The following is a 121,896-nucleotide window of genomic DNA, read 5'->3' on the forward strand; positions in this document are numbered from 1 at the left end:
CACCATCTGCAGTGATTTTGGAGCCCCCAAAAATAAAGTCTGACACTGGTTGCAGGCATAGATGTGTTCTTTTGGTCTCCAAATCTGCTCCAGAACCAGTCTACAGGGGGCGCCTGTCTGTACTTTGTGATTGAAGTTTAGGAATCAGAACCTCCAGGAGGCTGACTGTCAGCCACAATTTGGGGCTCTACTTTGGTGAATTGAGGCTATCTCTGGCTCTCCAGAGCTCCCATCGGTCAACTCTCAGTTTCAAAGAGGGCCTGTGTAGGCAGTGATCACATACTCACAGTTGGCCAGGAGGCTGGCCCTGGAGACCAAGGTATGACCCTCAGCTACATGTGATACTGACCAAGAGGCTGAAGGTCCCTCCAAACACAAGTTTCTCAAAGTGAATCAGGTGTCTGGGAGTGGAGTTCAAAAATTCCATGTTTTAAACAGTATCTCCAGGTCATTATCCTTGTTCAAATTTAGGAACCATTGTCTTATACCATTCCATTTGTTAGACAAGCCACTTACCTTAATACTATCTATGAGGTAAATGTTTTGTAATGAGGCATGATAGGAAGAAACATAAATGTTAATGAAAGTTCATGCACCCAACACAGTGAAGTCAAACTGAAGCATCAGTATCTGCCTGAAATGCTGGAGACTGCCTGTAAGGCAGGAGACCCGGGTTTGATCCCTGGAATAGGAAAATCCCCTGTACAAGGAAATGGCCACCCACTTCAGACAGAGGGTGAGATGGTTGGATGGCACCACTGACTCAACGGACATGAGTTTGAGCAAGCTCCAGGAGATGGTGAAGGACAGGGAAACCTGGCGTGCTGCAGTCCATGGGGTCGCAAAGAGTCAGACGTGACTGAGCAACTAAACCACCATCATCATGTAAGGAGATGCCCTGAAAAGACTTGAGCTCCTCAAAGGGCTTCAGCAAAGCATTTTTGAGGGCAGGTGAGGGGCCAGTCACAGGGTCTGTGACCCATGTGGGCACAGTTCTCTGATTGGCTGACGGTGGGGCAGCAGGGTGGTGTCACAAGGGTTAACATTATCAGTCCTTAGGTGCCAGGAGGCCTGGGGCTATGAGCTCATGGTTATCAAGTAGTTCTTCCATTTGTTGGTTAGGGGTGGGGGGTGGGCGAGGGGGGGTTCACAGCTGCAAAGTAACTCAGAAAATTTGCATCAAATACTATCAGCTATCTTCAGAAAAGATAGAAGAGGAGCTAAAGCAGAGACTATGGGGAAGGCCTGTCCCTGAAAGGCCCCATAGGATCCTGTTCAGTTACAGAAATGCAAGAGAGACTGCAGAGTTTTCACTTTCTTATTTGCTTTGATTTCTCAAACAAACAAAATGATTTGTTTTTTTCCCCCCACCCCTCAAGTAGAATAATATATTTACTTCAGGGTCTGAAGTACTTTCAGTGACCATGGCAGAGGAAATGATTCTAAAGATTGAGGCAGTTTCCCTGTAGCTCACTGTTTCTGAATAATAAGAATATGTTTGTGGATCTTGTTTGCCTGAGTTGATCAAACATCACTGCTGGCAATTATGAAATTACATAACACTGTATTGCATTTGGCTTTATTTTGGCAAGACACATATTTGCGTTTGTTTCAGAGGCTAACCAAGAAGGATTTGCTTTTGAAAACAACACTGGTTTCAGGAAAATAATAAAAGATTATGAAATATGGAATATACACTTTTAAAATTCTTGAGTTCACAGAGTTGAATACAAGGGTTTTAACTCCCAACACTACCTACAAATCATATTTTTTCTTTGTTCTTCACTCATATTTGAAAAGTTCAAGAAAATAAGGCCTTGGCAGCAGGGGACATATAGGATTATTTCAGCACCCACAGGAAAACATTTGCACAACTCCTACCACTTCCCATTGGTCAAGAGATTCTAGAAGGCTTGCCACCACCTTAGGAGAAGGAACATGGCTGTAGATGTAAAAAATATTCACAGCCTAAAAGTTAAGTTATTGTTGTGTAGTTGCTAAGTTGTGTCTGATTGTTTTGAAATACAGTGGACTATAGTCCTCTGAGAGTTATGTTTTATTTGGAGCAAATTTTTAGGACTTCAAGCCTGGGAGAGAGCATCTCAGATAACCCGAGGGAACTACTCCAAAGAGGTGAGGGGAGGAGCCAGGTTATATAGAAGTTTTGCAACAGAGGACAGGTAGTCTGAACATCAAGAGATTATTGTTAATGAAAGAAAACCAGATATTCCAGAGGCTACTGGTGGCTCAGCATAAAAGAACAGATATCCCAAGATAAGGGGATATTGTCAACATCTGTTAACATCGAAAAAGCAAGAGAGTTCCAGAAAAACATCTATTTCTGCTTTATTGACTACACCAAAGCCTTTTACTGTGTGGATCACAACAAACTGTGGAAAATTCTTAAAGAGATGGGAATATCAGACCACCTGACCTGCCTTCGGAGAAATCTGTATGCAGGTCAAGAAGCAACAGTTAAAACCGGACATGGAACAACAGATTGATTCCAAATAGGAAAAGGAGTACATCAAGGTTGTATATTGTCACCCTGCTTGTTAACTTATATGCAGAGTACATAATGAAAAATGCTGGACTATGAAACACAAGCTGGAATCAAGATTGCTGGGAGAAGTATCAATAACCTCAGATATGCAGATGACACCACCCTTATGGCAGAAAGCAAAGAGGAACTAAAGAGCCTCTTGATGAAAGTGAAAGAGGAGAGTGAAAAATCTGGCTTAAAATTCAACATTCAGAAAACTAATATCATGGCATCTGGTCCAGTCATTTCATGGTAAATAGATGGGGAAACAGTGGAAACAGTGACAGACTTTATTTTTGGGGGGGCTCCAAAATCACTGCAGATGGTGACTGCAGCCATGAAGTTAAAAGACACTTACTCCTTGGAAGAAAAGCTATGACCAACTTAGACAGCATATTAAAACACAGAGACATTACTTTGCCAACAAATGTCGGTCTAGTCAAAGCTATGATTTTTCCGGTAGTCATGTATGGATGTGAGAGCTGGACCATAAAGAAAGCTGAGGGCTGAAGATTTAATGCTTTTGAACTGTGGTGTTGGAGAAGACTCTTGAGAGTCCCTTGAACTGCAAGGAGATCCAACCAGTCCATCCTAAAGGCGATCAGTCCTGAATATTCATTGGAAGGACTGAGGCTAAAGCTGAAACTCCAATACTTTGGCCACCTCATGCGAAGAGTTGACTCATTGGAAAAGACCCCAATGCTGGGAGGGACTGGGGGCAGAAGGAGAAGGGGACGACAGAGGATGAAATGGTTGGATGGCATCACTGACTTGATGGAAATGAGTTTGAGTAATCTCCGGGAGTTGTGAAGGACAGGGAAGCCTGGCGTGCTGCAGTCCATTGGGTTGCAAAGAGTCAGACACAACTGAGCGACTTCACTTTCTTTCACTTTTCTTTCACTTGGGTATGGGAAGATGCAAGAACCTGGACTCACTGAAATCACCCCTTTGATATGCACCTCAGCTATCTGGGGCCAGCATCCTGTGTTTTCATATCCTGAGCTTTCTCAGGGCTCACCATAGTGGTTGCCATCTGATGGCTGCTAGATGGCAGGTATTGTTTCCTTCCTGAGTTCCCTCAGGGCTCATCAGTTCACCATTCATGGTGGCTGCAATCACTGATGACTGTGACATCCTTTGTTTACTGATATGGTAGGAGATATCATGAAAATACCACATGGCATGGGGTGGGGGTGGGGGGAACACAAACTCTGGAAGCAGGACGATAAGAAGCAAGGTCCCTCTGATCCCTGTTAGCTGAGTGATCTGGGGCATATTACATAGCTGCCCTGAGCCTCCATTCCTTCTGCCCTATGTGGAGTGGGTGCACATGGGACCATACTCTCAGTTTCAACTTCAACTGCCCCTTCCTCTCTGCCAGCGGGGTTGAGAACAATGATATACTGGCTTCCTTTCAGGCCCAACGTTACAGACAGTGAAAAGCAAAGCACACATTCCATTCATGGCTTGTGTCTTAGCTAATTCTCAAGTGCTCAAAACAAAAATGGGCCCAGAAAAAGATTTTGCCCATTGTCTTAAGTGACTTAAGGCTGAGCGGCACAGGAGTGGCCAAGAGGAGATACCCCATATCCAAGGTCAGGAGCAGTGGCTGTGAGGAGATACCCATGTTAAAGGTAAGGAGCGGTGGCTGTGCTTTGCTGGAGTAGCCATGAAGAGATACCCCACGTCCAAGATAAGAGAAACCCAAGTAAAATGGTAGGCACTAACAGAGGGCATCAGAAGGTAGACAGACTGAAACCACAATCACAGAAAACTAGCCAATCTGATCACATGGACCACAGTATTTTTTAAATCAATGAAACTAAGCCATGCTATGTCGGGCCACCCAAGATGGACAGGCCATGGTTGAGAGGTCTGACAGAATGTGGTCCACTGGAGAAGGGAATGGCAACCACTTCAGTATTCGTGCCTTGAGAACCCCATGAACAGTATGGAAAGGCAAAAAGATAGGACACTGAAAGATGAACTCCCCAGGTCTGTAGTTGCCCAATATGCTAATGGAGATAAGTGGAGAAATAACTCCAGAAGAATGAAGGGATGGAGCCAAAGCAAAAACAACACCCAGCTGTGGATGTGACTGGTGATAGAAGCAAGGTCCAATGCTGTAAAGAGCAATACTGCATAGGAACCTGGAATGTTATGAATCAAGGAAAATCGGAAGTCATCAAACAGGAGATGGCAAGAATGAAAGATGACATTCTAGGAATTAGTGAACTAAAATGGATTGGAATGGGTGGATTTAACTCAGATGACCATTATATTTACTACTGTGGGCAGTAATCCCTTAGAAGAAATGGCGTAGCCCTCATAGTCAACAAAAGGGGCCAAAATGCAGTACTTGGATGCAATCTCAAAAACGACAAAATGATCTCCATTCGTTTCCAAGGCAAACCATTCAGTATCATGGTAATCCAATTCTGTGTCCCAGCCAGTAATGCTAAAGAAGCTGAAGTTGGACAGTTCTATGAAGACATCCAAGACCTTTTAGAACTAACACCCCCAAAAGATGTCCTTTTCATTATAGGGGACTGGAATGCAAAAGTAGGAAGTCAAGAAACACCTGGAGTAACAGGCAAATTTGACCTTGGAATACAGAATGAAGCAGGGCAAAGGCTAATAGAGTCTTGCTAAGAGAATGCACTGGTCATAGCAAATAACCTCTTCCAACAACACAAGAGAAGACTACACATGGACATCACCAGATGGTCAACACCAAAATCAGATTGATTATATTCTTTGCAGCCAAAGAAGGAGAAGCTCTATAAAGTCAGGAAAAACAAAACTGGAAGATGACTGTGGCTCAGATCATGAACTACTTATTGGCAAATTCAGACTTAAATTGAAGAAAGTGGGGAAAACCACTAGACCATTCAGGTATGACCTAAATCAAATCCTTTATGATTATACAGTGAAAGTGAGAAATAGATTTAAGGGGCTAGATCTGATAGACAGAGTGGCTGATAAACTATGGATGGAGTTTTGTGACATTGTACAGGAAACAGGGAGCAAGACCACCCCAAGAAAAAGAAATGCAAAAAAACAAAATGGCTGTCTGAGGAGACCTTACAAATAGCTGTGAAAAGAAGAGAAGCAAAAAGCAGAGGATAAAAGGAAAGATATAAGCATCTGAATGCAGAGTTCCAAAGAATAGCAAGGAGAGATAAGAAAGCCATCCTCAGTGATCAGTGCAAAGAAATAGAGGAAAGCAACAGAATGGGAAAGACTAGAGATCTCTTCAAGAAAATTAGAGATACCAAGGGAACATTTCATGAAAAGTTGGGCTCGATAAAGGACAGAAATGGTACGGACCTAACAGAAGCAGAAAATATTAAGAAGAGGTGGCAAGAATACACAGAAGAACTGTACAAAAAAGATCTTCACGACCCAGATAATCACGATGGTGTGATCACTCACCTAGAGCCAGACATCCTGGAATGTGAAGTCAAGTGGGCCTTAGAGAGCATCGCTATGAACAAAGCTAGTGGAGGTAATGGAATTCCAGTTGAGCTATTTCAAATCCTGAAAGATGATGCTGTGAAAGTGCTACACTCAATATGCCAGCAAATTTGGAAAACTCAGCAGTGGCCACAGGACTGGAAAAGGTCAGTTTTCATTCCAATCCCAAAGAAAGGCAATGCCAAAGAATACTCGAACTACCACACAATTGCACTCATCTCACACGCTAGTAAAGTAATGCAAAAATTCTCCAAGCCAGGCTTCAGCAATACATGAACCGTGAAATTCCAGATGTTCAAGCTGGTTTTAGAAAAGGCAGAGGAACCAGAGATCAAATTGCCAGCATCTGCTGGATCATGGAAAAAGCAAGAGAGTTCCAGAAAAACATCTATTTCTGCTTTATTGACTATGCCAAAGCCTTTGACTGTGTGGATCACAAGAAACTGGGAAATTCTAAAAGAGATGGGAATACCAGACCACCTAACCTGCCTCTTGAGAAACCTGTATGCAGGTCAGGAAGCAACGTTAGAACTGGACATGGAACAACAGATTGGTTCCAAATAGGAAAAGGAGTACATCAAGGCTGTATATTGTCACCCTGCTTATTTAACTTCTATGCAGAGTACATTATGAGAAATGCTGGGCTGGAAAAAGCACCAGCTGGAATCAAGATTGCTGGGAGAAATATCAATAACCTCAGATATGCAGATGACACCACCCTTATGGCAGAAAGTGAAGAGGAACTAAAAAGCCTCTTGATGAAAGTGAAAGAGGAGAGTGAAAAAGTTGGCTTAAAGCTCAACATTCAGAAAACTAAGATCACGACATCTGGTCCTGTCACTTCATGGGAAATAGATGGAGAAACAGTGGAAATAGTGTCAGACTTTATTTTTCAGGGCTCCAAAATCACTGCAGATAGTGATCACAGCCATGAAATTAAATGATGATTACTCCTTGGAGAGAAGGTTATGACCAATCTAGACAGCATATTAAAAAGCAGAGACATTACTTTGTCAACAAAGGTCTGTCTAGTCCAGGCTATGGTTTTTCTAGTGGTCATGTGTGGATGTGAGAGTTGGACTATAAAGAAAGTTCAGTTCAGTTCAGTCGCTCAGTCGTGTCCGACTCTTTGCGACCCCATGAATTGCAGCACCCCAGGCCTCCCTGTCCATCACCAACTCCCGGAGTTCACTCAGATCCACGTCCATCGAGTCAGTGATGCCATCCAGCCATCTCATCCTCTGTCGTCCCCTTCTCCTCCTGCCCCCAATCCCTCCCAGCATCAAAGTCTTTTCCAATGGGTCAACTCTTTGCATGAGGTGGCCAAAGTACTGGAGTTTCAGCTTCAGCATCATTTCTTCCAAAGAAATCCCAGGGCTGATCTTCAGAATGTTCTGGTTGGATCTCCTTGCAGTCCAAGGGACTCTCAAGAGCCTTCTCCAACACCGCAGTTCAAAAGCATCAATTCTTCGGCGCTCAGCTTTCTTAACAGTCCAACTCTCACATCCATACATGACTACTGGAAAAACCATAGCCTTGACTAGACAGGCCTTAGTTGGCAAAGTAATGTCTCTGCTTTTTAATATGCTATCTAGGTTGGTCATAACTTTTCTTCCAAGGAGTAAGCGTCTTTTAATTTCATGGCTGTGATCACTATCTGCAGTGATTTTGGAGCCCCAAAAAATAAAGTCTGACACTGTTTCCACTGTTTCCCCATCTATTTCCTATGAAATGATGGGACCGGATGCCATGATCTTCATTTTCTGAATGTTGAGCTTTAAGCCATCTTTTTCACTCTCCTCTTTCACTTTCATCAAGAGGCTTTTTAGTTCCTCTTCACTTTCTGCCATAAGGATGGTGTCATCTGCATATCTGAGGTTATTGATATTTCTCCCGGTAAACTTGATTCCAGCTGGTGCTTCTTCCAGCCCAGCATTTCTCATGATGTACTCTGCATAGAAGTTAAATAAGCAGGGTGACAATATACAGCTTTGACACACTCCTTTTCCTATTTGGAACCAGTCTGTTGTTCCATGTCCAGTTCTAACTGTTGCTTCCTGACCTGCATACAGATTTCTCAAGAGGCAGGTCAGGTGGTCTGGTATTCCCATCTCTTTCAGAATTTTCCATAGTTTCTTGTGATCCACATAGTCAAAGGCTATGTCATAGTCCATAAAGCAGAAATAGATGTTTTTCTGGAACTCTCTTGCTTTTTCCATGATCCAGCAGATGCTGGCAATTTGATCTCTGGTTCCCTTGCCTTTTCTAAAACCAGCTTGAGCATCAGGAAGTTCACGGTTCATGTATTGCTGAAGCCTGGCTTGGAGAATTTTTGCATTACTTTACTAGCATGTGAGATGAGTGCAATTGTGTGGTAGTTTGAGTATTCTTTGGCATTGCCTTTCTTTGGGATTGGAATGAAAACTGACCTTTTCCAGTCCTGTGGCCACTGCTGAGTTTTCCAAATGTGCTGGCATATTGAGTGCAGCACTTTCACAGCATCATCTTTCAGGATTTGAAATAGCTCAACTGGAATTCCATCACCTCCACTAGCTTTGTTTGTAGTGATGCTTTCTAAGGCCCACTTGACTTCACATTCCAGGATGTCTGGCTCTAGGTGAGTGATCACACCATCGTGATTATCTGGGTCATGAAGCTCTTTTTTGTACAGTTCTTCTGTGTATTCTTGCCACCTCTTCTTAATATCTTCTGCCTCTGTTAGGTCCATACCATTTCTGTCCTTTATCGAGCCCATCTTTGCATGAAATGTTCCCTTGGTATCTCTAATTTTCTTGAAGAGACCTCTAGTCTTTCCCATTCTGTTGCTTTCCTCTATTTCTTTGCACTGATCGCTGAAGAAGGCTTTCTTATCTCTTCTTGCTATTCTTTGGAACTCTGCATTCAGATGCTTACATCTTTCCTTTTCTCCTTTGTTTTTTGCTTCTCTTCACAGCTATTTGTAAGGCCTCCTCAAACAGCCATTTTGCTTTTTTTCATTTCTTCGGACTATAAAGAAAGCTGAGCACCAAAGAATTGATGCTTTTGGACTGTGGTGTTGGAGAAGGCTCTTGAGAGTCCCTTGGACTGCAAGAGATCCAACCCGTCCATCCTTAAGGAGATCAATCCTGAGTGTTCATTGGAAGGACTGATGTTGAAGCTGAAACTCCAATACTTTGGCCACCTGATGTGGAGAGCTGACTCATTTGAAAAGACCCTGATGCTGGGAGGGATTGAGGGCAGGAGAAGAAGGGGACAACAGAGGATGAGATGGCTGTTGGCATGACCGACTCAAAGGACATGAGTTTGGTAAACTCTGGGAGTTGGTGATGGACAGGGAGGCCTGACATGCTGCAGTTTTGGCGTCACAACGAGTCAGACATGACTGAGTGACTGAACTGAATTGAAGGAAGTTATAGACTGAAATATAAACTGTCAACTACAAATTGGCACTTACCAAGAGCACTGGCAAAGACTGAACAGCAAAGGCTCTGCCATCCACCTCTATGGAGATCTGTGGCTTCCCTGGTGGTTCAGATGGTAAAGTGTCTGCCAGCAGTGCAGGAGACCTGGGTTCAATCCCTGGGTAGGGAAGATCCCCTGGAGAAGGAAAGGGAAACCCACTCCAGAATTCTTGCCTGGAAAATCCCATGGTCAGAGGAGCATGATAGGTTACAGTCCATGAGGTCACAAAGAGTCAGATACTACTAAGCAACTTCACTTTCTGTGGAGAGTGAACCCCATGCTGCTATAGCTTTTGACCTTCAACAACCTCTGAGGGATTTCAGGGTGGAGTGAGCCACCCTGTGCTCCAGGGAATCTGGTGGGACAGGTCTTTAGATAGTTGGATGTTTTCATGATTTCAGTCCTTGCATCTCCTCATATTTAAAGAAGCACTAAATCACTTCATGGTGACATCAGATCCTCATGACTAACAAAAAATCTTTTGTAAAATGAATGTTTCATGGTATTGAACTCCCCCTTCACCAACACCTTATATATTGACCTTCTGCCACTGCCTGTCTGGAGCAGTCTCTCAGAGCTATCTGAGATGCTGCCTCCCAGGCTGCAGTCCTCCTTTTGCCCCAAATAAAACTTAACTTGCCACTCTCAAGTTGTGCATCTCTATTTAGTCGACAAAATTAACTGTAGAATTTACCCATAGCTTTCCAGGATGACTTCTCCTCTAGTCCTGCTCGTCAAAAGTTTAGTTAAGATTTTACACTCTTAATTTGTGTCAGTTTGTGAGTGGCAGTGGGGTGGCTTAAGGAGAAGGAGTGGAGGAAGGAAGTGGGGAGGAGAGAGATGCAGAAGATTGTCATAGAGAGAAACTGCTGCCTAACACTTAGATGAACACATGCACAGTTACCCAATGTAGTCAGAAGAACTCAATATAACAAAGTGCTTTCCATCTAGTAAGCTTAATATTAGGTTGGCCAAACAGTTCACTTGGGTTTTTCTATACAATGTTATGGAAAACTTGAACAAGTTTTTGGCCAACCCAAAACATCTTACAAGTAGGTTCCAACCCCTGCTCCATGAGAACTACAGAGTGATAAAGGTTTGTCATGCACATTGAGTGAATCACCCGTTCACATGAGGGTCACCTAAGCCTTATACTATACCTTCCTTCTACCATAGCTCCTTTCTCTTCATAAATTTAGAAACTTCAATGTGATAAACTTACTTTCCTTCCATTCACAAGGAAAACACATTCATCTGACTCCTTAGAATGAATCATTATACCAGAATAATTGGCTGGATGTTGTGCAGTTACACAGAAAGCACCTGCTGCAGTGTCCACCTGAGAGAGGGGCTGAGGTCCGTGGAGGGTGACCAGCTGGATGGGGGGCAGCCCCGAGGGGTGATGCTGGTCTGCTCTCTGAGTGTCTTCCTCCCATCAAGTCCTGACTGCCTGTGCTCTCAACCATCTTATCACCCGCTTCCTCTGCTACCCTCAGTTCCCCCCTCCCACCTTAAGCCCATCTGGAACGTCCATCTCATTCCAGTTCTTACACAATGCATACTTCTCCCTGCCATAAGTGATAGCTTACGGTGAGATGTTGGATTCATGATCTCCAAAGAAGACGAATTAGCTTCAGGGCTGGAGACCATGTCGACCACTCAGAGCTCTTGTGTGACAGAAGTTTTATTACAGTGAAAGGGAGAGAGACAGCTTCTGACATGGACATCGGAAGCAGGCAGAGAGTGCCCCCTTGCTAGTCTTAGCAAGGGAACTGTATGCTTTTTAAATTCATTATGACAATAAATCAAAAGAATGTCTCAAGGTTGTGAAGGTCTTACTAGACCCACTCCCACAATTTACATTTTAAGATGACAGGATTCGAACTAACCATAGAAAGATCTTACCAGACCTACTTCCATAATATACATGTTAAGATAACAGGATTAGTCAGAAGGTTCTCAAGAAGGAGAAACACTGTCCTCAAGCAGGACACATTGCAATAACAATGTGTTATGACAATAACAAGGATTATTATATAATCCTTAGTACAGAGTTTAAGTTGAGTTGTTCTGTTGTGTAATCATCAGCCCTGGGCTTAAAGAGAAACAAAAATGTTTTATGTGACCAAGACTAAGGACATCTTTTTGGGGTGTTTGTTCTAAGTCTTGTAGGCCTTCATAGAACCATTCCATTTCAGCTTCTTCAGCGTTACTGGTTGGGGCATAGACTTGGATTACTGTCATAGTGAATGGTTTGCCTTGGAAATGAATAGAGATTATTCTGTCATTTTTGAGATTGCACCCGAGTACTGCATTTTGGACTCTTTTGTTGACTATGATGGCCACTGTATGTCTTCTAAGGTATTCCTGCCCACAGTAGTAGCTATAATGGCCATCTGAGTTAAATTCACCCATTCTAATCCATTTAGTTCACTGATTCCTAAAATGTTGATGTTCCCTGTTACCATCTCCTGTTTGACCACTTCTAATTTACCTTAATTCATGGACCTAACATTCCAGGTTCCTATGCAATATTGCTCTTTACAGCATTGGACTTTACTTCCATTACCAGTCACATCCACAAATGGGCATTGTTTTTGTTTTGGCTCCATCTCTTCATTCTTCTGGAATTATTTCTCCCCTGATCTTCAGTAGCATATTGGGCACCTACTGACCTGGATGTGATCTTTCAGTGTCATATCTTTTTGCTTTTTCATACTGTTCATGGGGTTCTCAAGGCAGGAATACTGAAGCGGTTTGCTATTCCCTTCTCCAGTGGATGACGTTTTGTCAGAACTCCCCACCATGACCTGTCTCTCTTGGGTGGCCCTACACAGCATGGTTCATAGTTTCATTGAGTTAAACCAGGCTGTGATCAGTGTAATCAGTTTGATTAGGTTTCTGTGATTGTGGTTTTCATTCTGTCTGCCTTTTGATGGATACGGATAAGAGGCTTATGGGAGCTCCTGATAGGAGAGACTGACGGTGGGGGAAGGTGAAAGTGAAAGTGAAGTCCTGTCCGACTCTTCGCGCCCCCATGGACTGTAGACTATCAGGCTCCTCTGTCCCTGGGATTTTCCATTTGCCATTTCCTTCTCCAGAGGATCTTCCCGACCCAGGAATCGAACGTGGGTCTCCTGTGTTGCAGGCAGACGCTTTACCATCTGAGCCACCAGGGAAGCCTTAAGAGGTTTATGGAAGCTCCTGATAGGAGAGTGACTGTGGGGGAAACTGGGTCTTGTTCTGATGGGCAGGGCCATGCTCAGTAAATCTTTAATTCAATTTTCTGTTAATGGGCGGGGCTGTGTTCCCTCCCTGTTGTTTGACCTGAGACCAAACTATGGTGGAGGTAATGAAGATAATGCAGACCTCCTTCAGAAGAAGGTCGCATGCACACAAGGGCTGAATGAAGCACAAGCTGGCAAGGGCTGAATGAAGCACAAGCTGGAATCAAGGTTAAATATCAATAACCTCAGATATTCAGATGACACCACCCTTATGGCAGAAAGCAAAGAAGAACTAAAGAGACTCTTGATGAAAGTGAGAGTGAAAAATCTGGCTTAAAATTCAACATTCAAAAAACTGAGATCATGGCATCCAGTCCCATCACTTCATGGCAAATAGATGGGGAAACAATGGAAACAGTGACAGACTTAATTTGGGGGGCTCCAAAATCACTGCAGATGGTGACTACAGCCGTGAAATTAAAAAACGCTTGCTTCTTGGAAGAAAAGCCATGACCAACCTAGATAGCATATCAAAAAGGAGAGACATTACTTTGCCAACACAAGTCCATCTAGTCAAAGCTAGTCACATATGGATGTTGAGAGCTGGACCATAAAGAAAGCTGAGGGCTGAAGAATTTATGCTTTTGAACTGTGGTGTTGGAGAAGACTCTTAAGAGTCCCTTGGACTGCAACATCCAACCAGTCCATCCTAAAGAAGATCAGTCCTGAATATTCATTGGAAGGACTGATGTTGAAGCTGAAACTCCAGTAGTTTGGCCACCTGATGCAAAGAACTGACTCACTGGAAGAGACCTTGATGCTGGGAGAAATTGGAGTCAGGAAGAGAAGGGGATGACAGAGAATGAAAAGATTGAATGGCATCACTGACTCAATGGACATGAGTTTGAGCAAACTCTGGGAGTTGGTGATGGGCAGGGAAGCCTGGCATGCTGTAGTCCATCGGGTCTCAAAGATTCGGACGCAACTAAGCAACTGAACTGTAGACTTAGGAATGCAGGAAAAAAAAATGTTTGTCCTTTTCGCCTCCTTGAGAACTCCAGACCCCTATCTCCTCCTTGAGAGCCCCAGACCCCTCTCTCCTCCTCAGAGACCCCAGAGTAGTACTGACTCTTTCATAAGGGTGACCTACAGGAAGAAAAATGTCTTCTTACAGCCAGCAACAGGAACCTTCTTTACTCAGTGAAATGCAACTAAATCATGTAGATATAATGTCTTAAGGTGTGTCTTAAGTGTTAATGTGTGTGTGTGTGTGTGTGTGCGCACGTGAGCAAGCCCAGTTGTGTCTGACTCTGCGATGCCATGGACTGTGGTCTGCCAGGCTCCTCTGTCCATGGGATTTTCCAGGCAAGAATAATGGAGTGGGTTGCCATTTCCTACTCCAGAGATGTTAATGTACTTGTTTTAAAATTATAAATCTAATGCTTATTTTTTTTAATCAAGCCCACAAGATTGTATAAAGTAAGTGTGAAAATTCTCCTTTCAATTTTCACTTTTCAGAGTTGACTATTACCAGATTTCTCTGTATACACATAGAATTTTTAAATGCATATATGAAATATATGTACATACATGAATCTAGAAAGTGAAATAAAATTATTCATATTATTTCAACATTTGCTTTTTTTCAAGTTACATAGGTGTTCTCTGCTCAGTTGCCTCACCTATAAAATGGACAAAATAGTAGCAGTATCTACTATCTCTCTGGGGATTTCTACAAGGATTTGAGCAGCTAATACAGGTAAAGTACTTAGAACAGCACCTGGCACCTAGTAAGTTCTAATAAATGTTAACTTGTAAAGCTTTTTGCCATGATTTATTAAAATGTCCTATTAGTTTGCATTATTTTCCACTTTTGACTGTTACACATAATGCTGCAATAAAAAACCTTGGGCTTTGTCTTCGCACATTTGAGCAAGTATTTTTGTTGCATAGTCTAAGAACTGGAATTCCTGGGTTAAAGGAAATGCATGCTTCTAGGTCCAACTTACTTGGTTTCCAAAAAGTGCACTAATAAAATGAATCATGCATGAGAGGGTGTCAATTTACCCATATGCTTCCTCAGCAGTGAGTATTATACACACTCACCATTTTTCAAATATCTGGGGGAGATTTCAGTCCATAAGAGGCATTTCTTCTGTTATGAGATTTTTCCGTCTTGCTATACATTTAGTATTTGTATTTATTCTTCTGTCCTTTGACTATTTTCTCCTATTAGGTTTTTGACTCTATCAATTTGAAGAGTATTATTATATTTGAAGGCTTCCTGGGTGGCTTTAGAGGTAAAGAACCCATCTGCCAATGCAGGAAACGCTGGAGATGAGGGTTCGATCCCTAGGTTGGGAAGATCCCTTGGAGGAGGAAATGGCTACCCACTCCAGTATTCTCACTTGGAAAATTCCATGGACAGAGAAGCCTGGCAGGCTACAGTCCATGGGGTCACAAAAAGTTGGACGTGACTGTGCACGCACGCATGCAAGATTATAAACGATGGATACATAATATGCTATAAATGTCCAGATATTTTATGTCAGTTTGTTAATTGTTCACTGGGGACATCCTATATAGCCCTTTAATTTCGAGCATGCTGCATCCAGGAGGACGCAGCTCTAACCTCACAAGCCTCCCAGTTGGCGTTTCACTTGGACCTTCTCTAGGCAGTTCTTTTTTTTTTAAATCAGCTTTTTTAATAACTGATAATCAGTTAAAAATATAAACAAACAGACCTGATTTGTGAACTGAACAAAGGCTTTTGACACTTGGAATAAACACCTGATGGGTAGGCTGGATTCGCTGCCCTTAAGGAAAAGAGCCCCAGCTGGTTTGAGTATAAGGTTTAATGTAAGAGATGTTGGATTGGCAGAGTTGGGACAAAACTAGGAGACTCAGTTTTAGACAGTGACTGAATAGCTGAGGCACTTGACAAATACCGACCATGCTGTCCCGAGTCCTCCAGAGCCCTCTGTATGCCCCGGCTAGAGGCTCACACTGTGACCGACGCTGGCTGCCTGAAGGCTTTGATGAATCTCTTTCCAGAGCCAGCCAGAGACTGGCTGGCCTGAGTCAACACAGCAGGTGTCATCTTTGGGACAGGCTGGAGGAAGTGGGTACGGAAGGGGACATGGGGTTGGGTTGGTACACTTGCTGCATGAAGTGGTCTAGGAGGTGTTCAGCGTGCATGGTTAGCCTTTCCTCTTTCCCTGACTGCTAATGTTTGGGAAGAAGGAGACCATCCAAAGAAAAAAGGTCTTTCCAAAAGCTATATTTGGCATAAGCTAATGCCACTGCTAGTGCTTTCTGTTGTCCTATTAGACCAGCGGCTCCTGAGTGGTTCGGATGCGATACGAACAGTGGATCCCATGTCACCTGGTTTGATGAGAGGAACACACTCAGAGAGCAGACTAGAATCACCTCTCAGGGTTGCCCTCTGTCTGCTGGTCATCCTCCACGGGATCAGGTTGGCTGCTCTTTCACACAGACACAGTAAAGATATGCTTTGTGTACAACTCCACAACATTCGGCCAGTTATTCCTGGTGTAACGTCTCATCCTAAGGAATCAGATGAACTTGTTTTGTTTGTGAATGAAAGGAAGAAAGGTTACATTCTCTGCACTGTTATTTTTAGATTTCTTTAGAAGACCATGTTTTGAACATGTGATAAGAAAATCTCCACACGCTGCAGCCATTCCCTTCTACCCCTTCATAAGCATCTCATCCCTAGTCCTCTAATCTTTCCCCTTCCATGTTCTACCCAGCTGGCCAAACAACTCCCTACTACCCACGAGTCCGCGTAGCCACTCTGCTCTCCCCACCAAGTGGATGCTCAAGCGCACCACCGAGCTCTGCCCCTACCATGTCTGATGCAGGCTGTAGTGAAGACAGCACCACATCTACCTCGGGGGCACAGCCCGAGCCCGCCCACTCATGAACCAAGCTCAGACTCTTCCTTTTCCGTCAGTTTGTCATAAGGGGTCTCTCACTTCACCACGGAGCCACAGGGATTTCTGGGAGACGTGCTGATGCAACAGTAGTGGGCTAGGTGGTCTGGGTTCCCCGCAGCTGTGTTGTTCCTGCCACTCCTGCTTGTGATTGATTCTGGATGTACTACTCTCAGCTTACCTGCGGAGAAGGCGATGGAACCCCACTCCAGTACTCTTGCCTGGAAAATCCCATGGACAGAGGAGCCTGGTAGGCTGTGGTCCATGGGGTCGTGAAGAGTCGGACACAACTGAGCGACTTCCCTTTCACTTTTCACTTTCATGCACTGGAGAAGGAAATGGCAACCCACTCCAGTGTTCTTGCCTGGAGAATCCTGGGGACGGTGGAGCCTGGTGGGCTGCCGGCTATGGGGTCACACAGAGTCGGACACAACTGAAGTGACATAGCAGCAGCTTACCTGATTGCTTCTGGGCTTGCTGGATTACATTTGAACAAGATCCTTAAGTTATTGGTGTGCATTTTAAAATTAGAGAAGCACTACTTAGTAGCAGACAGACAAAAGGATAGGAGATAGCATCTTCCAGGCAGAGGTCACGGACAGTCTCCTAAGTGTGAAAGAGAACAGGAAATGCTCGTAGTAAAAGAGAGGAGTCATGAGATACTGCTGGAGAGATAGGCAGGGAACAACAGGTCATCAAGGGCAGGCTTGCCACCCTAGGGATCTGGAGCAGTGGTGGGATCTGGTGGGATGAAAAGGCAGCCATGGCAGAGTTCCAGGCAAGGATCATATTGTGTGTATGTGTCTGTGTATCCAAACTCTTACATATAACTTTTGACTTTGGTGTTAATCTGCAGAATGGTTTGGAAGGGAAGCAAAATAAATGCAGGGCAAAGCTGAGGAGACTACTGCAATAGTCAGCTTGAAAATAACGGTGACTTGGAACAACATAGTTGCCATGGGAATAAAGAGAGTGAGGGGAAGATGTAAGTTATTTCTCCCAGGTGGGCTTGACGGGACTCTTGCACGGAGGGAACAGAGCGTCTTGCATCATCCCCACCCTCTACCCCGCCCCCATCCCTGCCTCTGGCTTAGCGTCTTGTGGATGGCTGCGATGAAGAGGTATGTTTGGGAACCATTAAGTTGGAGGTGATTGTGTACTTGCAAATGGCAGGGACAGGCAAGTTGGGTTTTCAGAGCTGGACCCTGAGTGAGAGAAACCACAGGAGTAAAGGCGCCAGCAAGGGAGAGGGTGTGAGAGATGAGGCTCCCTGGGGAATCCCAGTGTCTATAGATGGGCTGGAGGAGGGGTTGGTGAAGGTACAACAGGAGAAGAGGAGAAAGCAGAAGAAAGAGAAAACTCGAGGAAGACTGGGAAGCTGTGAGTCATAAGAATGCGCCCTCATACGATCTGTGTCATATTATCCAGGATGAGCCTTTAAATGTGTCAGTTTAGGTTACTTCTCTTCATTCAGATGAAAAGCCCACGTCCTCACAATGGTCTGAAGGCTCTGCATGTCTGCCCCTGCCCAGGCCTGTTCCAGGCTTGCAGGCACCATGGAGGTCCACAGGTAGGCAGGCACCCTCCCCCTGCCACTCCCCATGCGGGTGGCACTTTGCCTACAAATGCTGACAATGCTTCCTCCAGGTACCTGCTTGGCTCAGCCCCTCGCCATCCTCACCTCCAGATGCACCCAGCTCAGCCTGCTCCAGGCCACCCTCACCGTTCATCAGCCTTAACCTGCTCTACTTTCAATATGCCCTCCGCACTCGTCTCCATCGCTCACACTCTGTTAATTTAATTATGTGCACTGTTTTCTGTTTGTCTCCCTTGACTAGATTATAATCTTCACAAGGGCAAAGATCTTTGTTGATGACATTTACTGCTATGTTCTAAGTGACTAGAACAGTGCCTGGCACATAGTTGGTGCTCCATAATCATTTGTGGTACAAATGAGAAAATCTGCTCCTTAAAGGGATGTAATGTAACTAAGTGTCACCATAGCAAGAATGACCTTAGTCTTTGGTCTGAGGCCACTGAAGAAGCTTTGCCACCTTACCTGGCCCTGGGACAAGAGACAAGAGTCAAGAGTCAAGTGTGACAGGGAGAAGGTATTACACTCCAGTCTCTAATCCATACATCACTGCAGATGCTTCTGTCTGCCATTAATGGAAATGGGGTTTTTCAATGATAATGTCTTGCTGCTGCTCAACCCCCTTTGAGGTTTCCTGTCACTAAAGGCCATTGGGATAAATTTCTTGTGATTCTCACAACTTCACCATCCTTTCCACATTTTTCTCTTTCTATGTGCTTTTTTTTTTGAGATGTAATTCACATACCATAAAATTCACTCTTCACTACCCCATCCCCCTTAGGGCCTGGCAACTATTTCTTGTCTCTATGAATTTGCCTATTCTGGACATTTCATATAGGTGGAATCATACAATATGTGGCCTTTAGTGTCTGGCTACTTTTGCTTAGATAATGTTTTCAAGGTTCATCCATGTTGTAGCATGTATCAGAATTTCATTCTTTTGTATGGCTCAGTAATATTCCCTTGTGTGGCTATTTTGTTTATCACATTTTGTTATCAGTTAATAGAGTTAGATTGTTTCCACTTTGATTATTATGAATAATGCTATGAATATTTGTGCACAAGTTTTTTGTGAACATATGTTTTCAATTCTCCTGGGTATATATGTAAGAGTGGTCATACGATGACTACATGTTTAACTTTTTGAGGAAATGCCAAACTATTTTCCAGAGGACCTGTACCATTTTCATTCTTCCTGGCAATGGATAAGAGTTCCAGTTGCTCCACATCCTTGCCAACACGTACTATTATCCATCATGTCAGTTATAGCCATCCTAGTGGGTGTAAAATGATACCTCATTGAGATTTTGACTTCCTTTTTCTTCGTGACTGATGAGTTTGAGCCTCTTTTCATGTGCTTATTGGCCATTCAGATATCTTTAGAGAAATGTCTATTTAATTCCTTTGCTCACTTAAAATTTGAGTTATTTATCTTTTTATTGTTGTGTTGCAAGCGTTTTAAAATATATTCTGATATTCTGCACACTAGATCTTTATCCAGAGAAGGCAATGGCACCCCACTCCAGTATTCTTGCCTGGAAAATCCCATGGGTAGAGGAGCCTGGTAGGCTGATATCCATGGGGTCACGAAGAGTCAGACACGACTGAGTGATGTCACTTTGACTTTTCACTTTCATGCATTGGAGAAGGAAATGGCAACCCACTCCAGTGTTCTTGTCTGGAGAATCCCAGGGACGGGGGAGTCTGGTGGGCTGCTGTCTATGGGGTCACACAGAGTTGGACACGACTGAATCGATTTATCAGTAGCAGCTGCAGATCTTTATCAGACATATTATTTGCAAATATTTCCCCATATTCTGTGGTTCGTCTTTTCAGTTTCTCAAAGTGTCTTCTGAAGCACCAAAGCTTTTAGTTTTGATGAAGTTCAATTTATCTGTTTTTATTTTTCGTTCCATATAGTACCTGCTATCCATTCTGACAGCAGATGGGGAAAAGCAAATGGGGACAAGAAAATGACAACTTTACATTTCACACTAATAAAATTATTTAGAAAATTGCCTTTTACTAGACAGTATAATTTCTGTTGGTGGATGCAAGGCAACTATGAATCACATACAAATCATCATCTTCCATTCTATTCAGCTGGATGAGTCTAAGTAAGGGACAGAATAATAAAGAATATCATTGTAGAGGAAATCAGTTAGCATTTGTGCCATTTAAAATATGGTTTCTAAATTGCTTAAGCATATCTATCAGACTCTAACTATAACATTTAAAATCAGCATCCTATAAAAGCAATACTCTGTGAAATGATTTCTGAACTGTGAAAATTTGTCTTTCAGACCTATCACACTAGAGCACTGAGACTGGATAGATTGCTTTGTTGGAAGAATCACCCCCTCTTCAGAAGTTTGTATTTGATTCATATGGGTATACTCCAAGGAACATAGGATCCAGGTTCATCTCTTGGAATCTGGAATAAAAAGACAAATTTGCATGTTTGCAACTTGGAAGATGTTTATGTCATGTGAAAAAGAGCAGATTATAAAACAGGATAAAAACCACCCAGAGGGTGACCAGGACAATGATAGAGCCTTCCATGGCAGCATGAGAAACACGGGAGTCCAGGAGAGGACCAAGGGCGGGGCTGGCAGGGCAGCTGGGAGGGTTATCTCAGGCTTGAAGAGGGCAAGGGGACAGGTGGAGGCAGCGTCTGCTTCTGCAGACTGAAGAGGTGATTCCCGGGGCTCTGGAAGAGCTTTAAGGGGTACTGTGAAGAGCCGTCATGAGAGGTTGCATAGAACGGGGCTCTCCCCTCAATTTAAGGAATAACGTGTTTATAGTTAAAGGGGTCACTCTGAATGGCATGACCTTCTCCCACAGTTAAAAATCCCATCACTGAAAATGCCCACGGAGAGTGGAGATGTTTGCTTGACCAGGGTGTTGCAGGAGGAATTCTTGCTACTGGAAGGATCCCTCCCTCTCTGGGGTTCTGATCAGGAACTGCACAAACTCCCATGGTTTGGGTAGAGGAAGTTAAGAATGTTGGGGTGGCCCATATTCTTGGCCTGGGTTTCTTGGGCTCAGAGCATAGTTCCTGAACTTCTGACTAATGTGTCCTGGGAAGGGAACAAAACTAAGGAGGAGCATACAATTGCGGAATGAAGACTGAACTTTTCTTTTTAAATGGTGTAGAAATGACCCCACTGCAGGCAGGCTGCTGTCTCTCTCAACTGTTTTCAGATTCCTGTCAACTTTTCTTCCATGGAAAACCACCATGGTGGGCTAAGGAAACTTAGCTACAAGCACAGGGGAAGAAATTCAGACTCGTTGGAGCAGAACGTACCATTTTTGTGAACTTGTCTTCACAGGCCATTCTAATCTTCTCTGGAGTCAGTGGACTGTTGAGCCTCAGTGGGCCAGGCAGGCCTCTCTCCTGTCGTGCTGCACTTATTGCATCGTGGATGGCAAAAAACACTGAGCAGCCCAGGAATATCCCAGACTCTCCCAGACCCTGGGAGGGAAACAAGTCAACTGCATTATGACTCTCTCTTTCTCGGTATGTGTGTGTGTATATACATAGGAATGTATGTATCTCACGTACATGCACATCTGTGAATACATATGTGCATGTATGCATACATTAAATATTACATATGTAACTTTTTCCTTTAAAAAACTAATCCATTCTTTTAGCTCACTATTTCTATTCTGAGGATTCCAGCGGAAGGAAATGACCCCAAATGGAGAGAGCAGATAGAGGCATGAGGCTGATTCCTGGCATGAAGATGAAAAATCAGATGCAAACTGATGATAATAGTAGTTTGTGTCCACAATTTGGAGTATTTTTAAAGAAATTTATAATGTTTAATTACTTTAAAGTTAAAATGTTTCATTGGGCTTTTCCCCCTTCATTCCCAGAAAAAAAAAAAAAACCCAATCAACCAAGAGATTAATGTAGCCCCTCCCTCCCAGCACAGATATCACATAAACACTCATTTATTCATGGAGCACAGCTTACCTTAGACGAATACAGGGTATTCGAGTTTTCAGAGGGAGGCAACAAAGAAATGTGCAGCTCCATGGGGATGTCACAGATGGCAGGGATTTTATACTGGTTCGGGCCCCGGGTGTACAGGACACCCTGAGGAGAATAATTCAGTTCCTCTATTGTATAAAGTCCCATGCCTTGAATAAATGCACCTTCAATCTGAGGCAAAAAAGAAAAATTCCATATATGAGAAAATACAGCCAATAGCAGCATTTCAACTTCATGCTGTTTGCCTGAATTTTAAAAATGTAGTTTAAGAGGGTTCTCTGCATATATCAGAGCCTGTCTCTGAAAGTTTACTTACAAGTTCACTTTAGAGCATGTCTGAACATCTCCCTGAGCGCTAAATTCAGTCAAAGAATGTGAGTTTGAATCTCAGCCTGGCATTAAAGCTGCAGCTCCAGAAGAGCCCTCAGAGAACCTGTAGCCAAACATCTTGATTTTTTTCTGCCTACGAGGCAGGTGAAACCCTCTCTGACAGTTTGCCCATAGACTTCAGCACCCCAGGAGAGACTCTCAAGGCTCTGGAACCCTGGCAGCTCACCCCCAACCCCTCGCCCATCAGCTGGCTGGCCTCACATCTCTGGACTGACTCCTCGATCGTAACATGAAGGGTTTGAACTGTGTGCTCCCTGAGCTTCCTTTACAGCTTTAAAAGGCTCCAGTTCTCAGACGTCAGCACATGGATGAAATCACCATTCCACGCAGGCTTCTGATTTCTGGGTCTTCTCTTCCCTTCCTTCCTTCCTGCAGCCACATTTTCTCCATCCTCACTTCTGTCTACTAGCAGAGATGTTCTTCTCCACCACAATGTTAGAACAGTCTTTCTAACACTCCAGACCGCTCCCCGGGCCAAGTCCCTTCCAGCTGTCTCAGGAGGTTTCTACCAACGTGACCCTCTTTCACTCCCTACCTCCAGCCTCACATCCCGCCCCTGTGACACAGGTGACTGCCGCCATCAGCTTATCCTCACTGCCAGCCCTGAACACAAGGTGTGCAGAATCTCAGCTCTTTCTTTAGGTTAATTCCCTCCATTTTCCTCCTACCCAGAACACCTCTTCCTGCTCATTCTTTGCCCGCTTTGACTCCTCCAATCCATAAGTTCTTCCCACTCTCCTGTCAAGGTCCTAATCAGAGGGTCCCTCAGACTACGTTCTCCATTGGAAATAGGAAGCTGAACGGCCCACTGGTGCCAAGGCAGATTGAGAAAGTGAGGGAAGCTTCCAGAGAGCATGTAACTCTTTAAAGACGCAGCCAATAGACTTTTTCTTGGGGAAAGGTAGCTCCAGTGTTGGCAAATGTTCTGTGTATCCAAGAGATGCTAGACACGTGAAAATTCATGGAAAACAGCTTGTGATTTTTCAATCTTGTTAATTATTTCAAATTTAAATTATAAAATATCTGTGGGCAAAATAGGCTACCCATCAGCAGCTGTGCTGTAACTATCTGATGTTTGTTAGCTCAACCTTGAAGCCAGAGGCCATCACCTTCCCTGGACTCAGCACTAAGTCCTGGATTCTACTTCCAGCCCATAGGTGGGGGGTTCATGCTGCTACCTCTAGGCTCAGTCCTGCTCTTTCAAGCTCACCAGTCATAGACTGCACATTTCTTCAAAAACTACGTACAACACCTTTGTTCGCTTCCGTTTTTTAAACAATAAGAGGTTTGAGTTCTATGGCTGTCCTGAACAGAAAGATTCTGACTAAAGGGAGAGAATAAGAAAATGATGGGTGGGCTTCCCTAGTGGCTCAGCTGGTAAAGAATCCAGCTGCAATGCAGGAGACCACCTGCAGTCCAGAAGACCCGGGTTTGATCCCTGGGTGAGGAAGATCCCTTGGAGAAGGAAATGCAACCCATTCCAGTATTCTTGCCTGGGAAATCCCATGGACAGAAGAGCCTGGTGGGCTACAGTCCATGGAGTTGCAAAGAGTCAGACATTACTGAGTGATTAACACACACACACAAACACAAGAAGGCGATGAATTGGGGACTTTTATGTTGGTCCAGTAGCTGAGACTCCACTCTCCCAATGCAGGGGACCCAGGTTTGGTCCCTGGTCAGGGAACAAGACCTTGCATGCTGCAACTAAAGGTCCTACATGCTACAACTAAGACCGGGAACAGCCAAATAATAAATATTAAAAAATAAACACACAAAAAATATTGGAAACAAACAAATAAATATCTATTTAAAAAAAAGAAGATGAATAAGCCAATGGAATGTTTTCCTGGCAGACCCCCCAGCAGTGTTGACTTTTACAAACAAGGAGAGAGGCACATTAGTTCCACATACCTGGCCTATGTCAAGGGCTGGATTTATACTGTAGCCAACATCCATGACAATGTCCGTTCTGATGTTCTAGTAATTAAAAACAAGTGAAAATGTTTAGTTTGATGAATACAATTTGAGAAGACAAAGTTGAGACACATTATATTTCAGGAAAAAGAAGCAACAAAGTTTATTATGTATAACTTCAAAGTTATGTAAAGACTCATGCAGCTTAAATAGTCTTTTTTTTTTTTCCTTGCAAACAACAAGAGAGAAAAATATTTACTTGGCTTTGATTCCAGCTGAGGGATGTAATGTATTCGGTTAAATCCACTACAACAAATAGAACACACGCCACAGAAAACAGGAAATGTTTATGGCCCTCCTGATCCTTGTTGCAAAACTTCCTGGCCACCACCACACTCTGCCCTCAGAGTCCAGCTGGCTGGGTGATAGTTTCTGAATCAAGAACTCAGCGTTCATCAGCAAAAACTGCCATTTTAGATTATGAATTTTTAGAGCAGAGGAGAGACTAAATCTAACATTACAGCTTGGTAACCAAAAGTTCTCTGATAACCTACAGAGGAGGAAGAGGATAGCAGTCCCAGCCAGGCTGACGGGGACACCTCTGCCCATTTAAGAGGGCAAGGACATAAAGAAGAGAGGCTGACAGTTGCTTTCTAACCATTGCACCAAGGTGATTGCTGAGCTCCTATTTCCTTTGGTAATACAGAGAAACTATCCTTAGCCAATTACGTGGTGCTTTTCTAGTGCTCAGACAGATGGAATATGTGGAAAATAAATGGATCTAGAGTTCAGCTCGAAGACCTTCCCAAATTGGTACTGACCTTATGAGCACCTGTCAGGCAGTCTATCTCAACCTCGGAACAGGCTGCTCCATAAACAAAGTATTCAAAAGGGTGGCCTTCGCCCGTCTCCCAGTTTATGTTCGACTCATAACCCCTGGAGGAAACAGAATTTTTGAGGAGTGTTGTTAAACGATCAAGTCCCTTCATTGCAGACCACAATAATTAAACAGACCCATGAAGAGCTGTGCCCAGTTTGCACGCCCAGCAAAAACGAGAGGAGTACACTTGTGATTCAAAGATGTGCAGCACATAATATAAGGAGTAAAGCTGTGGAATGAATTAATATTTACTTCTTTCTTATTAAACCTACTTTGTCTGATAAAAACAGGAAACCAGTCCCTACCACTAACTCCCTAGGCTTGGAAGTTAACTATTGATCGTCTGGATATTCATCCTATTGTTTTTGGTCAATATAGGGTCATGTAATTTTGTTGTAATCAGGCTTGGGGAGTTCCAACTGGATTTTACACCAAATACTACATCAAAGGTGCACCCCTGTCGGTTTCTCTTTCTGGCCCCAGGGTTCAGCCTTCTGTAGGTGGGGCCAGGCCCCCTGGCTCCCATTCTTTGCCAGCACTCTGGTCTCTCCATCAGGCGCCAAGGACTGCTCTGTTCCCAATTCTTCTTTAAGGACACCAAATGAATGTCATGGTAGAAGAGAAGCATAGGCCAGCAGATGACCAGTACTTTCTACCCTTCTCTCCTCCTAGCCTGGAGGGGCTTATCCCTGCCAGTGCCCTCAGATTCCCACAAGAATTGGCAAAGAGAGACAATCAGGTGTGACTCTCTATATCTCTCTGCCCTCTGATGTCTTTCACTCTCCACTAAAATAATTTGATAGATTGCTTTCCAAAGTTTCTGAGTTCTAATTGTTCCACATCTTGACAACAAACACATAGATACTGTTAAATTTCTTCTTTTTTTTTTTGGCCAATCTAGACAATGGTATTTATCTTAATATAGATTGAATTTGTATCCTTTTTCCTTCGTTTCTTAAGTTAAGGGACACAGTGAGTTTTCAACACAACGTCAACCACTCCTTCCTTGGTAACTCCCAGGGGACTTTTCATACTTCCCACTATGAAGAAAAAGAAATGCAAAAAAGCAAAATGGCTGTCTGAGGTGGTGTAAGGCCTATTTGTAAGAGACAGCTGTGAAAAGAAGAGAGGTGAAAGGCAAAGGAGAAAAGGAAAGATATACTCATTTGAATGCAGAGTTCTAAAGAATAGCAAGGAGAGATAAGAAAGCCTTCCTCAGCGATCAGTGCAAAGAAATAGAGGAAAGCAACAGAATGGGAAAGACTAGAGATCTCTTCAAGAAAATGAGAGATACCAAGGGAACATTTCATGCAAAGATGGGCTCAATAAAGGACAGAAATGGTATGGACCTAACAGAAGCAGAAAATATTAAGAAGAGGTGGCAAGAATACACAGAAGAACTGTACAAAAAAGATCTTCATGACCCAGATAATCATGATGGTGTGATCACTCACCTAGAGCTGGACATCCTGGAATGTGAAGTCAAGTGGGCCTTAGGAAGCATCACTACAAACAAAGCTAGTGGAGGTGATGGAATTCCAGTTGAGCTATTTCAAATCCTAAAAGATGATGCTGTGAAAGTGCTGCACTCAATATGCCAGCAAATTTGGAAAACTCAGCAGTGGCCACAGGACTGGAAAAGGTCAGTTTTCATTCCAATCTCAAAGAAAGGCAATGCCAAAGAATGCTCAAACTACCACACAATTGCACTCATCTCACATGCTAGTAAAATAATGCAAAAATTCTCCAAGCCAGGCTTCAGCAAAATATGAACCATGAACTTCCAGATGTTCAAGCTAGTTTTAGAAAAGGCAGAGGAACCAGAGATCAAATTGCCAACATCCGCTGGATCATCAAAAAAGCAAGAGAGTTCCAAAAAAAATAGCTATTTCTGCTTTATTGACTATGCCAAAGCCTTTGACTGTGTGGATCACAAGAAACTGTGGAAAATTCTAGAAGAGATGGGAATACCAGACCACCTGACCTGTCTCTTGAGAAATCTGTATGCAGGTCAGGAAGCAACAGTAAGAACTGGACATGGAACAACAGACTGGTTCCAAATAGGAAAAGGAGTATGTCAAGGCTGTATACTGTCTCCCTGCTTATTTAACTGATATGCAAAGTACATCATGAGAAATGCTGGGCTGGAAGAAGCACAAGCTGGAATCAAGACTGCTGGGAGAAATATCAATAACCTTAGATATGCAGATGACACCACCCTTATGGCAGAAAGTGAAGAGGAACTAAAAAGCCTCTTGATGAAACTGAAAAAGGAGAGTGAAAAAGTTGGCTTTCCCAACATTCAGAAAACTAAGATCATGGCATCTGATCCCATCACTTCATGGCAAATAGATGGAGAAACAGTGGCTGACTTTATTTTTCTGGGCTCCAAAGTCACTGCGGATGGTGACTGCAGCCATGAAATTAAAAGACACTTACTCCTTGGAAGGAAAGTCATGACCAACCTAGACAGCATATTAAAAAGCAGAGACATCACTTTGCCAACAAAGGTCCATCTAGTCAAGGCTATGGTTTTTCCAGTAATCATGTATGGATGTGAGAGTTGGACTATAAAGAAAGCTGAGCGCCAAAGAATTGATGCGTTTGAACTGTGGTGTTGGAGAAGACTCTTGAGAGTCCCTTGGACTGCAAGGAGATCCAACCAGTCCATCCTAAAGGAGATCAGTCCTGAGTGTTCATTGGAGGGACTGATGTTGAAGCTGAAACTCCAACACTTTGGTCACCTGATGAGGAGAGCTGACTCATTTGAAAAGACCCTGATGTTGGGAGAGATTGGGGGCAGGAGGAGAAGGGGACAACAGAGGATGAGATGGTTGGATGGCATCACTGACACAATGGACATGGGTTTGGGTGGACTCCAGGAGTTGGTGATGGACAGGGAGGCCTGGAATGCCGCAGTTCTCGGCGTCGCAAAGAGTCGGACACGACTGAGCGACTGAACTGAACTGAATGATTTGAATCATCGATTCAACTGTATTTTATTTGTATGTCTATTTTCCCCAGGCTTTTTAACATCTGGTTTAGGTAGCAGCTAAAAGTTCTTTATGATAGTAGGTTAACAGAAGGTACAAAATCATTTTTTGCCAAAAGTACAAACGGAAATGAAACTCTCCTTTCAAATACTACTGCTGTTTTCCATAGCATATGATCAAAAGGACTATTTACCTGAAGTATCCAGTAGCTGAGAGACTAATGCTTTCATTAAAGGCAGCCTGTGCCTGGGAAAAAAAAAAAAGAGTACAATGTGATGCAATAAAGATGTTTAAAGTAAGAGTCACTCAAGACTCACATTTTAATTTTACTTTGTGTTAAATAAAGCGATCAGGAGTAAAAACACGGAAGAACCAACATTAATGTATTCCTTTCAGCATTTTCCACCTTCTATAGGTAATCTGTGGTTCAGTGCTTATAGGAACGGCATTTGTTCAGTGCATATCACCATAATAAATGACTCTTACAGTAATTTACACTTATAGACTGGACTACTGTTGGCAACACATGTTCTGTTTCTGAAGAATTTCATCCAGTCACCTGGAAAGACAGCCTATTAACATGGAAACTTTCAGGAAACCAAAGGTGGTCAGATGTTTAATATCAAGTACCCATTTGGGCTTCTCTGGTGGCTCAGCTGGTAAAGAATCTGCCTGCAATGCAGGAGACCTGGGTTCAATCCCTGGGCTGGGAAGGTCCCCTGGAGAAGGAACAGTTACCCACTCCAGTATTCTGGCCTGCAGAATTCCATGGATGGTATAATCCATGGGGTCTCAAAGAGTCAGAAACAACTGAGCGACTGTCACTTTCACCGTCCATAGTAGACTTAGAGATGGGTACAATCTTGCTGAATCATACCATTTACACTAAAAGTTCTCCTGACTCTGCAGCGTACACAGCTGACTAAGATACAAAATGATGCAATTTAGGACTGAGAAAGAAAAAGGTGAGAAGTGTAACCATCACAGGAGAAAATGGGATGGAGGGCAGCATTCCATTATGGTGGAAGATCAACTTGCTTGCACTCCATCTTTCTCCAGTCAGACTCTCTCAGGCAGCACTGGGCAGAGGGCAGAAATAAAGATGCCCAGAAAGGATTGAGAGCGCTTATAAATAGGAATTACAGAATGAGTCCTAACTCTATGGAATAGCAGGACCATTCCTAAGTAAGATTTCCCAATGTTATTTCCTCCAGATCAGTGCTTTAATGTGACTTAACATCCTAGAACTGTCAGTATGACAAATACATTCAGTCTTCAGTGGGTATCCATTCCACACCATCTGGTATTTTAAAACCCATTATTCTGAATGGTCTCCTAGTTGATTTTAGAATGTGTCTTCCTGTCCAACTAGATTGTAAGTAGATCAAAGGGAGCAGTTGAATATATACCCAAGTGGCTTGGCTTTCTATTTCTAAATGAGTGCTTATACGACTTTTACCTTTACAGAGTGACTCTGGTATTATCTTCCAATTTTAGGAACAACAGAATCCCCCAAAAAGAGAAGAGATTGACAGCTATTATCAAGAAAATACCTAGATTCCTTAGGAAGAAATATTAATTCTCGCTTAAAACAAGAGGAAGCTTCTGTTCTCTAACAGAGAATTGTCCCAGATGCAGGAGCTCTGCCATTGTCCTATGATAAGATTTCCACATGCTGAGAGCCAAAAGCCAAAGGCCTCGATCATAATGTAAGTGTAATACCTTTTAATGGGCCCTTTCCACGGATAGTTGACTTACAGATTTCTCTCTCACTCTCCTCTCTACTTTTTTTTCTAACATTACACACAGAAAGAGTAATTCTTACCCAATCCTTCCAAGTGCCTCTGGGATTCTTGCTGATGATGGGTTCAAGGCGTTTTAGAAGAGTCTGACAAGCATCCTAGGGAAATTTTTCAGTTAAAATTATGATCATAAACACCAACTTCAAAACCACATGATAAGTGACATTACATAGGCTTATTTAAGAGGCCCATGGAACATGGAGAAGGAAGAGACCAACCCTGTAAGAGGTCATGAGAAAAGTCTCATGGGGGTAAGGGTGAAGCACGAGCTAGTCTTAAAGACAGACCACCTAGGATGGGGGCCTTGTACAGCCCTGTTGAGAGCTCAGAACTTCATAGAAAAACTGTTGGCAAACTACTGGCCACCATTTGTAAGCACAACGTGGTCAGATTTATTTTGTGGGGAAGCTTTCTCTGGCTGCGGGAAGCGAGAGTGAAAGGCAGTGAAACTGGGGTGGACAGACAGAGCCTTACGATGGCCCTGGCAAGAGGCATGAGCTTGAACCAAAGCAGCCATGATACTGCTACCTGGAACCAGAAAGAGAGATTTCTAGGCAGAATGGATTAGGATGTGGGGATCAATGAGTTGTCAGGAGTGAGGGAGAAAGGGGTGGCATTTTCCACTTGGGAGCGTGGCCAGTGCTGAACTCTGATTGAGCCCCCAACCTGGGGGAAGGCTGTTTTCCCCCAAGAAGGGTGGGAAGGAGACAAGAACTGGATGGATTCTCAACATCTCCTGAGCTCCAGCCTTGATGGGGTTCATGATCTAGGCCCCATTGCAATGATTTTTACCTTTACTGCCAACCCGTTGAGATCAGCCACTACAGAACCTCCAGAGGGATTTGTATTAGGGACGGTTTCTGTGCTTGTTCCCCGGAGGTGGATACTGGACAGCGGCATCTTTAACTCACGACTCACCACCTGGATTTTGGAAGAGATCTTTCACTTTTCTTTGGTTAGGCATAGACCTGTGCATATACCCATTGTAGCATGTATGTGGAGCCCTCCACACCCAGCAGAGACCAGTGACAGGACCATGAGTCCCTCCAGCCACAAGAAGTCCCTCTTGTCTAAAACCCTGCAGCTGGTCTGGCCCCTACAGCCCTGAACACACTTTCTTCTTTGACTTTCTTTTGTACAAAAGCACCCTATAGAGGAGGTGAGCCCTCCAAAGTCAAGGCAGGAAGAAATGCTTTATAACTTCAACCTCATGAAATCAACACCTTTGAGGCCGCTCTTATACCTCTGCACTCTGCACAGTTGTAGCAAAGCTGACTTCATCAGAGAGGAGATGCTTTATCCAGATTTCTGGAGATGCTCCAGAAAGAGAAAGGACAATGGCCTTGTTAAAGCAACGGTGCCAACTCGAGATCCCAGAAGTAAATGGTGCCAGTGCATTGGCCAGCATAAGGACTTAGCTGGCTGTTACATTCTTCCTTTGTGTTTAGTGATGGAGCAAAAATCATACTACTAGTCTCAGCTGGTCCCAGATTCTCTTTCCTGCTAGCCGTATGGCTTAGTAGAGTTTGCCAACAACTAGGGCAATGGCGTAAGTGTACAGAACCCTCCCTGTCACTGGCTCTCAGAAGATTGTCTGCACAAAGTGTATAGACAGGTTTCTGGTGACTCAATAAGGAAAACACTTAACTCTCACCTCAGAGAGGGAAAAAGCAATGACCAGACAATTCTCAAGAAAGTGATAACATGAAAGAAAATATATAATCAGCACCCCTATAATCAGAAAAGTGCAAATTAAAGCAATAATGAGGTAATTTCATCTATCACATTATCCAGGATTTTTTTTTTTTTTTTAACAGTCCGTAACATAGAATGTTGGCTAGTGGTATAATATGATGGATACTTTCTGGAAAACAATTTGGTAATAAGTGCCAATCTATGACCCAGTAATTCCATTCCTGAGAACTTATTTTAAAAGACAGTCATTGATTTGATCACAGGGTTATGGACAAATGTGTCCACGAGAGTGTTTAACAACTGGGGATGGTTAAGTGAATTATACATACATCCACATGCAACATTAAAAATTATGATTGCAAAAAATTCTTAATGACAGAAGGAAATGCTCCTTCTATATCAAGATAGGTGGAAAAAACCAAGATACAACATTATGCAAACAGAGTGCTTGTGGGTTTTTGAAAAAGGAAAGTCAAAGTCATTGAAAAAGAAAAAAAGTCAAACTAGAAAAACCACAAAACACTTTTACCACTTACTGCTAAGTGGTAAAAGTGTGCAGGGTTAAAAAAAAAAGGTTTGCTTTTCAAATGTCTTATAATCTGTAATATTATAATGATTACCAAAACAGAAACAGCTAAAACTTATTCTAAAATTATTGAGCCAAAAGAAAAGTGATAGTTTGGTTAGAATTATCAAATGTGCTTTATATCACCAGTTGTTCACAGTCCTACTATAAAAATGGCAAAAAATAATGCAATGCATCAGAATTTACACATCTTTTTATTTCTCAGCAAAGTATCAAAAAAAAAAAAAAAAAAGAAAGAAACCCCAACACATTCAAAGGAAAGCACCAAATGATCTATAACCTTCTTTAGCAACAAGACAACCACAGCCTATTCTGCCACATTCTTTTAGGAGGGTCAGTTACAGAACTGGCTTGTTTACCCAGTTTCTGCGAAGAGCTTAGTAGTTGAAGCAGTCAAAGTTAAAGTCTCCTATCCTTTTTATTTTGGAATAGAAAATGTACACCCCTTGTTTCTCCCTTATACACATATCCACAAGCACACATCCAGCTTCATCCAATGACTTGCATTCTTACCTGAATCATTTTAGTGTGGACCCCCTGCCCCATTTCAATTCCACCGTGAGTCACCAGCACAGATCCATCCAGATAAATGTGAACCAGGGCAGCAGCCTAAGCAAAAAAAGAGAAAACAATTGCTATGATCTTTTTTATTGATATTATCATATATCTTATCAAATAGAAGATATTTCCCTTGGGAAGTAACCCCTCCTTTCCATCTCTGCCACAATACATATAGGCACCTCCCCCATCGTGCTGAGCAGAGTGGTACAGGGCAGGGCCAGCCTGTCGTGTTGCTAGATGGCTGTGACTCTGGGGCAGGTTTATGCTGCTTACGCTACTATTTCCTCTGGAGGGCAATTGAGGCCCTGGTACCTTCAAAGATCCCTCTGACCCAGGGTGGAACAATAATCTAAGTTTGGGGGTTTTGAGGGAGAGGCCATCTGTTTTAAATGCAAAATCACATATAGATTGTTTGGGGGAGAAGGGAAAGACTTGTTTACGTGAACATATATCCTTACAGTTGTAGGTGTGTAATAGATAAACAAAAATAAAAAAACAAATAAGATGGGGCAGATAGATATTACTTTTTTGCTACAAAATGTGCTGAGCCTACCTGCAATCATCTTGGCTCAGAATTACAGGGCTTTAAAGTTGGAAAAGAACTTGGAAGCAATATTATCTAACTGCAGAGCTGCCCACAGGGATACAGAAGTAAACAACAGCTAACACAGAATAAAAGGCTGCTATGATCAGAACACCAGGGTCTAAGCTAAGCATATTTTACAATCAATAGCAACGTGCCTTCTTGCCAAGTCTGCCTGTGCTACACTAGGGGCTATGGAGGTGGCTTGGGAGACTGAGAAATCCCAAGACTGCAAAAAATGTGAAAGGCTTCTTTTCTCTGAGTCTCCAGTGTAACAGCAATCCTAACAGCCACCGGTCCTAGAGAAAATGCTTCTTGTGGTTCCACTGTGGTTCAGGAGGCTTACAAGGCACACCTTTGCAGCTGCTTCCTGGGTCAGCTGGTGGGCGGGGAGGGGAGGTGTCACTGAAAGCTACCAGCTAGATTTCTTAATATCTAACCTTCTAAGCAGAGTGGTATAATGATCTGGGATTTGTAAAGGCAAGTCTTCAGAAAATTCTGGTAACAAGCTAATTTCCATTTATCGAAGCTAAAATTTTAGTAAACCTTGCATTACTCATAGGTGTGTGCTAATTCGCTTCAGTCATGTCCAACTCTTTGCGACCCCACGGACTGTACCCCACCAGGCTCCTCTGTTCATGGGGATTCTCCAAGCAAGAATACTGGAGTGGGTTGCCATGCCCTCTTCCAGGGAATCTTCCTGACCCAGGGATTGAACCCGCATCTCTTATGTCTCCTGCATTGGCAGGTGGGTCCTCTACCACTCTAAACAACCCTGGTCAAAAGCGAAAGTTGATGAATTGCGTGTCAATCACCAGATATGCCCAAGGAAAGAACTGTATTCCTAGATGGATTCTTTGCCCACCAGAAGGACTGTTATAGCTACCCGTGGGCCATGGGCCACCTGGAGAACTGCCTCTTCGTTGGCATCTGAAGGTTCACACTACTCCAGTGAACAATGCTCAGAAGCCACCATCATTCCAAGTCAGGCACTTTGACAGTGAACGTGTGCTCTGTCCACCGGGTCAGCAGCCGAGGGATGTACACAGGAAATGGGGACACAGGAGCACTTTCTCTGAGGACAAAGGCACGTGCACTCACTGCCCAAGGGAGAAACTTAGAACCGTAGGAAAGGCATCGTTGTCATAATAATCATGGGCAGACACAACAGAGCAGGTTTTACTGTCTGTTGATGGGTCAGTCCTGGAAACACTGTCTTGTGCTCCTGGTCATTTATGCTCAAAACAATAAAGATAAGGAATGATATCCTCTACAGAGTGCCCAGCGCAGGCTTCCCTGGGGGATTGAGCACCAGACAGCAAGGGTTGCCAGCTGCAGTGGCTGCTCCTGGACTCCACTCTGCGGCACTTCGCTGTACTCTGATGGAATGTAGACCCCCCCTGGAAGGAAAGCCCAGTGTTCTAAGGCACCCGTGCAGAGTAACATAGTACCTCCATTAAAGTTTGATGAATGAATTGGCAATGGTATAGCCATTTAAGCTGTTCCTCAAGCTTGTAAATTCCCTATTTGGCCTCCTTGGCTCTGCAAGCAATTCAGAAGTTGCTTGTGGGTGACATTCGCAGCTGGTACACATGACTGGGTAACAGTTACAGAGGACCCTGCATTTCTTCCCTGTGTGACCCTGCGGGCAGGGCAGCCTTTCTATCTGAGATGGCTGAGTAATCTGTCCCATGTGCTGCTGCAGTCTTCTTGGGCCACTTAAAATATCAAATTTGGTTCAGCCAAGCAGTACCAACAGCTGGTTCATTGTGAGTGCCACAAAGATAATTCCGCCAAGCTACATCTATGAAATCAGCACAACTGGCGTGCAGGAACAGATGGCTCTCCAGTATCAGCTGGGAACCTAGTCTGTGAAATTTAAGCCATCCACCAAGGACTGCTCGTGCTGGTGAGATGTGTACTCTGGTAACCCCCAGGTTCCCAAAGTGTCTCAGCCTTTCAAAAAACGTTTGAAAGGGAAAGAGTTCTGCCTCTGTGCCAGGTGGGCTTCCCTGGAGGCTCAGTGGGAAAGAATCCGCCTGCCATGCAGGAGACCTGGGCTTGATCTCTGGGTCGGGAAGATCCCCTGGAGGAGGGCATGGCAACCCACTCCAGTATTCTTGCCTGGAGAATGCCATGGGCAGAGGAGCCTGGCAGGCTACAGTCCATGGGGTCGCAAAGAGTCAGACACGACTGAGTGAACTAACAGTTCCCGTTTCTGTGCCAGGTGCCATATATAGGCACTGGGAATACAGGGGTTCTTTAGACATTGTGTGCGCTTCAGTGCCCCCATCTAGGAAATAAATAAATGTAGGTGAGGGGTGTTGGATACCCTCAGCTGTCGGGAGCACAGTCCTGAAGTCAAGTCCTGGTTCTACCACTCGCTAGTTGGATGTCCTTGGGCAAGATGGTGAACCTCGTGGGCTTCAGCTCTGCCTCTATGAAACAGAACCACACCAGCCAACAGAAAGGAGACAGCGGTTAAATCAAGTGGGAAACTGCAAATCACTCCACCAAGGGCTGCATATACAGAAGGGGCTCTAGTTCCCTCCTCTGTTTGGTTTTCTTCAGAACAGAGGCTTTCAGTGTACAGCTTCCAGGAAGCAGCTTGTCTGATCCCTGTCTGATTCCAAACTCCTCAATTCACCTCCATGATTCAGCCCTGATTTAATGTTTTAAGCACATAAGCCGGTTTTCAGGGAAGGATGGGAGGGGATGGGGGAGGCCGGCGGAGCTTTTCAGAAGCCTTTGAGGATGCAACTGTACTGCTGGCAATTGTCTGATTTTTTCCCAGCTGAGCTGAACCCCACTTCAGTTCCCATCAGAAGGTGCTATGGGAATGTGGATGCGGAGAGCTTGATTTGGCTGACAAAGCACAGCTTATGGGGCCTCTGAGACCTGAGTTCTAGCCCAGATTCCACCTTTCTCACCAGCTGTGGGACTCCGGGTAAGTTATTGAAGCTCTTGGAGCCTCAGCTTCTCATCATTAAATTAAAACTATAAGTCTTATAGGTTGCCCTTAAGGCTGAATGAAATAAAAATCTAAAAACTGACAACATAGTAGGTGTTCAGTAATCATTGTTATTTTTTTATCTATTTTTTAAAATAAATTTCTGATAAGGGAAATGAGACAGACCTAACCTCCTATGGAGGGCAGATATTAAGTAATGGCAGCCACAATCACTGCTGATTGTGACTGCAGTCACTAAATTAAAAGACACTTGCTCCTTGGAAGGAAAGCTATGACAAATGTAGACAGTGTATTAAAAAGTAGAGACATCACTTTGCCAACAAGGGTCCATCTATCAAAGTTATGGTTTTTCCAGTAGTCATGTACAGATGTGAGAGTTGGAACATTGGAAGGCTGAGTGCCAAAGAATTGGTGCTTTCAAACTGTGGTAATGGAGAAGACTCTCGAGAGTCCCTTGGAAAACAAGGAGATCAAACCAGTCAATCCTAAAGGAAATCAATCCTGAATATTCATTGGAAGGACTGATGCTGAAGCTGAAACTCCAATATTTTGTCCACCTGATGGGAAGAGTTGACTCACTGGAAAAGACCCTGATGCTGGGAAAGATTAAGGGCAAGAGGAGAAGGTGGCGACAGAGGATGAGATGGTTGGATGGCATCATCATTATCAATGGACATGAATTTGAACAAACTCCAGGAGATGGGGAGTTTGCTCAAACAGGGAAGCCTGGTGTGCTGCAGTCCATGGGGTCGCAAAGAGTCAGACATGACTTAGCAACTGAGCACCACCAAAAAGGAGAGGGGCACTGAGTGCCCTGCAGTTTCCTGTTTTTACTTCACTTCCTGATTCTACCTCACAGAATCAGAGTAGCTGAAGAGGAGTCTTAGGGGTCACTGGTGTCCGACTCTTTGTGACCCTATGGACTCTAGCCCACCAGGCTCCTCTGTCCATGGAATTCTTGAGGCAAGAATACTGGAGTGTGTTGCTGTGCCCTTCTCCAGGGGGTCTTCCTGACCCAGGGATCAGACTGGAGTCTCCTGCAGCTCCTCCACTCGCAGGTGGATTCTTTACCACTAGTGCCACCTAGGAAGTGGGTGGTCCCCAGGCTTACTTTATATTAAGTGATCTGGAGTGAGCTGACTCAGCTGTTTAAAGCCAGGGTCTAGAGTAGATGCCAGGTCTCCCAATTTCCTACCAAGAATGCTTGTCACCAACCTGGTGCAGTGGGCAAAGCAGCTCTTGTCTCCTCTGGAGAAAGCCTATGGGACAGAGCACCACCCTGGAGAAGTTTAACAACTGGAGAGCACAACCATATCCACCTTCACGGAAAGTTTCCTCAACGCCTTTGGATTTGTCTGTGTGAAGAACTCACCTGACCAGCAGCAACTGATCCAACGCCAACAGGAAACTTCAGGGGGACCATTGCCAGCCCCTTCTTCTTCCAGTAATTCTCCGAGTTGAATTTCTCCACAGCTGCTTTCCTTAGGGTGTAGGAAGACGTGGCCATGCATTCTTTCCAACACTGGATCAGGTTCTTGGCATTAATCTCCTGTTTATAGGGTGTTTGATCTATTTCCTTGAACATGTTTATCGTTCGGACCTACAAAAGAGAAGGGAATTAGAAGGGTTGAGGAGGCACTCGGCCGACATAGCCTCTTCCACCCATTGTCCTTCTGGTCAAATTCTGCTTGTTCTAGAAAACCCAAACTGGGTTCAAAATTCCCTTCTTCCTCTACTCAGACCTTCTATCTAATGTGTTAGCACTTAAATGCTTTTGAAGCTGCTCTTGTGTAAGTTCAAAGGCATGACTCCTTTCTTTATGCTTCTTATATAACTCAATACAGTCTAGATATGCTGTAGACTCTTTAATTCTAGGTGTACTTGTGAGTGTCTGTTGAAAGGCAATGCTGAGTTTAATTCACAGCCTACATGATCCAGATGACTGATAATCTTCCAGATGCTTTGGCAAGAGAAGACCACACACTTTCAAACATGAAAATATTAAAGTTTGTTTAACTAAAATTTATAATTAGGATGAAAATCCAATAAAAAAAAGTCTATCTCAGGATGTCTGAAGCACTGAGTAGAATTCTTTCTGAATTCCCAGATATGAACTGGCAACGAAGGCTGTTAGTCACCAGTTTTTGAACAAAAGGTCAAGTGCCTCACATTCCCCGCTGATAACATTCTCAGCAGTTAGGGCCGGCCACTCTCCAAGCTGACAGGAGCAATTACAGACCTAGCTTCTTCCCATCTTTCCTTCCCCAAACTCCCAGATCATTGTAAAAGGAGAACTGGATGTTAGTGAGCTGTTGAGAGAAGGTGATGTTTTCAAGGATGGCTCCTCTCCCCTCTATATTCCCTGGGGATGAAGGGAGGTCATTTGCTGATCCTCCTCCAACGGCTACCAATGTGCCAGAATATCTGGGAAAGAGGCTGTGGTGAGATGGCCAGGAAGGGAGGGTTAAGGGCTCCCTGCAAGTTCAAAACAGAAAGACGATGGCTCCTGCCGATGGACCCAGACTCTAGTGCTGGGCCGGGGGAGGGTAGAAGGAGATGGATGCACTGGGGACCTGGGCTTTCCATGCAGCCGCGGGCAAGGAGGCAGGGGCTTCAGGATCAGTTGGAAATTTAATTCTCACAGGGAACTGTCCATTTCTAAGAGAGCTGGCAGAAAGGGAGCCGAGAGATGACATACTCAAAGAGTGGCTTCAACTAACCAAGAAGAGGACAGAGAGCTTACTGGGGAGAAGCCAGTGGCAGAAATGCTGTCTGTTTGCCTTGGTTCTCCTCCTCCTCCCTGCCCGACAGCTGAGCAGAAGGCACACGGGAGGTGAAAGGGGCAGAGAGTGCACCATCTTCCCACCTAATGCCATTCCAGGATCCTGGGAAGAGAACTGAGCTTGCGCATGAATGAATATTGGCCCAAGACTTTCAGAACCAAAAGAAGACCATTTAAGTAATTGAAATGACTCAAATGGCAGCTGCCTGGGATGTTAAGGAAGCGGAGGAAAAAAGGCTTTGACAGAACTTGTTGGTAGCAATTATACCCCCAACCAATAGAGACTTCTCACTACCAATGAATCCAGGGCTCATGCCTCAGTACCTTCTCCCATGACTTCTGAGAAGGAACTTGAGTAAGACAAGGACCCCTGAACTCTAGAGTCCTGCTCTGTATTAACCAGTCAGCTGGGTTAACTCCAGCAAATCATGTAGCCCCCGTGGACCTCAAATTCCTCAACATGAAGACCTCCAATGGCCCTCCCACCTCTAAAATTCATTATCCTTTGTGAGACAAATTCAGCATTACCTTCTCAGGGGGCAACCCACATTTGGCCGCCACTTCTGTGATACAGGCTTCGGTGATCAGCCCTGCCTGGGGAAAGCCGAACCCTCGCAAAGCCGTGTTGGACGGAAGGTTGGTTCTGCACGCCCACCCCCGGCAGCGCAGGTTGGGAAACTTGTAGGCATTTTCCAATTTCAGAAGTCCCATCTCTATTACCTGGGGAAATCCAGAGTTGACATGAGACCCTCAAACTTCTGGGCCTGTTTTACCATCCTGAGACCTCAGATCAAAACCAAGCCAGAAATGAACGACCTTCTCTGTATCATATCAAACACACTAACCTTGACCCATGTCTCAAATTAAACGCATTTTTGTTGTAAAATGATTTTTAAGGATTTGAATAATTTTTATTTTAAAGTTATTTTTTAATTTTCATATTAGAGCTAATGCATCTCCCCCGCCCCCACCAGGTTTTCAAACTTTCCAAAGCCTTTGAAGCATTCATCGATTCAGTCTACAGAATGTAGTGAATAAGATATCTTGAAAAACAGGAAAAAAAAATGATATTTGATCTAATGCATTGGTTCTCGACCAGGGGCAATTTCTCCATCTTCCTCCCTGGGACATTCGCCAATGTTTGGAAATATTTCTGGTTGTTAAGTCTGGAGGGTAGCTGAGCCACTGACACGTACTGGGTGGAGGTCAATGATACTGTTAGATATCTTATAATGCACAGGGCAGCCCCTACTACAAAGAATTATCCAGTTTAAAATATCAATAGGGTCAAGGTTAAGGTCTAACACTTACATTTGGGAAAAGAGCTCTAAAATTTGGGAAACACGGAGATAACACACAGATATAGACTTAGCCAATATCTTTGGGCTCACAGTGGGGGCACCAGTAAGTAACATGTGGCTACTTGCTCCCGGCAATGAGAATATTTAGGCTTTTATAATTAAATATCATTTAACCATTGAACATTTTTCTTAATTAAATCATTTTACGTAACACTTTCCAGAATGTGCATTTGCTCATTAAAACACTTACAAATAATGACTCATCCAGGAAGGCACCTGCATTGTTATAATGCTCCATATCCAGGGCCAAGATTCTGCCATCATTCATGAATCCAGCCTGGGGAAAAAGAATGGACCTTTGATCCTGGTGCTGGGTGCCACGTTTCTCTAAAGTGTACTTTGTCACTGGTGAACCCTCTACATATCGATGAACATTTTTTATGACACTGGATTTGACATTTTCCTGGATAAGACACCAAAAGTGTATAGGCAACAAAACAAAAAGCATTGGACTACATCAAAATTTAAAAGTTCCATGTATCAGAGGACACCATCAACAGAGTGAAAAGGCAATCCAGAGAATGGAAGAAAATATTTGCAAGCCATGTATATGATAAGGGGTTAATATCTGGGATGTATAAAGAACTCTTACAAGTCAACAACAAGAAACCCCAAAGAACCTGTTTAAAAAGTAGACAAAGGAGTTGAATAGACATTTCTCCAAAGAATATATATAAAATGTGTAATAAGCACATGGAAACATGTTCAGCATCACAAATAACTAGGGAAATGCAAATCAAAACCACATAAAAATGGTTAAGATAGTAAAAAGTAAAAGTAATAATAATAAAAAGAAAGGGTGGAGAAATATATAAAAGCAAAATAAAAACCCCTCATTTAACCTGTCACTACCCCATTCAGTCTTCTCCAAATCAACTGCATATTTCTTGACCTCTCATTTTCACCATTAGTTCTTGGAATTCTAGCTTCCATCCTCATATTTCCACCGAAACCTTCTCCCCTAAAGTCAGTGATCTTGTAATCTCCAAATCTGGTGTCCTGCACATAATGTATTAATATTCCACACATTTTACCCATATAGGGCCCAATTTCATCACAACTCTCAGCAGCATTTGGTGCTGCTAGAGGTCTTTTAAATAAATATCTTCCTTGCTTTTAAAATGTATTCAATGTTTCTGAACTTAGTAAAGTTCATTTTAATGATTTTTGTTGAACCAAATTCAAACCAAAATCAAGGGCATGAACTATGAATTCAGCAGTTTAAGCTTGAGTTCTCCTTCTGCCACGAAACTCATTCTATGATCTCAAGCAAGTTATATAACCTCTCTGGCTATCTGTGACATGGCAGTAAATAAGGTAATGCAGAAAATCACAGGTAAGTGACTGAAACCTAGCAAGTTTCCTAAATATCAATGACTACTAATATTATTATAAATACTATTAATATAATCTCCTATCCTCACACCACCCTCCATCAGAAAATATTATTTTCTCATGGTCTTAATCACCACTATGCTGACAGTTTATGTAATTATAATCCAGTCTTTTCAATAGAGTCCCCTATCGATGAAGGACATTCCCACAACAGTATCCCGTGGTCACTTCTTTCTGAAATACACAAATAAACTTATCACTGTCCCTTTAAACTGTTTCCTCATCCAACTTGGCTCTTTCTTCTAGAAACCTCTGAGTCATGCTTGTGGTTGTTTTTCTCCATTATATTTTGCTAAGTCTGTCACCAAATTCTATTTTATTTTATACCATAATAGCTCTGGGACCCATCTCTTTCCGCATCTTACTGTCACAGCTCAGACCCCAACTGCTTCATGTCCGAACACATCAGTTGCCTCATGGTGGTCTGCCTGCCTTCATTCTCTTGTCTCTCTAAGCCATCCTGCCCAGTGCCATCATATTCCCCCCCGTCCCCAAACGCTCATGTTTGGCTATGACACTTGACTGGTCAAGGATCTACTCAGTCTCACTCTTTATGAGATCAAGTTTAAACCTGCATCCTGGGATTCTCAGGTCACTCTGAAACTGTCATTACCTAACCCAACTCACCCTACTTTCTATTACTTCCCAGTAAGCACTCTGGGGTTCTGATTCCCCTTCTCCCCTTACTCCTCTTCCTAAAAATCATGCCACATGTAACTCACCTCTGCATTTATGCTGCTACTGTCCCACCACCTGGTATGACTTCTTTCTGCCCATCCATTCTTAAAGGTCATTTACATTTCACCTTCTCTAAGAAGTATCCTGTATACACTCCAGCCCATACGCATCTCTCCCCATAGTTTTAACATGAGATTATTATGCTTTCATAATGATTTCATATGTATAAGTCTTATTTCTCCCTCAACTACTAAAATGTTATCTCCTTTAGGACAAAGTTTTCCTCAATTAATTTCAACTGAACTAAACCAAATTCAAAATATAGCTTAGGGTGAATATAAATTGAAAAAGATCCATTCATTACCTTCTAACAGGTACACTAGTTGTGGTAGAAATGATGCAATGTGTTTAACAAATCCTGCTGTCTTTCATCCTGGGCACATTAGAAGACTACATTTCCCATCCTCCCTTGCAGGTAGGTGGCAAAGTTCTGGCCATTAATGTGTTGATTAAGGAAAGGACCAACTCTTCCAGGCCTGGTGCTTAAAACATCTCCCGTATGACACTTCTGTTCCCCCTCTCTTCCCTTCCCTTGTCTTCCATCCTTTGCAGAAGAGCCCGGGGAAGACAAAGAGTATTTAGAGCAGTGCTATCTGATGGAACTTCCTGTGATGATGGCAGTGTTCTCTATCTATGTGTTCAATATGGCGGCCACTAGCCATAGGTGGTTTCTGAGCACTTGAAATACAGTTAATGCAACTGTGGAACTGAATTTTAAATTTTATTTAATTTAGTAGATTTAAATCTGAGGGGATGATGGTGGTGTTGTTAGATAAAAAATAATTGAGTCTGTGAATGAGTAGCAGAGTTCTCTCATCTCCCCCCACTCCCACCCTCCAATGATGGCACTGGGCTGTTACTTGAGCAATAATTAACACAAAAAAGGTCTAAGTCCCTAAGAGTTTTCAGTTAGCCCACTCTGAGAAGTAAACTTATTTTCATAAAGCAAAAGCATACTTATTTTCTGCTATGGAAATTTTTCTAAGACTTAGGAATTTCTGGGACAGAGTTTAACCAAAATAAAAAGTGTGTTAGTCGCTCAGTTGTGTTCGACTCATTAAGAACCCATGGACTGTAGCCTGCCAGGCTCCTCTGTCCATGGAATTCTCCAGACAAGAATACTGGAGTGGGTAGCCATTCCCTTCTCCAAGGGATCTTCCCGACCCAGGGATTGAACCTGGGTCTCCTGCATTGCAGGCAGATTCTTTACCATCTATGCCACCAGGGAAATACCCTTGACATACTGAAAAATGAAAAACCTGTTGGCAAACAATTGCAATTTCCATAACATTACTGTTATGGAAATTACTCTATTTTTACCACCCACATATAAAATTTGGGAGTAGTGTGATTATCAGATCTACTTTCATGCAAGTATGTACATACTCCTATGTTTCCAGTTTTGCACTCTGTAGCAGTCAATTACCAGCTAGTAATTTTTTTACAAACTGACATCTTTGGGCAAAGCAGAAAAGCTTCACTGAACCAGCCAGTAATAGTGAGCACGAGGAAGAGAAAGTTGAAGCACAGTTTCTTGATTTGCTCCTTGTTAAAATCCCCATTAGAGAGTAGCCAGATGCTGCCCTCTGCCTTTCTGCAATGTTATATTTCAACACAAAGCCCCCCACCCCCACCTCAACTCACTTTATACTTTCCAAGGTAAGGGTGGCGGCCTCCAGTTATTAATATGTCTTCTCCTCGTTCTAGAATGCAGCGGACTGGACGACCATGCCTAACACAGAAGAAAAAGAATCAGGAGAAGTAAACTCTTTTACCAAATTGGAATTATCCAGTGTTTATGGAACTCCTAACGGGAGCCTGAGTGCAAGCCACACACGTCACAGAACAACAGAGTGACCCCCTGAGCCCCGCTGTGCGATTCTCAGGCAGACACCGTGGCCTCCCCTCTTCTGGGTCAGGGAACAGTGCCTGGCAATCACTACTCATGGGAGGGGCTCTAGGGTATTGCTTTGGGGTGGTTTCCCACTGGGATGACAACCTCCATGATGGGCAAACAGTCCCAGGGCCACATTAGAGATGATTACAAATGGAGGCATGGCATCTGGTCCCATCACTTCTTGGCAAATAGATGGGGAAACAATGGAAACAGTGACAGACTTTATTTTTGGGGGCTCCAAAATCACAGCAGATGGTGACTGCAGCCATGAAATTAAAAGACGCTTGCTCCTTGGAAGAAAAACTATGACCAACCTAGACAGCATGTTAAAAAGCAGAAACATTACTTTGCCAACAAAGTACGTCTAGTCAAAGCTATGGTTTTTCCAGTGGTCATGTATGGATGTGAGTTTGGACTATAAAGAAAGCTGAGCATCAAAGAATTGAAGTTTCTGAACTGTGGTGTTGGAAAAGACTCTTGAGAGTCCCTTGGACTGCAAGGAGAGCCAACCAGTCCATCCTAAAGGAAATCAGTCCTGAATATTCACTGGAAGGACTGATGCTGAAGCTGAAACTTCAATACTTTGGTCACCTGATGAAAAGAACTGACTCAGTGGAAAAGACCTTGATGCTGGGAAGGATTGAAGGCAGAAGGGGAAGGGGACGACAGAGGATGAGATGGTTAGATGGCATCACTGACGCAATGGACATGAGTTTGAGTAGGCTCCAGGATTTGGTGATGGACAGGGAAGCCTGGAGTGCTGCAGTCCATCGTGTCGCAAAGAGTCGGACACGACTGAGTGACTGAACTGAACTGAACTGAACCAATGGAAGAATTCAGGAGGTGTCTGCCTGCCAGGTACTCCCTGACAGGGCGGGTCTGGAATCAAGGTCTTTGTGTGTCATGGGACAGAAGAGTTGACCTATATTACTTAGCAAAGAAATTCAGCCTTCTACATGTGCCTGCTCCAAAGACAATTTTCTTTGGTTGTGTGTTGACACCCTTAAGGGAAAATGGTACTACAAATAAATGCAAGCATAACAAAGGGGCTTCGTTGGTGGCTCAGCAGTAAAGAATCTTGCCTGCAATGCAGGAGCCAAGGGAGATGAGGCTTCCATCCCTGGGTTGGGAAGATCCCTTGGAGGAGGGCATGGCAACCCACTCCAGTATTCTTGCCTGGAGAATGCCATGGACAGAGGAGCCTGGAGGGCTACAGTCCATGGGGTCACAAAGAGCTGGACACGACTGAAGCAACTGAGCATGCACGCAAGCGTAAAGAAAGCAAAACACCCATTGAAATTAAGGGAATATATACACCCACACATTTTGAGATGTATTTTATATCTAATTATGTGTGTATATGAACCTTTTGAGATATATCTATATATCAATATATATAGATACACGGATCAATACAAATATCTACTGCAAAAGGTTGAACTGACCTGCATAAGTATATATACATTTATATATATATACAGGTGCTAAGGAGAAGTAATCTCATCTTTTCAGGATCTGCTTCTGTCTACTCTCCAGGCACATTTTTTAACTGTGGTTTTTATTCTTTTCGGTAACTGATCTTCATTTTTGTTTTTATACTGTGTAGCTTGAGAATATAAAATAAAGAAGTCATAATAAGCCAGCGATTTGTGCATTTGTATATTATACGTTATTTTAAATAACCTTGACTCAGATTCTTCCTCAGTGTTAAGATTCCACAATGTTGAGAATATTCAATGTGTCCTCATTTGATTTTTAGTCTATCGAACAGATTCTCTCCACTTACTTGTTTGCAGCAAATGCGGTGATGGCTGCCAGGATGCCAGTTTTTGTCACTTTCCCCCCAAAGGCCCCGCCAACACGCTTTACGTGACACATGACTTTGTTAGCTGAGACATTCAAGACTGAAGCAGTTATGTCCTGTGAATGATAACAGTTTTCATTAATCTGACTCCCATCAGCAAGGGAGTGGGTCAGTCTTACACGTGTTGATTGCTTAATGTATGTGATACACAAACTCTGTGGCTGTACTAAACAATGAGATGATTTCCAAAAACCTAAGCAGGCATCCAGGCTGATCCCGTAGTATTTGGCTGTAATGACAGTGCGAAAACTATCATTTATATTACATAGTCCTTTCAACGGAATTCCCAGGTGGCACAGCAGTAAAGAGACCGCCTGCCAAATGTAGGAATTGCAAAAGATGCTGGTTCGACCCCTGGGCCCGGTAGATCCCCTGGAGTAGGAAAGGGCAACCCACTCCAGTATTCTCGCCTGGAAAATCCCTTGGACAGAGGGAGCCTAGGGGACTAGAGTCCAAGGGGTCACAGGTCACAAAGAGTCATACACAACTGAGCATGCACTCAGCAAAGAAAAAAAAAAAAGTCCTTTCAATATCAATGAGATATTTTTGTGATGATAAAAGTAAAAAAAATTTTTTTTTCCTTCATGAACTACACATAAGGTATCCTTTTCAGACTTGACTCCTATAGATATTTTCTTGCAGCAGTGAGAGTCTGTGGTCTTCCAAGCCTTTCTCAGACTGGGTCTTTTCCTTGCACTTGAATAGCAGGTCTTCCCTGGATCTAGGTCTTGTGCTTCCTTGCCATGCTAATGTCTGAGGTCATTAAGTCTTTTTTATTTTACTTTTTTTAAATTGGAGGATAATTGCTTTACAATATTGTGTTGGTTTCTGCCGTATAGTGCAAATTGGTCATACAGATATATATATATATTATATAAATATATATCCCCTCCGTCCTGAGCCTCCTTCCCACCACCTCCCCATCCCAGCCCTCTTGGTAGTCACAGAGTGCCAGGCTGGTGTAGGTGGGGAGCCCAAGAAGAGTGAGGTGATAAGCCCAAGGTCACTCAGAGTGAGGAGCAAAACAGGACTGAAATGGAATTTGCCCAGCCCTCCTCAGAGGCCTCGTTCTCCACATTCCCACTTGCTCTGGTAACGACACTGGCCCCTAGCGACCTACTGAATCAAGAGCCCAGTGCCAATTCCCCTTATTTCCACCCTGATGCTTAAACTCGCCACCCTAGGCACATCCTCCATTCCAGCATAGGCAGTCTGTACTATTCTTCCCTCTTTACACACACACTGCCTGGCCTATAGGACACAGGCAAAAGGGGTTTGCCAAAGGGATGAACAAATGGTTGAATGAATGAATGAGTGGCATTTGATCTTGGTGCAGAACTGCCTGGAAACAGCCTCTTTCCTCACCATCTATAGACAAACTTCATTCTCACTGTAAATCCAGACTTAAGACTTCATCTTCATGGAATTTCCCAGATAATTCTAGGGCTTCACGAACCTCCATTCTCTTAATTCTCCTCTGTAAATTCCGACTTAGCTGATTTAGCACTTGGCTGTATTCTGCTCAATACTCTTTCCTAATTGCTTCATGTGAATTAGGTGACTATAGGTTTTGGAGGGTAGACTTTTGTCAAATTTTTGTTTTGTTTTGTTTTGTTTTATTAAGCAAGATTGAAGGCAGGAGGAAAAAGGGATGACAGAGGATGAAATGGCTGGATGGCATCACTGACTTAATGGACATGAGTTTGGGTAAACTCTGGGAGTTGGTGATGGACAGGGAGGCCTGGCGTGCTGTGGTTCATGGGGTCGCAAAGAGTTGGACACAACTGAGCGACTGAAATGAATTGACATACATCACTGTATAAGTTTAAGGAGTACAGCATGATGGCTTGATTTACATATATTGATCACCATGATAGGTTTAGATAATATCCATCATCTCATACAGATACAACTAAAAGAAAAAATTTCTCACTGTGACAAGAGCTCTTAGGAGCTATCTCTTAACAACTTTCACATATATAATACAGCTGTGTTGACTAGTGTCATCATTTCTTTTGTAGTCTTAACAGTGCCAAGAGTATAGCAAAAGAGACCTGCTGGTTGTAACGTTACAGGTCCACAAAGAGAAGACCACTGCTTTCATAATACCTTAAAAGTTGTAAAGGTGTATGGATCTTAACACCCAAAAGGATATGGCTATTAGTACTCTAAACTCCTTTCGTTTCTAAAATGACATTTTAACATCTAATTGTTCTCATTGTATCTTGTTGGCAGAAACCACTTAGCCACATCCTGTCCATGTGGCCCCACCTTACCTGTATGTATTTAGGAAACTGAGTAGACACATAGACATCGATTTCTTGATCCTCTCCTTTGGGAACAACCAGCATGCTTTGGGTTTCCATATAAAAGTGTTCTTGACCTCCCATGTGTATTTCACCTGTTAGAGGAAAATACACCAGAATCAAAGAAGCTGTCTGATAGCACCTCTCTAAGTGTTATCTCATTATGGAGAAATTCCAGCAACAGTGTTTCTGCTTGGGCAGCAGACTGCATGGTGAAGGGCCACAAACAACAATAGTTAGCTTTTATTGGGAACTAAGAGTTCTGCAGGGGAAATTGTTACATCTGCCAATACAGTCAGTCACAGAGTCCTGGGGATGAATGTGTGACTTTCCAGAGTAAAATACTATGGCAAGGAGAAGTCCTCTCTCTGTTCTTTCTTGTAAGTGCAGCTAACTATCCTGGACATTATACACAGTAAAAGAAACAGAAGAAGACTCTGGAAGGCACAAGTCAGACATGACTGAAGTGACTTAGCATGCATGCATATTATAAATAAGAGAGAGTAAAGGGATAAAGGGAGGTAGGGTTTTTATAATTTATTTAAAATAATAAAGTGTCACTACCAAATATACTATAAATTTAACATTTAGAACTACCACTAAAAAAAAATTCACAAAGAGACACACTCAAACCACTATACATAAATAAAAATAGAATTCTAAAAAGTGTATGAGTAACCCATTGGAAAACAGGGCAAAAAATAAAAAACAGAAGTAAAAAAAAGAACAAAACAGAATACAACTGTGTCGGTCATCATGTTAGGTAGAAAGCAGAACTTTTACAAATTAAAACTGTGTCTAGTAAGAGTGATTTGTAAATTATTTGAGAGGGATTCCCAAGAAAATCTTTTATATGAGAATCTGGACTTCCTATCTTATCCGAAATCTGAATAAAGAGAGTACAGAAGAATAAGTAGATTCTACTTCTTTAATAACATATAAAGATTACAAGGTCAAGAACCCAGATCTCAATTTCAATTGAAGTTTTTATCAAAAGTGTACATCAAAAACCCATTTGTCAGTAGGATCAAATCCATGGTATACAATATTAGTGATTCCACCTATCCAGCCGGAATTAATGTGGTTAAGTTTTAAAAATACAGAGCTAAAAAATATTAGACAGAGTTATTTCTGCTTAAACCCATCAGGTGGGCAATATTTTCAGACCCTGTTACATTGTGCTGCCCACCTCACAGCCCTGGGCCCATGGTGCCCTCTCCTCCCTCCACAGTGTGGCTCACAACTCTCTAGGCTGAAAACCAATTTGTTTAACTAATCCCTGAGATAAAATGTTATCCCAGGATGGGCTTAGGAGTGATTCCTTCGGGCGTATTTACATTTTAATGAGTTCCTTAAAGACGAAAAGCCATTAAGATATGAAGGAGTCTCTCCTACTCCGCCCAGTAGGACAGGGTATGGGGAAGATCATTTTAGCTTCAGAGTTCTGCAAATCCTGCTATGGAGATTGTTATCCACTCTCTCAGTGTAAAGCCCACCCCAGCTAATGGGGTTTCACAGAGATGAGTGAGAAGCAGCATAACGTAGAGGAGAGAATGCTAACTTCAGAGGTGAGAAACTTAGATAGATTTGATTCCTGGTCAACTTCATGTCTCTCCAGCCTTAGTGGGCTCATTTGTAAACCAAATTCTTTAAAGTCCCTCTAGGATGTGGGTTTGATTCCTGGGTTGTGAAGATCCTCTGGAGGAGGAAATGGCAACCCACTTCGGCATTTTTGCCTGGGAAATCCCATGGACAGAGGAGCCTGGCGGGCTACAGTCCAGGGAGTCGCCAAGAGTCGGCCGTGACTGAGCCCCTGAACAACAACGAGGGCTATGGCACAGCCATTATGTAAGGCTGAGATATGGCATCATTCCCTTCAAGAGCACAGTGCAAGACTTGATGTGATGCTCAACATATTTTATCTTTTAAATATTCTTTTTTCTTGGGGCATCTGTTTTCCTAAGGGGCAGATTAAGTACCATCATGATTAGTATCTCCGGTTATCTCTCATTGAAACAAGTAGTCATAAATCCTTCATCAAAATGACAATTGGGAGAGTAAGAATAAAATCCCTTTGAGTCAAGAGGATGAAAACTTACAAGTAGTACAACTGTCCATTTTACAGCTTCCTATTCACTTTTATACTTATCAATAGGGTATGGTGCTGTTGTTCAGTCGCTAAGTCATGTCCGACCCTTTGTGACCCTATAGTCTGTGGCCTGCCAGGCTCCTCGGTCCATGGGATTTCCCAGGCAAGAACACGAGTGGGTTGCCATTTCCTTTTCTAGGGGATCTTCTCGACCCAAGGATCAAACCCACGTCTCCTGCATTAAGGTGGATTCTTTACCGCTGGGCTCTATGAAGTGAAGTCGCTCAGTCGTGTCCGACTCTTTGCGACCCCGTGGACTGTAACCTACCAGGCGCCTCTGTCCATGGGATTCTCCAGGCAAGAAGGGTATGGGCAACTTAAAATTAATGAAAGAGATAGACAGAACAACTTACCTAACTAAATGAAATAATTAAATAATATGTCAAGGACAAACACAATAATCCTAATTCTCACACAGAAACATATTATGGAACAAACAGTGCATGGACATATTATGGAGCAAGTGGAGGGACTGCTGTCAATATCAGTATTTCTAAGATACTCTCACCATGGACTCTGTGCAGAAATGCTCCTACCTTCTCTCGCACAAAATAAACTCACCATTGAGTGTTTGCCAGATTTTACTAATCCTAAGAATCACCTAGAGCACTGTTAAAATTTGTGAAAAACAGATTCCTAGGCTGCCCTGGATCTTCCAACTCCATAATTCCAAGGGGCACAGGAATATACATACATATAGAGACAGACAGACAGGCAGACAGGCAAAGAGACAGAGGCAGAGAGATATACACACACTCAGAGAACAATAAAGCAGGTTTAGTGAAATGTTTATTGGGGAATTTGAGTAAAGGATAATTAGGAGTTTCTCTAATGTTTCTGCAACTTTCCTGAAATGTAAAACTATTTCAAAACAAAAAGTTACAAGAATTTTGTTGGAAAGCTCAAGTCAACTATTTTCCAAGAGGGAATGGCACCCCACTCCAGTACTCTTGCCTGGAAAATCCCATGGACAGAGGAGCCTGGTAGGCTGCAGTCCATGAGGTTGCTAAGAGTTGGACACGACTGAGTGACTTCACTTTCACTTTTCACTTTCATGCATTAGAGAAGGAAATGGCAACCCACTCAAGTGTTCTTGTCTGGAGAATCCCAGGGATGGAGGAGCCTGGTGGGCTTCCATCTATGGGGTCGCACAGAGTCGGACACGACTGAAGCAACTTAGCAGCAGCATATGTAATGAAAGGAAGTCTGCAAGGAAGTAGGGGAAGGGGACAAGGAGGGAGAGAGGAAAGGAAGGAGAAAGCAGAGATGGAGAGGGGTGAAGGAGAACTCAGAAAGGATGACAGAGAAAGAAACGTGGACTTTGGAAATCCTTACAAAAGCTATCAATCCGCAGTGTTTCATGGTGCCTGCTGCCTAACATGACTAGTAGCAGCAGTAGTGGCTGCTGTCTAACATGACTGTGGTCCTGCTCCTTAACCACTCTGAGCCTCAGTTTCCCGACCTTTGGGAAAACAAACACCATCTGTATAACTAACACCTGGAGCCATGGCAAGGGAGATCCAGGACTGCTTCCTCTCTCATCATTTGTTAAAGATAGTATTACCTTCAAGAATTTGATCCACCATTTTAAATGCTTCATCCACATTTCCATACTCCAGTTTCCTCTCTGGCTTAAAGAAGGACTTGTTTTGTATAGCTTCCTAGAAGGAGAACAGAAAAGTGAGCTCCCTATCAGCCCCACAGCAGCAGCACATATGGTGCTGGATCAGTCTGAGTCTGGGCAGTGCTTCTCTTGCTCTGGCATCACATGCAGCTTCGTCAGGACCCCATGAACTGGGTTAAGAACCATGCTGCAGAGAGACTCTCCATGGAGCAAAAGCAAATGTCCTCATTGAGTCAAAAAAAAAAAAAAAAAAAACCTGCTTAGAAAACACCTAGCACCAAGGTGGTGGAACTGTTTCCAGGCCAATTATTCTCCTCATTCCACAGCCCATGTTATGCAGCCAGGGTAACAAGGCACAGGGACTTATATCTTGGGCTCTGGACCCAGTTGGAGTTGTGTCCATCTTCTGATGTACTAGCTATTTGACTGTGGGGCTATCACTTCACCTCTTTGAGCCTCATTGGTAAAATGAAGGTAGAGTTGTACACACTGTTCCAATAGGGTTGTAAAAAGAAAAATGAAATGAGGCATGAATGAGCTTACATGGCATATAACAAATGTTCTGTTAATGCTACCTTAAGGCACTCTAGCGATAAGGACATGATGGCTTTGACTGCCGGTCCCAAGCTTCTCCTTTGGGGGACTGGGTCCAGCATTTGCACTTGGGACTTCCAGCCCTGGAAGTAAGATTCCAAGTCTAGAGTGGGTACCACAAATCCACTTATATACTGGTTCTTAATGGCTTCCCCTGGGTGCCTAGTGAAGGACTATAATAGTAAGTACACATTATCAGGGATGTAGCTAAAAAATCTAGGTTGGTTTTCCTACCTATCCTTGGGAATTAATCTTGCTGTAATCCCTTGGTCTTTGGCAAATGTGACATGTCAGCTCCTGGGAGTATTTCTACATCAGATTATTGTCCATCCATGAAATTCCAGCCTGGTGGCAGCTAGGGATTCTCCAAACTTTGGTTCCCTTTGGCCACCAGTAAGTGTCTAGACCTATCAATATACCTTATGGATATGCTGTTGTGATCCTGCCATTTCCTCCATTCAAAAAGTCGGTTGGTTTTTTTTCTACTAACACGAGGCCCAGGGTCTTTGATAGAGTGTTTGTTGATTGCTTCTAGTGTTGATTAACTGTGTGACTTTGGGTAACTCAGCCTTTCAGTTTCTGCATCAGAATGGGGATAATAACAGTTTTTACCTCATAGGATTGTTGTGAGCATTTAGTGACTTACGCAGGAAACCTGTTTGGAACCAGGTAATCACACAGAGAGCTCTAGGTGTTAGCTATGGTCACGTTGTTGACTGTGACAATTGATAAGAGATTCTGGTTGGGAGCACAGCTTTCTCACCATGGTTATCAGCCTGACTCTTGGGGCCAAGAGTTTTGATAGCATTTCCCCATTCAAGCTATTAAAAATTCAAAAAAGCATAAGCTAGGTTAAACATGAGTGATAGTGATGGAAATCCATTTGTTTTTATCCTGTTTTAATTGATAACATACTTCCTACTGGAATCAATTCATATGATTTTCTTTTTTTCTATTGGAGTATAATTGCTTTACAACATTGTATTAGTGTCTGCTGTATAACAAAGCATATGATCTCTTATTAATCTAAGATGCAGATATTCCAGGTTCAAAACAGAAATTATACATGCAGTTTTTTTTTCCCTTTGAGTTTGGCCTTTTGCTGCTTGCTCTTTGAGTAACTCAAGAGATAATTTCCTGAATATTTCTTGGTCAGGAAAGTGATAAAAGAACTGTAATATGCAAGGAACAAGGCATATTTCCTTGCTATACACTTTGATTACTCTTCTTGATCTAGTTGATTGATCTTGGAGAGCTTAAACTTTGAAACATGAGGTATTTCTTCTCCGTGATGTCAAAGCTTGGTATTTGATATTGGGATTCTTTGGCAGACAATTCGAGCTATGCTGGTGGAGGTTGAGGTGGGGGTGGGAAGAGAGTGGTGTCTATTTGCTTTTGGAATTTTATTTGGCTGGAAAGCAGAGTGCAGGGTGGGGGTAAAGGAAAATACTTAGTCACTGGAATTTGGCAAAGAATTACAAACAAAATTTTTGATAAAATATTACAAAATAAATTCTTACTAAGGATTCAAACTCTAAAACAAAATGTTGGGGAAGGAATGTATAAAGTCAGCAAGTATATGAGGCAATGTATGAATGAAAAGGGTTTAAGATGAAAACAGAATGAATTTGAAACTAGCCAGGAAATTTTGGAAAGCCTAATCACTCTTTGACTCCAACTAAAGTTTTTTATTTTTGTTTCCTTGACACAATTCTTTTTAAATTTCAAAACACTGAGGACATTGTCCAGAAACAAACTCTATGTTCCTTGGCATAAAGCAGCATGATAGGAAATATACCCAAGGCCAAGTTCTCCTGGAGACACTAATCTTGGCCAGCTCATTTCCTTATTTTCTGCCTCAGAGCATGCTAGTCACCTAGAGAACAATTTATTCATTATGACGTGGAGATAATATTGTATTCCCAAATTACATTCAGTCTCTATGTGCTGAATCTAATCTACTCATGCCGTTTTCCCAACTTTCACGCTTTTATTACTTTGTAAATTATAAGAACCAGTGAAATATATGCATAAGAATACACATATCATTTCATGGAGATGAGTCTTAAAACCTTTATAAATTTCAAAATTGTTTTTAAGAAACAGGATAGGAAATGCAGTTCCCCAATTTGTTCAAGTTGCCAAAATAGCTGTAGGCATCATAGGATCTGTTTCTCATACTTACTTAAGATATGCATTAAAGGATCTAAAACTAGGGTCACAGTATATGCTTCATGGAGCTTCTTGTTGGTTTTCACTATATACCTAAAAGAGTCCCGGTGAAGGTGGATATGGAGCCCTGGGTGTGCCCCCTCTCCTGGACATGGCTGGGTGCCCATCTGGCATTCTTCTCACCTGCCCCTTCTAAACAGTGCTCAGATTTCTGTTGAGGTCTCCATCACTCCCCATACAGCCCATGAACCTCAAAGAAACCTGACCCTCCAGCAGTAACCAACAGCTCTTGCCTGTCATGAATCCAGAGAGGGACATGTGACCTAAATGCCTGATGACGCTGGGTCCCAGGACTCGTGGGGTGCTGAGTCGATGGTCTTCTCTCTGCCATCCTATGACCACAGGAGGCAAAGCCTGGACCATGGGGAGCAGGGAGGAGATTCGGAAGACTAGCTTCCTTGCTAATAGTGATAGAGTTTGAGGAAAAACAAAGCCCCTGTGTTTTGGAAGCCACTTTGAGTCAGATTTTCTTTCCTGTTTCTGGCGTTTTTTACTGATATGCTCTTAAATATGCTCTTCTGGCCCCACCCTTGAACTCATTACCTCAATGGTTAGGATCAGCGGCTCCAAATCTCGGTAGACAATCTTCACTCGCTGAGCAGCTCGCTTTGCCTGGACCTCAGAATCGGCTATCACGGCGCAGATAAGCTGACCCACACAAGACACCTGGAACACAGAAGAGACTTCTAGTTCCAAGGAGGGTAGGCAGCAGGTCCTTTCCTTCTGTTCATCTTCCTCCTCCTGCCAGCACAGAGCTAGACACACAGTGGACTTCAGCGCAGTGCCGTGGTTAAGGAAGGCTTCCGTAGAGAAGTCCATTTGTCAGAGTTGGCCTGCTGACCTCTGGGAAGTCTCTGCACTGGGAGAGTGAGGACTTTTTGCTCCATCATTGGCAGCAGCAGCTGAAGAGGGACTGGTGTGATGCTGCCTCAGGCTTTGAGGATGCTTGAGGGCCATCTGGCCTAGGAGAGTCAGTCCCATGGCTTGACCTGGGGCTGCCATACTGCGAATGGGGCCATTCTGAGAGGAGACTTCTGCCTTCATGACAGGAAGGACCAGAAGGTCAAGACCATCTCACCCAGAGAGGAAGGAGGGAGGGGACAGTGGTCTCTGCCCTGAACTGGGGAGCACAGGCTTTTTCAGGGAGAGACATGATTGTAGGGGCCAAGAGTGAGTTGGGAGCAGTCACCATTTCACCTGCAGGTGGGGTAGGCAGATGGCCTAAGGAGTTTACCCAGGGACCAGGGCAGAAAGTGGATGGGGAAACAGGAAACCAAGGCTCTAGAAAAGTGAAATAGTCAGGACTGGAAGAAGTCATGGGACCATTGGATTCTCTTTTACACCTTTTATTGTGATCCAAATCAAAACAATCACTCATTTTTCAGATTGACATTAGATTATTAGGACTTTTCTACAGTAAGCATATAGTAGTTTTATCACCAGATAAAAATGGTAGTAAAAAAAGAGTTAAATCCAGGTGCACACACACACATGTATTTGTTGGGTGTAGGTGGGTGGGGTCAGTGGGTAGATGAATGAAACAAGAATTGCAGATGTTAATCATTGTTGAAGCTGGATGATGGGTTTATGGGGATTCATTGTACTCTCCTTCTCTATTTTTGTGTGTGTTTAAAATTTCTGCAATGAAATGATTTTTAAAAGACATAGCATGATAAGGACAAATGTTAAACTAGGAATGAAACTAACAGAGACAATCAATGGCTCTGCTCTCTGCTCTCCACACACATGGGGTTTGCTGCATGACCTGGTACACAGGCACGCCCCTGAGATGCTCAGAGTCAATGTGTCCACACCTCAGGGAGTTGTGCTATCGTGTGGCCCAAGATGGCTTTGCTTGTCTAGTTAACATTTATGCAAAAGCCATAGTTCTCATCGTCTTTTTCCAGGACCACACAGCCCTGCCTTGAGAGAGTTCAACCTTGACTTCAGACATTCAGTCACCAAACTTTCATTTTTATCAACTAAGCATCCCAGTGAGAGCCAGCGGCAGAGACTCTTTCAAATGATGAAGCTCTTTTGGGTGAACACTGAGTGGAAGTTAAGCAGAAAACCTTCTGGACACTGCCCTGGCTGCATTTCCTCATGGCTTCAGATACAGTAGTCAATGTTTTTTATCATTTGAAACTTTCAGGTGGCAATAGTGCTATCAGTGTTCCTCTGCTTATTTACCCTGCTTTGTAGGAAGCAGCGTGAAATCTACAGATGAATCAGACATGGGCTCTCACTCCAGACATTTTACCAGGTAGCAGAAATAGGTAAGACATTGAAATAAATAAGCTCAGTACAGGGTAGAAAGTGTAAATACAGGTTCACTTTGCCTTCTCCTTAAGTTCTGCAAGAACAAGGACCACACGGGGCTTGCTCACCTGCAGCAGGTGCTCACTTAAAAGATGCCTGTTAAATACCCACGGTATGAATGAATGAGTCAGGGTGAGTTCAGACAGGGAGAGAACTCCTGGGTTAAAGGATAGGAAAGGCTTCATAGTGGGGATACCACTTGAACTTGGACGTTGGACACACCGAGACTGGACCCATAGCCAGGATTCTCAGGGCAAAGATTAGCAAATAAAATTTCTCATTATTCTCCTCTCATTTATCCTTTCCTAAGTATGAAAGCAGCACATGATCTTACCACCGTTAGAAGAAAATATAAAACACTCAAGTGTCTTTTATATAACTAGCCAACTTCTTTACTTATGTGGAATATGAATGTTTTTGAACTAATTCACTATTAAAATATAGTGATTTATAATAAGCATTCAAAGAATATTGGAATCCTTTATGATGTGCCAAATTCAATGCTACCTTTAAGAAAATATGAAGTGCCAATAACTGAGGGAGTTACTTTTTTTTTTTTTTTTCTTTTTTGCCACACCGAGAGGCAAGTGGAATCTTAGGTTCCCAGTAAGGGGGTGAACTCACACGCCCTACAATGGAGACGTGGAGCTTTAACCACCAGACCACTAGGGAAGTCCCCGAGGAAGTTACCTTTAAAACAGAAAGCAAAAATGCAGTACCTCATCTGTTGACAGAAGTTGTTCAGTGTCAGTTAAAAAGCCAAAGGTGGTGGTGATGCCTGGAAGATGTTCCCCAGTCAGGATGTCTACCACCCCAGGCAGGCTGAGAGCTTCAGACAGATCGATAGACCTAGACAAGAACACACAGAACAGAGCTACTCAGAGGAGCCCCACAGCCTGCAGCCATGGAGAATGTGCTTAATCAGAGAATAAGATATAAGAGAGGGAAGCTATGTCCAAAAACCTTACAATAGTTCTATGCCACACAATTGAGAAAGAATTTCTGGGACAATGAAATTTTTCTATGGAGGGACAAATTGTAGTAAATCCTACACTTCGACCCCATTTCACTTCTACATTGGACATTGCCAACAAATAGCCTATCCTCTTCAGACAATTACTTTTCACTAACGTGACTTATCCTCCAAAAGTAATCATTATTGTTTGTTGGATAAAAGCTTCATCACTTACACAATCTTAGCACGAGCTCTTGAACTTGTTACAAAAGTCAAGAACAGTTCCCGGTCCACTACAGGCATGTCATCACAGTAGACGGCTTCGCCCGTGGCATGCTTAATACCAGACAGGTGCATGATGGGATGGCCAATTGGGTCTTGAGAAAGCTGCTTTAGGTCTGCATTCTGTTTAATCGATAACCAACATATCATTTTTATAATCATATTATGCACAACTCTACATAATTTACATTCAAGCCAGAACACTTCTGAAAATAAAAACATCACTGTTAATAACACCAGGACAGTAAACTTATTTCAGTAATTCAGTAGGCAAACTGGGATGTGTAGGCATGGTGTTGTTCTTATTTTTTTTCCCCACTATTTTGAATATAGACCACAAATATCTTTAACACAGATTCTATTTGTGTAAGTAAATGAATATAAATCTTCTTGATTATATAAAATTACGTCTTTTTACAAATGCTCATGTATATCCTTAACTTTCATTATCAAAATTATCTTACTCTTGTAGCTAGGCATGTCATTTGTACTATTTGCAGAAAAGCCTAATTACCATGGTTGTAGAAAATATCAAGTGCACTCAATCACAAGAGCTTTTATTATTTTCTATTTTGAGTGAAGAAGTCTTACCAATGGTAAGACTCATCACTTAGACAACCCTGATAAAGAATGAAGACACAGAAAGCTGCATTTTGAGTAATGATTCATTAATGTTACTATTTCTTAGAGACCCATGGAGTAAAATGTCTTGCCACTGGCTTTATAAATACTTTGTATAAGGTATAAATACCTTTACTTTAAAAATACCTTGTGCTACCATAAATACCTTACATGTGTTTCATTAACCAAAATGAAATTAAGAAATACAACATCTCCTCCAGTATTTCAAATATGAGAGAACTGTTAGCTTTCTTGGTTGCTTATTGGAAGAAGAAGATTGGAAGTATGAAGAAAGAAGAATTAAGAGACATTCCCTAGTGGCTCAGTGGTAAAGAATCCACCTGCATCGCAGGAGACCTAGGTTCGATCCCTGGGTAGGGAAGATGCCCTGGAAAAGAAAATGGCAACTCACTCCAGTATTCTTGCCTGGGAAATCCCATGGACAGAAGAAGCCTGGAGTGCTACAGTTCATGGGGTCAGAAAAGAGTCGGACACGACCGAGCAAAACAACAGCAGCAATAGAACAAGTTCAGAGACTAGGGGCAAGGCTAAAGTTGCCACAGGTGCTGCTGCTGGAACTGTGGGAGGTGGAAATTCCAGAAAAACTGCCAGTCAAGCAGCCACCATCTAAAGGCTACTCTCGGAAAGGAGAAGGCAGCTCTGAGGCCTGGAGTTCTGCCCTGTGAGGCAGTGCTGAGCCATCCCATCCACACGTCACTGGATCAGTCTTTCAACCGGCACCAGGGCTGAGGCCAGATGCCCAGAGCCTTTGCTCTAGAAGACTTGGGCCCGAGGTTGGTCAGCCAAGGTGAGGCCCAGAGAGAGCTAGAGGAGCTAAAGGCCTCTCTTCCCCATCCCGCCTGCTGCCCTACGCTGCTGTTCACGGGGTCACCCCAAGCCTGGTTGGGGCAGGGACTCTCTTCGAGATGAGGCTCACAGTGATCGCAGCACATAACAGGAGGGAGGAGAGAACAGCTGCCAACAGAACACCTACCGGTCAAGACCCCGCCTGGGGGAAGAGAAGCCATGGGAGCTGTTTCTAAATCAGTAGCATTTAAGGCAGGTGGGGCTAGTGGTAGACAACCTGCCTGCCAATGCAAGAGATGGAAGAGAGGAGGGTTCGATCCCTGGGTTGGGAAGATCCCCCGAAGGAGGGCATGGCAACCCATTCCAGCATGCTTGCCTGGGGAATCCCATGGACAGAGGAGTCAGGTGGGGCTATAGTCTGTAGGGTCCAAAGAGGCAGACATGACTGAAGCAACTCGCATGCACACATGGGAAATTTTCTAAAAGTACATACTTTCGTATCTGAGTCCCAGAATGTGCAGTTGAGAAAGCTTACACGTTGCACATTGGCAATAAATGAGATGTTCGCTATCACCTAGAGTGGTGTGTGTGTGTGCTCAGTCATGTCTGACTCTTTGTGACCCCAGGGATGGTAGCCCTCCAAGCTCTTCTGTCCATGGGATTTTCCAGGCAAGAATCCTGGAGTGGGTTGCTATTCCCTTCTCCAGGGGACCTTCCCGACCCAGGGAGTGAACCCACATTTCCTGAGTCTCCTTCATTGGCAGGTGGATTCTTTACCACTAGTGCCACCTGGGAAGCCCTGGATGCTCTGAACTTATTCATATTTCATATAAAATGTACTCTTTTACAGAAAAATATACATTTACTGATTAACATTTATTGTTTTAAAGTCCATATTTGTTTCACTTAAATGTAAACTTCAATTTCATAGTTACTACAATACAAGGCACAAAAAAGTAGTATTAGCTGAGCTTTTGTGTGTGTGTGTGTTCATCTTGACTTTATATAAACTAGAAAGCAGAAGATTATGAATGAAAATAATTTAGAACTTGGCCTAGGTACCATTAACTAAAGGTGGCTAGTAGGTCACAAATGTAGAGGAAGGGGGAAATTGAGAGAACATTTTACATATTCAGGCAATATGAACATATTATATAAATACATATAAATATGAAACTGATTAATTTAGCTGAAGATGAAATGTCATTAAAGCCAGTTGTAATGACTCTACTAATGAAAGAGTATGTATTTGATTGCTTGCTTGTGCTTGTTATACAGCTAAAGACACCATGGAGGAAAGAACACTGTCACCTCTAACAGGTGATCTCTGATTTGGAGAAAAAAAAAATGCTGGTCATGAGTGCTGAAGTTCTTCTAGCCAAGTGGGTATTTGTGTGTGTGAAAACCCAGAAAAAAACAAAAACAAAATCAAAACATCTGTGTGAGAAATACACTACTTCCAAAACTTGGTCTTGTAATCTATAATAACAAATTATGTGAAGATTATCACTTTTCTTTGAATGGTTTGAAAGCCCATTCATTTGTTGTTTTTCCTGTGGTTGTTGAAGTTTATTCCATGGTCAAGGCAATGTTAAGGTATTTATAAGCCAAACATTGCAGTAACTGTATTTTACACTGGGAAAAACGGAAGCTATTTTTGACTTTCAAAATGATCACTTTCCACACTTTCAATGGAGTTTGGTGTATTTGATTTTTGAACATATTGAACCTAAAAACTGAAGAGGTATACATCAACTTCATTGTTCATTACAACATAACGCAAAGTTTTATAACCAAGTCCAACAATAGATCCAATGAACTGAATCTATTTATAAAGAATCTTTTAAAAGCCTTTTCATGTTCTTCACTTAATAAAACCCTCAAGGTAAAGTTTCTTGCTAATAATTTCAAAGAAAACACAGTGATCTTATCCAGTTGACCAATAGGATGACTTCAGGCAATACTCTTACGACATTGTAGCTGAAAAGTCCATTTGAAGGTTATGAGAAATTCTGTTCTAAAAGCTTTCATTAGGAGAGCCTGAAATTAAACTCTTAGAACTTATGCTTGATTCTTGCTCTAAAACTCTAATTCACAGAGAGAACACTTGGAGAAGGGAGACTGGGAGAACAAAGTATCACCACATTCAAACAAACTAAACCAGCAGCTCTTTCGAAAAACATTACTGCCTTTTCATCAGCCTCCAAGGGCTCTGTGAATAAAATCAAAGCAGCCCACGGCCCTGATACAGGGCCAAGGGCAAGGGCAAGGGCACGTGGCAGACTAGGCAGCTTGTTCGTATCAGTGGTACAAAGTCACAGAACAAAAACGCATTTGAACTCTTCCAGTTCAAAACAGACACTTAAAAACATAGCCATTGCTAGCTTCATTATTAATCACAATTCTTCCCTGATTTTGAAGTTTTAATCAACACTAAGTAGGCTGTAGTTTCACCAGAAGGGGAGTTCAGGCTAAAAAGTCATGAGAATCACTGAGAGATATGTGGGATGTCCACATGAAGAAGCTTTAGCCTGGGTCTTTTGAATTTAAAAAAGAAAGAAAGAAAGAAAAAAAGTCACTAACCTGGTACTTTAATGTACTCCAGTAATGTCTGGAACGAAGATCTTCTAAAGCACTCTCATACTTGCTTGCAAGGCTAGGATAGTGAACAGGGTCCTGAAAAGTAGAACCATTGTAGATATTTAAAATATGCCAGAATGGTCTTGGGACAGAAGATAGCATGGTTCTTAGCTCTGCTGTGAAGTTTAACCTTTTTTTAAGTACTTGCCTAATTCAGAATCCTGGAAGTATAAGCAGGGTTCTCCCTGATCTCTAGGACACTTCTCTGGAAGATCCATGCATAGGACGATGTTTAACGAAGAGCTAAGTGAGTACAGGAGATCACTGACTCCCAAAATCTTTATGTTTTTTAGGATTCTTTCACATGCCTTCCTAAATGATTTGAGGACTTACAAACCAATAAAACAGGAAAGTAGAAGCTAAGTAAATAATTAGAAAGGAAGAGAGGACTTAAACCAGGAAAAGGTCAGAGCAAAGGTGCACCATTGCTAATGAGTATCAAACTGTTCTGTATCCCCTGGTCAACCAGGAAGGAGGGAAGATGCTGGGGCTGCCTCTCTGCCACAGCCTCCCAGCAGGAAGCATTCCAGGGTCTAAGAGGGACACTTCTAGAGTTGAGTAAACCTGGGTCATTTGATCCTTACACAAGATTTTAAACAGTGCACCTAATGGTTCTTTCTTATTTTTTAAATTAATTTTTTTGGAGTATACTTCTTTATAATGCTGTGTTAGTTTCTATTGTATAGCAAAGTGAATCATCTATACATGTACAGAAATCTCGTCTTTTTTGGTTTTCCTTCCCTTACAGGTCATCACAGAGCACCGAGTAGAGTTTTCTATGCTATACAGTAGGTGCTCATGAGTTATCCATTTTATACATAGTAGTGTGTATGTCAGTCCCAATCTCCCAATTCACCCCATGTTCCCTTCCCCTCTTTGTACCCATAAGTTTGTGTATCTCCATTTCTGTTTTGCAAGTGAGTTCATCTGTACCACCTAATGGTTATTTTTTACAATATAAAATTTTTAAGAGAAAATTAAAGCCAACAAAGCCTATTATTTTGAATAGTAGAGCAATATTAATAGACGAAATTGAATTGAAGGTAAAAGACTATAAGATGGAAGTTGTAATTTATATCATTTGATTCATTCAATAAATTATATTAGTTTGCTGTTAATTGAAGGAGTTGGCTTTATTTTCTCTCTTTGGGTAACCTGGTGACAATAAGTCTCTTATATATAATTTCAAGCTTCTATTCTGAAACCTTTGATATGACTGTTCTGGTTTTTTGTTCTTCTCATGTATGAGAAGATACCTGCAGAAGCAATGATAAGAGAGAACTCTATGTCTCTAATTTAAAGTGATCATACTTTTTTTATGATCACACATACTTATTTCTTTTATCATATATACTAATTTCTATACCACATGAGGATTGTTCATGGCTTCTGATCTAGTTTGGTCTGGTGGCTGTAGTTTAGGATTAATGTGATCAACATGGCTCAAGTTCCCTTTGGGTATAGCAAATTTATTTTGAAATAAATATTTTTTTGTTGTGTCCTTCCTAGTCAACAGTCTTGTAAACTTTAACTGTTTGTCATAAGGGAGACCAGGTGCAAGAATGCCTGGATGATTTCTACTGTGATTATTAAGCAGTCTTCACCATGGTTCTCTGGAGTATTAGGGACCATATGAAGCCTTTTCCCATGATAACCCATTTCTCAGAAATCTTATGGAGAGGCTTCCATCACCATCTTACAAGTGAGAGAAACAAAGCTGAACCCAGAGAAGAAAGCCAAACATACAAAGGTAAACCTCAGCAAGTGGAAGAAACGCTTTTCTGAGGGAAAATATATTCAAATCAGTAACAAGTTCTCTGAACGCCATCGAGACACACAACAGGTCAGAAAAATAAGTGAGTGGTGCTAAATCAGATCCCATACAACTCTGTGCTTGACTTGCAATTTTTCCCCAAACATACACCCCATCATCAGATGGCCTGCCATATTCCCTGCAAGCCCGTGAGTTTCCGATGTGGGTTGTTTTTTCTACTCTATTCGATAGCTTTTTGGCAGGGGTTGTTGCCTTTTCTGCTTTGGGCATTCTCAGAGGCCCCAAGGCCTGCAAAAGTGAACACGTGGTCAGTTCCACTTACCATCTCCTTCAGAATCTGTGACACTTCCAGGTAGAACTTGAACAGGAAGCTGACGATGAGGGTCCTCTTGAACTCCACCTTCCCACCTGGGGCTGAGCCTGGGAGGGAGACTTCGTCCAGAATCAGCCTGCAAGCTGCATCCAGCATCTCTTCATTCCAGGGCCTGTGAGGTTCAAAAGAGGATTCCTAGCCCAATAGGACTCACTACCCCACAAGCTCAGCTAACAGGTAAGACAAAGAGTGACAGTTTAATGGAAAAAAAAAAAAAAGAGTACAAGCTCCAGAGTCAGGAAATCCAAGTTCAAATCACAGTCCACCACTCTCAGGGTGTCTGACCTGGGCACACCACTTCATCACCTGTAAAAGGGCAATCATGGTAGAATTCACCTCCTGGAATGGTCATGAGAAAGAAATAACAACTTGTGTTAAGTCCTCAACCCAGGAGTAACTGCCCCTTATATCACTAGAATGTTGACTGCATGCTAGGTTCTGTTTTAATTCTGTTTTATGGGGCTTACTGCTGGATCAGTCTGTAAAGAGTCTGCCTGCAATGCAGAAGACTTGGGTTTGATGCCTCGGTTGGGAAGATCCCCTAGAGACAGGAATGGCAACTTACTCCAGTATCCTTGCCTGGAGAATTCAATCAACATAGAAGCCTATACACTCTGTGGAGTCACAAAGAGTCAGACATGACTGAGTGACTAACACTTACTTACTTAGACACCTTACATGTATTGATTCCAGGAGACATGTATTCACATCTATGTATTCATATCTGGAGAGAGTGAAGGACAGGGAAGCCTGGCGTGCTGCAGTCCATGGGGTCCTAGTGTCAGACACAACTGAGCTACTGAACAACAACAATGTATTCACCCACTTAATCCTCTCAACTGCCCTATGAGGCAAGAGATATGATTATTCCCCTTTGACAGATAAAGAAACTGGTACTGTAAGATTAAGTAAGCTGACTGAGATCACATAATTTATAGGAGTTGAAATGAGATTCTAACCCAGGCAGTGTGGCTTGATCAAGATCACGGTTTTAACCATTAGTTTATTACTTCTGAATGGTAATCAATACCTAGTGAAGGCTTAAGAAATAATGGCTATATCTATAGTCAAGTTATTACCTATAGAAATAAACAGCCAGGTATGCAATACACTTAGCAAGTTATTGTAAAACAAACTCCCATAATGAATCTTTCATAATGATAAATTATTCTCTCACAATAAAGAATCCAGATTTACTCATTTTGTTTACTGTGTCTCTATATCAATACTATTGGGAGATAGGTACACACACACACACACACACACACACACACACACACACACTATATGGTGCCCACTTCAGGATTCACTAAGACGCATGGAAATAATCATGAAATCTTGTTGGAATTCCAAGTCATTAAACAGAAAGGTGGTAAGTATTTTTCTTGTAATTACATGTCACCATAGAAAGAGCCAGTTGGTTCCCTGGAATCTCAGGACATGATTCCATACCTTCCAATGAGTTTCTGGCAGGAATTCTTTGCAAGGATGGTGGTTGGACCAACGCCTCCATATGCAATGGATAACTCTCTGACGATGCCATCTCCTTTTCCGAAACACACTCTCATTCCCGAATTAACTATTGCGAGTGCATTCTGTTGTCGCTGGGCTTGTCGGAAGGCTGACACAAACTCCCACTGAAAGCAAAAGTGAAGTGGCACTGGTAGAAACACACTGAGGGACAACTATGCGCCAGGCAGTCTGAATGCACTGCCTCACTGGCTCCTTGCCACACTCTCTAGAGCTGAACTGTGTCCCCTCAAAAGTGACATCTTGAAGTCTTAGTTCCCAGTAGTACCTCAGGATGTGACAGTATTAGGAGTTAGGGTCTTTAAAGAGGCAATTAAGTTAAAAATGAGATAATTGACGTGGGCGATAATCCAACACGGTGGTGTCCTCATAAGAAGAGGAAATTTGGACATAGACACAGAGGGAAAACCATGTGGAGATACAGAGAGAAGATAGTTATCTACTAGCCAAGGAGAGAAGCTTCAGAGAAAATCAACACCGCCAACACCCTGATATCAGACTTCTGGCCTCCAGAAGTGAGAGTGTAGTTAAGCCACTGAGGCTGTGGTTCTTTGCAGCCCTAGCTAGCAAAATCATATACTTTCCAAGGTAGGCTCGATCCTTCCCATTTACAGATGAGAATCCAAGGCTCAGACTGATTCATTAGGTCTGAACTAGGATTCACTCTTGAGTCTGACTCCAAAGCCCTTCTTCCTACCACTAAGTTCTATTGTAAATTTATAGCTTCTTCAAAACCTCAAGGTGTAAGTAGAGGAATAGTTTCAAGTCTTACTTGTGACAAAGCCTCACAGTACAAAGAATTTTTAGAAATTTGTAGGAAGGTAACTTTAGAACTTGGTTTCAATGAGGGGAGGTAGGGGGGCAGGGAGAGAGAGAAGGATGGAGAGAAAAGCAGAGTTAAAGGTCTCCTGATTCTAGGAATGATGGAGAGTACTTAATACAAGTGAAAAATATTCGCAGATCCTCATATTCTCCACTACAAACACACCGCACCTTTTTTTTAAACTCTCTTATATGTTGGAATTAACAAGCTGTATGCTCACAGGTAAAATGAAGAAATTGAAAGGACAGACTCACCTTCCTTGAATACGGGATGTTCACTGAGATCAAGATTTCTTCAGGCTTAAGATCGGCACTTGGGCACTTTCTGAGAAACTGCTCATTTAAAGGAATCTGTCGTTTTCCTTCTGTGGAAAGAAAGAACACTTTCCTTGGCATCTGTTTTTTATTAAACAATCAAATTCCCAAAATTTGGGAAATAATTCTACCAAATACAGGAAATTGATCAGGAAAAGAAGTGCTCTTCCCTTGTTTAAAAAGTCTTTCACCATGTAATGGTGTCTTATAGTGCTTCATCCCATCTAGAGCCCATCTTTTTTATTTTTATTTTGCCTTTTTTCTTGATTATAAATAAAAATATCTAGGTGAGTAGCCCGAGGTCAGGCAGAGAAGGACCTTAGGAATCACTTCCTGAACAGTACGATTCATTTTGAGATTTGTGAGAAGAAAGAAGATATTAATATCTCTTTTGATATTCTAATCAAGTCATTCAACAAACATTTATTGTGTATAATCAAGAACTCTACTCAGTACAATAGTGAATAAATTGCCTTTAATGAATTTTTACACTAGTGAGATGTAGTCTTAATTGTTTCTATCTTTTCTCAGCACCTAAAGAATTTCTGTTCTTTAATCAATATATCAGAGGGAGGAACTATTTAAAGCTATAATGAAATAGGACTTTGGGATAAAAACTAAGAATCTTTTGATGTTTATATTTATATCACAAAACCTAATTCTCCATGAATGATTTTTTAAAGGATGTTACTTAAGTTGATAACTGAATATACATCTTTTTTAGAACTTTATTTTTTAATTGGTGGAAAATTTTGTTTTGGTTTCTGCCATACAACAACATGAATCAGTCATAATTATATACATATCTATCCCTTTCCTCCCTCCCCTCCCTCCCCTCCCCTAATCCTATCCCTCTAGGTCATCGCAGAGCACCAGGCTGGTCTCCCTGTGTTATTTAGCAACTTCCCACTAACTATTTTGCACATGATAGTGTATATATGTCCACTGACAGATGAATGGATAAAGAAGTTGTGGTACATCTATATAATGGAATATTACTCAGCCATAAAAAGGAACAAACTTGAGTCAACTGTAGTGAGGTAAAAAAGTAAGTCAGAAAGAGAAAAACTAGTATCATATATTAATGCATTTATGTGGATTTGAGAAATATGGACTGATGAACCTAGAACAGAATATACATCTTCATTAAGATAATTTTGTGGTTTAGATGCTATGAAGAGTTGGCATTTAACAATGCAGATAAGAGAAAGTTAGTACGTATTTTTAAATAAAAAAATACAGATTTATAGAGGACCAATTGAATCTATCTAATAATTGTTGACTAAATTGAAATGAAAGAAATAAATGAAAAAATCTTAGACTTAGTTTTCAAAAACAAAACTCAAAAAAGTATAGGATGAAGCTCAACCACTGTTCAATAGAAAAAGACTTGCAGGCTTCCATCAATGACAGCTCAAGTATGAGCCTAGAGTTCTCTTCACTCTTCAGATTACAGCAGGACACTAACCAACACTGGTCAGGCAACCAGCATAGGAAAATATCTACCAGAAGCCTTCAAAAGGAAGGAGATGAAGACGTTAGGTGCGTGTACAATTAAGACCCCAACTGACTGACTTTCCAAGCATCTGAAAAGGGAGATGGAATTATTAATATTAGAAAGAATACTAATTGTCAAAACTGGACTTCCTATAACCCCGGAGAAGCAAAAGAAGAGGAGGAACAGGATTTAATAAGCCCCAGGAAGGAGGTGTCACTTACCTTTTGACAGCAGGTTGAGGGTACAGTTGCCCACAGCCAGGAGGGGGTTCAGATCTGAATCTGGATGCCTGCTCACTATGTGGCCCCCTAAAGACTTTTTAAAATAATGGGTTATTTTCACCCCAGTTGTGAAATTATAAAGACACAAGTGGTAAAATAAGAATCAAGCTTATTACAAGAATCAAAGCTTTGGAAAACTATTCTTTTTGTCTGTTCTCAAAGAATGAAAATGTCACGATTTGATAGGAATGGTCATTCAAGGGGCACACACTAGCTATTACTGTCATCAAATACATACAGCCATATTCCTGATCTGGGGCCCAGCCAGAGTTCCCAAATGTTTCAGGAGAGCGTGATACATCTGTGTCTTCTCCTCGGGGAGTTTCCGGGTCACATTAGCCAGGATGTCCTTCATCTCAGCCAGGCTGACAGCGGCACCTACGGTCAGCCCTGAAATGGAATCATTTGCAGAGAACACAATGTGATCACTGCTGACCTGGAAATGTCCATTAGATTTTAGACTGCAGATATGGGATTCTTATGCTAGATACACGTTGCCCTGCTACTGGTGCTCATGGTGGTGATGGCAGGAATCGTGGTTGGTAATGGAGGTGGGCTTCCCAAGTGGTGCAGTGGTAAAGAATCCATCTGCCAATGCGGGAGATGCTAGTTTGATCCCTGGGTTGGGAAGATCCCTTGGAAGAGGAAATGGCAACCTACTCCAGTATTCTTGCCCAGAAAATCCCATGGATAGAGGAGCCTGGCGGGCTACAGTCTGACAGGTCGCAAACAGTTGGATACCACTGATCCCACTGAATACACACAAAGGAGTTAACAGTGGTTGTAATGGTGGTGGTGAAGGAGGTGATGGTGTTGGTGACAGTGGGGGTGATAGTGGTGGAGGTGATGGAGGCTAAATTTTTTGAATACTCACTGTATCAAGCACTATGCTGAATACTTTACAGAATCTTCTTGAATTCTAACAAAGATTTGAAAATAGTAATAACCCCATACAAACTGAGGTTCAGTTAAGTATCTTGACTAACGTCTTTCAGTTAATATATGACATAGTCAGGAACTGTACTCCAGAGCCAGACTTCAAACTCACATTTCATTGCCTCTCATCATTGTCATTACATCAGTTTCCTTTATGGAAATGGAAAAGCCAGTTTGGAAGCTGCATAATACATAAACTTGCTTTGGTTATCTACTGTGCTTCTGGAGAGCAAAGACTCTCAACTTTATTGTTTATCCAGCACTTGGCATGGTACCTTTCACTGAATAATTGTTACAGTTCCCTGAATGGCAGACATAAAAGTTCTTCAGTGAAAATCTAACTATTCAGACAGTATCTCCTCTAATCATAGAGGATTCTTCCCTGAACCTCCTCCAGAATGTGATCACCTTACAAGGGAATCTCTCTATATATTATAATCATGAAGATTTCTTCTGCATGTCTACTGAGCAAAGAAATAAACTGTTTAATGCATTTTAACTAAGAAAGGAGGGACCCTGAGGACTCACCATTATCTGTATAGTTTACAACACTCAGTTCTTCAATTCTATCAGGAGAAATTATAACTGGGTAAAAGATGCCTTTAAATTTCATGTCAGGGCCTGAGGATTAGAAAAAAAAATAAGTAAACTAGGATGAAGGGGGGCCTAACTGCCTTTTAATTTTTGAAATTGTGATTAAAACTGATGTCCTTAGAACATATAAAAATGACATATCTTTCTATAGCTCTGTTCATTGCTAAATCACACACATAGAAAAAGGACAGACAGAATTTCACTAAACTTGTGGAGCCATCTGGATTTGTCAGTGTTAAAACTTGGCTGACACATCCAAGTCGTCTTGGGGCATATTCAGAATTCTCCTTGGGAAGACTTCTGGGAGACTCCTCCAAGAAGCAGGCAGTCAAACTGAGTTTACAATGGACACAACAGAAAGACCCTGTCACTGCAATTTAAGAAAACCTACTATATCCACTGAGACACCACGGAGAGAGGAAACAGAATAACTGCAAATCCCAGCCCCAGATCAGACTCCACATGGAAAGACAGGACAGCTGTGCTGACTTGTCACAGAGCAGGACTTTGGGGTTCAACTCTGTGTACTGCTCCGGTTAGAGAGACAGGAATTCACGTATGTAACAGAAGCTGTGCAAGTCTCTTGAGCAATCCTCAAGGGAAGTCAAGCATAGATGGGTTAAGATGTTATTTCAGACTGCTTTGCCCAAGAACATGCATATTTGAGGTTTTGCTCCCTGAAGCCCTTTTCCTCAGTTTTCTTCTAGGAAGTTCCTGGTTCCTACGTACCCACAGAGGTGTTCCCCATGACAACAGGGGCCTGAGGATACTTGGCTTTGGCTTCTAGAAGCTCCTTCAGGGTCACTGGGGAAATCCACGTCATTTGATCACTACCAAAAATCCTGGTCTTTTGTGTTTTTTTCTCAGCCATTGTCTATTGAAAAAGCAACAAAGATTCAAGATCATCTCATGATAACATTTCCACCTGCTTCTGCTGTCTTTATAGGAACAAGGAAAGGAAAGAGAGATCTCTTTAAAAAATAAAATAACAGTGACCTAAAAGTAGTGTTTACTAGAAATCAGAGTATGGGACAAAAATGTGACGATATTTCACTCCTTCTGGAGACTATATTTCCTGTTGGTTCTTTTATATCTTAAAAGAATCTATTTCAAAGTTTAAAAATACCTTGCATATTTAATTTCATCAAAACACTTGATGGAAGAACAAAACTCAGCAAAACTGGAAGAAGAAAACATGTCTAAACCTCCAGATGCTGTCATTTCAGGGCATTTTGTAATAGATACTATCTGCTGATTATTACAATCAACTGTTCCTCCCTCAGTCTCACACTCTTTAGACTGGACTGAGAATGGCAGATGGATACTACCTACTTGCCAATCAACTTTCAAGAGGATCCATAGCAAACATCCTTCTTCACATTTCACCATGAATTCTTCTGGCATGAGTTCAACTTTGCCTTACTTACCATTAGCTCAGGAGGAAATATCAGCTCTTGAGTTGGATCCAATGGCAGAAACTCCTCTTCTGAGAAGAGTTTCAGACTTGTCTTAAAAAGAGAAAGTACCAGAAGTTATTGTCATCAGGCAGTTCTCCCTACTTTAAATCCTTTGTGGAATGAGGTCAGATGAAGATAGACACAGAACAGACAGACAGAAAAGCCCGCTGACCAGCCATGGTACCTGGGCTCTAAGCCAAGGGCTTTCACACAGACCAGGTTGCTAGCGACAGTGCAGCTGCCGGTGGGCCCCTAGCCCTGCACATGCTCCTTGGGGTCTGGGGGAAGCAGAGGAGGCAGCAGGCCAGACACAGCTGAGAACCAGAACCTTCCCCTGAATGTCCTGTCACCTCTCTTGTCTCTCCCTGCCCTTCCATTTTCCCTAATATCTCCACTAGAGAAAAGACTTGAAGCACATTTTTTTAAAAACTGAGAGACACTAAGAGATCAGTGTGTTTTCCCTCCTGCAGATAGTGGTAAGTGACTGAGAGTAATGTCTGGAGTGAGGGATGAAGTTGTTAAGAAAGATGATGGAGTGAGAATGGGGGAGAGGACGTGCTGACACGCCTCAAAAACTTGCACAGCCATTTTTCTTCCTAAAAGTAAGCTGGTCTCTACTGATGTCCTGGGAAAATCTTTAAAAATTTACGTTTCACTGACCTCATTTCCTTCCTCAAATTCTGGTAATCCATTTATTCCTTGATCCAAACAGCAAACCCCATTTTCTTTACTTTGACAGCAGCCAGAAGTCTAGTGAGTGAGAAAAACAAATAACCAAGAATTTATTGTTGATTCTACTAAATATTTTTTCAGCTTTATTGAGCTATAATTAACAAATAAAATTATACATATTTAAAGTGTACAATGTGACTATTTGACATTACAAGTATACTTTGTTAAATGATGATCACAACCAGGTTAATTAACACATCCATCACCTCACATAGCTAAAATTTGTGTGTGTGTGTGTGTATGTGTCTATTTTCTTCACAACTTTCAGGTATACAACACAATATTATTACTATAGCCACCATGCTGTAAAGATCTTATGACAAAATCTGGCACATAACAACAATGGTTGATTTAATATTTTATTAGCAACAAATAATTTATTATTAACAATTTATCAATAACTTGGTATTAATAATTTATTTCTGGGTAAAATATTTTATTAATAATAACAAGTATTATTATCACTCTGTTCTTGTGATGCACTATTTCATCATTTAAATTCCAAAAGCTAATCTCATGTGCCTCATCTCAATGTTGTTTATTCATCATTGATTGAGTGCCTACTCAACTGACACATTGGCGAAGCACCAAGCAGACCACCTCCTGGTGAAAAGACGAAAGAGTAAATGGGCAATTACACCACCATACGACCAAGGCTGCTGTAGGGGTGTGCTCAGAGGGCTACAGGAGCACCAGGATGGGGTACCTGACCCAGACAAACAGGTCAGGAAAGACCCCTCAGCACAATGAACAATGGCCAATGTCAAAGTGCTCAGGTGCTTATCGTGTGGTTACCAGGCAAGCTCAATGAACCAGGGTAGGCGCCCTGCCCAAGATCAAGTAACAAACAGCAATTACAGACCTTGAGATAAGAAGTTTTCCTGCATTAGTAACAGTGGGCTGTTCTTCTAATCACATCTGCTGCTGCTGCTGCTGCTAAGTCACTTCAGCCCACCAGGCTCCCCCGTCCCTGGGATTCTCCAGGCAAGAACACTGGAGTGGGTTGCCATTTCCTTCTCCAATCACATCTGCTACCCCCTACCATTTTATTTAACTAGGGAAAAAATATATTCAATAATGTGTTCCTTTCTACTCACTTTACAGAAAGTCTTGCACGCATCGATTATGGGCCTGTATCCAGTGCAACGACACAGGTTACCTGAAGGGGAAAAAATCCAGTATTGTTAATCAAGGAATCTAGAGACAGGCACAGCTGGCCAAGAGATTGATGGGAATAAGGACCCCACCCAAGAAAGAAGCGCTGTTTGACATTTCAGTCCACCAAATCCACAAAATCAAATTTTTTCTTTTTGTCAACAACTTGGGATATTTGGCTGATAGTCTTGTGGCAGGGTCTAACAATTCAGCTATTTGTATTTTCTCTCTGCAAACAGTTATTATATACTCTGCTTGTGATAGCTGTTCAAAGAACACAGCGATTTCAAGCCAAAAACTGTTGGTATACAGCAATATTTGAGGGTTAATTTTCACAACCCAAATGGTCATCAACAGATAATTAGATTAAGAAGATGAAGTGCTAAAAAGAAGATGTGGGGTGTGTCTGTGTTGGAATATTACTGAGTCATTAAAAAAAAGAATGAAATACTGCCATTTGTAGCAATGTGGATGGACCTAGAGAATAATATGCTTAGTGAAATAAATCAAAGACAAATATTATACAATATAACTTATATGTAGAATAATAGAAAATAATACAAAGGAATGTATCTACAAAGCAGAGACAGACTCATGGACATGGAAAACAAACTTGTGATTACAATAGGAAGAGGGAAGTGGGAGGGATAAATTACAGGTATGGGATTAACAAAGACAAACAATAATATATAAAATACAGAATCAATAGAGGCTTACAGTATAACATAAGGAATTTTATCCATTTTCTTATAATAACCTATGAGAGAATGTTGTCTGCAAAAATACTCAATCACTGTGCTATACGCCTGAAACTAACACAATATTGTAAATCGACTGTACTTCAATTAAAAATTTTGGTTTTCAAGATCAGTAAAAGACAATGTAAAAAAGCTAAATTTTGATATTTAAAAAAAAAAGAGAGAGAGCTAAGCTTCAGTTGCTAGACAGGTCAAAGGTATTATATAGAAGCAAAGGCAGTTTTTAAGCTTTAGAAGCAATGGGTACACAATTTATTTACAATAAATCATTAGGCCAGCGTTTCTCTACAGTGGTCCATTTCCCATGTTCTCCTCCAACCCCAAAATCTGGCATCCATTCAAAAAACAAAGCCACTGAAGCAACCTCTCTGGGGTTGGATCTCAGGAATCTTCATTCTTAGCAAATTCCCGTGTGAGTCTCAAGCACCCTAAAACTTGAGAGCCTCTTGTCACTTGTTTACATCATAAATGGCCATGAGATCAAATGCATAATAAGACCAAATAAGGCCAAAGACCAAAGGACAAATAAGTCCAGTTTGTGTCTTATGCACCATCTCTCCTTTTTACTTCTGTTTAGTCCTGTCTTCCCTGGAATACTTCAGCAGAGGAATTGAGCACATGAGCTTTAGGCCCATGTAATACAGCAGAGAAATAAAGTCTCTGGGAGACAGGAGACAAAGAGCCAAGGAGGATATCACGTGAAATAGCATTTGGAAGGCTCTTATTCCTTAGAATTGTTCAGTCAGTTCAGTGGCTCAGTTGTGTCTGACTCTTTGCGACCCCATGGACTGCAGTACGCCAGGCTTCCCTGAATTGTTCAGAATCTTGATAATGAAGACTCCTCCAAGACCCAGCACCAGCTCCACACACACACTGAGTTCCTGAATTTGATAAACTAGCTCCAAATAAAGGCAGTTCTTTGAAATAAGTATCACCAGAAGATGTCAGTCTCTGATTTCATGTTGCATTCATTAGGAGCCCTCTGATAATACCGTCCTGAAAGCACCCACCCCAGTAGGACAGAACTGGAGATAACTGAATTCCTTGGAGGGTAAATGAATAAACTGGTGTTGTAGTTATTATTAAAATAAGCAAACAAGGAGGAGACCCTTATAGATTAAGAGAGACTTGAGAAATGTGTCAGCCAAGAGCAGTATGTGCGTCTTGTCTGAAACCTGATTTGAACAAACTAACTCCTCTACTTATTGGTGGTATGCTGTTGCTACTGCTAAGTCACTTCAGTCGTGTCCGTATAATTTTTAGTAAATTACTCTCTCTAAACCTCAGTTTCTCCATCTATGAAATGGGAGGTAATAATAGTGCCTACCTTATAAAGTTATCATAAAGAGTAAATGAAGATCTGTTTATACAGCATTTAATGCAGTGTGTGGCACTTGGTAAGTGTTTAATAGCTATTATCAGCACCATCATTTAGAAACTAGAAATTAAAGCGCACACACATATAACCTACCACCAAGAGCATCATTTAGCTGACTCAGGGTGGGCTCCGGATGGTTCCTCAGCAGCGTGTACATGGACATCACCATCCCAGGGGTGCAGAAGCCGCACTGTGTGCCATGACACTTGGCAATCCTCTCCTGTAAGCACAGAAACATTAAAACGTAGAAGCTTGGGACCGGCCCCGGACCTACTGAATCAGACCTTGCATTCAAACAAGATCCCTGGGTGGTTCACGGCACATTAAAGTTGGAGAAGAGGCCCCAGAAAATCCTTCTCAGCCTTGGTATCTCTCCCTTTCTTGGACTGGGGTAACCATGATGACTGATCCTCACCAGCTTTTTGAGCTTCATTCAAAAGTTCTCAGCCTTCAGAATTGCAGGGGAAAGTTTTAAAATCTCCAAGGTCCAAGCAGCACCCCAAACTATCTGACAGAATCTCTGGGGGTGGGTCAGTGACACACATTTTTAAAAGATTCCTGAGTATTTCAACCTGTAGTCAGAAGGGGAATTTCTGAGATAAAGGAAGTCCTTCAAATAAATGAACTGAATTATCGTCAAGTTGAAAAAACTTCAAGTATTTCCTGAGTGCCTTTATCTGCCCAGTAAAGCCCTAACAGGGGAAGGGAATGGCAACCCACTCCAGTATTCTTGCTGGGATAATCCCATGGACAGAGAAGCCTGGTGGGCTACAGTCTATGGGATTGCGAAGAGTCGGACACGACCGAGCAACTGAGCATATAGCCCTAATGCTTTGCTACTGCTAAGCTGCTTCAGTCGTGTCCGACTCTGTGCGAATCCATAGACGGCAGCCCACCAGGCTCTGCCATCCCTGGGATTCTCCAGGCAAGAGTGCTGAAGTAGGTTGCCAATGCCTTCTCCAATGCATAAAAGTGAAAAAAGAAAGTGAAGTCACTCAGTCGTGTCTGACTCTTAGCGACGCCGTCCATGGGATTTTCCAGGCAAGATTACTGGAGTGGGTTGCCATTGGAATTTGTTTACAAAGTGCTATCGTTAATCCAAACAACAGTCAAGAAGGAAAGATTGCTTTGATTTTTCTTCCAAATCTCCCTGCCTCCCACCCCAGCCTGTTCTCTTTTGAGTCTAACTTCAGTGGTTCAAGCCCATTTTGGAAGCCGTTGTCTGGCTACCTTACTGCCAGGAGGGCAGCAGGTACTAAATGACAGTGTTTTCATGCCTCCGAACAGCCAAGTCTCACAAGTGTATTCAGGCAGAATCTGCTCCCTCTAGGTAACAAGGTTTCATAGAAAATAAACCGAAGCCAAGACTGCCTGAAGAATATGAAGCCTGCCCATTTTCTGTGCTGGGACTATCTTTCCCCTCTCCTCTCCTCTTTTTTTTTTTTTCCTTCCTCTCCTCTCCTCTTAAGTGGTACTCATTATCTTAGACAAAAACAAGTAGCAAGAGCATCTTTCTGGGCAGCATATAAATAATTGAAAGAGTCAGGAATCTGAGGTGTCCTTTCACTTCAGGCAAAGTTCTAACAAGGAGCCTCCTTAGGAGAAAAGCCTTACAATTCATTGACAGCTACCATTACATAGCTTCCAAATAAGCCCTAAATTCAACAAATCTTTTTGGTAGCTGAGATTTTCATTCAATTTTAAAATCATGTTACATTTCCCTTTATAGGAAAAAAAAACAAAAACAAAACATTTATCCCGCAATGCATAGATGGCTCTCTTTTCTATATAAGTTTGGAAGATATAAAATGGACAGGTCTCATTTAATTAGAATATAGAAAACAACCCAGTGATGTCAAGTTCTTTTTTTTTTCTCTTTTTAGGAAAGAGTTCTCTAGTCTTAAACAGTATTTTTCTGACAAGTCAGTCATGTGTCTCAAGTTCCACTCCTGCCTGCCGCTTTGTGTCATCTGTGGACTATGCCCAGGCAGCAGGGCCCACTGCTCTACTGTGTTAATTTCAGGAACTCATCGTGTGATTAATGATTTTCAAGGCACAGAAACCCTATGAAGAAGAGGCCCTCTCTCACCTGAACAGGATGAATCCTGGTCTTGGTGCTTCCTATGCCTTCTACTGTGGTGACGGCAGCCCCATACAGAGAACAGATGGGCGTCAGACAGGCATTAGCTGGATAATGTCTTCATATGAAAAAGAGAAGCACAAACTACATTGTATCTAGTGGTAAAGCAGCGCCTCCAATATGGCAGATTTTATAAGATATTCCAAGCTTTGCATAGACATTTTGCCCTTAGTTAATGGCCATTTTGTAGACGACGACTCTGAGGGTCAGAGTGAGTTGCTCAGGATCACAGCTGGAGTGTCAGATGGGATTCAAATTAGGCCTCCAATTCTAACTCCAGAATAGTTTCCACTGTTTTTTTTTTTTCTTTTCTGTTGACGGAGGGGCTGACATTCGTTTCTCTAGTCACATGTGACAATCATCTGGAGCACATTCCATCTTCCAAGCAGATGCCAGGCCAGGGGTTGCTTGGGCAATAGAGTTAATTTGATATTTTGCCTCAGAAGAAGAAACAGAGCGTGGAACACAGAACTCCTCAGTCCCACAAATCTCCTGCTAGAAAATATCTAACTCAAAAGGACTCCTAAAATGTTCTCACTTTCCCAAACAAAATTACAGATGGCCAACAAATATGTGAAACAAAGGTTCAACCTCAATAACAATCAAGAGGGTTTCAAATTAAGCAATGAGAAACCATTTTTATCAAAGAAAATGACAACAATTTTTAAAAATTGTAATGCACTAAGAATACAAAGGTTTGGGAAAATGGAATTCATAGACTGCTGAAAAGAATGTAAACTGATAGAACTGTTCTGAGAGGAATCTTGCTGGAAGCCATAAAAATTTAAAGATGCACTCATCCTTTTACCCTCCAATTCCACCTCTATGGATCTATCATCAAGAAATCATCGCAAACATAAATATAAATATCCATAGACATATGAGTACTCACTGATCCACTCCTTTATAATAGTGAAAACCAAACAATAACCTGTCAGCACCTTTTGGTGACGGTGATATATATGATAGCACATATACAGCCATTAAAATTATATTTATTGTTTTGAAAAGATATTCATAAGAAGTGTAGCACGGAAGCTTCTAAACTGTACATGCAGTATGCTTCCATAAATATATACACAAAAGAAAGACTGGGGGATATTAACAGTAGCAGTTAGTCACTCAGCCATGTCCGACTCTTTGCGACTCCATGGACTGTAGCCCGCCAGGCTCCTCTGTCCATGGGATTCTCCAGGCAAGAATACTGGAGTGGATTCCCATTCCCTTCTCCAGAGGATCTTTCTGACCCAGGAATCGAAACTAGGTCTCCTGCATTGCCGGCAGATTCTCTACCGTAGTTTGAGCTACAGGGAAGGCCTTAGAAGGATATTATTCACTTATAAATAAATGTAAACACTGAGTGCCTACTATATGCTAGGCAGAGTGACCAGGCCAGTGGGATTGATTAGTGGACAAGACAGATAAAATCCCTGCCTATGTAGAGTATATCTTCTCACCGAGGGACAATGGACAATACATATGTACTTGGACAATACATACACACAGCACACACACAATGAGAAGTACCATGAATACATTAATAAGGGAGCAGGGAGCTGCAGAGGTGCAATGGGGCATGGGAATGGGGGAGGTGATCAGGGAGGGCTGAGAAAGCAACATTTTTGCTGGAACCTGAATGGTTTGATGCCCATCATTGCATTCCCAGTGTTTACCACAGTTCCTGTCACATAGCAGGTGTGCATATTTACCAAAGGAAGGAAAACAACACAGTTGAAAGCTATAAAAATGCAACCATATGTGGACTTTGCAGCAAGGTACCTTATCTTCTTGGTAATGGGGTTATATCGTGATATCATCACTGTGCAGGCACCACAGCCTCCCCCTCCACAGCCATATTTAGTTCCTGTGAGTCGGACTGGAAAAGCATAGTTAAAGATAATGTGTCTTCCATAATTTTCTTTGTAAAATAGCTCTGACCTTAAGAGACAACCTCAAACATTCTTAAATGTACACTTAAGTTCGATACTTATTAATCAAATGACGTATGTATGTCTTAGCTGCTATTATTTATAATCTTATAAATTCTTGATTTTCATTTGTGTGTATGTGATTTTTTTTTTTTTCTGACTATGGGGCACACGGATCTCAGTTCCCCAACCAGGGACTGAACTTGTGCCCTCTGCAGTGGAAGCGTGGAGTCTTAACCACTGGATGGCCAGGAGAGTCCCCCATTTGTGTGTTATGTCTAGTCTCCTCCTTTTTAAAACAATTGGACCTCAGGTTGCCAAAAAGAGGGCCAAACTTAAAAGAAGGAAGAATCTAGACATATCAATGGCCTTGAGGATTTGTAGGTGTGAGTACCTCACATATCTGTTCTTTCCCTATGTGTGTCTTTGATGATATACAAAGTAAAATGTCAAAGTGTAATTAATTTTTAGAATATTTGTGTCATGTTATCCACATTTGCTATATTTCTCTGTTTCTCAGTGCAAGAAACTGCTAGTTGTTTCCCCATATCTTTTCTCTTATTCTTTATTGGTAATAGAAATGCTAAATTTTGAGCTTCACATATGGTTGCCTGGAATAAAAAAGGTACATTTTTTATCCTCTTCTGATGCTTGGTAGGGTCATTAACAATGTTGACCACAGAGATAGAGGCATAAATGCTCTGTATAACTTCCAGGAAGGAAATACCCTCAAAGGGAGAGGGTTGCCCCTCCCTCATCCCTTACTTCTTCCTTTGTGCTGGAATTCAGATATGATGGCTGGACCTCAGTTAGTCATCTATGACCATGAGGAGAAAGCTTCAAACTGAGGAGGGTGAAGCAGCAAGACAGAAAGACCTTAGCCCCTGATAATGCTGTGACATTGTTTTGTTAATCTGGATTGACCTACCTTCAGGATTCCTTTATGTAAGTATCACAGCCATGAGAATGTGCCTCAACATAGAGACTTCCTCCAACATAGAGGAAAACTGACCAAGAGACCCAGCTGCTGCACTTTGATATCTATCACCCCACTTTTCATCAAGGTCATGACTCCCATGGGCTGCTTCCCACTAGTGGCTCTGAGCTATGGAGATATGTGGGAGTCCTTGTCAACCACCCTCAGTGGCTTTGATGAATCTGCCTTGGATTACATGCAGTCTGAGACTCCTCCATTCAGCCTTCTCTCTCTTTGTTCCAGGTCTAAATCTTCTCTAACTGCCCCTCTATTTCACTCAGGCATTTTTCCTAATAAAACTTTTGCATATTTAATCTCATTTTTTGGTGTCTGCTTCCCAGAGAACCTGAAATAACATAATGAGAAAGAAATAAACTTCTACCTTATTTACTGCTATTGGGATTTTCTGTCACTCACAAATGAAACAAATCTTAAACAATACACTGGTACCATGGATAACCAGGAAATTAGTATTCATTACTTTTATGCCCCAAAACTTTGAATGACTTCCAGAAAATTGTTATTATGTTTTTGTTTGAGGTTTGTGCTCTTTGGGGAATTTCACCTTCTCTGGGGAAAAATGTACAAATTCCAATTGTCTCACAAGTTTGCATACAATGTAGTGCGATCCACAGACTGCTGGAAGCCCACTGGAGTTCATGAACAGCAGAATAAGAATCCATTCATTAGATGATTTACTTAGGAAGTTTTTTCAAGGTAACATTTTCAGGTTTAATTTCTCCATTGTTCTTTCACTTCCATTTTAGGAGATTTCTGTGCTCTCTTTCTAACGGGCATGATGATTAGTCCTGGAAGTTAGAAGAGCAATATTGTGACCCTTAATTCTAATGGATGCTAAATTAAGCTATGTTAGCATTTGTTGCTTTAATTACTATTGCTATTCTCCATTTTACCCAGCATATTTAATGCCAAAACAGAGATTAGAAAGAAGATTGTCTGATAAGCGCAACTGTGCACTATCTACAAAACTCAGGTGTAGGAGTTTCTCAAAGTAGGGGATATGACTCAGTGTGGCTCTAAAAAAGATACTTAAAACATCACTTGATGAAGAGATCAGGGTTATACACAGATACATATACACACACATACACACATATACACAACTCAAAGCAAAGGATACGCTTCTTCCTTAGATATGGCAATAGCATTGTTTCAGGATCAACATTTTTTTCTATCACCTGTACCAAAAGAAAATAAGAGATTAACACACAAAGTTAGGAGAGTTAGAATATTTACATGGGTGGCTCATGCTAATTTCATGAAGATTAATATTAACTAACTCTTATATTCTCAACTTGACATAATATTTGTGGAACACCTGTGATATACAAGTCATCTCTCTTAAATGTATAGCTAAATCTTGAGCCCCACACTACATTGCTACTGTCCGTGGTCCTGAACTATCACTGTTCTCTATGGCAGTGGTTGTTTCTAGTAACAAAACACTAGTGACTTCTCTCCAACTTCTACAAAGTCTGCAGCAAGTGAGGGAAAAGATAACAGCAGAACTGAAAATAGCAGACAGAGAGGTAGGGGAGGTCTTTTGGACCTCTGAGAAGTTGATAACAGGTTTTTTCTTTTTTAAAGACTTGCTTTATCATATTCAAAGAATTACAGTTTCCAGAAAGAGATCATAACCATCCATTCCTCCCAAATCTAAGAGACAAAAGAGAAGATAAAATGCATATGCCAATTGATACAAATATGTGCAAGCAAAGACACACTTAAGGAGCAAGTTTGTGTGGGCAGTCTAGCAGCAAGGCAGTTAAAACAGCAGCATCTAATGGATGGCATGATTGAAATGTCATGGTTGGTTATGTTTTCCAAAGTGATCACGTTTTCCCTTTCTTAATTGAAAACTTGGATTTCTTTTAAATTCATAAATAGAAGCATGGTTTTCCTCACAATTTCAGAACTAGAGTTCATCCTTCACCCATGTTATACAAATTTTCCCTACTGGAAAGTAGGTGAAGAGGGTAAATATGCTTATTCTATAGAAGCATCCTAACCCTCAATTCTAAGCGGCCATAGGCTGGGCAAAGTGAGGCAGGTGCCAATTACCAAGGTTGGATCAGTACCCTAGAGGAAACTGCGATATAATATGGATGAAATGATTTGTGTGTGTGTGTGTGTGTGTGTGTGCACATACTGCAATACAAGAAAACTGTGAAGTGCCCTCAGGTATCCCCAACTTAATTGGCCCTCAGATGGAATTCTATATTTTATTTCCCAAACGTACTTCTTCCCTTCTTTTCCTGAACTTATTTAATAGACTCACCATCTCCTAGGTCAGCCAAGCTTAAAAAGCCTGTGCTATTTTCTGTTTCCCTTCCTTCAATCCACCACAATCAGCATCACCAAGTCCTGGCCATTTACACTTCCAGAACAATTCTCTAAACACCCTTCACGTCTTCTGTCACTCCCTGAAATCCACTCTTATTACCTCCAGCCTGAACAATGATAACAGTTCCCTAACAGGTCTCCTGTCCGCATTCTTGGCACCCAGGATGCCACCCTCTATACCACTACCAAAGTGACTTCTCTAAAATCCAAATCTGCTCATCTCCTGGGTCTGCCTAAATCCAACATTGACTCCTGGCCGCCACGCTGCTGTGCTGGGAATTCCTGAATCATTCAGGGTGCTTGCTAAATTGAAACCTTTATCGGATCAGGATTTCCAGAAGAGAGAACCAGAAAACGTGCATATTTAAGAAATACACTGAGTGGGTCTTAGGTGAATTTCTACCAGCTTCTGGAATAGGAGAAGAAATTCAAACTCTTTCCCATAGCTATAAGGCTTCTTTGATAAACTTTCCATCATCTGCCACTCAACCCATGTACCTTGAACTCTGGTCACATGAACTGTAACCAGAAGTGGCTGGTCCTAGTAGTGCAGGGACTTTTATCTTTTGCTTATAGGATTCCCACTGCCCTGAACGTCCTTCCTCTCTTCTCTACTTGTAAGAATCTTGTATGCCATTTGAAGCCCTGCTCAGATGTTCGCTCCTGTGGGCTGTGCAACCATCTAATATTTGCCTTCCACCCTCTGCTCCAAGCAACCATCCTCTTCTGTGCTCCCATGGTCAGTATCCACACATCTTTCACAGAACCTGTTACCCTACATCGCAATTATTTGTGTATGCATAAGCTCTCTTGATCCTGAGAGAAATCATCATCCACTATTCTTCATGTCTAACACTGAACTGCTGGGGGTATATGATAAGGATGTAATAAATTTTAATTAATTTAAATGAATAACTTGATATGTATAATTTGCTATGAGGACGTTAAGGAGGGAGGGATGATATCTCACAGGCTGGGAAATAATAAAATGGAGAAGAGCCAATAATGGTGGCAGAAACTTTTAGTTGTCTCTCCTAGCAGGCTTTCTTTCTTCCTGATGCCTGGAATAAAGATGAAATGGTTAGAATGCCAGCAGCTACTTTAGACCCTAAGGCAACACATTAATGGCAACAGGGGAAAAAGAAGAAACTTGGATATCAGATGGCACCATGAAGCTTCTGAACCAGCCCAGAATGCAATGTCTCTCTCCAGATATCCTTTGTGTAAAAGTAAAAATGACTTGTACCTTATTTGAACTACTTAGTTTTGAGTTTGAGTTATTTTCAGCTGAAACAAATCCTAATTCATACATATGATGGTGAATCCACAGAGGCCCAATTTTAAGGGAGAGATAGGATCTGGGTAACAAGGAAGAGCATTTTAGGCTTGAGAAATATTTGTGTTTTCATGAGGAATTAATGGAAGAGCACATTTTGCTTGTTTGGGTATTTGTTCCAAGAGATGTCTCAAGAGATTGGAGTCTGGCTCAAAGGACTACTGACTTGAAATGTGTTTATTTTTTTCTTGATTTGGTGATTGGCACATTGGAGGAGGGAAGTGGGGCAGGAATTGGCATGCACCCTGTCTTGGCAGGTCTTGGAGTGAAACAGGGAGGTCAGGATTCAGATGGTGGCTGGGGAGTGGGAGGTAATGAGGAAAGGAGTTATCCTTACTGACTCTGGTTGGGAGAGCTGATACCAGCTCTCAAGTCAGGGTCATTGCATATTCTTGTCTCAGCAAAACCTTGCGTGTTACAAGGGGAGCATGTGTCCCTGTGTATCTCCACTGGCCCTTTGGGAGATGTCAAGTTCACATTACACAAAGTTGAGAAATGGCCTTCCTCTGTGCAGGGCTCATGACTTGCCAGACACAAGACAGAGGCAGAAAGAGGAAGGAAAAAGGAGATCAGGAGGAGAGAGAAAAAGGGGAAAAGAACAGAAAATAAGGAAAGCCAAGAGGAGGAAAATGGGCAGAAATGGTGTATATTGTGGGATATCATAGCCTTGGAATAGGGAAAGAGGTTGGAAGGGACGACCAGTGAGGACATTTGCTTGAGGCCACAAAACTGCTGAGTGTCAGAGCAGAGAGTACAGGATTTAAATCCAGGCCTAACTAGTTCCAAAGCCCACATCTTTGATCTCTACACCTCACTGCCTCATAGAACAACTTGTTCCAGTTCCTGAGATACGTTGTGATGTGGCATCTAGGGCATAATTTTTCATGGGCTCTTCCTCCTTCAACTCCAGATGAATGAACTGGGTCACCTACTCTGGAGGCTATAGGTGAAGATTTCAGAAATCTTTCTGCAACTAGGTCTCTGATCAATGTACTCGGCCTAAGCCCCTGCCCAATGACACATTTTGGTGACTTGGGAGTGAAAAGAGACAGTGTTAGTCACTCAGTAGTGTCTGACTCTTTGGAACCCCATGGACCGTAGCCCGCCAGGCTCCTCTGTCCATGGAATTCTCCAAGTAAGAATACTGGAGTGGGTTGCCATTCCTTTCTCCAGGAGATCTTGCTGACCCAGGGATCAAACCTGGGTCTCCCGCATTGCAGGCAGATTCTTTACCTTCTGAGCCACCAGGGAAACCCAGTGACTTGAGGGGATGCCACAAAAAGCACAGAGCAGAGGGCAGTGACATCACCCAGTCTCCTAACTGGCTTCAAAGCTTCTTTTCAAGGGCAAGACTCTAATCCCAGAGGTTATGTTTGACTTCATGACCCCTCTTCCTGGTGGCTTTTTCCTCTTTTATCAACAGCCCTTCACTCTCTGATTCAGGGACTTTATTCTATCCATGTGGCAATCAAGTTTGCTTGCCAGGATTGAAGCACATACCTAACAGAATTTGGAAGGGAGGGGCAGGAAAGAGAAAGAGTGACATAATTTCTGCAAAAACAAAATCGGTATTTCTAATATGCACATTCCAAACGATCATAGGATGTTTGGCCATAGATAAAACAAGCCCACAGATAAGAATCAGTTTATTTATTTTTAAAAATCAATAGAGTGCAAACTATTATTAGCTGTTATGTTAAAAATTCCACTACAGTTTGTTTGGGAGCAGGGGAGGGAAGAGGGGGAGAAGAAGCTAGACTCAAACACCTATTTCCTCCTTTAACCAAAACTCTTACCATCACCTAAAAAGCCCTAGTCATCTGGCCTCTGGCCACATCTCCAGGCCCTCTAGTCTCCTTGCTGTCCCCTGAACATAAAGAAATCCTTGTCTCTGAGGATTTTTGCACCTCCATTTCCTTGGTGTAGATTGCTTTTCCCTCAGACGCCTGCTCCTCACTTCATACTGGTGACCACCCAAATGTCAGCCTCTCATCCAGTCTTAAACATCCATCCTGCCTGAAGCACTAGCTCGCATCCATTCTCTGTCCCCTCCCTCTGCTTTGTTTTTCATCCTGGCATTGATCACTGCCTGACATGATACATTTCCCTTTATTTATATGCTTGTTGTCTGCCTCCCCAGAGGGACTTGGTCATTTCTGTGCTTGGTTGAGTCCCCCTAGGACACTGAACACTAGCATACGCATGTATGTGCTCAGCCACTCAGTCATGTCTGACTCTGCGACCCTAGGGACTGGAGCCTGCCAGGCTCCTCTGTCCATGGGATTTCCCAGGCAAGAATGCTGGAGTGGGTTGCCATCTCCCCCTACCCAGGAACTGAATCCCCATCTCCTGCATTAGCAGGCGGATTCTTTACCACTGAGCCACCTGGGAAGGCCATACTGGCATAGAGCAGGCCCTTAAATCAATGGATTAAACACTCACTACCATTCTTTGTGAAGTAAGTAGTACTATCTCCTTTTATCAGAGGAACTGAGGGTAGATTATATTGTCTCCCTAGGAGTTAGAGCTGGAATTGAATCCTTGTTTATCCAAATAAAAAGGCCACAGTTGTGTCTACTGCACCATTTAGTTATGCAAAAGAAGAAAAAATGACACCATAAGACTACTTCAAACTCACCCCCCACCCCAATCCTTATCATGGTTCACTCTCATAGCAGTCCTGTGAGGGGATCCTAACGGCCTGCCTTCAGCAAAGTTCAGGAAAAACAAACTCATCTTATCCAGTGTGAAACTCAGGCAGCAGGTACAGAGGAAAGTTTTATACAGGACCTAGAATTTACATGATTTGGGGGAAATCCTCTTTAAGAAAATGATACAAAATCCAAATTCGAAATTAAGCTCAGGGTTTTAGAAGAGGCCTCACAAGTGAGAGGCCATGATATTTGTCTTTCCTTAGCTTCCTGGTGAGTCCCAGGGCCAGTCAGGGAAAGTCAGGCTCTCCCTGACTCAGACACAGGGATCACTGGGGCTCTGAAGGCCGGTATCACAGCCCTTGCCCCGTTGTTTGCTTTTAAGGAAGCCCTTTCACCTTCTTGGGCTTCCCTGAGAGCTCTGTTGGTAAAGAATCCACCTGCAATGCAGGAGACCCCGGTTCAATTCCTGGGTTGGGAAGATCCCCTGGAGAAGGGAAAGGCTGCTGCTGTTGCTGCTAAGTCGCTTCAGTCGTGTCCGACTCTGTGCGACCCCATAGACGGCAGCCCACTAGGCTCCTCTGTCCGTGGGATTCTCCAGGCAAGAACACTGGAGTGGATTGCCATTGAGAAGGTAAAGGCTACCACTCCAGTATTCTGGCCTGGAGAATTCCATGGACTGTATAGTCCATGGCGTCGCAGAGTCAGACGCGACTGAGCCTCTTTCACTTCACTTCACTTTCACCTTCTTGCTTCGGTATCCCCCTTGCAAAGTGCTGGGACAACATGAAGAGTAAGCGGTCTGTGGCTTCGTGCGTGGGCGTGTTTTAAAGGATTCTCTGGGGGCTTTGCTGCCTCCAAACCTCGGGCAACGACTGGAACTGCCCCAGGGGATCTACGGAGCGAGCTTGGCTTCCGAGAGGTCGGCCGCGACGCCAGCAGGGAACCCAGTGAGGACCCTGGAGTCCCCAGAGCCGGACATGGGCTCAGCGGTGCCAGGTGCTGTAACTTTGGAGACGATGGGAATGAGAAGTCTTAGTGAATCCATCTCTGCGGCCCTGTCCTGACTCCAAACTGCTCTCCGCTTATCCAAACGCACCCAAGACCGAGGCCTAACGAAAGACGTTCCCGTCTGCTGATAGGTTTGACAAGAGGAAGATTCGGGAGTACTGACTCTGCTGAATAAGAACAGTCATTTCTCTTCCTGTTGATGGGTTGGGGTGGGCTTGGGAATCAGCCCCTGCGTCTAGGAGGGAGAGGGGAAAGGAACAGCAGGAAGGCGGGGGCTCAAAGATCCAGGCAGACCTAGAAAACGCTTCTCTTCCCTGTCCTACGGCGCAGGTGGGACGCGCAGGCAAACCCGCAAGCAGTCCAGTGCCCGGCGCCCCAGCACCGGGAGATCCGGCGGGACAGGGCGGGCAGCGCGCTCACCTTGCGGCCGTTCACGTAGAAGAGCAGCTCGGCGCCCCGTTCCATGGTGGTGGGGTCCAAGGGTCCGAAGGTCCCCAGGAGGAGTCGCCGGCACCGGGACCCCGACACGCAGAAGGGGTCGAAGGAACCTAAAGTGCAACCACCCTCGAGGGCTCAGGTCCCACTTTAGATGCAAAGTTCCGGGAGCGCCCTGCTGGGAAAACTCTCCCCGATCCCAGAACGTCATCGCCCGGCTCCCTCCGCGCTGAGACCATTGGCTGGGATCTTTGGACGCGATCCTGAATTCCTCGCCCAAGGCGCCAGGCGTCGGTGCTGCCTTCCCCCTCCTCTTAGCAGGTACTGCAGGTCCTGTGACGTCGCTTCGGTCGTCGTATATTAGTACATTTTAATGGCTTTCCAGCTAAATTTGAAGTCCGGTAACAGTAGCAGTGTTTTTGTATCTCCGCTCCCACCATGCCTGCCGCAGTCTGTACTTTTAATAGTTGATAAACTATCACACACAGTCCAGTTTTGCAAGAGAGGAACTGAAGGACAACAGAGGGTTTTATAACTTTCTCTCACACTTTTAGATATAATTATTGCAGTTTTTTTTTAATATCAGGAGCTACGTTGATATAAACTATTTTTAAAGTTTTATCATTATTCTTAATTTGCCCAGTAAATAACCATAACGTTTATTTTGGTGTCAATAGTGATGTAAACCATCTCGAAAGACTTTTTTTAAAGTAAAACTTGGAAAATACTGAAACGCATAAAAATAAAAGTCACCCGTGTCCACAACTTAGAATTTAACTTTCTGGTCTATTTTTATATTTTTGAAATCTGTACCATAACACCTTTTAAAAATTCAAATGGATGAAAACTCTTTCCCAGACTTCTCTTCAACATACCTAGAACATTTTGCTATCTATGTAAATATATACATTTTATTGTGAAAGTTTCTAAAATTTTGTACATAAAATAATACAACTAGCATCCCCATACACCTGACTCACTGAGCTTTAAAAACATTCAACGTTTTGCCACACTCCCACATTTTTTCTGGAATATTTTAAAGCCCAATTTCAAAAACATTATTTTACCTCTAAATACTTCAATATGCATTAAAATTTTTTTTCTTACAAAGCCAAAGTGCCAACATATAACAAAATATTTTAACATCTTTAAATTTACCAGGGTCTTTAAAAAAATGCCTTTTCCCATTTGATGTCCTTGTTGTCTCTTTAAACTTTTAAAATCTAAAATAGTCTTCTCACCCACTCCTCATTTTTAATGCTATTAACACGTTAATTTCTTGGGCTCCAAAATCACTGCAGATGGTGACTGCAGCCATGAAATTAAAAGATGGTTGCTCCTTGGAAGAAACGCTATGACGAACCTAGGCAGCATATTAAAAAGCAGAGATGTTACTTTGCCTACAAACGTCCCTCTAGTTAAAGCTATAGTTTTTTTTCCAGTAGTCTTATGTATGGATGTGAGTTGGACTATAAAGCGAGCTGAGCGCCAAAGAATCGATGCTTTTGAACTGCGGTGTTGGGAGAAGATTCTTGAGAGTCCCTTGGACTGCAAGGAGATCCAACCAGTCCATCCTAAATGAAATCAGTCTTAAATATTCATTGGAATGACTGATGCTGAAGCTGAAGCTCCAATACTTTGGCCCCTTGATGGGAAGAACTGACTCACTGGAAAAGACCCTGATGCTGGGAAAGACTGAAGGCAGGAGAAGGAACAACAGAGGATGAGATGGTTGGATGGCATCACTGATTGAATGGACATGAGTTGAGCAAGCTCTGGGAGTGGGTGATGGACAGGGAAGCCTGGTGTGCTGCAGTCCATGGGGTCACAAAAAATCAGACACAACTAAGCGACTGAACTGAACATGTTGAAGAAGAAACTAGGTCAGTTGTCCTATGGAATGAATACGCTATATTTCATATGGCTGGTTGCTTCTCCCTGGCATTCTTTGTTCTTCCATCCTGACTTCCAGTATCTTGTCTATGGGTCTAAAGCCTTTATTAAATTCAGATTCAATTTTTTTTCACTTCTTGGGTTTTATAATTGTATCTCTTTTTTGCTTATGCCAAAAATCATGATTCTAAAACCTTGACATAATTGCTTTATCTTGTCCTTAGATCTATTTCAAAACAACCACATCAATATTATGACAGCAATAAGATTAGTGAATAAAAGTTTAAGATTTCTTTACAATTTTTAGAGTACACACTAATAAAGATACACATTTAATTTTTTCTAAGGTAGGTTATCTGTTGAACACCTTCCCCTTAGAGTCCTGGAACTCTTCCTCTAAGTCTTTATGTTTCAATAATTCCATTCTTTTCTTTATATTCCCTCAGCCCCAGAGATGGTGGGTGCTTCCCATAGTTACTTCCTATATTATACACCACTAGTCCTTTGTCTTTTCAGTTCTTATTCAGATCTCTAGAATATGATTAACAATTGATAATTGTGGTTTTGGTCTTGGCTGAACCCTAAATAATACCGTCTCCATCCACACCAAAAGTCATCTGACACTCATTCATAATTTATTAAAAAAGCACTGAATAAAATAATAATTGATAGGTAATACTTTAATGTGATTATAAGCATACACAACCAGCTCATTCCACAGCATCTTACTTAATGTGGTAAAGCCAGAGGCATTCCTATCAAAATCAGGAACAAGACAATGATATCCACCATTCTCACTGCTATTTAACACTAAATGTAAGGTAACAGCTATGCAGTTACATAACAGAAAGCAGTGAGAGGCCTAAGAATTGGAGAGAAAGGAGGAAAAATAGACTGGTTTTCAAGTATATATATCTGGAAAATAGTATAAACAATAATAGAGTTTAGTAATTAACATACAGAAATCAATAATCTTCAAATATACAAGTGATAATCGATTAGAAAAGAGACTCAAAGATTCCATTTATACATATTACCGGGAAAAAAGAATGCCAAGGCATCAAGAAATGTGGAAAACCTCCATGAGGGAAGTTTTGAAACTCCCCTAACGTCCCTATAAGACAATGATAGAGGGGCATAAAAAGACAGAAACTAGTAGAGGGAACAGAAAATTGAGAATTAAGTTTAAGTGTATATGGAAATACAACATTGAAAAATGTGGCACTTCAAATCAGTAGTGGAAAACATGGACTTTTTAATTAACGGGGGATCCTTTGGGAAAAGGTCAAAAATTGTGTTCATATCTCACCATAAAACAAAATCTACATGAATCAGAAATTTAAACGTCAAAACAAAATGAAACCATGGGTAAATATCTTTCTTAATCTAGGAACAGGAAAACTTTCTTAATGTGTCTGAGTTCCAACAATAAAAGATTGTAAGTCTGATACATACAATGAAAAATAATTTGCATGGGAACAACAAAAAAAAAGACAAACCTCATGGAAAGGAGGAAAAAATAGAAACACTAGGAAACCAAATACCAGATAATGCCAGAGATTCAAAGCCTTAAAATAATAATAGTACAGGAAAGGAAAAACTGTCAGGGTGCTAAGCTTGAAACCAGTGTAAACTGTTCCTTTAATAAAGGATGTAGCCTCCATTCAAGACACTGTTGATAAATAAGTTCTGTGGGACTCTGTAGTCTTATAACTGTTTCTCAAAGTTTGGTCGTAGGACAGTCTGCCCCAGAATTATCTGAGGTGTTTGTTAAACAAAATGTAGATTTCTTGGGCTCACTCTTTTAGTTGCTGGATATTTAGTTGCTGGATATAAGAAAGCTTTTCCATCTAGGCAGAATAGATTTTTATTAATCATTTCAATACAGTAAGCTATGTTTGTTAATCTCAGATATGAATAGGATTTACTACTTTTTAATACTGGAATAATAAGTGATCTTTATAGTTACAAAAATCAAATTCAAAAGCACCTGAGAGATCAACCCACTCAAGTCATCAGATTACATATAATGGAAGTAATGCAGCAGCTGACAGTAAACAAGTAATTTTGAAAGCTTAAGAATGAAGAGTGAGAGAAAACTGGCCAGGGCAGAAGGTGACTTTTAAAATCTTATAGGTGTTCACATTTACTGAATGGTTTTAAAAACAAAATAAAACAAGGTAGTTGGGTGTATAACAAGATAATAAGTGCAAAAGTATTTATAATACAGTTTATTTGGTTAAAAGGTTAATAGCTATTGTTTAGTTAAAGGTTGTTTGGTTGAAAGGAGATTAAATGAGCAGGAAGATAAGTTATAAGATGACCAAAATAACTTAGTGCTTAATATTACAAAATAGCTATTTTATGCATATTATCTACACATAAAAATAAACACTTCATAAAAAAAGCAGATAAAAAAAAAAAAACCACCAGAACTTTTCATCTTCTTGATCCTAGTTAGATCCCTGTTTTGAACTGCTATCGTCTGAGAATTCAGGAAAACCAGAATGTATAAATTCACCTCATCTTCTCATCTTCCTGCAAAGTAGAAAAAAAGGAAGATTAACAACCACCTAAAACTAATGCTTTTGCTGCAATGTATGGAAAGGAAAATTGCTGCATCATAAAAATAAAATGCAGATTCCTCAAACCACAAGCTGTGTCACATATTTAAAATATTCTATGATGGGGGAATTACAGATGAGGTTTAAGAGAAATTAATCAAATCAGGTTTTATACATTACATGTTTTACTATGTATTTCCTTTTAATTATGAACTTTAGCATATATTGGAGAAGGCAATGGCATCCCACTCCAGTACTCTTGCCTGGAGAATCCCATGGATGGAGGAGCCTGGTAGGCTGCAGTCCATGGGGTCGCTAAGAGTCAGACACGACTGAAGCAACTTAGCAGCAGCAGTAGTAGCAGCTATAGAAAGGAATGAGAAAAATCTCTCCAAATTGATATGGAGTGATTTCTAGAATGAATTGATAAGAAGCAAAGGTCCCCAAAGCAGCTAGGTATACTTACTACCTTTATGCAAGAAAAAAGAGGATATACACATATTTGCTTATTTGTGCACAAGAAATACATAACCTAGAAACAAAAGGAACTGGTTATCCACAGGAGGTAATAAAATAGGGTAGAAAGTAGGAGTAATGGGAATAGGGCAGTAGGGATGAAAGAAGTTATACTTCTCTGCAGCTTTGGAAAACCATCTAGCAATTCCTCAAACAAACATGATGGCTCAGTGAATAAAAGAATCTGCCTCCAATGCAGGAGACACAGGAGATGCAGGTTCGATCCCTGGGTTGGGAAGATCCCCTGGAGAAGGAAATGGCAACCCACTCCAGTATTCTTGCCTGAAGAATCCATGGACAGAGGAGCCTGGTGGGTTACAGTCCAAACAGTCGCAAAGAGTTGGACATGACAATGTAAGTGTGCACACACATGCCATATGACTTAGCAATTCCACAACTAGGCATATACCCAAGAGAAATGAAAACATATATAGACAAAAGCTCACAAATGTTTGCAGCAGCATTATTTATAATAGCCAAGAAGTGCAAACAAGTAAATTACCATCAACAGACAAATGGATACGTAAAATGTGGTGTATTTTCAATAGAATATTTTATTCAGTCATAGAAAGGAATGAAATACTACTCATACATGTTCATCAGGAATGAATCTTGAAAACATTATGCTCAGTGAAAGAGGCCAGTCACAAAGACCACATATTATATGATTTCATTCATATGAAATGGCTGAAGAGGACATCTGTAGAGATAGGAATTAGGTGATCAGTTGGTTGTCTAGGGCTGAGGGATACAGCAATGATAGCTAAAGGGCATGGGGTTTCTTTCTGAAATGAAGAAGTGTTCTTAAATTGACTGTGGTGATGGTGTACATGTCTGTGAATCTACTGAAAAACCACCGAACTGTACACTTTAAATGGATGAAATATATGGTAATGTGAACTATAGCTCAAAAAGCTGTTTTTTAGAAAAGCCCTTAGTCCTTCATTTTTTGACTGGCTTCTCTTGCACACTCTCTTACTACTGACATCTGCTGGTTATTTTTTAAAAATACATGTTAATCAATGTCTAATTTTATAAAGAAGCAAACACTGAGACAATGCAAAGAGAAAATTTGAGGATATTTCTATCCTTTTAAAATATGATCAGGTTCTCTGAAATAGCTATTTATCCCTGGAAAAAATAGGATTTTTGAATTAAACATATGTAAAAGGCATTTGGACATTTTTGAGATAATCAAGGAAATGGGAATAGGGATTTGCTATTAGATGATAGCAAAGAATTACTGATAATTTTTCTAGTTGTGATTACTGTTGTCCAGTTTTATTAAGTTCTTATTTTCTAGGTGTATATATATATATTTTATTTTCTAGGTATACACACACAGAAGTGTTTTAGGAATTAAATGACTCAATATTAGGGATATGCTTTAAAGACACTACAACAGAAAACAGATAGTAAAGGTAAATATGGCAAAATATTGGTAATTCTCAAAGCTGAGGGATGGATAAATGGTGGGGGGTGGGGTGGGGGACTTTTCCCTCTCTTTGAGGGTATATTTGAGGTTTAAAAAAAAAGAGGGCTGTTACACTTTGAGACTAAAGGACATATAAACCACTATGAATTCTTCTAAAGACAACATAAAAAATAAAGAGAGGTAACAATTAACAAGGAGTTTGCAAATTATAAGCAACAAAAAATGTTTAAGCCTGTTAAAATAAAAGGCAAATCTTACCCATATCATACTATGGTTATTACATGTCAGCAATAATATATGACATTCATACTCAAAACTGTTCAAATACAGGCAGGAATCCTTTTAAAAGCATGGATTTTATAGCACCACACTGAAATCACTTCTACGTCATTGAAATACTCACCCTTTGAGACTTGGCTCCTTTAAAGAGAGAGGAGTACACCTTCTTCTTCGGCTTGGCAGCTCTGAAGATAGGTCTTCTACCTTGTTTTCAAATTTAGCAGCGGTATTTGAAACAAAACTGGTATTTGTCAAGTCTTGTAGCATTCTAACACCTGAAAATAGTATGTTTTCAAAAATATTTTTAATAGTAGAGATATTGAAATATATATAGGATATTTACTGGTTTATAAATGATTGGTATCAAATGTTTCAATGTAATCAAGTTATAACTTTGAATTTTATAAAAGTAGCACTGAAATTATCTGTAAATCAGTTTTTTTTCCTAACAATAATGAGAGGAAGAGACTTACTATTTAAAACAAACCATCAAAGTAGTAGCCTGTAATATTTTTACACTAAAATCATTTAGGGGGATAGAAATTGATTCAATTCGATGTCAGTGACTGCTCACACTGCGAAAGGCAACATGAGAAACAGGTGAAAGGCAGCTCACCAGTCTCTACAATGTCCTGCAACTCGAGACCTTTGCACTTCTTTTGCATCAGTGTTCCTTTTACCTGGAACAGTCTTATCCATAAAAATCCTAGTGTTCTACATACATCTATTGAAATGTTACACTTCTGGTAGAAAAATTTAATTGATATGGGAATTGTCCAACATAGCAACATTTCCAATAACAAAGTGAAAGTTGCTCAGTCGTGTCCAACTCTTTGTGACCCCATGGACTATACAATCCATGGAATTCTCCAGGCCAGAATATTGGAGTGGATAGCCTTTCCCTTCTCCAGGGGAATCTTCCCAACCCAAGGATCGAACCCAGGTCTCCCGCACTGTGGGCAGATTCTTTACCAGCTGAGCCACAAGGGAAGCCCAAGAATACTGGAGTGGGTAGCCTATCCCTTCTCCAGATTTTCCTAACCCAGAAATCAAACCAGGGTCTCCTGCATTGCAGGCAGATTCTTTACAAAATGAGCTATCAAGGAAGTCCTTAATAACAAAAAAATGTTAAGAGGAAAAAGTGAGGTAAGTAATGTTTCAAATATGTATTTTAAAATGCATAGATTCAAGTCTGCATGCATATAGCAAAATGTTGACTGCATTTCTTCTGGGTGATGGTCTTTCCTATTTTCTGATTCTCTACTTTCAATTTTATGCAATGAGCATTATTTTAATAACTGGAGAAACTAAGAAACACTACACCTAAAAATCCTATCTATCTTTTCAGGTCCTAAAGTGCTATGTATTTGATGATGCTTCTGCAAGTTTCTCTAGCCAAAACTATTCCCCATCACTACATCCCTTCACATGTGTTTTTATTAAAGCATCTGCCATGTTTAAACACTGTACTTTTCCATACATGGATGAGGAAAGGGAGCTGGTATTCTTAATTTTTAATCCTCTAAAACACTTTTTTTTTTGGCTTTACCCAGTGCCATGCAAGATAGGTCCCTGACTGGAGATGAAACCTGTGCACCCTGCAGTGCCTCTGTGGAGTCTTAACCACCTGACCACCAGTAAAGTCCCTAGAATAATGTTTTGATCATACTAAATGTATGCTGTTGGAGACAGTCCTGTCCTTAAGAAATTTGCAATTGTCTTTGGTAAAATCAAACTAGGGCAGTTCATTATTGTTGTTGTTCAGTTGCTTAGTTGTGTTCAATTCTTTATGACCCCATGGATGGCAGCACACCAGGCTCCTCAGTCCTCCATTATCTCCTGGAGTTTGCTCAACTGGCTCAGATGGTAAAGAATCTGCCTGCAATGCAGGAGACTGGGGTTTGATCTCTGGGTTGGGAAGATCCCCTGCAGAAGGAAACAGTAACCCACTCCAATATTCCTGCCTGGGGAATGCCATGCACAGAGGAGGCTGGTGTGCTATAGTCCATGGGGTTGGACACGACTGAGTGACTAACATATAGCAGGTGTATATATATATATGTATATATATATATATCTCCACTGAGTTGATGATGGTGTCTAACCATCTTATCCTCTGCTGCCACATTTAAAACACTCAATTTCCTTCAAAAATATGAAAAAGGAAATCATCTGCCCAATGTCATCTCAGACAACTTTGTGCTAAAGGCCAAAATACATGAATGTCCAAGCCACTCTCACTGTTACCTTAAAGTATTAAGCTTTCTTTAAATTCCTCCATATTGCTTCTATAGATCAGGCTACATAGTTATACATTACTTTAAAATTCCATAAAAATCAGTTATAATAAGAAAAGCTTTACTGGCTAAATGAATATATGTATAATTTAAGACTTCGTCACTTTGGGTATGGACCTACCTATTTCTGATCTTTGTGTTCTCTGGTCGACTTTAAATTTCATGTCTTTCATCTTCTCATGTACCTCATCACTTACTTGAAAGATAGGTGAGCTCTCTGGGGCAAAATTTTCTTTCAGATTTTTATCAGAAGAAATACTCAAAGGTACTGAACCCTCAAGAACACTGTTACAGGAAGAATCTTGTCTGCTAGGTGAATAACGTTGAGATAAAGATATCAACATTTTTGTGTAAAAGTCTGGTTTGACAGTTTCCACATTTTCTAACTTTTTTCCCTTAACAGCATACTCAGGTTCAACCGACACTTCCTGAATGGTGTTGGATATCCTCTCCATTAGTTCATGACTATCCCGAGAAGGATCTTCGAAGGTCTTCCTCTTCTTTGATTTGGATGTCATCTTATTTACTTTTTTGACCTGGCACTCTCCTTCCTTCGTCACCTCCACAAAGTGGCTCTCTCTCTTTCTATTCAGAGTTTTAGTGCTTAGCTTCGAGCTCCTATGTGATTCCATTTGGTTTCCAGTGTCAGAATCTGCCTCATCAGTAATATGTTTTAAACCTGGTTCTAAGACAGACATCTGTGAAGAACCTGTCAACTGCAAAACAGGTATGTTGTCACCTTTTGCCAAAATGTTCTTTGCCTTGTCTGATTCTTTCCCATGCTTTTTAATTGGTTTATAAGTATTTGAAATTTCATCACAATTTTCTTTCTCATCACTGTTGATTTCCATACAGTATCCACTAATAACAGCTTGGCCTTCAGGTCTTTGTTTATTTATTTTAAAATCAAGATTTTTTGTATAGCTTTCTTGGCCATGCACATCTTTATCATTATCCTCATATATCTGGCACATTTCAGAAATTATATCTGTCTTCCGATTTACTTTCTGCTTCTGCTTAAGGTTCTTATTTATTTTTGATTCATTCTGCTGAGTAGGTTGCTTATCAGTGACACACTTTGTCAACTCCAACGTATTCTGGGTCTTATAATCATATAAATGTCCATCATCTTCGGTGGAAAGATAAATTGTCTGAAATTCTTGTGTGACTTTTAGGTTTTCAGAAATGGTTTCTTCATTATTTGGGGTTAGGGAGAAGTCACCTTTTTCTGGGTCACATATACCTTTATTGTTAAACTCATTTTTTCTGTTCATTTCCAAAATTATTTCTGTCTTCCGACTTACTTTCTGCCTGGGTCTCTTATTTATTTTTGATTCCTTTTGCTTCCCAGTATCACTAACACACTTTTTCACCCCTAAAAGGTTTTGAGTCTCATAATCACATAGGTTCCTATTAACTCCGGGGGAAGGGTCAACTATCTGAAACTCATTTGTGTCTTCCAGGTTTTCAGGGATGATTTCCGTATCTTTTTGGATTAGAGAAAGTAAGTTACCTTTTTCTGGGTCATGCCTGCCTTTGTCATCACTCTTATATATTTGGTTGACTTCAGAAATGATTTTTGTCTTCCGACATACCTTTTGCCTAAGCTTCTTATCTATTTTTGATTCATTCTGACAAGCAGGTTGTATATCATGATCATACATTTTCACCCCCAAAACATTCTGAGTGTCATAGTCATATAGGTCTCTATTGCCTTTGGAAGAAAGACTGGGTGTTTGAAACTCACATGTATCCACTAGGTTTTCAGGGATGATTTCTTTACCCTTTTCTGGGCAATATTCACTTGTGTTATCTAAATGATTCACTGTGGAAATTATTTCTGTCTTCCGATTTACTTTCTGCCTAAGAGTCTTATTAATTCTTGTTTCATTTTGCTGCACAGGGTATGCGTCGGTGATCTGCTTTTGCAAACCCAACACATTCTGGGTTTCACAATCACACAGGTTTCCATTATTGACAGTGGAAAGAACAGATTTCTGAAACTCATTTGAAACATCTAGATTTCTAGAGATGGTTTCTTTATCCTCTTGGGTTTGGAAGGAATAGTTACCTTTTTCTGGGCTTTGCACATCTTTAGTATTATCCCCAAGTATTTGGTTCATTTTAGAAATTATTTCTGTTTTCCGATTTATTTTCTGCCAAACCTTATTTATTTTTGATTCATTTTGCTGAGTGGGTTGTGTATCAGTGACATGCTTTTTCAAATCAAACATATTTTGGGTCTCATCATCACATAACTTTGGATTACCTTTGTTGGAAAGATAAGCTGTTTGAAATTCATTTGTGACACCTAGGTTTTCAGAGGTGGTTTCTTGAACCTTTTGGTTTGGGAATAAGTTATCTTTTTCTAACGTATGAATCACAAATGTCTGTCTAGAAGCTTTACTCTTCTTACAAGCTAGAGAACTCAGACACAAATCAAATTTACTATCCTGTTGGAATTTATCTGAACTTTGGGAGAAAGAGTATGTTTCCTCTTGCTCATCTGTTACATGAATTCTTTTCTTCTTTTTGTTACACTGCATACTTTGTTTGTCACCCTGATCAAAGCCATTAGGAAGGGTTATTTTCTTCAGCGTGTTCAACTGAGTCAACTGTTCAGTATTGAAGATAAAATTTGGATCTCTTGAATCCCCTTCAACATCCAGGTCAACAGATCTTCTTTCTGGTCCACTTTCAATTTTTCCCTCAATATTTGCCCCTGAACAATTTTTAAATTGTCTCTTTGATCTTTCTCTCTTTTTTTCAGAGCTTGGATCTTTCACTTTTCTGAAAGTTTTCATTCCACAATCATCTGGATTTTTCTTTCTTTTCTTCTTAGTGCCTGCTGAAACTGTAATAATTTTGCTGACTTCACTAGCAGTTAAATCCATGTCATCATCATACACAGTTTTCTGCAACTCAAAGTCATTACCCTGAAGTGGATTCACGCCTTTTGTAGGAGGTTCACTTGCAGACTCAGATGAGGCAGGAAGGCACAGTATGTTTCTCTGCATTGTATTTGTTTCATTAGTATAATCTTTTATCTCATTATTCCAATTTAATATTGGACTTGAAACCTGTTGTTGATCTAAATCTGTTACATAGGGAGTGTCTGCAGGATTATCTGACTCCCAAGATGAAACACGTTTTTTCCTTTTAGTCACATTACTAGGAGATGACTTCTCTTTTTTGTGGCTAATCGCCTGGGCATTTTTCTTCTCACTTGTTAGAGAGCTCCTAGAACTTTGGTCTGAGTGGGAATGGTTTTCTGTAAAATAAAGAGAAACAAAATTCAGAAATAAGTAGTAACAAGTAATTTATTACTTTCAGAGAAACGATTTCTGACAATGTAAGTTTAGATAACTTACATTATGAAGAATCTATGCTGATAAAAAATAAAGTAGAACTGACTAGAGTAGGTATAAGTCAGATTTTACATTTCTATCAACAGAAAATATGTACTGGGAATTCAGTCTGCCTTGGCCTCAAGTGTAGAGCGGAGAATAGCCAGCAGTAAAACCATGAACATTAATGTAAGTTTCTAAGTGGGAGGAGGCCAGCAAATGAACCCAAATAACAGTGATAACTCTAATAAGGCTTATTGTCAAAATGTTATTAGCAAGCAGCTAAAATTTATAAAATTATAATCACACACTCACATACATTTTTAGAATGGAAAATAATTCAAACTCCAAACTCAATATAGTTATGGTCCCATAGGCCAATCTGAAATTCTATGTCAAATATATAACCCAGACTACATCACAGGATTATTATTTTAAAAACCATAAAAATATGTGTCACCATTTTTTCTTGCTCAACCATTACCCAGGCTCAAGTTTTTGCTTTACCAGTACTGGTTATATCTTGAAAAATTCACTACACCTATCTAAAGTCTCAATTTTCATATCTATGAAAAGGAAAGGATTTAACTAAATAACATACTTTTAATTCATAAGCTAAGATCCCACAAAAAGCTCTTAGGGCAGCTCATTTCTAAATACTGTTTCCAAAGTAATAGTATTAGCCACTATGGACCTCACATTTGTCAGCATTTACTTTTAAATTAAGTTTTTCACCAGAAATTTTAAATGGTATAAGTTAGTAAATCTGTAACATAAGAAATCTAACTTATTAACTGTTTATATATGATAGCCCTCAAGAAGAAAATCTGATGAATGTTAACTCTTTAATACTGATACTCAAAATGAACTTTAAAAATATCTCACCTTTGGGAAGTATATCAACAATAGAAGAAATATGTTTTGAATCATTTACACTACAAACATTCTGATCATTTTCTTTAACAAATAGCAATCTCAGATTATTCTGAGTTGATACTGGTCTTGCTGATACCAAAGAGGGACTATCAGGTGATGTCTTCGATATGGTGCTGTCATCACACTGTATTTTCTCTTTATCTTCATCATCATCATCATTTGAAGTTAATGGAACCCTAAGGGCAAGTAAGAATGAATGGGCAATTTTGCATTTTATAAGAATTATTTAGAAAATTACATGGATAGTTGTTTCTACACTCTATTTATTTAAGAGCCATCCACAAACACATCTTGGTACCATTTTGCATTCAATGAAGGCAATTATAGGAAGGAAACAGGTAGTTTCTAATAGAACAGAACTTGGAATAAAACAGGAATGCTTCTTATCCTCTTTTCTCCAATGGTTCCAAAAGGAGATAAATGATATAATCCCTGGTTGAGCTATTAGGATAATAATACTAATGAAATGAATAAAGTTCAAACATACTTACAAATACTCATGTATAATATTTATAATTTTCCTGTAATTAGTTCTATGGAAAACCCCAAACTCTTCCTATACAATCGTATGTAAAGTTTTGTGTGCTGTAAAATTTGCTGTTTCCAAAAAGTATCCATGTAAACTAAAGCCATATTCCTAGAGTAATTAAATCTATGGGGGGAAAAATACAGAAAGCTACAGAAATAATTAGACAAAATGTTTCGAATTCAAAGAATAAAGAGTGTGTGCGTGTATGCATGCTATATCCCTTCAGTTGCATCTGACTCTTTGCAACCCTATGGACTGCACTGCAGCTTGCCAGGTTTCTCTGTCCATGGCATTCTCCAAGCAAAAATCCTGGGGTGGGTTGCCATGCCCTCCTCCAGATGCAGGGATCAAACCTGTGTCTCTTATGTCTCCAGCATTGACCGGCAGGTTCTTTACCACTAGCACCACCTGGGAAGCCCCAATTAGACAAAATGACTGTTTTGAATTCAAAGAATAAAGAGTAATAGACTCCAACGATAAAGATTTTGCCTTATATGCCAAATTATAGATATTTTAAAATTACTGATGATGATAAAATAAATAGAAGATATTTGTTAAATATTTAAAGGCAACTATTAATAGAACAACTATTGGGAGGAAATATCTATATCACTTAAAGAAACAAGTTAGTAAAAATAAACAGAGGAGAGGTTCTGCTTCACAAAATGGCTAAATAGTTACTATTGAATCAACCATATCAAACTATAAATTTGATACTGTATAAAAGCTATAAATTCTAGAAGAAATATAAAAAACTACCCAAAGTCACTGGAGAGTCTATAAAAAGCAACTAGATACAAAAGAGAGGTTGGCACTTGGAAAAAGAACAAGCTTCCCACTGTTTACAAACCTCAGTGCCACATTTTCTAAAAGTTAGAAATCTAGTTTTTATTAGTTCAAGGTCAGAATTCAGGACAACTACAACTGCTGTAAAGTGTGTGTGATGAGAGAAATAACAGGACAAGTGGAGAGGGAAGTCTCAAATTTTGTGCAAATAGATATACATATATAAATTCGATTCATCCAAAGATACCACTAAGAGAGTAAAGAGGCAAGCCACAGGGTAAAAAACATTTGAAATGCAGAAAGGATTTATACATGGTGTATAGAAAGATTACAAACCTGTAAAACAAAAAAAGATAACCTGATAGAAAGAAAATAAACATATAAACAGATGCTTAACTTCATTAATTATCAGGGAAATTAAAACTTCAGTGTAATACTTATAACACTCCCCACATGACTAAAATGAAAAAGATGGACAATAACAAGTGTTGTTGGAGACACGTAACAATAAAAATTCTCATATATTGCTGCTAGAAATATAAATTGGTATAATCCCTATAGAAAATTGTTTAACAGATTATTCCAAAGCCAAATATATTAAACTCCAGCAATTCTAAATATATACCTAAAAAATGTATACATATATTAATCAAAAGGCAGAAACACAGCAGAATTACTTATAAGAAACCAAATTAACAACAATAAAAAGAACCAGAAGGATGAAAACATCATGGAAAAATCATGCAATGGCACACTACACAGCAATAAGAAAGACTGATCTACAACTACATAGGACAATATGAATGAATCTCACAGACACAATGCTGAGCTAAAGAAGTCGGAGACAAAAATCATACATCCTGTATGATTTCATTACATGAAATCCAAAGCTAGGCAAAATTAATTAATCTACAATGTAAAAAGTCAGTATAATATTTATTCTTGGGTGGGTAGTGCGTAGTGATTGGCAAGGGGCACAAGGATATCTGAGGTATTGGCAATATTCTGTTTCTTGGTCTGAGTATTGGTTATACCATAGTGTTCACTGTGAACATTCACCATTCTCTAATGATTTTTGCACTTTTAAAAAATATATATTATACTTCAAACAAAAGTTTACTTAAAAAAATAATTTTCTGGAGGAAAAGTTAACACAATTCATAAATTTATATGAAATAATGCAGTATAATTTATAATAATGTATATAATGTATAATAACAGTCAAGATTTTCTTGAAAAAGAACTGCGCACCTACAAGACAATAAAATGTACCATTTAAAAACTAAATTAATTAAAATGTACAGGTGCGGCGTGGCAACAGTATAAAAAAGAGAGAACAATGGCACAAAGTGGAACGAATAGAAAATGATACAATAGATATAAACATTTTTTTTTTACTATGGTACAGATACCACTTCAATACATAGGTGCATTTACTTGTACACTTGAATAAATGCATTAAACCTGTAATTTATGTAACAGAACACTGTTTAAAAGAGATAAGACCATTCTGATCAATGCTATTAACTCACTGAGTCATTTAAACTCTCTGGACCTCAATAACTGTCTTTAAAAGTGATAGGTTTGAAATAGGGTATTTACTAAGATAGTGAAAAGTGAAAGTGTTTGTCACTCAGTCGTGTCCAACTCTGTGATCCCATGGACTGTAGCCCTCCAGGCTCCTCTGTCCATGGAATTCTCCAGGCAAGGATACTAAGATTATAATCAAATTATTCAATAAGTGGGAATTTTGGTCAGGTGAATAGTAATGATGAAAGTTAAAGTCTGAGTAGTATGCAAGATAGTAAAGGTAGAAATAGTTATCAGATATATCCAACAAAAAACATGAGGCCAGTGGTGACCTGGAGGAAAAGAAGGAACTGAAGAATAGCAGGATTCTATAGATGACCAAATACAACCTACTGTAGCGAGATACCACAAACCATCTCATTTCTGCCTTAATAGGCAACCTGAACACTGTATGACACACACAGACAATGACTGTTACATGAAAATCTAAGTGCTCTCAAACGCTGTAATTCAAACCCAGGTAACTCAAGGTGTACCTGTGCCACTTTCCTCTCCAGAAACTATGGGAAAGCTGAACATTATTATTTCAAAGTTTAAAACTGAATTCCATTAGATGATACCTTTAATTTCTTTCACTGGTACAATATAGATGCGTATGTCATTCTTTATTTTTAAATGTTTTTCTGTTTCAAGGAAGCAGTCCAAATAAAAACTACTCAAAGTCCAATTCAGGCAGAAGTGTGCAAGTCAAGTCAATATTTAAACAAGTTGTGAAGCAATTACCTTGCAAATGGAAGACGTGTCAATTTACACTGCTGACTAACCCGTTTCTTCTTGCTACTTGGCAGTAGAAAGGGACTCTGATGGAACTATTTTTGAAAAGAACAAAGAAAATGAAAATGAATGAAATTTCTAATCTCATTAAACCATGTTTGTCATTAAAGTACCAAATTATACAAGGATATTAATAGTAATGGAACAATTCTTGTGTTCAGCCTTCAGTAGTTTAATGAGAATAATAAAATGATAAGGGTAAACACAGTTCATCCTTAATCACGCCATACAAAGATAATCACTACTAGCATTTTGGTATATAACCTCCCAAACTTTATTCTATGCCTATGAATAAATATACACATGTATACCCATGCTTACACCCATGTATACTCATGCATACACAATATTTCGACATATTCAGTTAATCCTTGAACAACATGGGCTCTAGGATCTACCTCTACTTTTTTCCCTAAGAGGTTTTCAATTGTGTCTATCTTCTAAAATAATACCAATTCTTCTCTAATTTGAAATACTACTTTTCTACTAATATCTTTTGTTTTTGAGTCTGTTTAATCCTGTGTTCCACTGAGCTGTCTAGTCTTGTGTTACTTTTAATCAGAAGTTCATTTTTACACAAGAATTTTAATAACCAATTATATCAAATAACAGTCTGCTGTTAGCCAATTAAAATTAGCATTATCTCCATTCCTTTGTACAAAGTTTAAGATATGAATCTAACCTTGATGCTATGTAACTAATCTCAATTATCTTCAGTAATGTTAAGAAATATTACACTATTTAGCATAAATTCTACTTACCTCAGAAAGAGTGCTCATTTCAATTGCAGTTATCAAGTTATTGTTCATGAGTGCTTCTATTTCTATAAGCTTCTTATTCTGAAATAAAGACCTTTTTAATCACTTAAAATTTTGAGTTTACTATATTTTTATGAATACCATCAGTTGAAAAGACTTAAAAAATACGGAGATCACACTGAGCTAAAAACGTGTTACACTGTATAGTTTAAATAGACACAAACACATACATACAGACACACACATATATTTTGAATGCTTTTGAGCTATCAACTATAAATCTTCCTCTTTTTTTGGCCATACCACATGGAATGTGGGATCTTAATTTTCTGACCAGGGATCAAACTCGCACCCCCTGCATTGGAAGTGTGGAGTCTTAACCACTGGACCACCAGAGAAGTCCCTTCTTACATTTTTCAATCTTCTCATAATAATATATCATGTGGCAAGTGACCATAGGCTGTCAGTCATAGGAATTTCACCTCCAATAAGTATAGTAAGTCTTTTTTCCATTTTAATTTCTACTCACTATGGAGTTAAGAGTTACAGTTGTAACCTAGCTGAACACTGGCTCTTACTGCCCTATCTGTGGACAGAGTTGGAATTCAGAAGGAAAAGCAATGACTACAATCTTCATTCTACTGATACTTGGCTTGTAGCCAGTGGAAAGTTGCCATTGAGGGAACACACTGAAGAGAACTTCCCTCCTTTCAATTCACTGGAGAAAACATACCAATCTTCTTCTTTTTCTTTTTTTAAATTTTTTAAAATGTATTTAACTGAAGGATAATTGCTTTACATATTGCATTGATCCAATCTTCTTAAAATATATTAATGTATCAAGTTTCGCTTATGATAAGCAATCAAATGTTGATCACGGTATTATACTAGTTTGCAAAGTACACATTCAGAATGTGAATTCAAGACACCTATTTCATTACCCATTAACAGTTTGTCCATTAATATAGCACAATCTTTCAATAACTTTTTTACACTAATAACATATTTAAAAAACATTTTTGGAGCTTCTATAATAATACAGTTTCAGAATTCAAACACAATGTACTTTCCATACCAAATTATTTAGCTTTAGACGAAGAAATGTGTTCTCAAAATTCAGTTTATCCACTTCTTTTTGCAATAGCATCTTTTCAGTTGTAATTATGCGAGAATTCTCTCTCTCTTTACTAAGAGCTAGAGCTAATGCCCTGTTGTTATGCTTTAAAGAAATTTTGAAAATAGAAGAATTGTCTGTAAAAAAAAAAATTGTAAGAGTTAATACTGAAATTCTTAATACGTTTTCATATTTCGTAGTAAAACTATTTTGAACAAAACTGATTTCACTTTGTAAAATTTAGCTGAAGGTAGAAGAGAATGACAACACAAATGTAGTTTTGAAAAAAAATGTACCCAGAGTTTGGAACTGAAGAAATAAAAGCTAGATGCAAGATGAATAAAAGCTGAGAGAAGTGCAGAATGTTCGTGAATAGAGTCAGGAATAAGAGGACTCCAGTATAGACAGTGCTGTGTGTGCTGTGCTTAGTTGTTCAGCTTGTCCAACTCTTTTTGACCCCATGGACTGTATGTAGCTCACCAGACTCCTCTGTCCGTGAGGATTCTCCAGGAGAGAATACTGGAGTAGGTGGCTATGTCCTTCTCTAGGGAATCTTCCCAACCCATGTATCAAACCCAGGTCTCCTGCACTGCAGACAGATTCTTTACTGACTAAGCCACCAGGGAAGCCCAAGACTCCTAGAATGGGTAGCCTATCCCATCTCCAGGGATAGGAACTTCCTGACCCAGGAATCGAACCGGGGTCTCCTGCATTGCAGGCGGATTCTTTACCAGCTGAGTTACCAGGGAAGCCCATAGACACAGTATTCCAGCATTCCAGATAATTAGATCAGTCACAAAATCTAAATCTTGTTACTTGTTGCTCTGTCCTATCTTTGATGAGGAGGCCGGATAGAGAAGCTGTAACTAAAGATGTCCCAGAGAAATTAGGGGATCTGTGAAATTAGGCCAATCTGTGAAAATTTTAGTCAGTTTCTGTGGCTCCAGAACTCAACACATTAATGCTCCCAAAGTTCATTTTTCAAAACCTCTAGTGAAAGGGAGCCATACTTACGGTAATGTTGGACAGATTATCTAAACCCTGTGGGAACTTCTAGCCCTACCTCAAATACTCTCTTACTTCTATGCATCTATTGCAATCTATACTTGATCCCTTCACTTTACACGCACTATGTAAATATAATTTAATTCAGAATGCTTTCCTGTTTTTAGCAAAGAAATTTAATTGTGAATTCCTTAGTAAAGCTCACCTTACACAGGGTTCCCTTAGTACACCTAAAGCATAATTATTTTTTCACAATTTTGATTTACATGCCACTATTCTCAGATGGTAAAGCATCTGTCTGCAATGCGGGAGACCTGGGTTCCATCCCTGGGTTGGGAAGGTCCCTTGGAGAAGGAAACGGCAGTCCACTCCAGTATGCTTGCCTGGAAAATCCCCTGGGCAGAGGAGCCTGGAAGGCTACTGTCCGTGGGGTCGCAAAGATTCGGACATAACTAACCAATTTCACTTTCACTTTCATTCAATGACATATCTCACTGATGACAGCCACCTTTGACAAATCAAAGGGCGATAAGACTAGAACCAGTTCAGGACTTGTAGAAGCTAAAGGATAATAACATTTTGCTGTTACATTCCTCGAACTCAGTGTATTCCTTCATAACAATGGGTGTGCAGTGGTCCTGTCAAAGAGAACAGGAAACTGCCACTACAGAAAGTGGTTTGATACAAAGGATGGTCCTAGAGACCTTGGAAGGATCAAAACTATGAGTTAAAGATACTCAGGAGGCTTGGCTATTTCACAAGGCACAACCACCTTCTACATGTGCTACAGTAGCAGGAATCCTCCCCCAATTAGGCTAAAATGAAGATGAATCATTGAGATAATTTTCTGAAGTAAGGCAAATTTATTCTGGGGAACTTTCCTCACCTTCTTTTTTTGCCTTCCAACATCTTAGCTCCAGAATCCATGAAACCCCGTCTCCAAAGTGCTCAGTGCTCTCATGATGAGCTTTGGTTATATAAAATCACCCACTACAGCACACTATATAGTCCAGCTACCCCTAGATTACCCATCATCCAAATGCTACAACCTATCAGGACAATCCATCACTTTTTTCAAGTTCTTTTTCAGAAATGTCACTTTGGCATTTTCTTCGCGGTGTAGGAGGTAGCTGCCTTGGGCCACCCATCCCCCAGCCTCACTGCTGAAAATTCAGCTGTCATGACTGACAGTAAATCATCATAAGCACCCCCAAATGAAAGGAGTTGAAAAAAGTAAAAATATGAGTATACTTTAAGACAAATGACACTTACTTATTATTTTTGTTTTTATTTTTGAAGCGAGAGAAACATTCAACTTAGTAGTCTTTGAAATTCTTCTGTCTTTCACATGTTTCTTAATTCCTGAAGGAAAAATTGAACTAGTTTCCATTGCTGAGTACTCCATCACTAAAGTAAAAAAAGAAAGGAAGCAGAAAATCATAGTATTAATTAATAAAGGGAAAAAGAGCAACTGATAAATACACTCTAAGAAGTAAATTATGACTTAAATACTACGCTTTGTACATAAAGTGAAAGTGAAGTCACTCAGTGGTGTCCGACTCTTTGTGACCCCGTGGACTGTAGCCTACCACACTCCTCTGTCTAGGCAAGTGTTGGATTTTCCAGGCAAGAGTACTGGAGTGGGTTGCCATGCATAAGTATTTGCAGAACCCTTCATATAAAATCTGAAAGTATGAATGCAATTAAAAAATGGTTTAAAAGTAGAATCCTATAAAGGTAAATGACTGTTTTTTCACTCAAATCTATATCATTATGTCTGCCTGCCAGGAGCTAAGGTAGGCACTGGGTACAGAAAACAGGATCAGGCTGCACAGGAATGCAGAGTTATAGAACGTAGGCATAGACTATACTGTGACACAAAATAAGAAGTGTAACCTTGGAGTTATGAACAGAAGAGATATACCTAAACCTATGGGGACTATTCCCACTTCATCCTCAGATATGCATTCCATTTTCTGCAGCCTTTACAGCAAAACTCCTTTTTTAAAAAAAAAAAAAGTATCTATAGTCAGTTTCCAATCTTCTTGTAACTCTACTTCACTCAGGCTTTCACTCTATTCCAACAAAATGACTTGTCAAGGTTTCTAATGACCTTTGTACTGCTAACCTAATGGTCAGTTCTCAATCCTCATCTAATTTGATTTAACAGCAGCATTAAATGTGGTTAATTTATCCTTCCTCCTCAAAAATGATATTTTGTTGGCTACCAGAACACCACAAACTCCTGCTATTTTTTTCCCCTCTAGCTAACTAGTTGCTTCTTCTTAGTCTCTTTTATAGATTCCTAAGCTATAATAGGTTCTCTTCTTAGATTTCTTTATTTACCCTCACTCTTCCAGTGAATTCATAGTCACGGTTTAAAATACCACCTAGATGTCAAGAACTTCAAAATTTATGTCCTCTGTCTGGAACTGTTTCCTGAACTTCCCTGGATTCCTATCATTATCTACTCCACAACTCCACTTGGAAAACTAAAACAGCATATCAAACTTGGCCTGCCCAAGCATGCCCCACTCAGAGCTTCAACTCTGTCCTTCCCGTTGCTTGGTCATAAATCCCCCACATCCCAATCTACCTTCACAATTCATTTAGACTCTGACTACTTTTAAGTATCTCCACTGCTATCAATCTAGATTCCGGTACTAACATGTCTCACCTGAATTATTTCACTAGCTTCTTTCCAACCCTACTTCCATTCCTGCCCTCAGTACGGTTTATTAATCTATAGAATCTAAAACTCTTCACCATCTACTCTTCTTCCCATTTCTATAATTTAAACTCCTCTTTTTCTCCCCCTTGTCCATTCTTCTCAAGCCACAGTGGGCACCAAGATCTAACTGCTACTAGTATATGCCTGGTATTCTTCAGCTTCATGTCTTCTGTATTGAAGTACCCATTCTAGGGTGACTTACCATACAGAGATTGAGGTACCCCACAGATACCAAAATCCATTATGCTCAAGTTCCTTATATAAAATGGCATAATATTTACATATGACCTACATTAATCCTTCTGTATAGTTTATATTATCTTTATGTTACTCATAATACCTAATACACTGTATATCGTAGTATGAAAGAAAGAAAGTGAAAGTGAAGTCATTTAGTCGTGTCCGACTCTTTTCGACCCCACAGACTGTAGCCTACCAGGATCCTCCGTCCGTGGGATTTTCCAGGCAAGAGTACTGGAGTGGGTTGCCATTTCATTCTCCAGAGGATCTACCTGACCCAGGGATCGAACTTGGGTCTCCTGCATTGTAGGCAAACACTTTACCGTCTGAGCCACCAGGGAAGCCCTAAATCGTAGTTCAGTTCAGTTCAGTCGCTCAGTCGTGTCCAACTCTTTGCAACCCCATCAATCACAGCACGCCAGGCCTCCCTGTCCATCACCATCTCCCGGAGTTCACTCAAACACACGTCTATCGAGTTGGTGATGCCATCCAGCCATCTCATCCTCTGTTGTCCCCTTTTCCCCCTGCCCCCAACCCCTCCCAGCATCAGAGTCTTTTCCAATGGGTCAACACTTCGCATGAGGTGGCCAAAGTACTGGAGTTTCAGCTTTAGCATCATTCCTTCCAAAGAAATCCCAGGGCTGATCTCCTTTAGGATGGACTGGTTGGATCTCTTTCCAGTCCAAAGGACTCTCAAGAGTCTTTTCCAACACCACAGTTCAAAAGCATCACTTCTTTGGCACTCAGCTTTCTTCACAGTCCAAGTCTCACATCCATACATGACCACAGAAAAACCATAGCCTTCACTAGACGGACCTTTCTTGGCAAAGTAATGTCTCTACTTTTCAATATGCTATTTAGGTTGGTCATAACTTTCCTACCAAGGAGTAAGCATCTTTTAATTTCATGGCTGCAATCACCATCTGCAGTTTGGAGCCCCCCCAAAATAAAGTCTGACACTGTTTCCCTATCTATTTCCCATGAAGTGATGGGACCAGATGCCATGATCTTCGTTTTCTGAATGTTGAGCTTTAAGCCAACTTTTTCACTCTCCGCTTTCACTCTCAAGAGGCTTTTTAAATCCTCTTCACTTTCTGCCATAAGAGTGGTATCATCTGCATATCTGAGGTTATTGATATTTCTCCCGGAAATCTTGATTCCAGCTTGTGCTTCTTCCAGCTCAGCATTTCTCATGATGTACTCTGCATATAAGTTAAATAAGCAGGGTGACAATATACAGCCTTGACGTACTCCTTTTCCTGTTTGGAACCAGTCTGTTGTTCCATGTCCAGTTCTAACTGCTGCTTCCTGACCTGCATATAGGTTTCTCAAGAGGCAGGTCAGGTGGTATGGTATTCCCATCTCTTTCAGAATTTTCCACAGTTTGTGATCCACACAGTCAAAGGCTTTGGCATAGTCAATAAAGCAGAAACAGATGGAACTCTCTTGCTTTTTTGATGATCCAGTGGATGTTGGCAATTTGATCTCTGGTTGTTCTGCCTTTTCTAAAACCACCTTGAACATCTGGAAGTTCACGGTTCATGTATTGCTGAAGCCTGGCTTGCAGAATTTTGAGCATCACTTTACTAGCGTGTGAGATGAGGGCAATTGTGCAGTAGTTTGAGCATTCTTTGGCATTGGCTTTCTTTGGGATTGGCATGAAAACTGACCTTTTCCAGTCCTGTGGCCACTGCTGAGTTTTCCAAATTTGCTGGCATATTGAGTGCAGCACTTTCACAGCATCATCTTTCAGGATTTGAAATAGCTCAACTGGAATGCCATCACCTCCACTAGCTTTGTTCATAGTGATGCTTTCTAAGGCCCCCTTGGCTTCACATTCCAGGATGTCTGGCTCTAGGTGAGTGATCATACCATTGTGATTATCTTGGTCGTGAAGCTCTTTTTTGTACAGTTCTTCTGTGTATTCTTGCCACCTCTTCTTAATATCTTTTGCTTCCGTTAGGTCCATACCATTTCTGTTCTTTATCGAGCCCATCTTTGCATGAAATGTTCCCTTGGTATCTCTAATTTTCTTGAAGAGATCTTTAGTCTTTCCCATTTTGTTGTTTTCCTCTATTTCTTTGCATTGATCGCTGAGGAAGGCTTTCTTATTTCTTGCTATTCTTTGGAACTCTGCATTCAGATGTTTATATCTTTCCTTTACTCCTTTGCTAAATCGTAGTAAGCACAATATAAATTTACATAGTATTTATATTTAAATCGTAGTAAGTGCAATATAAATGTTATGTAAATAGTTGCTCCTTTGTCCTTGGACGTGGGGTATTTCCTCAAAGTGTGGGGTATTTCCTCAAAGTCACTGCAGCACCGCTCCACATCCAAGGGCAAAGGAGAAGCCTCAGCAAGATGGTAGTAGGGGTGAAATCGCATTTAGAATCAAATCCCTTACCCGCCAGAGACACTCAGAGGGCTCAAACCTTATGCACACCAGGACCCAGGACCCCACAGAGACTGAGACAGAACTGTGTTTGAATGTCTCCTGCAGAGGTACGGGTCAGCAGTGAACTGCTGGAGGGGCAGGGGCTCTGGGTGCAGCAGACCTGGGTATGGCATAAGCCCTCTTGGAGGAGGTCACCATTAACCCCACCACAGAGCCACCAGAACTTACACAGGACTGGGGAAACAGACTCTCGGAGGGCACAAACAAAACCTTGTGTGCACCAGGACCCAGGAGAAAGGGGCAGTGACCTCACAAGATACTGACCCAGACTTGCCCGTGAGTGTCCAGGAGTCTCAGGGGAACTGTGGGTTGGTGGTGGCCAGCTGCAGGGCTGGGGGCACTGAGTGCAGCAGTGCGTGCATGGGACCTTTTGAAGGAGGTCACCATTATCTTCATTACCTCTACCATAGTTTGGCCTCAGGTCAAATAACAGGGAGGGAACACAGCCCAGTCCATCAATTGAAAATTGGATTAAAGATTTACTGAGCATGGCCCCACAACATTAGAACAAGACCCAGTTTCCCCATCAGTCAGTCTCTCCCATCAGAAAGCTGCTGTAAGCTTCTCATCCTTCTCCATCAGAGGGCAGACAGAATGAAAACCACAATCACAGAAAACTAAACAATCTGACAACATGCACCACAGCCTTGTCTAACTCAATGAAACTGTGAGCCATGCCATATAGGGCCACCCAAGATGGACGGGTCATGGTGGAGAGTTCTGATAAAACATGGTCCATTGGAGAAAGCAACGGCAAACCACTTCAGTATTCTTGCCTTGAGAATCCCGTGAACAGTATGACAAGGCAAAAAGATAGGACACTGAAAGATGAACTCCCCAGGTCGGTAGGTGCCCAATATGCTACTGGAGATCAGTGGAGAAATAACTCCAGAAAGAATGAAGAGACAGAGCCAAAGCAAAAACAACACCCAGTGGTGGATGTGACTAGCAATGGAATTAAAGTCTGATGCTATAAAGAGCAATATTGCATAGGAACCTGGAATGTTAGGTCCAAGAATCAAGGCAAATTGGAAGTGGTCAAACATGAGATGGCAGGAGTGAACATTGAGATTTTAGGAATCAGTGAACTAAAATGGACTGGAATGGGTGAATTTAACTCAGATGACCATTATATCTACCACTGTGGGCAAGAATCCCTTAGAAGAAATGGAGTAGCCATCATGGTCAACAAAATAGTATGAAATGCAGTCCTTAGATGCAATCTCACAAATGACAGAATGATCTCTGTTCGTCTCCAAGGCAAACCATTCAATATCAAGTAACCCAAATCTATGCCCCAACCAGTAATGCCGAAGAAGCTGAAGTTGAACGATTCTGTGATGACCTACAAGACCTTCTGGAATTAACACCAAAAAAAAAGATGTCCTTTTCATTACAGGGGACTGGAATGCAAGTAGGAAGTCAGAGGTACGTGGAATAATAGGCAAATTTGGCCTTGGAGTACAGAATGAAGCAGGGCAAAGGCTAATAGAGTTTTGCCAAGAGAATGCACTGGTCATAGTAAACACCCTCTTCCAACAACACAAGAGAAGACTCTACACATGGACATCACCAGATGGTCAACACCGAAATCAGATTGATTATATTCTTTGCAGCCAAAGATGGAGAAGCTCTATACAGTCAGCAAAAACAAGACTGGGAGCTTACTGTGGCTCAGATCATGAACTCCTTATTGCCATATTCAGACTTAATTTGAAGAAAGAAGGGAGAATCACTAGACCATTCAGTTCAGTTCAGTTCAGTTCAGTCACTCAGTTGTGTCCAACTCTTTGCGACCCCATGAACCACAGCATGCCAGGCCTCCCTGTCCATCACCAACTCCCGGAGTTCACTCAGACTCATGTCCATCGAGTCAGTGATGCCATCCAGCCATCTCATCCTCTGTTGTCCCCTTCTCCTCCTGCCCCCAATCCCTCCCAGCATCAGAGTCTTTTCCAATGAGTCAACTCTTCGCATGAGGTGGCCAAAGTACTGGAGTTTCAGCTTTAGCATCATTCCTTCCAAAGAAATCCCAGGGCTGATCTCCTTCAGAATGGACTGACCATTCAGGTATGACCTAAATCAAATCCCTTACGATTATACAGTGGAAGTGACATATCAATTCAAGGGATTAGATCTGATAGTCTGATAGACAGAGTGCGTGAAGAACTATGGACAGAGGTTCACGATATTGTACAGGAGGCAGTGATTGAGACCATCCCCAAGAAAAAGAAATGCAAAAAGGCAAAATGGTTGTCTGAGGAGGTCTTACAAATAGCCAAGAAAAGAAGTGAAAGGCAAAGGAGAAAAGGAAAGATATACCCATCTGAATGCAGAGTTCCAAAGAATAGCAAGGAAAGATAAGAAAGCCCTCCTCAGTGGTCAACGCAAAGAAATAGAGGAAAACAATAGAATGGGAAGGCCTAGGGATCTCTTCAAGAAAATTAGAGATACCAAAGGAACATTTCATGCAAAATTGGGCACAATAAAGGACAAAAAAATGGTATGGGCCTAACAGAAGCAGAAGATAGCAGAAGATACTAAGAAGGTGACAAGAATACACAGAAGAACTATACAAAAAAAGATCTTTATGACCCAGATAATCACGATGGTGTGATCACTCACCTAGAGCAAGACATCCTGGAGTCTGAAATCACGTGGGCCTCACGAAGCATCACTACGAACAAAGCTAGTGGAGGGGATGGAATTCCAGCTGAGTTTTTTCAAATCCTAAAAGATGATGCTGTGAAAGTGGTGCACTCAATATGCCAGTAAATTTGGAAAACTCAGCGGTGGCTACAGGACTGGAAAAGGTCAGTTTTCATTCCAATCCCAAAGAAAGGCAATGCCAAAGAATGCTCAAACTACTGCACAATTGCACTCATCTCACAGGCTAGCAAAGCAACGCTCACAATTCTCCAAGCCAGGCTTCAACAATACTTCATCCAAGAACTTCCAGATGTTCAAGCTGGATTTAGAAAAGGAAGAGGAACCAGAGATCACATTGCCAACATCTGTTAGATCATCAAAAAAGCAAGAGAGTTCCAGAAAAACATTTATTTCTGCTTTATTGACCATACCAAAGCCTCTGACTGTGTGGATCACAACAGACTGTGGAAAATTCTTAAAGAGATCGGAAAACCAGACCACCTTACCTGCCTCCTGAGAAATGTGTATGCAGGTCCAGAAGCAACAATTAGAACCAGACATGGAACAACGGACTGGTTCAAATTGGGAAAGGAGTATGTCAAGGCTGTATATTGTCACCCTACTTGTTTAACTTATATGCAAAGTACATCATGCTAAATGCCAGACTATGATGCACAAGCTGGAATTTAGATTGCATGGAGAAGTATCAATAACCTCAGATATGCAAATAACACCACCCTTACAGCAGAAAGCGAAGTTGAACTTAAGAGCCTCTTGATGAAAGTAAAAGAGGAGAGGGAAAAAGTTAGTTTAAAACTCAACATTTAAAAACTAAGATCATAGCATCCGGTCGCATCACTTCATGGCAAATAGATGGGGAAACAATGGAAACAGTGACAGACTATCTTTGGGCTCCAAACACTGCCGATGGTGACTGCAGTCATGAAATTAAAAGACACTTGATCCTTGGAAGAAAAGCTATGACCAACCTAGACAGCATATTAAAAAGCAGAGACATTACTTTGCTGACAAAGGTCCGTCTAGTCAAAGCTATGGTTTTTCCAGTAGTCATGTATGGATGTGAGAGTTCGACTATTAAAGCAAGCTGAGAGCCGAAGAATTAATGCTTTTGAACTGTGGTGTTGGAGAAGTCCCTTGGACTGCAAGGCGATCAAACCAGTCAATCTTAAAGGAAATCAGTCCTTAATATTCATTGGAAGCACTGATGCTGAAGCTGAAGATCCAATACTTTGGCCTCCTGATGCAAAGAACTGACTCCTTGGAAAAGACCCTGATGCTGGAAAGACGGAAGTCAGGAAGAGAAGAGGAATACAGAGGATGAGATGGTTGGATGGCATCACAGACTAGATAAACATGAGTGTGAGCAAGCTCTGGGAGTTGCTGATGGATAGTGAAGCCTGGCGTGCTGCACTCCATGGGGTCGCAAAGAATCGGACACCACTGAACGACTGAACTGAACTGAAATATTTGCTCAGCAATTGGTAAAATCAAACTTTGCTTTTAGGAACTTTCTGGAATTTTCCCCAATTTTTTCCATCACTGATTCAGTTGGTTGAATGAGCAGATTCAGAACCAGGATGGATCACCGACTGTATTAAAAATAGTGGTTAGATGGTTTCCATTTCTGACATTTAGTGCCCCAGTTCTAATATTTCATAGCTATGTGATCCTAGCATCTCCAAGTCTCAATTTCCAGACTTAGACCATTATTTTAAAAATATAAATAAGGGCATCTCACTGTAGGCACTTAATGAGCCAATGCATATACAGTGCCTAGTATTGGACATAGCACACAGCTCTCACTAACATTACCTATGTATTATTTCTCTGGCTAGCATCTCGGCTATCTTTAAAGCAGAGCTACTCGGTTGCATACCCAATTCTCCTGAGTTTAATTCCTCATGTAGAAAAATCACAGTCCATACTGCCTAGCGAAATCCTACCTGTATGTCAAGACCCTACCCAGTTCAAGTTCTAAACTCTTCCCAGTCTTCTATCACCCCTTCGCCTTCAGTCAGCCTCCCTTCTAAATCAGTGCTCCAAAGGAGAGGGCTCCTCCGAGAACCTGGGTAAGCAGTCTCTTAACAGTCATTCAGCCTATTTACTGAGAGTTCACAGTGAACCAGATATTGTTCTAAAAGCAGTAGTCATAAGAACAGAAATCCCTTCCTGCCAGGAGCTGGCCTGTCGGCTCGCCTCCTCACAGAACCGAGCGCTCAATTCCCCAGGACACGAAGCAGCCACTCAGACACGACCCAGCGCCTTTCCCAAGAAGCAGCCCCTCGGCTACGGAGCTTAAGTCGCGGATCCGGCGACCGGAGTGGGCGGGGCCGCGGGCGGCTCGGCAGAGCAGAGACCGCGGAAGGCAGCGCACAGTGGTTCGGCTCGGGAAAGGAATGGATACCGCCAGACGGGGGGACCCACATCAAATGTCATAGGCCACTAACTTACCGCTTTTTCAGGGTCGGGGGAACCAGCACCCAGGTCCCGAAGCCCGGCGTTCGCCGCCTGGGCTTGGGTTTAAACTCCGTAACCGTTAGCGTTCGCCGCACCAGCCAATCAGGTCCTGAGAAGGAGGCGCAAAGCAGCTTGGTTACCAGGAAGTGGGACGTGAAAGGGGTGGGACCTCGTCGTGAGCGACTGAAGGGGACGAGGCCAGGCAAGCCAGGGCCCACCCAGCATGGGTGCAAAGGGCTTCCTTAGACGTTGAGCTGGTACTGTTCGCTGTCTCCTAATGCGTTTAAGAAAAAGGAAACTCCCCTTTGACAAAACTAGGTTTTTTAATCAGATGTTTAAAAGGCTTGGCAGCCACCTGAAGCCTGTTGGAAAGTTTTCGTTGTTTCTGACACTACTGTAAAACTGCCTGCTCACATTTTACCAGTTCTTCTGCATCTTTGCAGTATGACGCCAGCAGGGTTATTTAGTTTCCACTTAAAAGCCCTCTCCATTTTTTTCTTTTAACTTTTTGAGGGGAATGCAGCAAAGAAATTTGAAATGCTGCTGCTGCTAAGTCACTTCAGGCGTATCCGACTCTGTGCGACCCCATAGACAGCAGCCCACCAGGCTCCGCCGTCCCTGGGATTCTCCAGGCAAGAACACTGGAGTGGGTCGCCATTTCCTTCTCCAATGCATAAAAGTGAAAAGTGAAAGTGAAGTCGCTCAGTCATGTCCGACTCTTGGCGACCCCATGGACTGCAGCCTACCAGGCTCCTGTGTCCATGGGATTTTCCAGGCAAGAGTACTGCAGTGGGGTGCCATTGCCTGGATCTCATTAATACTTAGTTCTTATACTAATGGTTTGTTTTAGCTAAATATACAAGAATGGCATTTTCCGTTATTCACAACGACACAAGAATATGTATTATTCACTTTATGTTCCAGGTGAATTAGCTTAGTTTCCTTTCACAAGTGACTTCATAATCTGGAAAAACTATACAGAGAATAAAACTTTCTCTTTGTATTAGTTTGAAAATGAAAATAGTTGGTTGAATCTAGGTTTTACTAGTTAATTATACAGTGATGTAGTCAACCTTATAGCCATGTCAATATTTTGTTCATTTGGAAACATTTGAGACTCACAACTTTTCATTTTACTTTATAGAATCTAGATAAATGATGCAAACAATGGTTTTGAATTAGATCTTTAATATATTTCAAGATCAGTCTCCAAAGATATCTAGCTGAGTCTTCTGTAAGCAGAAAAGTATTTACTGACTGGCTACCTGCTAAAATTACAGTGTAAACTACAGAAAAAACTCAATAATAGTGGTTTAAAATAAAATTGATTATTGAAATCTCTGCATATCTAGAGTTTAACTAGCACTATGTCTTGTGTACTCAGCTTGACACATTCAAGTCAGTTCAATTCAGTCGCTCAGTCATGTCTGACTCTTTGTGACTCAATGGACTGCAGCACGCCAGTCCATCACCAACTCCCAGAGCTTGCTCAAATTCACACCATCCAACCATCTCATCCTCTGTTGTCCTCTTCTCTCCTGCCTTCAATCTTTCCCAGCATTAGGGTCTTTTCTAATGAGTCAGATCTTCTCATTAGGTAGCCAAAGAATTGAAGCTTCAGCATCAGTCCTTCCAATGAATAATCAGGACTGATTTCCTTTATGATCGACTGGTTTGATCTCCTTGCAGTCCAAAGGATGCTCAAGAGTCTTCTCCAACACCACAGTTCGAAAGCATCAATTCTTCAATCCTACTCTCACATCCATACATGACTACTGGAAAAACCATAGCTTTGACTAGATGGACGTTTGTTGGTAAAGTAATGTCTCTGCTTTTAACATGCTGTCTAGGTTGGTCACAGTTTTTCTTTC

General features: G+C 41.3%; 2 protein-coding genes across 2 annotated transcripts; both read right to left on the minus strand.

Moving 5' to 3' along the window:
- Positions 1-20,131: 20,131 nt before the first annotated feature.
- Positions 20,132-90,219, minus strand: AOX1 (aldehyde oxidase 1). Its single transcript, XM_040228841.1, has 35 exons — positions 89,632-90,219; positions 82,991-83,048; positions 80,725-80,821; positions 78,895-79,003; positions 76,899-77,025; positions 74,612-74,673; positions 73,443-73,532; positions 72,753-72,833; positions 72,055-72,199; positions 71,260-71,352; positions 70,034-70,185; positions 69,736-69,829; positions 67,957-68,066; positions 66,802-66,986; positions 65,299-65,461; positions 63,146-63,238; positions 59,088-59,257; positions 58,617-58,746; positions 56,122-56,244; positions 52,693-52,789; positions 48,950-49,074; positions 46,596-46,729; positions 44,557-44,644; positions 40,970-41,056; positions 39,947-40,138; positions 38,009-38,236; positions 33,035-33,130; positions 31,033-31,161; positions 30,264-30,338; positions 28,632-28,684; positions 25,387-25,501; positions 24,563-24,628; positions 22,241-22,429; positions 21,566-21,733; positions 20,132-20,692 (listed from the first exon to the last, which is right to left on the minus strand). The coding sequence occupies exons 1-35, from the start codon at positions 89,674-89,676 to the stop codon at positions 20,642-20,644; spliced, it is 4,020 nt and encodes a 1,339-aa protein (XP_040084775.1). The 5' UTR covers positions 89,677-90,219; the 3' UTR covers positions 20,132-20,641.
- Positions 90,220-92,157: 1,938 nt separating this feature from the next.
- SGO2 (shugoshin 2) lies at positions 92,158-120,152 on the minus strand. Its single transcript, XM_040228843.1, has 9 exons — positions 120,020-120,152; positions 110,742-110,876; positions 108,426-108,601; positions 107,354-107,431; positions 106,542-106,627; positions 102,863-103,089; positions 98,752-101,901; positions 96,458-96,608; positions 92,158-94,077 (listed from the first exon to the last, which is right to left on the minus strand). The coding sequence occupies exons 2-9, from the start codon at positions 110,872-110,874 to the stop codon at positions 94,062-94,064; spliced, it is 4,017 nt and encodes a 1,338-aa protein (XP_040084777.1). The 5' UTR covers positions 110,875-110,876; positions 120,020-120,152; the 3' UTR covers positions 92,158-94,061.
- Positions 120,153-121,896: the final 1,744 nt, after the last annotated feature.

The sequence above is a fragment of the Oryx dammah genome, unplaced genomic scaffold, assembly GCF_014754425.2.
Source record: "Oryx dammah isolate SB20612 unplaced genomic scaffold, SCBI_Odam_1.1 HiC_scaffold_27, whole genome shotgun sequence".
Lineage (NCBI taxonomy): Eukaryota > Metazoa > Chordata > Mammalia > Artiodactyla > Bovidae > Oryx > Oryx dammah.

Coding starts and splice junctions, on each gene's coding strand:
- AOX1 (XM_040228841.1), bottom strand. CDS start 89,676: ATGGAACGGGGCGCCGAGCTGCTCTTCTACGTGAACGGCCGCAAG. Junction 68,067..69,735: donor CCTCAACCTGCTGTCAAAAG/GTAAGTGACACC, acceptor TTCTTTCCACAG/AAGGAAAACGACAGATTCCT. Junction 66,987..67,956: donor ACATCCCGTATTCAAGGAAG/GTGAGTCTGTCC, acceptor TTTTGCTTTCAG/TGGGAGTTTGTGTCAGCCTT.
- SGO2 (XM_040228843.1), bottom strand. CDS start 110,874: ATGGAGTACTCAGCAATGGAAACTAGTTCAATTTTTCCTTCAGGAATT. Junction 107,432..108,425: donor GTCTAAAGCTAAATAATTTG/GTATGGAAAGTA, acceptor TCTTTATTTCAG/AATAAGAAGCTTATAGAAAT. Junction 103,090..106,541: donor ACACGTCTTCCATTTGCAAG/GTAATTGCTTCA, acceptor ACTTGCCCTTAG/GGTTCCATTAACTTCAAATG.